At 36.5% G+C, this 144179-nt stretch overlaps 8 protein-coding genes across 9 annotated transcripts in view; 6 read left to right on the top strand and 2 right to left on the bottom strand.

Annotated features, from left to right (window-relative positions):
* Positions 1-256, top strand: part of LOC100893465 — a 6318-nt gene extending 6062 nt beyond the window's left edge. Inside the window, exon 4 of the mRNA XM_003724863.3 lies at positions 1-256. This exon is cut by the window's left edge and continues 1148 nt beyond it. The gene's annotated coding sequence lies outside the window, so the exon portion shown is untranslated.
* Positions 257-3404: 3148 nt separating this feature from the next.
* On the top strand, positions 3405-13295 carry LOC588321 (transmembrane protein 26). Its single transcript, XM_011667996.2, has 4 exons — positions 3405-3747; positions 9303-9529; positions 11110-11350; positions 11696-13295. Exons 2-4 carry the CDS (start codon positions 9321-9323, stop codon positions 12608-12610), a joined length of 1365 nt encoding a protein of 454 aa, XP_011666298.2. The 5' UTR covers positions 3405-3747; positions 9303-9320; the 3' UTR covers positions 12611-13295.
* Positions 13296-20737: 7442 nt separating this feature from the next.
* On the top strand, positions 20738-28436 carry LOC576194 (transmembrane protein 26-like). Its single transcript, XM_776531.4, has 3 exons — positions 20738-21165; positions 26728-26941; positions 27696-28436. Exons 1-3 carry the CDS (start codon positions 20738-20740, stop codon positions 28434-28436), a joined length of 1383 nt encoding a protein of 460 aa, XP_781624.3.
* Positions 28437-35353: 6917 nt separating this feature from the next.
* Positions 35354-39033, bottom strand: LOC100892567 (RNA-directed DNA polymerase from mobile element jockey). The gene is made up of 2 exons (XM_030998631.1): positions 38286-39033; positions 35354-37416 (listed from the first exon to the last, which is right to left on the bottom strand). The coding sequence occupies exons 1-2, from the start codon at positions 39031-39033 to the stop codon at positions 35354-35356; spliced, it is 2811 nt and encodes a 936-aa protein (XP_030854491.1).
* A 30-nt stretch (positions 39034-39063) lies between these two features.
* On the top strand, positions 39064-51690 carry LOC105443711 (alpha-N-acetylneuraminide alpha-2,8-sialyltransferase-like). The gene is made up of 4 exons (XM_030998628.1): positions 39064-39082; positions 49649-49745; positions 50303-50884; positions 51429-51690. The coding sequence occupies exons 1-4, from the start codon at positions 39064-39066 to the stop codon at positions 51688-51690; spliced, it is 960 nt and encodes a 319-aa protein (XP_030854488.1).
* Positions 51691-55555: 3865 nt separating this feature from the next.
* LOC100893186 (CMP-N-acetylneuraminate-poly-alpha-2,8-sialyltransferase) lies at positions 55556-72550 on the top strand. The gene is made up of 4 exons (XM_030998627.1): positions 55556-55794; positions 69188-69323; positions 70679-71251; positions 72271-72550. The coding sequence occupies exons 1-4, from the start codon at positions 55689-55691 to the stop codon at positions 72548-72550; spliced, it is 1095 nt and encodes a 364-aa protein (XP_030854487.1). The 5' UTR covers positions 55556-55688.
* Positions 72551-76537: 3987 nt separating this feature from the next.
* On the top strand, positions 76538-95500 carry LOC100893261 (uncharacterized secreted protein ARB_06907). The gene is made up of 28 exons (XM_030998844.1): positions 76538-76627; positions 77123-77227; positions 78172-78236; positions 78585-78706; positions 79066-79223; positions 79736-79825; positions 81448-81508; positions 81839-81905; positions 82291-82357; positions 82894-82921; positions 83294-83420; positions 83762-83926; positions 84291-84408; positions 85051-85107; positions 85666-85787; positions 86398-86467; positions 86760-86947; positions 87539-87590; positions 88452-88499; positions 88857-88918; positions 89478-89564; positions 90759-91053; positions 91490-91600; positions 91993-92077; positions 92804-92911; positions 93474-93695; positions 94026-94195; positions 94738-95500. The coding sequence occupies exons 1-28, from the start codon at positions 76538-76540 to the stop codon at positions 94870-94872; spliced, it is 3075 nt and encodes a 1024-aa protein (XP_030854704.1). The 3' UTR covers positions 94873-95500.
* Positions 95501-96605: 1105 nt separating this feature from the next.
* On the bottom strand, positions 96606-127049 carry LOC580138 (transient receptor potential cation channel subfamily M member 2). Of its 2 annotated transcripts, none has more exons than XM_030998843.1 (25): positions 126903-127049; positions 120690-120809; positions 119575-119749; positions 117482-117662; positions 116576-116751; positions 115895-116159; positions 115082-115229; positions 114365-114567; positions 113708-113808; positions 113090-113224; positions 112228-112278; positions 111602-111686; positions 110863-111061; positions 110340-110565; positions 109978-110070; positions 109175-109338; positions 108368-108512; positions 107681-107809; positions 104022-104273; positions 102868-103042; positions 101854-101989; positions 101166-101362; positions 100494-100626; positions 100088-100181; positions 96606-99769 (listed from the first exon to the last, which is right to left on the bottom strand). In XM_030998843.1, the coding sequence occupies exons 2-25, from the start codon at positions 120803-120805 to the stop codon at positions 99476-99478; spliced, it is 3873 nt and encodes a 1290-aa protein (XP_030854703.1). In that variant the 5' UTR covers positions 120806-120809; positions 126903-127049; the 3' UTR covers positions 96606-99475. The 2 variants fall into 2 exon arrangements, with proteins under 2 accessions (XP_030854703.1, XP_011674872.2); XM_011676570.2 differs by lacking the exon at positions 126903-127049 and adding an exon at positions 126183-126517.
* Between the last annotated feature and the right edge of the window lie 17130 nt (positions 127050-144179).

Below are 144179 nucleotides of genomic sequence, written 5' to 3'. Positions count from 1 at the left end.
AAAGAAACTGTATTCCTACTTGTTTGTTTATCTTCATCATTGCCTTACTAGCCTGATCGAAGGTGCAAAGTTAACACGCATGGGAAAGGGGGGGAATTTTGCAACATAAACTATGTACTATGTACTTTTTTTATTTACCGATAGTAAGATAATCATGTGGATCTAATTAATGGTTATATATAATTCAGGGGAAACGAGTATTTGACGCGGCCGAAGAATGAACCCCCACCCCCCCCCCCCCAAAAAAAAAAAATAAATAAATAAATAAATAAAATAAAATAAAAATAATAAATAAATAAAATAAAAAATAAAACACAACAACAACAACAAAGTAATAACTATTAACTACAAAGACGGGGTCGCAATTTTGATATGAAAATGACCACGGCCAAATGCACGCTTATTCTAAACCAATGGTAATAGCGTATTGTCATGGGCTTTGAACCCGGAACTACACCTTTGCCCTAAATAAAATGATGCCCCCCCCCCCTCATGCCACGAGCTTGCTTGCAACATAACAAGCGTCTTGTACATGTAAGATCATTCCAGCTTAGGTGTTATTACTGATTATCATTTTGGGGGGGGGGGTTTTGTAAAGATTATATTAAGTGCAAAATATGAATTCCTATTTGCAGAATTGTTGAGTATGCCTTTGCAATATATGTCATACTAATGTGAGTTTTATCTGTGAATGATTAAAGTAATCTTTGAAAATATTTATCAAAACCCATATATGCAACTATGTGTCATCATTATAATACTGCCACCACAACAAATCAGCACCATCGATATATTTCTTGGCCCAAAAGACCACATCTTCAATGGTAGAGGTGTCGCCGTCGAGTGGTTTAAGCACTTGACTTGAAATGCAAAGGTCGTGGGTTCGATCCCCGACATGGCACTAATGTCCTTAGGCAAGGCATTAATCTACATTTGCCACTCCATACCCAGGAGAGAAATGGGGACCTGGTAGGATGAAGAAAGTCTTTGTAATTGCCATATGCCTTCACGATGGCCGTATGATAGGAATAGTATCCAGGGAGTGGAGGTGGTTCAAATTGTGTGTGAATGAATCCGATGACCGGGGGTAATGATATCTGTAAACCGCTTAGAAATGGTATTTCGTATTTATAATAAGCGCTACATAAATACAGATTATCATTCCCCATTCCTTAGTTATATACACTATCCAATCTGAACATTATTCTGCATTATGTACATTCGGTCCCTTTTTGATAAAGAAAGAATGAAATTCAAAACTCTGCCATAAATTTTACATTGTTTTCAGGGTACCTCCAAAGTCGTCAGTTTAAGAGCCGGGCTAATCATGAAGATTCATTGTAAAGATGAGATGATAAGCAAACCTTCTAACACTGAATAAACAACAAAATATTTTTAAAAAATGAAGGGGGTGTTTAACCCCCCCCCCCCCCCCCCCCCCCCCACCTGCGTACGCGCCTGGTGTCATACATGCATCGTCATATCATCCGAATCGTGACCGCGATGACAAGTCAACCCATAATTTTAGTTTTTTTCAAACACACGATATGACCTCTTCTTGTTTTAAGGGCATTTTCACGAGGAAAGAAATAGCAGGAAATCAGGAATTGCCGTCCTTACTGGAAAGAAGGACGAAATAACTGCCGGTGAAACCTCATTAAAAAACAAAAACACAATTGCACTAATGTTTCCTCGTTCCAGAATAGATTTTAAAAAAATCTATGACTGATATTTACAAACCTGTATGTTGCGGATCATTTGATTCTTCGTGTTTGAGAATCAGTTTATGAATGCAAAGAAATAAACATTTGATGAAATAAAATCAGTCTGTCCTATAATCTCACATATTATTTCGTCTGTCATCCCTCTTGACTCCCAATACACACAAATAACATAATAATACACTTCAATTATTGTGGAATAGCCTGACAACGACTACTTAGAGCCGGTCGTTTATTCAGTATGAATGTTTAACAAACATTTCGTCTCTTTTCCTTCACTGGAAACCGTTTCCTTCACTTGAAACTGGACCTATCATGGTCCAGGATAAAAAAAACCAGAGATAAAACTCAACGGGCATAAAAACTCTGGAAAACCTTATTTAAACACAGTCATGTAACACTACATGACACAACGCACTTTTTTTTGTTCTGCAATGACCTTGATCTGCTCATGCTCAGACTGCAACCGTGAACTGGCTGCCTATACAAATTACATTCCATCGGGGCACAGCCCCGGACCCAACATAAGTATGCATTCATTAACGATACAAATAACATTTGTCTGCTACACAATCGTACCGCAGACAAATAATATTTTAAACACGGATGTTTATTTATAATTCTAGACCAATATCAAGCATGTCAAACTAGAAAACTATAGTTTGACATGCTTGATATTGGTCTAGAAAAACAAATACACATTGTGCAATCTCAATCCGTCGCACTCCATGGTTATTTGTAACCAATGCCTTTTCCCGCAAATTTCTGATGAAGATATTTGGGAAGTAACAGCACTTGTAACCATCGTGTCATTAGCTGTGTCATTAGCTATGTTTACACGGTTCGTAGTCGCAGTTTTTAAAACTAAACCCTTGCCTCTCGGAGCCTGGTGATCTCTGTATAACGCCTGTGGGAATTAGGAAATTCAGTAGTGAAATGTTGCCATCAATTTGTTGGCGAATCTGTGGCTCCCAACACTTTATAGGGCTTTATTAATAACTAGAAGCCGTGTAAAGCTGACGGTTCATCAAATTTAATTGCGTTCGCACAGCACGTAACAAAAGCATACCATCAAGTGTTGACCCCCCCCCCCCCCCCCCCACTACCCCCACTGCATTGCTCATGGTTTGTGACTTCGAGTAGATCCTGTTATTTCCTTTCAAAAGAAACATGTGTTAACACAATCATCGAGATTTATATTTCAGGTGTGAATGGGTCGAGGTTATAATAGGCCACATAAAGGAAATCACTGACTCACACAGTGCGGTTTATCCAATGAGTTTTAATGGTCCGCAGAAAAACGTTGTTATTGTTGTTGAATGATAGTTAAGCTACCCCAGTATTCATTTTTTGTTTAATGATTCTATTTATATATATTACATTATCTCCTATGATACATTTCATTGCGTTAACTTATACAGTAGAGCAAAGTACACAGTAGTCATATACAACTTCCGATAAAAAAAACACCTACTTTCATCGTTCATTAACGTCTGCAAGAGTGCTCCAGATCAATTTCAGATCAACTCGCAATTTTCAAACATTAGTTTCAAAAGAATAATACTGGCTGAAAGCCAGACTAGTGTTTTGGCGGCTATTGCAAGTCTCTTATGATCTGAGAAATCAGGATGCGTGCTAGTTTAATCGGTACGCGGACCTCGAGTACCCAAGCCTATTAAATGGGAAAGTACCTCCCTGTATACTTCGAGGAAAGCTGCCCTTTGGTGACAATTGTTTGAGGGGGACCATTGAATCTGAGAACAAAAGGCTCTCGAGCCGCGATTATCTTGTCAGTTTTTGTCGACATGCCATAACGAAAAGAGGATTTAAAAGAGATACATTCGCTCTCTTGCATCAAAGCGTATATAGGCCTACTGCGAAAGCTAGAGAGGTAAAACATACACGACTTAGAAATTGTTATGCAGCCGATTTTTAACGTTTTCATGTTCCTGTAATCGTCATCGTCATCAATTTCTTCATCAATCTATGTTGTCACAGTGGACTTCTTCAGACTTCAAACCAAAAGGTTGGTATCATTTCGATTTATTTGTTATTTGCAGAGTTAGCTTGATCTAAGAAAGTCGAATCAATGTTGTCGCTTTTATTTCTTGTTTTGCTCATTTATGATATGGTCATCGACAGCGAATGTTGTATATGCAAGCATGAAAGCCAATACAAAATGGGTAGAATTAGTTATTATATTATAATGATGAGGGTATTATGGTGATAATGATTGTGGGCACTACATATGCAAGATGCAACCTCTTGCCCCTCTGCCTCCCTAACTTGTATATAATAAGAATGATTATTAAAGAGAATGAGTACAAGAATATAGACCAATAAGATATACCTGGAAGCATTCTTCCAGTATTTGTGGTAAAGGTAAAGGTAATAATCCTTGCAACATCTTGCGCAGATTTGCAGGGGAAAAATTGAATGTAGAGCCTACATCTAGTGGAATCGAAAGCCCAAAAGAGGAACTGTTTTGTTTTGTCTTTTACAATTATTACATAAAGTTGATTCATATAATATCATATATGAAAACCCATAGGGAAGTAAAACATAAATACTATAGGAAAAAAATAGCAGTTTATCCTACTGGCATTATATTGGATTGATAGGCCATCACTTTCTGCATAATCATTGCATAACAGTTACGGTCTCATACTTTATATAATGATTTTCACACAGCGAATTCAGAGCTGTTCGAAATGTGTATACAAGAGTGCTTTAGATGTCATACAAATAGGAAGTGACGTAATGACAGTGATTTCTGTAATTAGAACAAGGACTTTAGCATTGTTGTTATTTATAAAGAAATCATTACTCATCAGTTCATAATTAACCTAAAATAAGAAAATGATTCACAAATATGGTACTTGGTATATGGTATTTGACAGAAACAGTAGATTGAAACTAATTGGGAGAGTGTGGTGCCTAAATGTTGTGATCAATTTGAAAAATGATATGCAACAAGATCGCAAAAAAAACTGTCGAGAAATCAACTCAAGGTCAGTACTCTTTTGTATATCCCATAGAATTCATATTCACTCTAGGTACTTTGTTATTGTAAGTAAGCATGTTACAATAGGGGGTGGACCAATTGCCTCAAGAAAAAATTTCGAAAATTGTTTGCGATCGTGTAAATATAACGAATTCTCTCAGAACTATTGACCAAACTCTACATCAATTCCAGGGATGTTACTTTTGTGACAAAAATAACAGATATTAACCTTGATAAAACCCGGCCCGAGTTCAAGGCAATTTTGAGTTCTGACAGAAAATTATTCACATAATCAAATGAAACTTACACTTTCGTGAAGTTCCGAAACTTCAGATAATAGAAAATGTATGAAAGCTAAGTAAAGTAATGAGCAATGAAAGATGGACCCATGGGCATAGTAAAAAGTCTCTATGTATGGGTTGCGCTGGCCAGTTTTGAATGGGATATCCAACCAAAAAAAAAAAGGGATTGCTATTGCTTCATTCAAACGGTTTTCACTAGTAATTTGTTTTTCACTACTGTAACATCCAATGTATTCATTTATTATGTAATGCCTATAGGCAAATCTACTTGCAACATCCTGTTGCTGATCTCCGACAAAAGCGGAGGGATCACAATAAGAAGAAGAAGTATTATTTCAACAGGGTAGCCCCGTATATTTAAACTACTGTTATACTTGAACCTTGCAGCTAGTCTACTGCATTATAAAGAAGTCAAGCTTAGTTCATGCAAGTTTCTATTTAAAAAAAAATGCAATTCCAGATTAGCACTACCTACGAGTCGATGAATGCATTTGTTTTGAATACTTAATGCAGAAGGTAGATAAAAAGAAAGTGTTTACAAGACATCCATCGCATTAAAGGTGATTGTAAAGGTTATACCCTTCGGGAATGTGAGATTCCATGGCTTTGGTGACTGTGCGATTAACCATGGACCATATTTGGACTGATGATCTCAGCCAACTGTCACACTCTAAGCCTGATTTAAGTTGTTTTGTGTCATCACGATGTCACAATGACGTGGGGGAGGGGGCAACTAGTTGAATGACGACACACTGTTAGCAAGTGAAGCCGTTTTATACAAGTAATATCATTGTCTCATTAAGACTGTAACAATGCAGTGTCGTGTCAAGAGGCACATTGTTTGGTTACATCAGAGTTACGTTCGCATCTAACCAAGTACATGTAACAAGTCAAAGAAATGTGTACTCAAGGTGAAGTTCGAGGTAGTTAGTGCGCGTGTGGACGGAGCACAGTCCAGACAACTTATATCGCCCTTTTACTATCTCGACGGAAAATGACAGCAAACGGAACGAATGACGACACACCGTTAGCAAGTATTAGGCATCAACAAACAACTTTAAGGAAGTGCATGAGGCCAATAGATAAGCAATCTAGACACCATTCGACTGAAATCGGTTTCTCACCTGACTTCCGAATGTGTATTTTGTTTATCATAATTTGTATCTTTAGGTGAGAATTTAACAACGTAAAAAATGTATTTAGAAGATAATAATATGTTTCATGAGATATTCTTTCAATCAATCATGCTAGTACATTTAAATATCAACATATTTTTTCTTAGGTAAAATGTAATACATAGGATTCATTGCTAAATTATTACTTTTCAGCTTGTTATCGGGATATTGCGTTCTAGAATATTATTGTAGGACTGTCTCCAAAATGGTGGCAAAAATCGACCCAGGGGCAAGTTCATTACCTTCTATATCCTATAGAAACCATGTTGGAATAACGTAACACGTCATTGTAGTATTCGCAAATTGTATTACATGAAAAACAAGGCTATTTAAAAAGGCCTTGTTTGATATTTCGAAAGTCTTTACCACCCTGTGCTATCATCATTACGGGCATTTAAATAACCCGTTTTCAGCATGTTGCATCAGTTCCTAGACGTCAATTTTTGTCAATCAGTCGTTCATTTCTATTATCGTTTTTCCTACATTTTCTGTTGGGGGGAAAATGAGGCAAGATGAAGTACTTCCAGCTTGGATCTTAAGTTTTTTAGAATGTCGTAAACAAAGTACATTATATAATGGAACTCTGTCAGATATTAAATTTTGTCATGCCGGTGTTCCCCAAGGGACACGCCTTGGCCCAATTCTGTTCTCAATTATGGTTAATGATTTATGTGAAAATATTCCTATACATAACTTCAAATATGTTGATGATTTATCTTTAGTACAATGTCGTAAATCAACAGACGTTTCACAATTACAATCCATACTTAACTCTGTGCAAAACTGGTCTTAATCAAACAATATGTCACTCAATCCTTTGAAGTGTTTTACCCTGCAAGTTACTTTTATGAAAAATCCTGCTCCTCCTGAAGTTCTTTCCATTAATGACTCTACTCTATGCAATGTACAAACTCTCAAAATTCTTGGAGTAATTATACAATCTGATTTGAAATGGAATTTACATGTTAATGATTTAGTCAAAAGGTGCGATAGAAAACTGTACATGTTGAGGAAACTTAGGAAATTCAATTTACCGTTTAAAGATTTAGTGACCATATACGTCTAGGTTATATACGACCAATTTTAGAATATTGTGCTCCAGCGTTCCATAGCAGTTTTACAGTAGAACAAAATAATAATCTTGAAAAAATACAACGTAGAGTATGTAAGATTATTTTAGGGCCTAGTTACATTACCTTTTCTAATGCATGTCAAGTATGCAATTTACCAACTCTTGAGGAGAGGAGACTAGCACTTTGTAGAAAATTCGCAAAACCCCTTTCTAATCACTCTATTTTTCAGACCTGGTTACCTAAGAAAAAAAAAACACTAATATCACTCTTCGCCGTATTCCCATTTATCAACAATTTCAATTCAAAACAAAAAAAAATTAAAAATAGCCCACTGTCATTTTTAGTTGACATACTCAATAAAAGTTGAAAAAAAAACTTGTTTTATTGTTTACTTTTATCGTTATTGCAGGTATACTAAGTGCTTGTCTCCTCCCCCAAGCAGGCTGTTGATAATGTACCTATTTAAATATTTTTACCATGCTTGTATTGACTTTTATAGGACATTTGTAAACAATTACAGCTGTATTTCTGGAAACTTGTGCAATGTGCTTATGGATTTTAGTTACAGAATCTAAGTCTTATTTTTGATATTGCTAGTTTTTTACATGTATATATTTAAAAGTGTTATCCATTGTGCCGAACATGTAAACATGAATATTCCAGCCAAGGCTGTTCTTCATGTAAAATTGTATTTGAATGAACCATGTTTCTTCTTTTTCTTCAGAAATTATTTCGAAATATAGTGCAGTCCAATTAACACAACTTTTTGAATGAAGAGCTGGATGTGTTTGTTTATACGTTCGTTTTCTTGGAGGTTTGAACTTTAATAATGATATAATAAAGTTCATAGTTAATTGGCTGCCTGATCGATCCGGTGTCGTACACATTACTAACGACTACATCGTTTGTAGAAAATAACCCATATATTTGGCAAATATCCATTTTCTTTGTATTATGATAGCATACATGTATAGGTGCTTGACTTGGATAATGTTATCACATTTGGGCTAGTCTTGTTTGACGAATATTCCGACTCATAACAGCAATGGACAACAACGGGTTATCAAAGAATGGCAACCCTTTACTATTATCCCAGTAATAACAACACAACAACAATAATAACATCAACAACAACAGAGAAATGCTCAAAAGGTTACGTATTTTCTTCCAATTCTGAAGTTTCTATGCAACGACGGGTTGCTTTTTTTGTTCCTGCTATATATCCCCCTTAATTACGGGTTCATGGCCACAATTTAGCTGCACAAATGTCCAGTAATGCTTGGATGATTTTTCTTTGAAACTATATTGCTTTACAAATCACAAAACCACAAAAGCCGACGCATGTGTAACAAGGGTCTAGATCCAGAATCTTTGGGCGTTCGGTAAAAACTTCGGCCTTGTTCTGTTCTAATGGTATTAAGTACAAAAGTTAGGGACATAACACAGATAATATAAAGGTGAAAGATGAGTGTTTGAGAGACAGAGAGAGAGACAGACATAGACAAAGAGAGACAGAGAGAAAGAGAGAGAGAGAGCGCGCGCGAGAGAGAGAGAGAGGTCCACGGGGGAGCTCGAAATAATGGAAAAAGGGAAAGAAAAGAATAATAAGAAAAGAAGGGTTCGTTGTTGATCAGAGCTGTGATTATTTTGTCGAACCAAAAAGTTTCATGAAAATCTCCAGCAATTTCAATTCCATTGCTGGACACTAACTTTTTAATGTTATAATATCCACATGTTCTACCTATCTTGATACGAACAAGAGTCGTAATTGGACTGATAATACATGCATGCAATCGAAATGGACAAATTTTCCGGTCAATACACTAGCACAATTATATTCACAAATATGACACTTAGAACGTACACAATTCAATCGCGAATAAAAGGTCAATTGACGTGACAAGTACCATTATCAAACATAGACATAACAATATTCTGAAAGAGACCGAATAGAGAGACTGAGGTATAAATATATCTTGTTCTTTATACAATTTTTAAGGCATAACTGTTTTGTTCTGAAATGGCAGATTGACGTCTCACAGACGATGACGACTGAAAGAAGCATTTCGCTGTTTGCAGCCTTCAAGGCGATCATCGTCCGGCTCGTCTACGCTGCCAACGGCATCGTTCTGACGTTCTTCGTTCATAACGTCTTAAAGGAGGACAGAGTCTTCCTCATCAATGCCCTTCTCATACCATCGATGATCGAAGTCGCCATCACTCTCAAATACAAGAAGAAAGGGGAATGGACATGGTAAGACTGGAGTTGGGCGCTGGTATAGCACCAGTCACACCGCCAAACCGACTCCACACCGACTTCAAACCGATCGATTCTTAGCCATTCGGTGTAATGTAAATTTGTGATCGGTCTGTTGTTGGTGTGGTGTCGGTCTCCTTAGTGTGGCTGGGGGATAACCCCTTTCGTACATAATTCATTGTTTTATTTAGCATCAGAGGTACTTATTTCGAGGTCTAGGGGGAGGAGGGGTGCAGGCTCCGGTAATGTGAAATATTCGGAAAAAGGCCACCTAAAAATCATGTCAAATTCGGAAAAAGGCCACCTAAAAATCATGTCAAATTCAGACAACCTCTACCATATATTTGAGCAGTTATGTAGTCTGACATTATGTGTGATAAACTGTCGATTTTTTCCACGCTAACGGAATATTCGAATACGGTAAAAGAATTATGCATCAAATTCTCCAGCAGAAATGTAAGAATAGCCAGGGAATAACCCATTTTTTTTCGAAGAGTCAAATACAAACAAACTTGGATTTCTCCACATTATAATGAGGAGTGAATAATACTGATTATCAATAATCAACTGTTGTATTGATCGATAGCGATGAAGAAAAAGTGAAATAAACTTCTTGCGGGTAATAGCCTTGAGGAAGTCGCATTTTGTGATAGTGAATGTTAACATATTTCAGCTGTATGAATTTCTACAAAAATGGAGATGACAAAGCAGTTATTTTTGGACACTTAACGATCTTGATGTTAAGCTGCATGCCAAAAAACATAACACATCATCAAGTCCTAAGCCAAGGAGAGTTCATGGTTTATAACAGTTGTACGCAGAGAGAGTAGAGGAGCCCGGGCAAAGGGGATAATTTATTCATGATTGTTAATTAAATTATGTAGCTTAGGGTAAGCATGATGGCGATAAGCAGAACATTGAACATGCTTTTGCTTGTAGGACTGTTGATGCCAACATTTTCTTACGGCTATATCAAGGGGGCGCATGCCATGTCGCTACATATTCGGCATATAAGGCCTTACATGCAATATTTGAAAATATCCAGTATGCTCATATTCAAGGCATGTATCATGTATATCAGGCATACTTCGGCTCTTGAAGAGGCAAAACATCCATACAGAGGGTGACTTATCTGAAATGATTTTGCTAAAAAATTATCTTTCGGTTTTTTTAAATTTCTGGTAGAAAAATTTCATGATATTATGTGGAAGGATATACTTTATTTATGAACTTGCCTATAATACAGACAAAAACTATGTTGATTTCAGCCATTTCTTCTTTTTTATTACACATAGATAACTTCTTGTATCATTTGTGACAAGTGTTTCTTTTAATTTACTCATATATTTTGGTAAAGTTTCAATATAAGAAAGAAATCAATTGACATCGTTTGTTTTTCTTGTTTTATATATGATGATATTATTTCTTTAATCGTAATAAACCTATACAAAGTAAATTTGGGTTATCGGGATGAGTTCCTTCACAAAAATAGTGTGATCATATTGATGATTTCTAAATCGTCTTTCAATACCAGTAGTGAAGACCACTTTGATGTAATTTGCTTCCTCTTATCATAGGTTCATACCGAGCGTGTTCATTTACCTCCTGTGGGTGGTACCCTGTATCATCGTCCTTGAAATCTACGCTCTGACCTTCAGGAAACACGTCGTGAGTGCCACAGGGATGTCAACGTGTCCTATCGTGTTCTATGACGAATGTCGCACAGCGGTGGTTGAGGCGATTGAAGCAGAGGCCGATACGCATGTAGCGCAGGACAGCGTCTTAGGAACCAACTTCACAGGCCATGTGCTCGACCCGGTAGGTAGCACGAATAATTAGATTTCCCCAGGAACTTATTCTGACCTTCTTCTTCCCTATTATCAACTTCATAGTCCTCTTTATCGTCTCCCCTTTTGCTTTCTTTGTCAAGTTCTCCTACCATCCGTTTTCATGCACTAGTACCGAACAGCTTCTGAAACCAATGACATGGGCTGAAATAAATGTATTTCCTTTTCCCGAAATTATTTGGCCTTGAAAAACTGACCAACATTTTGATATCAAATTCAGTTGGTAAATTTGTCATACAGAGCAAACATTATACAAAGATAAAATAATGTTGTCAACTTAAATCTCTATTATTGTTGTGTTTTTTTTCACGCAAAGGCAACGCATGACTTGAGTCGGCGCTACTCCATGCTCTCCCAGCAAATCATGATGTTAATCATCATCTTTGGTAGATGGATGGCACCCAAAGGAAAGCTATCACGTGATCAACTTTCCAGTCTCCTATTGGCTCTGACAGCAATGTCACTGGACATGTTGGAATTCTCGACAGACAGTCTGAGCATCGAGGCTGTGGCATGTGACAAAATCTACGTAGGTTTCATCATCGCCGTCTGGTGCTGGAGCCTCTTGCAGATTCCTCTGGGACTGACCGCTGTGAAGCAGCGAAAACCTCGAGTCGCCGGTACAATCGAATCCCGTGACTCCTCCGACGGCACGACCGTAGTCGGAAAAGGGAAAGGTAATGGCTTTAACTGGAAGGCGTACTGCTGCTGTTGCTGCGAGAGCGAAATCTGGTCCCTGATGGTGAGTATCTTCATGCAGGACGGCCCCTACCTGATCCTCCGCCTTTACATCATGTTCTCGACAGGTTATATCGGAGAGACGCTCATCTTTTTCGCCGCCAAAAACGCACTCATTGTCATGCTGCAGACGTACCGCGTCATTGTGAAGGTGAACCAAGGTGTGCGTAAGAGGCGTGAAGGCCAATCTATAAAGGGTCGTCCAAATCTACCTGGTGGGAATTCCCATCACATCGTGAAAGCAGAGGGGTTGCAGATTGGTGGGGGAAGTAACACCGAAAGCGTTGTGGTCACCATCTCCCGCGAGGGCAGTGATGTCTCTGAAGATGGTGCCACATCCCTAGGCGAGGTCGCACTCCAAGATGAAGAAGCAAACCGAAGTTCCGAGACTTCCCGAGGACAAGATGAATCTCAGAAAGACATTTTGGAAGACGCGGGTTACCAGGACGTGACCCTTGAAATAAGCGAAGGAGTGACGCCAGCTACAGAATGATGAAAACGTTTGTGAGAAACTGAATATTGATCAAATACTTCTTCTGCAGAACACCAAACCGTGACATTATGGACGGAATTGTGAATAAAATGGTGGTATTACTGGTTACTAATTGTATGATCGATGGTGCTAGGCTTGACCAGTAATACTTCAAGGGAGTGCTGAGGGTTGTCTTCTTAAACAATTTATGAGTTAATTTATTTAAAACAAACAATTACCTTGTTCATCTGTACAAGAACTTTTAGATTGTACGCCATCTTAATGTTGTTTGTCAGAAGAGTAAGATAATGTATTTCATATGATAACGTTACTCTGAATTAGGCATTATTTTATACATAAGTTTGAAGTAACTTCATGCTTTATATGTTTTTTTCTGTTTGACAATCTTCCATTATTTGGTAGTATTTCTTCTTTCCTTTAAAACGTCTTTTGTCTGGCTTAGGGTTTGGGTGTAATGGTGAGTTATATCTTTAATTTTTGAGGGAGCAATGAAAGTGATGAATGGAAAAAAGAGAGGCGGGCACAGTATGAAAATTCACAAGGTTCGATCCTCGCTCGGTGCTTACATCCTCGGACAATTTGTCGACATTTGTCTCTCTCGACCCAGGTGTATCAAACAGGTACCTGGTAATGCATATGTAATAGTGATTACAGTAAAAGAAGCATTGTAATACTGATATGGCTACCCTGGTTAGATAAGCCCCAATTATTATCTATTATTTACAACAGGAAACATCAATCTGTACTTGTTTGTCAAAGGAAAAATGACAAAAATAGAACATTTTACATTGGTTGAATTTTGAGTCTTGTTAATATCTCTGAAAGAATTATGACATTTTAATCAATATGATTTAGATTTCTTGCAGATGGCTAACATTAATGCTTGAGAATCGCATCATGAAGTATATACAAACTACAAAGAGGAACATGCAATGTATATTATGTCTTGGTGATTACCACGAATATTTGTGAAATTATCTATCTATTTATTCAATTTATACGTACATTGTATCATAATGACCATTCGCCAAATCATTGATTCAAGTAGGTAATAGAAGAGTGCACAAAGCATTCAATTGGAAATTGATAACAAAAATCCAAGAATAATCATAAAACTCCGGGACTAGTTGTCATCGTCGCTTTTCTCAAATTATTTATCTAGTCCCCAAAATTCAGTCTGTTGATTCGACGATGATTTCGTATCGGTAGAAGTTTTTTTCATGGCATTTTACGCTTGTTTCAGCCTTTGGCTCGGTTCAAGTTATACAAACGAAGGATTATCTTCTTCTTTTTTGGGGGGGGGGGCGAAAGGATGGCTCGGTGTAAAAATGTCAGAGGAAAAAATGTCAGAGGTAAAAATGTCAGAGGAAAAAATGTCAGAGGTAAAAATGTCAGAGGAAAAAATGTCGGAGGTAAAAATGTCGGAGGTAAAAATGTCGGAGGTAAAAATGTCGGAGGTAAAAATGTCGGAGGTAAAAATGTCAGAGGTTAAAAATGTCAGAGGTAAAAATGTCGGAGGTAAAAATGTCAGAGGTAAAAATGTCAGAGGAAAAAATGTCAGAGGTAAAAATGTCAGAGGTAAAAATGTCAGAGGTATAAATGTTAGAGGTATAAAATAAAAACAAAAGCATGTGACAAGTTTGTTTTGGTTACACCCGGGTTATATATTAGGCTTATCGAAAAAGAACAGCGAGGGATATTCTGCAGTCGTTATTTCACCGCTGCTTTATTCTCCACTTTCCCAGTTTAAATTTATTTACCTTTCGGCCCCAAAATGTGACTTTTTGCTCGATTATTGTCGAAGGAAGACGGGGGGGGGGGGTATTCTTCTTCTGGGGCACGGTAACCCGGCTGCTCTCCCCTTCCTCTTATATGCTTTGCTATATATCCTTCCGAACAGTGGTCAATGCCTAGGCAGAGCAGGCAGACTAATGGGACATGGTTTCTACTCCGAGTTTCGCGCCTTGCACGCAGTCATCAGGCAACTGACAGCATTCTTAAAAGTACATGGTTATCCTACAACCTTAAATCGGTACAAATACCCCTAAAATAAGACTTAACTAATAAAATACAATTGGAATTACTCATGAGTATTCTTATTGTATTGTATTCAGGTATTGTAGTCTTATTGTATTGTATAGCTCTTATTTTGAGCGTATTTGTACCAAGGTTGTAGAGGAATCATGTACTTTGACGAAAGCTATCAGTTGTCTGATGATCGCTCGATCGCTTGCAAGCTAGGCGTGAAACTCGGAGTAGCAACCATGCATGTCCCATTAGTCTGCCTTATTCAATATTGATATACCGGTATATTATGCTTTTGTATAAGCAAATGGTACTGGTACACTGAGCAAACTTCTGGGGGAAAAGATTTCTAAAATCGAGAAGTTTGACCTTTTTTTTATAGGCTGAGTTGTCGCTCCATGGTGTAATCATTAAATAAAAAGAAAAGTCAGTACAGCCCACAAAATATGATCAGATATCTATGACCCCCCCCCCCCCCCCCCCCCACTTCTTCACTTTTGAAGATTGTTGGACATTTCAACTGCGTGGCAATGACTACTATTATATGTAATTTCCAATAAATGCATATTTCCGACAATTCCACTTTCTTGTGGGCTTGGTATTTTGATACTCTGAAAGTAGGGTCCATGCTGAAACAAAGCAGAAAGCCATGTTATCAGTGCTAACCGCACCATCACATTCCCGAAGTGCGCACGTTGCAATAAAATATTGTCGATTACTATTGCGGTATAAAGTAGTCTGGGAAAATCAATAAGCAGCTTTGTTACTCCGATACAAAGCAGCAAGCCGCCCATGTTACATCAATTAAAGAGAAGGTTGAGTTCTGGGGAAAGGTGAACAATAATGTGTGAGCGTTTGTTATCATTCTTATTATGCAAATGTGGAAGAACATCAAAGAAAAAAGTTATTCCCTGAAAATCTATTTCATATGACTTCATATCCCAGATAATTATGACAAGTAACAGCTTTAAAATGAGGCCCGATTTGTATGCCATATGTTTGTGTAGTCCCATATCAATATCTTTCTGTGTACCAAAGATTTTATCATTTTGATGACTCCAAAACCTTGCACTACACACCAATACTTACATGATTATGCTAGATGATCAACCTTTTCTGATTGCTTCCACACCGTTTCTTTCACAATGCAATCGCAAGACCAGAACTCAACTTTATCTTTAAATGCCAACCGCACCATCACATTTTAGAGAAGCGCGCGCTTTGCAGAGGTTCGGTTTAAATTACATCGTTATTTATAATTGTCGGAGAGTTTAAAATGGGGATGAGCTTCTGAATCGAGACGGTCTTTTACTTTTTGGAGTGGGTTTTTAGTTTTCGGAGCGACTTTTTACTTTTCGGGCGACTTCTTGTTTTTTCTCATTCTTACTCCACTTCCTTTGCCGCCATGAGGTGCTAAAAGCTTTAGCAGAGTTCGGGGCGCCCAGCCCTTATATGTAACTTTTCGTGATTCCTCGTGATTATGTAACTATTTTGTACTAAATGCACTACTCACTTTAACACTTGACTTTTGTCGAGAATTTTCATTTCTTCGTTTGGTCTTTGTTCGTCTCTGGAATGTTACACGGGCTATGTTGCAGGCTGCCACCGGCCAAACCGGTCCGTTTCACAAACATTAACACATCAACCTATTCAAAATATCAAAAAATGTTAGACATTCATTATATGCAAGCCTGATCACAACAAAATAAATTTCAAAATCTATTTTCCACATTGTATTATCCTCGGGACATGTACGAAATACAACACACAGCCATTTATAAAATTTACATTATGGAAGAAAGGAATATAATAGACTAGCCCATGCAGTAGCAGTACGTCTCAACATTCTTTGTGATAAAAGTGTTGAGATATTATGACGGCACTCATTTTTTTTGCTTGTACCTCTGACATTTTTACAACTGACATTTTTTCCTCTGACATTTTTACCTCTGACATTTTTACCTCTGACATTTTTACCTCTGACATTTCTTCCTCTGACATTTTTACCTCTGAAATTTTTACCTCTGACATTTTTACCTCTGACATTTTTTCCTCTGACATTTTTACCTCTGACATTTTTACCTGGCACCGAAAGGATACAGGGGTGAAATATGAATTTTACAGTTTTCTCGTATATTGCTTTACTCAAATTGTCGCCTTTTTTACATTGTCTATCTATATTCTAATTGTCTAATTTGTTTATATTATTAATAATAACGATAATGGTGACTTTTTATTTAGCGCACGTGTTTGCCACGTTGTGACGCTCCTGGCGCCGCCCCGATTTTCTAGCTGTACTCTTATATTTTCAGTTTTACATTTGTGTCTAGTTTTTTAGGGCAATATCCAAAACAAAATCTGTAATCCGCTGTTTGTTCTACCCACACAAATTAGAGTTGTCAAGGTTTTTATATTTTGTAAATAGATCGAGAGGAAATTTATTTGAATATACAAAATACTCTCGGCATAGAGGTAATATGTTTTAGGCTGTCATATTGTAAAGTAATTCGCTTACAATTGCAGTCCTTCTTTCGCAGACACTTTTTAAAGTTTAATTAAATTTGACAATATGACAATTTTTCTTTTCTATTTTATATAATAATTATTATGTTCATTCGCTTATTATGATTCATTTTCAGAAAGTAAATGTTTGTGTTTTATGTTTGTTAAGTTATCGTTTTTTATACATCTAAATGAAATGCAGAAAAAAATAAATCAATTCAAATCAATCATTTCGTATCCGATGCTCTTTGTTATACAGGAATGTACGTTATTTCCATTAATTCATTTATTTATTGGTCAGTAGTACATTGAAACACGGGAAGTTGTTTAGATCACATATATTATTATTAAGGCTCAAGTAATTACTCTGTATTTATATTAGCGATACAGAAACATTAACAAATCGATGATATTATAATTATGTGCAGACAAGCACTGTTTTAAAACTCATTAAAATACAAGAGATACAGTGATTTTAGTATTTTTTTCTTTAGTTTTGGAGGTTATTTAAAACAAAATGTGTGTATTTACTTGATGTATGGAACACTGAACCGATGCCAAAGCTGTTGAGGAGTGCGGTCGGGTGAAATGTCAAAAAAGGGTTTAATCAAACAAATGTATAGGACACGAAAGGCATTCGCTGTAGCAAGGAAGGAGACGTTTCTAGTTATGCTATCGTCAGATGTCAGGTACGATGCTATATCGTAATGATTTCATATTATGCTTCAGTAAGATTCAAGATTCAAGATTTTATTGTCCATAATATAATACAGAAATTTGTTTTCCATTGGTATAACATGTAATACATAAAACATAAGACAAAAACACGGTGTCGTGTGCTGAAAGCCAGAAGGGCGTCAAGACTCTATAAGTCAATAAGTAATGCAATATGGATCCCAATTTGGAAAGCATTTATTCAGTATCTTAGGCTGTTGTGTGATTTGTGATTAGATGCTCGCATTAGATCCTGTTTTAACGAGCAATATATTCAAATTTTCTATTAATTCGGCTTTAATTTTGTTTTTAAAATCTTTAATTCAAACTTTGAAGAAAAAATAACACACGCATTGGGTACCATCTTTTTTTTTCTTTACGTCGTTTCCTTTTCATTTCCCAAAGAGTCTTGGGACAAGCAGGGGACAGCGTTCCCAAAATAGAAAATAGCAATTGTCTTTTTATGTTTATATTTCCAGTTGTAAATTATTATCAAATTCTATCTTCAGTGGTCTCATTTCTATTGCTATTTAAGGTAATCAAGTGCTGAATATCGAGTTATTGCATCACATACGTGATATTATTTCGCATGTTTTATTGATTGTACTAAAATAGATATGATCTAGACAAATCAAGGGCAAGTACATAATACGGATAAAGTATGACTGGAATGATGGGAGAGTTTTAGGCTTAAGAATGATATATGGACAAACTAAAAACGGGTCTTTTTCCAAAATGATCACCCAAAATACCAACATCAATAGCGTAATAATTCATTACCAATTAAACCATCACTGTTAGAACTTTCGTCTTGAGTATGTGTACTAGGAAAAATGCAGTCACTTTTTAATAGGTGTACATGTATGTGTGTTTGTGGTTCTGTATGTGTGTGTGTGTGTGGGGGGGGGGGGAGCAATTAAAAACCCCTCCAAAATTTATCCAAAACACCGGTTCTTATTGATTTGGTGGTGTCGACTAAATCTAAGCTGATACGTGGGTAGTCGATACATATTCTCAGAAATTGCAGCATGCATGTAACAACATTCATTATTGTAATTTCAGTTTCAGATATACACATAAATTCGGTTCATACGCATGGGAACTGCTGCGATAATGTACGCATCAAATCTCTACAAAATAATAATTATGATTGTAAATAGAACTCTCGTATAAATATTTCATTGAAAATAAAAATTAGATAAATACCTGCAAATAATAATATTTTAAAATATTTGATGCTAAAATGGAGCTGATTCAAAATGTGCCAAGAGCCTGTAATAAATCTTTTCACTCACTGGTTGATTGATGAAATAACTGACTAATTGATTGATACATGCAATAAGTGAAAGATAGTTTGACACGAACATCAATAGACAATGCATGCAAAAGTCGCACAGTGACCAATTAGTGCAAAGTGACCGCTCGATTAATAAGCAATGATTGATACGTGTTGTTCCGGGCAAACCTACGCAATGACGTAGATGTATATAACTAGGGATGGACGGGGAAACGGCATATAACAAATAATTTCAAAAAGAGAGGAATAGTGTAAGAATCTGGAGCAACATCATATGAGATTATAAATCCACCATGTTTTTATTCTTAAATAGCTATTTTACATTTTTAAATGGATATGATAGATAGATCTAGAGAGAACAAATGTTTTGTATTACATTATTTCACAATTGTAATCGGATAATTTAGAGATTTCCGATCCATACTATGAACATACAAAAGCTCCCTCTCCCTCTCCCCCCTCCCCCTAATAATCGAGCCTCCATTATTAAAGGCTGGTGATCGGGTTTTGTGAAAGAAGGTCATTAAAAACATTTCAATCATGCAGTCAAGGGCAAACTCTAAACAAAAAAGGTATATTTCATATTTAATATTCTAGTTGCTAATCGGTTTCCACATTGTATTTATTCTTTCATAAGAGTGTCAATATGATAAAGTGAATCATAATAATGAAAGCAGAACTGACTAAAGAAAGAAATAGATTGGACTCGTTTGCAATCTGTTAGTTAACAGTGAAATTCTCAATTGTGAGGAGGTGAACGGGGGGGGGAGGGGGAGGGGGAGGGAGCTCTTGTATGTTCATAGTATGGATCGGAAATCTCTAAATTACCTGATTACAATTGTGAAATAATGTAATACAAAACATTTGTTCTATCTAGATCTATCTATCATATCCATTTAACGAGATTAAAAATGTAAATGTTATCATCAATCATTGAATGTGTTTGTTTCTACTTAAATGTAATGTAATCATCATCAGAGCAACATGACACCTACTTATCGACATAACATAATTAAATGGATGGTGATCTACTGAGCATGCGCAACTCCTCTATTTTGCGAGGTAGACCAGCTACAAGGGCATTACTGCTGTAGCCTGGCGTCAGATGGTACAGATGCAAACAATTTGATCAGAGGGTGACAGCGATCGAGCCACGCTGGAAATTTATACTGGAGTTATGTGTCAATGGTCATAGGAGCGAGGAGAGAGAATAAGTTCATGTCATTTATTTCAAAAATCGTAACGGTATAGGAAATACAGCCAGTTTGTTGGGTATGTGCTTCCTGATTGGAAATTGCAACTTACAGGTCAAAATGATTAACAGACTTTGACTGAGAACTGTTTTGTAACGCAGCGTAGTAATCAACTTCTGGTTATGATAATTCGAGGAAAATACTTGACGATATGATTTGACTCATGAGAAAGTGCTACTATCAGACCTACTAGATTAAATGATGTCTTTATAGTTATCAAAATCTGAAATGCAGGAATAATTATGTTTCGTTCGCTTCTTGAGTTTTAGATGTTTATCCAAAGACTAAACCGCAGCTCTTTCAAGAAGTTTAATTGTCAGTGAAAGGTTGATCAAGATGGAAAATGTACAAAATGACGATAATAATGCCCATGTTGTGACTTTTGACGACGACATACATCGGAGAAGAAGAATTGCAAATGGCAACGGCACGCACATTGCCAGCGAAGAATCGGGCTACGCCTCGCCGGAACCTAGCCACTACCACCAGAACGGTGACGTTATCACCGGAACCTCGAAGCAGCAGATTGGCAGACGATTCTCCAGATGGCGCCGAAAAAAGAAAGTATGCTCCATGAAAATCCAGCGTGCGATACGCGCTTCTATCGTACGCGCTGCGTTTCTCTTTCATGGACTGGCCGCCATCTTTTGCGTGGTGTATACGTCACAGAACTCATATTACTGGTTCCTTGGAGTGGGTTTCGTCTTTCTGGCCATGGAGATGGTGCTGACTTATTCTTTCAATGAAGACGGAGAATGGAAGTGGTGAGTAGTATGGCTCAAGGCATGTACATGTAAAAGGCCAGCAAAAGATGATAAAACAGAGAAATGATAACGTAACAATTTACATGGATTTAAAAACATAGTGATAAATTGGAATACAATTATAAAATTACGTTAAATATTATGATTTGTTAGTTGATTTCCTTCTCGATGATGAAAGAATATAACAACTAAGATGGAAAAGAAAGAAGGAAAAAACATACAAATATTGCCCCCTACGTAGCCCCAAATATATTATTAATAGCATACTGTTATTCTAAGTATACTCAAAACATATTTAAGGTATGGCACATCAATGAAAAGGGGTCATAATAGAGGCACGAAGAGAGGTGAAATTAAGTTCCCAAAGACATGAACACTGTCAGCAAAAATACATGTATGTCGCTAAAAAGGGGGAAGATGAAAAATATCGCATTCACAAAGGGGGCTGGCAATGAGGTAAAAGGAAATTGACCCAAAACTATAATGATGAGATGCAATGAGAGATAACAGGTACTAAAAAAAAAATTGAAAACTGAAAGTGTTTTTGTTTTTCCGTTGTATACGTTTATTTTCTCTGAATAATGATGTTGGTGTACATTGGTGGTTTACAAGATACGCAAGTTATTCTGGAAATAAATTAAAATTAAACGTTGTTATCATTTAAGATTGAGCAAAATATTACAATTGATATTAATATTTTTAAAGGTACTATGTTCCTTTTGCAGCCAACCTCAAATTCTGTAGAACTTCGCAGGAATTATGAATATGTCATCCTATCTGTGAAATTTAAACGTTAGCAGTGTCCTCATATTCAAATTATGCAAGGAAACCCGTTTACTTGCTAGACTTAACTGTCAGACACTATTGAGTGACACTATTGAGTGACACTATTGACTGACTGGCTTTTTTTTCCTTCTTTGGTAATAACATACATGGAAAGAGTTGTAAAGGATACATGAGCATTTTTCTACATCAATAACCCACTTCTTGTGATGGCCAAGATTAAACTGATTGAATCTTTGCGCAGCATAAAACGTATGACCATTCGGTACAATTGTCTGAAAATCAAGACTATTACTTTTGGGCTCTATAGCCCTAAAGTCTATTTGACAACTAATAGTCGTTATTTTTCCACTTGAAGACATTTTCAAGTCCCACCTTTTTTAGGGAAGTTCTAAATTAGTATTATCTTTCAAATGCAGTTGGAATTCAACTTTTTCATTTTTTTGGCCTGCAAATGGGACATAGTACATTTAAAGTGTATTATTGATCCATATTAATGACGCAGTTAGAAGGATCATTAATGTTACATTGCAAATCAACTGCCTGTTGTTTTACCGTTCTCGTATTAAGAGCAGTTTGTATCGTCGACTGTCTCATGTTCTGCCATTTTACTCTTTCAATCAATCTGATCAACTGAAAGAGTAAACATGTGAAAGACGGGAAGATGATGGGATAATTGATTTTACAAATTAAATGAAAATAAAGACATTATAATAAGTAAAGATATGATACTAAATATGTAGACAATTTCTTGGACGATTGATAGGAATGGCAATGAGATAAATTAAAATTACAAGAAGTTTCTGGTTCATGCAATTCAATGTGTCAAAGAAATGTCTACAAACATATGCTGATATTAAAAGGCTATTTCTTTTGCCAAATTGAACTTAGTGATTCTAATAATGACTCAACTCTTTTGTCTAATGCACTGTTGTTTTGCAGTGGTTAAAATGACTATTTGACTGTGTGTTCATTTAATCAGACCTAAATTGTAGCTGCTTAATAATACCACTATGTCCTCTGGATTACAGACAGTAACCTTTCCATAAGCCTTGCACAATTCAGATCGATGAACAATAAGGCAGAGACTATATGACAGATAACTATATTCTTTACCATCACTCCAGCAAAGGTGTGATATCTTTTGTCCTAGAGCAGAGCCTGTGTTTTTGCATGACGACACGGATCAATATTATTATGATAGCGCCGCGACGCAATATTAGATTGAAGTTGGACTTTTATCTATATCTCTCGTGAACTGGATTTGGAGAAACCAATTTGATTATTGGTGTTTAAATGACATTTACAATTTGTTTATCAAAGTGAATGGCTTTTGGGCGTGTACATGTGTAGCTGAAGATAACAATTAAGCTATGATTGTTACACTTATGCATTCATATTTCGCGGTAACGCCTTGTTTTTTTTTAATAATCTGAGAAAGAAGATTACTTTTTTTCCGGATGGCGTCAGTTGTTTATGCAGAGTAAATTAAAGGCTTAGCTTAAGAGTGACAATAAGGATGGGCGTATCATATTTCTTAGAAGAGCCTGTATAGGCTGTGGCCAAAATAATGAAACACACATACCAATAAAATATTTGCACTTTATCTATAATATCTTTAACAAAATCAACTTTGTATTAACTTAAGGCTTAATAAAACTCTTTTTATATTTTTTTTAAATTTATACAAAGAATATTTATTCAAACATTTTTTCTTCAAAATTACTTGAGACTTATCGTTCATGAATACATGTACATGTATAAAGGCGTTTTCACATAAAACACGGTAAAATCGCGGCAGTAAACAGGTGTCCTTGCAAAATTTAAATACAAGGACACTGCTAACGTTTAAATTTCACAGATAGGACATACATGACATATTCATAATTCCTGCAAAGTTCTACAGAATTTGAAGGTGGCTGCAACACAACAATACCAACTTGCATTATTTCGCATAGTGCGTTAAGGAATGTTCTAAATGAATCGTCTAGATTAAAGAAGTAAACAAAAAATACCAAAAACTTTGAAACGATGATTAAAAGCTTTTGTTTAATATAGGTCTTAAATAAATTATTACAGAATAAACTACATTACTAAATGCTAGTTCTTGTTTGGGTGAAAAATTATAACTGATATGTAGTTTTGTAGAGATGTCGCAGTCGAGTGGTTTAAACACTTGACTGGAAATGCGAAGGTCGTGGATTCGACCCCGGCATGGCACTATAGTCTAGTGTCCCATATCCACATTTTTCCATTCTCCAACCAGGTGTTACATACCCGGTAAGAACGGTGCGAACGTTTCATTTCATCTTTATTGATCTATGGTAATAACAGACATTCTGTGTCCATTGGCTTTGTTACAAGGTACAATCATTTTACAATTACAATGCACATAGAACATAAAATGAATCACACTAACGTTTTACAATTTGTATATATTTGCCTACTTGCATATCATATATATATAGGCAATGCATCGTATGAATGCTTTACCATTATTCCTTAATGTTTTTAATATGCATTTTGGTTTCAGAATATTGAAATAATAATAGTATTTGCCTGGTAAAATATCATGACATGTATCCTTCAAGTAATTAGATGTATATCTCCAAAGTTATGAACTGTAAGATAAGGGATATCAGATGATGAAGTGAGTAAAGAAGAATGAATACAGTTGTGTATAATGATGCATTTTGAAGAAAACAAGTAGTCACCGACCCCTCCCATTATAAACTGTCGCAGACAAAAAAGATGCGGACAACAACAACAAAAATTCCGTAAAAATAAAAAATAAGTACTTGCGGTAATAGAATTTGTCAAAATCTAAGCTTCATTCCGTGAAATATACAGCGATTTACGACTAACTGTGGCATTAAACATATTAAACATGTATCGAATTGGTGATAAAACACTGTCTGAAACGTGCACGATATGTGGGGGGGGGGGATAAACGTATTCGAGAACGATTGAAGGTAAAACCAGGGAGGTGTTTTAACTCACATACCCTGGTAAAACAAAGTTTTGGGAAATTTTGAAAATTGGGTGGGTAGTGATTCTTTACAATTTTGATATATTTGGATGCCCCTGTAGATGTATTATAAGCTCTAAAAAAAAAAAGAGCCCCTAAAACACTTCTGCTTTCGAGAAAAATTGAATATAACAATTTACCGGTGCTCCCGTAATTTCAAATAGCGCCTACGGCCGTACAATGGTAGATGCGACCATGAAAATCTCAGAATATGTAGTTGTGATATATAATATCTTAACGGGAATAGCTAATCTGTCGATTTTAGTCAAGAAACATTGTTTCATAGCTAAATTAATATCTTGACCTTGAGAGGGAGCTATACAACATAAAGAGTTTATTATTTACAATTTCATAACTTTAGACTCGATTTCAACCGCGACAATGTTAGATCACTGAATATTGTAGGAACGCATATGCTTCCAATATGTTCATTTGAACCAAATTCATGACCCCATACAAAAACTTTGTAATACCTTTAAAAAATCATTGAGTGGGTCGGTACTTTCTGCCATTTATGTTCTGAACTTCCGCTAGTAGACGTTTGTTGTACAATGCTTGAATATGGTTGGATTGGCACATACAGCCTCGTAAAATGGCGCCTGACCGAAATACTCCGCAGGGAGCAGAGCGTTTTCACTTTCATGTGCGGATTTGGAATTTAATCCAATGACCGGGGTGCATCGCGACCGGAGAAATTAAAAAAGTAACGCTCTCAGAAACGTAATATAAAGCGCTGTACAAATGTTACTGTTATTGTTGTTGTTACTATCATAATCATAGTTAAAATTATTATGTTAGTTGTTATTTTCATTAATGTTTTTATTATTATTTTCATTATTGTTAGTATTATTATAATTATTATTATAATAGTAATAATCATTATTTTAAGCAAGATTGTGAAGGGGTCCCTCTCCAAAGTATTCTGGTTAATAAGTAATCAGTTAACGTCTTACTTATACCTAAATCAGTAATTTCCATGGAAATATTAATGTTATCGTTACAAAAACCTACTGTTAATATAGCCTGTCAACAAAAGTCATTATAATTTGCTGCTAAGAACAAAGATTACATCAGCAGAATTATGATAAGTGTATGCATTTATTTGAAACGGCATTAACGTGCTTCGAATAGCAACCAGTTTGAAGTTTTGCAAATATTTGCCATTCTCTGTCGCCATCGATTGCAACTCCATCCACACAATATCTGAACTACTGATCCAACAATCACTGATATCAACCCATTTAGGAGATGAATGAGGATGCTGAAATCATAGACGGATTCAGGGGGCACCCAAACTGTCAAATCCCCCCTTCTTTGTTTTGGCTAAAAAAATAAAATAATGAAAAGGTCTCTCTCAGGGTACAAACTCCTGCCGCCATCCCACCAACTTTGGAGCTTTGGGAGGACCCCGCAGGATTCGCGGGATGTATCGTCAATGAACGAAAATGAAATATTACATTCTATGTCAAAATAATTGATGCTGATGAGGTTTCTCTGGGTGAATGAAATTATTACTATTATTGTTACTATTATTCTTATAACTTTTATTATTATTCTTATTACAAAAAATGCATAATTTTTCTTCATATTTTGTCTGATACAAGCCCCAGTAGAGCTTGCAAGTGAATTCAACCACAAGAATGATATACTAAAATCTTAGCTGTGGTAGGTAACGTATTGGGCAAAATAGCCTGACTTGTCTTATCATTGACAAAAGTGTTCTAAATTAATTGTATTCAATCTGTCTGCAGGTTCGTTCCCTCTTCGCTCATCTACATGGCCGTGGTCGTACCAGTGGTTTGGTTCATGGAGTTAGGCTCTCTGGAACTCCGACTCGAAATCCAAGCCCGTCTCGGCCCAGGCATCGGGTGTCCGACCACCATCTCGTCCATACAGATCAGGGGTTTCCTATGCCTAACCAACGATACTTCACCATTTGTCGACGTCGTCTCACCCCTCGATGAGGTATGGGATTACATTATTTGTTAGATAGTTACATAATGAGCAGTTGTCAACTCAAAGGCATCCAAAAACTAATATCGAGCCCCCCAAAAAAAAAAAAAAAAAAAATCAAAAAAAAAAAAAAAAAAATCAAAAAAATCAAAAAAATCAACAACAAAAAAAAAAATCCAAAAAAAAATCCACTCTCTTCTGTGGAATACCATCTGGATAATTTCTAACCAAGGACTATTCCCTTATCCTTAGTGTCTAGTTAAAGTGGCAATCCGGGCTTAGGATTTTTTTAATAAGGCATACACATTCAATCCCCTCATGAAAAGTCATATGTGTAGTAGGTCCCCTTAACCTTAGGTACAATAATGTACTTTCATCCGAACACGGTCGGTCTTCTTTCGGATCTGATCAAATTCTGAACACTATGCCAAGAAGCTTATCCACACATGAGTACTATTCATCTAGGAAGACTACTTACCTTGGATCCCTATGGAAATCTGCATTTGCTGTTCGGGTGCTCCACCCCATGGGATGCAAGATGAATGAATGATACCTCAAACCGTATAGATTCCATGAGGCATACTGTGTGAATCTTGAATAGACTCAAACGATATATATATATATATATATATATATATATATATAGTTATAGCTGTGAGAGAAGACATTGATATCATTTTGAACGCAGCCGGTAAATGTCAAGTGCATCACAATCATAGTTCTATGTTTATGTTTACAGTTTTCGGTCTCTTTTATTTTTTGACAGAAAGTGTACGATTTGCAGCAGCTTTTTTCCACCACTTTGCAACAAACTCTCATGTTGATTCTGATCGTTGGGCGCTGGATGATGCCCCGTGGACAACTTACACGTGATCAGCTATCACAGCTTTTATTGGTTTATATCGGTATGGCCGCCGACATGTTGGAGTTTTCCTTGGAGACGTTGAAACTCGATGCCATCGCTTGCCATCGGGACATATTCTTCGTCATCCTCGGGATCTGGTCGTGGAGTCTTTTGCAGTTTACGCTTGGCCTCACCGCCACCAAGGCCAGAAAGCGACGCGTCTTCGGAAAAGTGGCCAAACCTGACGATGAGGAAAAGAGGGTGTTAAAGATGAACAAAAAGTTGCAGCAGACAGCGATGAACATCTTCTGCTGCGGGACGGAGACATGGGCGTTGATGACCAGCGTTATACTCCAGGACGGACCCTATCTCTTCATCAGACTTTATCTCATTATCCGATTCCGCATTTTCGACCAGTCCATGATCTTCTTCACGTGCAAGAACGCACTCCTGCTGTTGCTTCAGTTCTACCGTCTCTTTGTTATCATCTCGGAGACGAAGAAAGCCCATTCGATGTCGGTGAGGAGGCGGCAATCTATGCCGATGGAGGCGCGACCTAATGATCTTTACGGCCGTCGACCAAGGAATGGAAGCGTTTTCTCCATCCAGCCAATACCGACAGCAAACGGCAACATTGCCAATGGTGAAGGTGGTATCCGGTAACTCTTGAGCAAAAGACACCAAACACACGAGAAGAGCTATAGATTAAGATGTACATATATTTGCAACGCATCTCATGATGCCGAGATGAAATTCGATTTGCGCTCAACTTTAAAATTTGCTGGAATCAAAGCGTAATAATTGCGGTCAATGGGAACGATGCCGCATCGGGGGTTTTGAAAACGAGAACAAACATTATGAATGGCAAAAATAGACAAGAATACAGATAAAAAATAGCAAATAGGCTAGATAAAGAAAAACAGAAATTCGTGATATGATAGTGAGAGGGTGAAGGTTGTTTGTGCAATGTATTGATGTACAAAAATTCGCTGCACTCACAAGTCATTTGTGATCCTGTTCGATAATAACAGTGTTTTACCAGCTTCGAAACGACACATTATACGGTATGCATGCAAAGTTTTCGGGGGAGAAAAAAGTGAATATTTGATCACCGACATGGTTGTGATTGAATGTTATTTGGAGGGGGGGGGCTGACAGTAAACATTAAAGTTAACACGGTGGAGGATAGGAGGAACATTGCAATTAAAACAGAGAATAATCGGACTATCATAGCATATATCAATACAAAATAGCGGTATGTTAGGCCTGTTTTTTGTTACTTATGTTACTAATGCTTTTTTGGCCCATGCATCACATTGTTTTAAACGAAATTATTTATTCTCATGATTATTTGAGAACTTCACTACATATTATAGGGGCTGCTTAATGTCATAATCAAAAGTGGATCCAGTTTGCAATTCTGTTTTATCTTACCTTCTCGTAGCATGTTTGCACGATTTTTAAGCGATATTAGCCTGATTAGTGGGTTTAGGGGAGGGAGGGATGGCAAAAGCATTTGCTCTATTAATTGCTCGTACAGGATCAGAGCATGTATATCATGATGTCAATAGTGGTAATGAATCGTTCATAAATCCATTTTATTCAGCCGAGTGCATCGTGACTGTCACCAATTTAACCCATGCAAATGCGATCAAACAATCAGCAAATTGCAATGTTTGTTAGAACGTGGCAGCGCATATAATTACACTTTCATATGATTAAAAACAGCAGAAGAATATAGCCTCTAGTCATTTAGTAACATTGTGAAAGCGCTACTGTCTGGAAATTGGCTACAGCAACGGCGTTTTTAGCATCATTTATATCCAAGAGCTAAATTCCAAAAGGCGCTAAATCCATTTTGACCATCGTTGATTCATTGAGATGAATATGCACATCTCGAACATAAAAATCGACTGCACTATGTTGCGTTTGACAAATATTTGTTTGCATTTTTCGTTGCATTACAAAAGGCGCCCAATTTAAAATTGTTTAATTTTATAAGGAATTATATCCATTATGTCGATTAGGGATTCGTTCGTTTAAACCACGTTCCCTTTAGCCATGTTTAACCATATGGTGTAGTCAACCCTTTAAAAATCTTAATTAATTCCACATATTTACATATTTAAATATCTATTTTTGGATTAATCTCTCCAAATATAAAACACCCGAAAGCGTTCTTTTTCGAGGAATTTTTTTTTCTTCATTTTTATTCAACAATACACATTGGTCAAAAATTGTTCTCCTAAAGCAGCATTCCTGGCAGTATTAATGTGAATTTGAATCGTTGAAATCGCATTGAGGACAAAAAAGACACGGTCGACAGGAGTTTGAATCCAAAAGGCGCGAAATCCACTAAAATGAAAATTATAACAATTTATTAAAAATTAAATTAATTGCTGGATTTGGTTTTAAACAAGATACTAAAAAGTGATGTGAGGCAATACTCCTACCTCATCTGCCAAAAACTTGAAAGAAAAGATAAATGCCCATGGAAATAATATAGAAAATGCTGGATCTGCCCCAGGCTAAAATGTAGTTTTAAAAAAAAAGCAACATACAATTTGCACTTAGCACATGACAGAAAATGCATCACGATGAGCCTATGTACTCTTCGCAGTACATTGTAAATTTATATTGGTTTATGAATGCTCCAAACCTCCCAATATCTCAATTACGAAAATAGGATCATTTCACTCTCCGTTAATTTGCTTTGAGTAATGTCTACCCCAGGCTAAAATGTAGTTTTTTTAAAAAAAGCAACATACAATTTGCTCTTAGCACATGACAGAAAATGCATCACGATTAGCCTATGTACTCTTTCCAGTACATTGTAAATTTATTTTGGTTTATGAATGCGCCAAACCTCCCATTATCTCAATTACGAAAATAGGATCATTTCACTCTCCGTTAATTTGATTTGAATAATGTCTACCCCAGGCTAAAATGTAGTTTTTAAAAAAAGCAACATACAATTTGCACTTAGCACATGACAGAAAATGCATCATGATGAGCCTATGTACTCTTCCCAGAACATTGTAAATCTATTTTGGTTTATGAATGCGCCAAACCTCCCATTATCTCAATTACGAAAATAGGATCATTTCACTCTCCGTTAATTTGCTTTGAGTAATGTCTACCTGTTTAATTCCGCGAAGGTTGGTCATGCGAGTATTAATTCAACCGTGACCCTATTTGAAATACAAAGTGGAGTTACCTCGGGTGGTATATTGTGCGTTAGGTTCTCTTTTTTTTAAATGATTATTTTGTGTGGCGCTTTTACATAGTAGCAAAGAGATCCTATATTAGAACTAATAATTTTATTCTGATCTCTATGCATGGTGGTTGAAACGTAAATTAATATTATGGGAAGCTTTTGGAGGGTCTCGATCCTATCATCGTTGTAAGTTCCCTTTCCCCTCTCACTGTATCCCCCACTCCCCCTCTCTCTCTCTCTCTTCCCTCTCTCTCTCTCTCCCTCTCTCTCTCTCTGTCTCTGTCTCTCTCTCTCCCTCTCTCTCTTCTCCTTTAATATTCCCATCATCGCTTTTAGAAGGGAGGAACCAATCACTGCTTCTAGTGCTGTAGATCATCGTGGAGAATGTGGTATCCTATTTTCATTCACATTTTTATTGTTTAAAAACATCGTCTTTTACATTAATGTTTGCTAATCTGATAGCTATCCAATCACACGTTTAGCAGGTTGAAAACTGTTAAAAATGATGTAAAACTTTCCAAAATACATGTATACTATCAACATTTTTGTTGGGGGGGGGGCTGCTTCGGTCTCTCAATTTCTAAAGAGAAAGCAAGAAAGAACGAACAAACTAGAAAATAATCATATCAACATCAATAAAATAGCGTGGCTCTGATTTTGTTCTTCTATTTTCCACATGCTAGGCTATTTAACTTTTTTATCGTGTGAGGATTTACAAAAATAACCGTTTTCCCTTACATGCAAAGGGAGAAATCTGTAATAAACTGAGAAGTTTTCATTTTGAAGTTAGCTGCCTTTGACATCGTCATTCATTTTTGTTTAAAGTCGTAATGTAATATGCATGTAGAACATCGCTACCATCACCGTGATCACAAACTGCTGTAATGACCACGGTCTGTAGAAAAAATGGCATATTCTTTTAAAAATGATGTATACATGTGATTATTAGTGATTATTTTATGGATTGGGAGTATATTTCTTCTCCCTTTTACTATCGTTCATGTCATCGTATTCATTATTATTTCCGTGATTACATCAATATATTGTCTATTTTCCTATCACTGTATATTTAAAATGAATTCTTAGTATCTTAAGTGATTTGTGGCAATTAACAAGCACTTGTGAATCAAGATTAATTATGGTTAGAGATTCTCCATGATTGTCTGAACTGTTGTTTTTAGACTTTCAATTGAGTAAATAAAGATGATAATGCAATTTTTGGACATTATAATTTGCTGGAGTAAGGTTTCATTATTGATGTCAGAGAGAGAGGGAGATGGACAGAAAGAAAGACAGATGTTGAAAAAGAGGTAGAGACGGAGAGAGAAAAAAGAGGGAGAGAAATATATATATAAAGAGAGAGAGAGACAAAGAGAGATCAAGAGAGAGAGAGAGAGACAAAGAGAGATCAAGAGAGAGACAAAGAGAGATCAAGAGAGAGAGAGAGAGAGACAGAGAGAGAGACAAAGAGAGATCAAGAGAGAGAGACAGAGAGAGAGACAAAGAGAGATCAAGAGAGAGAGACAGAGAGAGAGAGAAAGCGGAAGCGGTGCCGGGGGGGGGGGGGTGTAGGTGCCTAGGTGGGGGTAGGTGCCTAAGTGGAGGGAGGGAGGAAGTTATGAAAACTCATTCACATCATAAATGAATAGCAAGAAGCGTTAAATAAAATGTAGCTTTACGCTAAAGAGATTCAAAATCAAAGTGAAATATTGAAATTCAAATCTTGACTTAGAATTATTATCGAATTTAAAAAGAAGAAGAGATATAGACCCTACTAAATATTAAAAAAAAAAACGATTTTTTTTTTTTTTTTTTTTTTTTTTTTTTTTTTTTTTTAAATAATTTTTTTAATAATTTTAAAACCACAAAACTGTACGTATTTATGAAGTCATTACACACAACGAAGCGAATGACACTTGTACAAAAAGGCTCACACAATAGTCGTAACAGTGTGATGTGATATAAATTTTACGATAGCGCTTATATACAAGGTGTGCCCGTAAAAAAACTTCACTTGTCAATTACTCAGTGATATGACACCAAAATTATGATTAACAAATCACACATGATCCATTAGAGACTGATGGCACTATCAACAAACACATTTGTCGAAGGATGTGGATGTCTGCAAAACCTGGGTCATTGTGGTTTTAAAAAAAATATATGATTTGGAATTATTGATCTTGTTAGGGTATACATCATTTGAAAGCTCATATTTTTATCTTCCATCATGATACGATAATCAAGATGGGAGGAAAATGCATGACAAAGCAAGGACAATTTGTCTTTAGAAAGACACAGTGATATTTTACCAACTGCTTCCTCAAAGATATGTGCATGCACCTGATCAAAATTAATGGGAACCAGTCTGCCCGCTCAGCGAATTCGTGACATTTTTGTCCTGATTATGGTTACATATGGACGAAAAAAATATGAGCTTATCAATGATGTGCATTATTGATAATTTTGAAAAATTCACTCTGTCTTTTCAAGTCCATGATAAATCAAACGTTGCAGCCATCCACTTATTTTGGAAGATGGGTTTATGACACTGCTACTTCAGGCTGTCTGAAATCAGTCAAGCATGATTTATTTATTATGTTTGTGATTTCATAATTATGAAAGGAAGAAAGATTAAATTTTAATGGATGTGCACATTAACCCCCAAATAGCTTAAGATTATTGAATAATTACCCATAAACTTCAGCTTCCTCTTTTCGGGGACACCCTGTATCTGTATAGAGAGAAAGGTGTAAAGAGGAAATACTCCGAGGAACGAAAACGGCTGATTGAAAATGCTTCTATCCAAGGGCATAAATCCCTGAGGGGAAAGGGGTATACATCGCCTTAATGTCAAGGAAATTATTGTGTGTGTTTTTTTTTCAAATGAGAAAAAAATTCATTAATTTTACTCATATAGTAATGAAAATTTCTCTTTAAAAATTATATCAATGTCCGAAAATATGAAAATGACTCCGATTTTCCTCCCAAAAGTTGCCCCATCTTTTCCAATAAAATCGTGTATGTATTATTTCTGATTTAGAAAGTGAAACCTCGCCTCCCCAGATTGTAAGAATCCCCCCCCCCCCTCCCCACTCTTCGGAACGGATTCACGCTATTGCACCCCCATTCCATCCCTATACCAATATCACAATACGCTATTATCATACTCGATGTTTGAAGGTTATATTGATTTGTCCTCTTCTATGTAATTTTATGTTTCCGCACGAATCAATACATGGTATGGGGTGTCAGATACACGCTTCTTAATTGCGTTTGCTCATGATAAACAGAAATATTTTTTGAACTCGGGAAATTTTCCGATCTATTGTTTAAAATCTCTAACTCTTTCTTATTATTCGTCATTCAAGCTTGCCCCCCTCTCTTTCCCCTCTCCTTCCCTCCCTCCCTCACTCCCTCTCTCTCTCTTACTTGTATATTGCAATCAGTTATTATCTCTAGGACTCTACCCCCCCCCCCCTCTCTCTTCATCTCACTCTTCCTTTGATATTCTATTCATCTAACTTGATTCTGCTGGCTGATTAGTGTAAAATGAAAGGAGAGAATGATAAACCAATACTCCTTCCTAAAGTTAACATTTCCTATGACAATTGACAACATGAAAATATTTATCTGCTTTGTTAATACTGCACACACGCGTGACCACAGGTTTTCCAATAATATGCCGTTCTTGTATACATATCACATTATTATCGTCTCGATAATGCGCTTGGACTTCTAATATTATTACCCCGGCTTTAGCGCCGGCAACCATAGCGCTCAGTGCATGATTAAAAAATATAAATATAATGAATAAATCCTACCCTATGGCAACAAACCAACTTGTACCCACTAGTACCCACTTACTACACCTAGGTCGAGTGTGGCCAATGAAGATTAATGCTTGTCTAAAGCAGGGCTCCCACTTAGCCGAGTTGGAACCTCGAGTTGTGGCGAGCTGGCTCGATCTTATGGCAAGCCGTTTTATACCTAATTGATATCAAGAAATCAATTCTTGATATCAAGAAATAATTTTACGTTGTAAAGCAATGGTAATTCTGGATATCAAGAATTCGATTTCGTGATATCAAGAATTGAATTCGTGATATCAAGAATTGAATTCGTGATATCAAGAAATATGTTTTAATGATAAAACTGCTTGCCATAAGATCGCGCCAGCTCGCCACAACTCGAGGCTCCAACTCGGCTAAGTGGGAGCCCTGCTTAACAAAGCAACATGGGCAGTGGTCCAACTTGCATCACACATACATCGACAGGTCTACACAAATACTTACAAGGACGCCCTCTGAAGGCCTCTGGTGAATTTTTACACTTACTTGGTATACTTGGTATACTTGGTAGATTAGCCCTCTTTTCCTAAGGGAAGGGCTCTCAGTTGACTTTTAAAAGTCGCCACTGTAGGTGCAGACACTACTTTTTCTGGTAGGTTGTTCCAAGGTTGGACCACTCTGTTAGTGTAAAAGTGGCCAGTCAGTTGAGTTCTGGAACGTCTTTGGAACACTTTTCTAGAATGCCCTCTTAATTCCTTATTTGGGTGGGAGAAGAATCTTTGTGCTGGAGTTGTGTAATAGCCATTAAGGTATTTGTACAAATTGATAAGGTCTGTTCTTGCTCTTCTCTCCTTCAATGTCTCAATAGGAATTTCCTTGTTACCAAGACGTAGGCATTTGGTCTGCACCTTCTCTAACTTCTCAATATTCTTCTTTGTAAGTGGGCTCCAAGCAGATGATGCATATTCCAGCGCTGGACGAATTATGGATTGGTACAAAATGGTGATTTTCCTTTCATCCAGTGCAGTGAAACAGCGTCGGAACATTGCAATCTTACAGCGAGCCTTTTTAACTAGTTCATCAACATGTTCGTTAGGGGTGAGGGTATTGCTAATTATAACTCCCAAGTCCTTTTGGTTTGTCACTTCCTGCAGATGAACACCATTGATAGAATAATTGTAGTTAATAGCTGCTCGGATGCGCAGGACAACACATTTTTCAGCATTGAATTCAAGTAGCCATAGTTTAGACCATGCAGCGAGTGCATTTAAGTCTCTCTGTAGTATGTCACAATCATCTTTCGATGTTATTTGGCGGTAAATCTTGGTATCATCAGCAAACATCTTAGCAGTAGTGAGAACCATGTCGGGAATGTCATTTACGAAGATTAGAAAGAGGAGCGGCCCGAGAATAGACCCTTGTGGCACGCCGCTTGTCACCGACCTCCATCTTGAGGTGCCGTTCCTTAGCACTACTCTTTGTCTGCGTCCAGTTAGGAACCCCTCAATCCAATTGAGAATATGTCCACGGATACCATTGTGCTTGAGCTTGTATAACAGTCGGCGATGGGGGACGGTATCGAATGCCTTTCGAAAATCAAGGTATATGACATCCATTCCTTTAGCTTCATCGTATGCTTTCGTCCAGTCATAAAGACATTCTAAGAGTTGTGTCACACATGAACACTTCTTCTGGAAGCCGTGCTGGTGACATGAAATCATATCATTGTCTACTGCATGTTCCATCAGTTTGTCGTAGATAATTCTCTCAAGAAGCTTTACCACTTGACTGGTAAGGGAGACTGGTCTATAGTTGTTTGGAGACAACCTGGATCCCTTCTTGAAGAGTGGAGTGATATTTGCGTCCTTCCATTCTTGGGGTATCTGTCCGGTTTGGATAGATTGATCAAATAAAATACCAAGAGGTACATCCAAATCAGGAACATTCCTTAGCACGTTTACATGTATCCCATCAGGACCACAGGCCTTGTTGATGTGAAGCTTGGAAAGCTTTTCTCTAACTCTGGAAGGGGAAATCTCAATGTCATATACAATGTTGTCGTGTGATATCTCGGGAAGAGGTAGATTGAGATTGAGTTCAAGAGGTTCAGGTTTCAGTACACTTGCAAAAAACTCGTTCAGAATCTCTGCTTTGTTCTGGTCATCTGTTATCTTTGCTCCATCGTGTTCAAGAACCTCAATTGTAGCAGAAGATCTAGAGAAGTGCCTCGCATAGTTATAAAACTTCTTTGGTTCAGTTTTAATCTGGTTGATAAGAGACGATTCATAGTCTACTTTGGCTTGGCGTATTACTTCCTCAGTATGAAGTTTCTTTTGAAGATACTGCTCCTTATGGGCGTTAAGTCCAGTCTTCCTTGCTTGAACAGCTGCTCCCCTCCTTGATTTCTTTGCTCTTCTGACTGATCTGAAGTTAATCCAAGGAGGTTTGTGGCGTTGACCCGACTTCACAGTTTTAATCGGAATGTATTTGTCAATCCATTCACTATACTTGGATTTGAGTAACTCCCATCTTTCGTTCATACTCCTAGATGCAAATTCCTTCACCCAGTCAACAGATTTAACTTCGTTGGATAATGCCGAGTAGTCTCCCTTGGAGTACAAATAAATCTTGCGTTCTGTCAATGCAATACGAGGTACAGGTATCCTTAGTTCCAATAGCACACTACTGTGATCACTAGATCCCAATTTGTCTCCAACAGTAACAGAGTGAACGATATCTAGGTTTCCGGTAAAAGCTAGGTCGAGGATATTTTGACCTCTAGTTGGATCCTTCACTAACTGGAACAGCATGTTCTCCTCAATACATGAAAGGAATTTCCGAGAAAGGGCAGTATGCGCTTCTCCTTTATCCCAATCGATGTCTCTAAAGTTAAAGTCTCCGAGTAATATCACATTGTCTGTGTCGATTCTTGAAATTGAATTACAGACTTTCTCCAAGTACGGTTCACCACCACGCTCAGGCCTGTAAACTACTCCAATCAATAATTCTGTCTTTGGGTTTGGATGCGCTGTGCACCAAACCACTTCCGCATCAGTATCTCCTCTCGAATATGGTGTGGGATTTAAGTTCCTTCTCACAAGAAGTAGTGCCCCTCCTCTTCCAACCTCTGTGTAGGTACCTTCATTGTAAAAATCAAGGCTGCGGTCTTGGCGAAAACATACATAGTCCTCAGGTGTGAATTCATTACTGCTCACTGAATTATCTAACCATGTTTCTGTTATGGCGCAGATGTCAATGTCATTTTCATATAAGAAATCTTGAAGTTCAACATATTTGTTCTTGATGCTAAAAGCGTTCATGTGTACAACCTTGAGTGGATTGAATTCTTTTCCTTTACGAATTTGTGATGTGCTTGTGCTTGTGCAGTAAGTGCGGTTCGATCCATCCTGGGGAGTAGTACATGTACTTCCATGTTCTCCTTCGAAAATAAAAGTGTTGTCGGTGCTTGGGTGCGGTGCAGATTCCTTCTTCTTACTAACTAACTCCTTTCCCCTGAACTTCCTACTCTGTCTGGTGGAAGATCTCGAGGTGGTACCTGAGTCTTTAAGAAGAGCTTTTTTCCCCTTATTATCCAGTTTGGGTCACTTATCCTTTTCCTACGTAGCTCCTCACGCAACTTGAAGTCCTCTTCTCGCTGTAGAATAGTCATATCTGGACTTATGAAGACCTTGGAAGGGTTAAAGCTAACCCCTTCAGGATTAACTCTTCTTACTTTAGGACCACCTCTCAACAGAAGCTTCTTATCCTCTTCATTCTCAAGTACAACCTTAATTGGGCGTGGCTTTCCATCTAGCTTCTTTTTACCTAATCTATGAACAGACTTTGGAGTTACATTGATATCCATACTGTTGAAGAGCTGGTCACAAATTTCTTCATTTGACATGTCCACTGTATCATCTAGCTCTATATCCTTATCTTGGTGCCGTGCATCGTCTGCGATAGATTTCCTGCATTCAGGTAATCCCTTGATTAGGATATTTTTCTTTCTTTTTTCAATCTCTTCAGGTTCTTTATGCATCAACTCGATCCTATCAGATAGTTTGACTATGTCTGCATTTACACCTTCAACTACCTTCTGTGTAGCCATCACATCAGCAGATAATTTTTCCATTGATGTTTTGTCTGCTTTCTGGTCTAAATTGCTCTGCATGTCATCAAACTTTTTGTTAAGCGTAGCCAGATATGCTGCACATTTCTCCTCTATCTCCCAATCTGTTTTGATAGCAGACATGGCTTGTCTGTCACATGCTGTACAATACCAATGGACATCTACTCTGCTTGTAAGTACCTCGTACATTTCAGTATCCATATCTAAACATTTAATGCATGTGGGACCATCACATCTTTCACACTTCATAAGCTTGTCGTCATCACTGCAAAAATCTAAGTTACAAACTTTACAACGCCATACCTCAATTTCCATTGAACTGCCAGTCACCCCAGGCCCAGTGCCTCTATCACCTGTAGCCAATTCTTGCTGAGGTGCAATTTTTTCTCCTTGTTTATCCTTCTTTTTTGGCCTCCCTCTTTTCTTCCTTTCACTGGTGGTCTGGAAAAAGGTTTGCTCCGTAGAATTTGCAGAGTGTACCACGTTGCTGCCGGTTGAAGTAGGCTGGCTGCCATTTTGAATGACGTCACTGTCCATGCTGTTGTGTACTGTAGCAGTACCGTACAAGCTACACTACAGGCATTACCTCCAGCACACGTTTTAATGAAAGTAATTTCCCCAAATTCAAGTTACCAGACCAAAATAAAGATTCTCTCCACCCTCAAAGATCTATCAAAACACAAAATCTTACTACTAATCAAGAAGATTTTGGAAAAATCGGACCCAAAAAGTGAAAATTTTGTACAAATATCAGAGCCCTCTCGCGAGAACGTCCACACACCTCTGTTGACTTTCTTTAACCCCCCCAATTTGTAGGCTACATCTGATTAAGTGCATTTTTATGAAACTTAAACTGTTAAAATATTTTCTTTTGCAATCGAATAGCCCAAAATTGCTTCCTTCGCCAGAGATCGTACGGAATCAAAGAGCCCCACCCCAACAACAAATATAAACGGAAGATGATAACTTTTCTTGGTTCTGTATACGCTAAATAGGATCGTCAAATTAACTAGTATACGCCAATTTAAACAAAATTAATTTAAAAAAACGAGTGCTGAGTTGCGGGACTACCCGTTCTTCGCTCTCAAAAGCTCTTTAATATATGCTGCAGACACTTGTGGATAAAGTGTACAAGGCAAGCTGTGGTCTTGGTCCCAAGGTGAAAATAGCAAAGACAGAAGTGCAAGTTATTAGCAAAAGGCAGTGCAACCTCAACATTGACATAGCCAACGACAGACTAAAACAGGTGGAAGATTTTGTGTACCTCGGGGAAAAATAGACTCCAATATTTTGGTCACGTCCTAAGAATGAAACCCACAAGATACCCACAAAGTGCTGTTGAAGGAAACGGCACAGGAAATCAATCAACGTGGGCCTCGAGTATAAAAAGGTTGAGAAGCGCCAGTTTAAACTAATTCAACGCACTTTAAATGTTTAGAATGCTGTTAGGTAGACTTTCTCAAACTAAACGAATTTTAAGACACTTTTCTTAGACTTAAGAAAAATGTCTTTTATTTAATTAAATATGGGCACTGGTCTTACACATGGACTTTGGACTTATTCAAAGTTTGCTTGAGACTGGCCATGTTTGCGCATTTTCGCCCTTCCAGCAAAATATTAAAATGCAAATATTGATAGTCCATGTCGATGTGTACAGAAATCTGAAATATCCACTTTCATGTCAGGCAGATACGAACAATTTTTTCGTGGCAACAATTTGACGATAGTAATCTTAAAAGATGTCTTTTCCAAAATGTGTGTTCCTATCTACTAGAGTTTTGATAATATGGATGGTTTTCGTCATTGTTTGGAACTACATGCCAGCCATATTCGTTCACGAGCATCGAAAAGGTAGGATATTTTCCTGGATTACTACTTATCTTTTGGGGTAGGGTGGGGCCAGACGATTTGGTGAGATTGTTGCCGGTCCACAGATCGTCGCCATTGACACTCTGTTCAGTTCATACCGGAAAAAACGTGTACCATACAGTAATGGTCGCAGCATAAACGGATTGCCATTGGCGTCAATCAGTGCTTATTTTTACCATTTCGCTGTCGATAGTATATGCAGGGAAATCAAAACCTATCGGTATTCTAAATTAAAAATTGGCGTCCTTTCTTCCTTTTTAATGTACAAAAACCTATTAAAGAATGTTTTGCCCTATAGTAATATACATGAAAATTATTTTAAAAAAGATTTTTATAATGCCGTTTTATCGGGGAAAACATTCGTTTCCTTTACGATACACTAATAGACACCGAACTTAATAATATACCAAGTATTTTGTTGATGAGTGATTCTTAAAAGTCTTTGGAATCTGTATCTCATAAGTTTCTATTTAATATACTTGTTTTTTAAACATCTAAATTTTACATTTTCACCAATTGTGTTGTGTTTGTAACCCATGATAATAAAGTATTACATGAATCTGATTCATGTTCTGCATACTTCAGGCAAATGTCTTTTGAATCATCTTCCCCTCAGTTTACAGTGCGTATACAAAAAGTGTACCCAAATTTGGTGGCTCGTAATTAAAAAGTCATGACTTATTTTAACCAAGCAACAGGGTCTTTAAAAAGTGTTGTCAAGATCGCCCTATTCCAAGTTTGGGCTGGTGGAACGAATGTGGGTCAGGCCATATACATAATTATGCTACTTTGGTCTTAAATCCTTTAAAAAAAGTTATATTATGCCTCGTGCTTCAGTGCTTTATTGTTTAAAATGATGCAATGTATGTAGGCTTTCACAGAGCATTGTTTCAATCAAAAGGATAACCTTTTATTACTTTGAACAGCCTACTAACTTCTCATCTCATGATATCTAATTTCTATCAGGTCACTTGTCTTTTGTGCCATAAGTTCATATGCGTAAGAAGCATAGGGTGTTTATCTTGAATAGCGAATGAAAAATTATAGGTTACTTAAACCTAAGTGCTAGAAAGAACACATAATTGTATGTGATTATAACTTTCAAATAAATTGAAGGTAGACTTTCATGAAAAGAGATAACATTCCAAATAAAGTTTATCCATTTTGTTTCACTCAATTAGAAGGTTACCTTAAACAAGGGGTGCGAATTCATTCAAGCTTGTAGTAATCATAATGAAGAAAATATACATTTTGCTTGTCAAAGCTTTCCTTGAGTCTGAGTTGATATTAAACCCTTTTCTTTACTTCTATCTAACGTTCAATGTAAATGAGTGAGCAATTGCTGTTGGAAAGATATAACACACACAAAGTGGCCTTTGACCCACATTCATTGCATCAGCCAAAATTTGGTACAAGAGGATTTTAACAATATTTTTTGAAAAGCCTGCTGCTCAGGTTACATGAAAAGTTCAGTAATACTGAAGTGAGAGTTGATGGCTATGTTCTGATAAGAAGAGATAATGGTAAAAGAGGTGGCGGTGTATGTCAATTTATCCGCGATATATTTTTTTTTTTACTAAAAGATGTGATTTGAACAATGATTTACTAGAAGCACAATGGATAGATTTATTGCTAAAATCTGAACAACAATTACGATTGGTTGTGTGTATCGACCACCTAATTCAGACATGAATTATTTTAACAGCGTGCTTGATATCTTTGAAAAAGCTTGTATGGATAATATATGATATTGTTGTATTAGGGGATCTTAACTATGACTATAAAATCGATGAATACTTGTGCGATAATCCCATTAACCTACTGGAAAACTTGTTTTCTTTACGACAAATGATTTTAAAACCTACAAGAGTAACAAGTACCTCATCGAAATGCTTAGATCACAGAACTTAGTTCTATACCGGACAAGCACTTAATTAGTGATGTTAGCCCTAAGTGATCACTATTTGATTTATACATGTATCAATTTACAAAAAAAGTAAAAGTTAAACATAAAGTAGTTCGTTTTCGAGCCTACCAGAACTTTGATGAGAAAACCTTCATTCAAGACCTGAAAATTGTTTAAACCTTAATGATATACTTACCAGCAATTTATCTGTAACTGAAATGTGGACTAAATGGAAAATCTCTTTCGATAAAGTTTGCAATAGTCATGCTCTAATGAAATAATGTAGAGTCAAGGATCGTCACAATCCATGGATTCCTTCTGATGTTGTAAAACTTATGTATAAGAGAGATCATTTTAAAAAGAAATATGACAATCTCAAACTACCTCATATTTTGTCAGAGTATCGTCGGACGCGGAACAATGTTACTAAAGTTATTAAAAATAAAAAACGTAAGTATTTTAGTACTGTTACAGAGAAGTATAAAGGTGATAGTAAGAAATTATGGAAATAAATAAATAAGCTTATAGGACAGAAATCTACCAATGCAGATATTCCTAATAATTTGAATGGTGATGATTTTAATGAATATTTTGTAAGTATAGAAAAGCAAATTTCTGATTCATTTAAAAATGATGATTTTATATGGACTCATCCTGATAGCACATACACACTCGGATTCCAATCAGTTACAGTTAAAAAGGTTAAAAAGATCCTTTCCCAGCTGTCGAGTGACTCAAGTCTTGATATTTTAAATTGTGATACCAAACTTCTAAGAATAGCATCGCCTTATATAAGTACCTCTCTGAGTGTATTGTTTAATGACAGTCTGTTAAGCGGATTTATACCGGAAGACTGGAAGATTGCTCGAACCACTCCCATTTACAAGGGTAAAGGGGATTCGGGTGATATGACTAATTACAAGCCCATCTCGGTGGTATGTCACTTAGCAAAATTACTGGAAAAAGAAATTCAGAGTCAATTACTTTTATATCTTCTAAAACACAACTTTATAAATATTGATCAATATGCTTTCTTACCGAACCACTCGACAACAACATGTTTACATTATATATTAGATGATTGGTATGATTCTTTTAATGAACGTGAAATGGTTGGTACTTGTTTCCTCGATATATCGAAATGTTTTGACTTTATCGATAATAAGTTATTACTGCAAAAATTGAAAAGATATGGTGTTCAGAATAATGAGTTGATATGGTTTAAAACTACCTGTCTGGTAGAAAACAAACTGTTTATTGTCATGAGAAATTGTCTAATTTTAATAGTCTGTCTATTGGAATACCCCAGGGCAGTGCACTGGGTCCATTACTTTTTTTATTTTTATTAATGATATAAGTGAATGTCTAAGATCATGTTCATGCAATATATATGCTGATGACATTGTTATATAGATTTCTGATAAGAATATCGAAGTTATTAGGGATAGGCTGCAGGCTGGTCTAGAGGAAATTAAAAGAAATAAACTAAAAGTTAATACTAAAAAACATACAGTATGTTATTGAAACGCAACTCACAAACTATTCAGGACTTAAACATTTCTTTGGATGGAAATAAAATCAAACAAGAAAAAAACATTAGGTACTTAGGAATTGAATTGGGACGAAAACCTAACCTGGAATATTCATGTAAAGAAGCTCAGTAAATCGTTAGCGTGTACAATAATTTCTTTGAAAAAAGGTCAGTAATTTCACCGATACAAATGTATTGAATAAAATGTATAAATGTATAATCCAACCTATATCAGATCATGCATGCTCGATATGGGGGATTGTTCTGCATATAACAAGAACATTATTTTTAGATTACAAAAAAGAGCAGCAAGGATAGTTGAACGGATTTTGATTTTAATGAAAGTGGTCTTGATATTGTTTAAAGATTGAAATGGCAGGTTTTAGAAGAAAGACGTAACTATTTTCTTGCTTGTATAATGTATAAGTGTTTCCATGGCTACGCTCCATTACGTTTGTGCAATGCTATGGACATGGCTTTGAACGGCATACAATGAATACGAGATTTGCTAACTCAGTGAGTGTTGTCCTTCCCAAGCCTAATATTGACATTTTCAAGAATAGTCTACGTTACGAAGGCGGCAAAGTATGGAATAAGTTACCCTCTAACCTACAAAATGAACAATCCATCGACTGTTTTAAAAACATGTATAAGAAAACCTATTTCAGCAAATTATGAATAATATCATCGTTGTTTTTGTTTTTGATTTGCTTTTTAATTTGGTACTTCATGATAAAGTTCATTTTGTATCGTGATAGAGTTTTTGATTTTAAATAGATTAGTTGATTATTTGATTCCATTATTGTGTTTTTATATATTTAATTAAATATAATTCATTTTTTACTTGGTTTTTACTCAAGATTATGGTCACTACATATTTGTATCATGACTTCATGAGTATTTTAACAATTCCCATTATATATGTATGATTATTTTGTTTTTGATGTTTTAGTGTAAGCTTTTATAATTCAGGACCAGGATGTAAACCAGCCCTTTCTGATCTTGTTATCCTGATGAAATATGTTCAAATAAATAAATAATCTGTGGCAGCACGATTGTGAATATTGTATCATTAGACAGGGTATTCCCAAGGACAGTTAAGGACTGGAACAGTCTTTCTCCCTTAATTGTAGCCCAACCTGAGGATCTCAACAAAATTAAGTAGGGCCTAGTATGCTTCTGCCTTGTTGTACATTCATAATTTTATCTGTAAATAATGATTGACTTTGACACGATGACGAACAATTCCAGTGATTCTGATAATGTCACACAGGATATATTATGTGCTAATAATGATGAATTGAAATGTGGATTGGATCCAAATGATAATGCTTCGGGTCTCATTTCCTCAAACTGTTATACTGAGTCCTCGGCCAAAAATATTTTTAAAAGTACACCGGATTCTCGCTTGTCTATATTACATCTTAATATTAGAAGTCTCAACAAGAATTATGAACAGTTTCGTTTGTTTTTAGATAACACAGGAGTTCCCAAAAATACAGTATTAGGCGTAATTGAGACGTGGCTTTCAGATCAAAATAATACACTGTTTTCTCTGCCTGGATATGATATACTTACAAATAATCGTACAAACAAAATAGGTGGTGGGGTTGCATTCTTTGTGCCAAGTCAAGTTGAATATGTTATAATCGAAGACATGAAAGTGATGAATGAAATTGCAGAAACTTTGTTTATTGAAATTACTGATCTCAATAGAGGAAAAACTATCTTGGGAGTTGTTTATAAGCCACCTCAGAGCAATCATGCTGATTTTCTGGACACTTTGAATAATTTATTACACTATCACTCCGTTCAAAACAAAAAGTGTATCATAATAGAAGATTTCAACTATTATCTCTTAACGAGTGATGCTAATATTCATGCACATAATTTTTTTTAGAGACATTCCTCTCTGCCTCTTTCTTGCCACTTATTTCTAGACCGACTAGAATAACCAATACTTCGGCAACTCTTATTGACAACTTTTTTTTCAAGTGTACGCTCTGAATTTAAAGCTGGCATAGTCCTGTCAGATATTTCTGATCATTTCCCGATTTTCATGTATTATTCATAACGATTTCAGGCAAATAACTCTAAATATGTATCTAAATTAACTGATCAAACACGGATCCAGTATACTTATTATAAGAATAAACTTACAGGAGTGACTTACAGGAGTGATATACGTACTGCTATTATCATGATCAATTCAATCGTTGCAAAAATGATCTTAAAAGAACATGGAAGATCATCAATTCTACCATCAACAATGGATCAAAGCATTCTAATATTACTAAGCTTAGACATAATGATGCTATAGTTGAGGATGAAGTTCAGTTGGCAGATATTTTCAACAATTATTTTTCTCAAGTTGGTTTTAATCTTGCTAGGCACATACCATCCACGTACCGTTCATTTCACCACTATTTGGGGGAGAGAAATGAAAGTTCTATATTTTTCTCTCCTACGTACCCACAAGAGATAATTAAGATTATATCTGGCCTAAAAATAAATAAGAGTGCAGGATTTGATGAAATTGATAACAACCTTTTACAAAAAACTATGAATTATATTGTTGATCCTCTCGTTTATATATTTAATTTGTCATTATGATCTGGACATATTCCAGAATCAATGAAAATTTCGAAAATAATCCCAATTTTCAAAAAGGTGACAGTACATTAACAAGTAATTGTAGACCAATCTCATTGCTTACAACCTTGTCTAAAATCCTTGAAAAGTTGGTCCACATACGGACCATGAGTTTCTTTAAAAAGCACAACGTCCTCTCTGATACTCAATTTGGCTTCCGAGAAAAGAGTAGCACTACCCATGCCATACTTTCTTTAGTTCAAACAGTTGCCAAAGCTATCGATCAGTCTTCTAATACGGTTGGTTTGTTCATAGATTTTTCTAAAGCATTTGATACTGTTGATCATTATGTCCTTCTTTACAAACTTTCTCACTATGGAATTAGGGGAAAACCGTTGACGCGGTTCAAGAATTATCTTAAAGGGCGCTCCCAGTTGGTTTCGCTGAATGGTAATTTCTCTGAGAGTAAACCTATCCTTTGCGGAGTTCCGCAAGGAAGTATTCTTGGCCCACTTTTGTTTATTATTTATATAAATGACATTGAGAGGTCATCTTGTCTGCTTCAATTTATACTTTTTGCTGACGACTCAAATATTTTTTGTCACATCGCGATCCAGAGCAATTGACGCAAGTATTAAATAACGAACTTAAAAGTGTGGCAAATTGGATAAAAGCAAACGAACTGTCACTTAACTTAGACAAAACTAGTTACATGCTATTTAGTAATAAGGTTGCAACTTTGCCTAATTGTATAATTTTTGATGGTACTGTCATTCAAAGGGCCCGATCAACTAAATTTTTGGGGCTAGTTATTGATGAAAAACTATCTTGGAAAGCGCACACTGACAATATCTGCAAAATCATTGCTCGCAACACTGGTATCCTTAGCAAATTAAGACACTTCCTACCCCATTATATTATGTTATCCTTGTATTCTAAACCTATTCTTCCTTACTTGAATTACGGACTTATTGCCTGGGGCAGTGCAGCAACTTCCCAAATTAATAGACTCTTTATATTACAAAAAAGAGCGATTCGTATTATTAATAATGCAGATTTCCGGGCACACACGAATAATCTTTTTCTGAATAATAACATTTTGAAAATTAAAGACTTGTATATTTTTCAGCTTGCACAGTTAATGTACAAGCTCAACACTAAACAATTACCTTTGCCTTTTAAGGATATGTTCGTAAGAAATGATTCGATTCATAGTTACCTCACTCGCCAGGCGAGCTCTTGTCATCTACCATTAAACAGAACATCTTTTGCACAAAAGACATTTGTTTTTACAGGTCCAAAACTGTGGAATTCTCTTTCAAATGATATTATACAGTGTTATTCGATTCAAATTTTCAAAAGGAGACTTAAAAGCTTTCTTCTGAATAGTTACTAGGCTACTGCATTCCCCAATCAAATATAATTTGTAGTGTGACTTTATGCAACTTTGATTGTTTCTTTTTATAAACATGTATGTATTTATCAATGTTTTGCGTTTAAAAGTGATTTTTTTTTTGGTATTACTGAATCAGTTATTGTTATTATTGTTTTTTTCTCATAAAATAATAATTCATGATAATTACTTTTACAGGGGGGCATACATCCTACAAGCTCTGCTTTTTAGTCGGCCCTCCTTCCCTTTCAATTTCATGTTTATTTTTGTAATGTGTTGTATTGTGCAAATTGATCTATATGTATATAAATATGTGAATATGTTAAAATGTACCATCATTGTAAATATGTACGATTGAAAGAGGAAAAATAAATAAATTTAATTGAATTGAACCTTCCTTAAATACCTTGAAATCTGCGCTTAAAACCAGCGCCTTAATTTGGTGACCGCACATGACGACACGTCTCGAGTTTAAACACCTTTACGGCGTCTTTTGGAGGAATCCTACCAAGTACCAAGTACCATGTAATATGTATTCATACGTTTGAAATCAAAGGATTCAGACCTCTAAAATATTAAAAGCATCTAATAAACTATCTTGATAGTAATATACCTCTTGATATTTAATACTCTGTTTTAGATTCTCCAAGACTTGTCGGTTAGGTCAATTTACTTCAGCGTCAGCTTCTTATAGGACGTGGAGTCTGGAGAGATTGATAGCGCCATCGTGGATACAGGCGAATGTGCGAGATATTATGTTTCAGTAAACTTTGCTCTATTTCCTGCTCTAACCGAATTCTTTACTTCAACCATGCACCTACACTTTTACACTTTACTTAAAACTTACCTTATTAAAACCCACCTTTAAACCGAGCCCTCACCCTAAACCCTATGGCCGGTATTCGTTGAGACCTTGTAAAATAGGCTACTCCCAAGCCGGACAGAATGGATAGTTAAGTATAGATTGTGGAATTTCCAATTAGATAAGAAAAGTTAATATTATCGAGAAGAAAAAATCAGGGTAGCCCTTTAGTACCCGCAAGTTCGGGGTCAGCAAGTAAAGTGTAACGTATACGTTGAGAAACAACAGCAGAATCGCTCTTTAAAAGGATTTAAATAACCCCTCGAAGTCTTCGAAAGTTAAACAGGACTTATAGAGGACTTCGCGTTTAACTTGACTTAATCACGACTTCAGAATACGAAAAAGTTAGTCACGACATCTTGACTATAGAACTGAGACAGGACTTTAGACAACTTTTTTAGATTAAACAGGACTTAGTCGCGACTTTAAAATACTGGCCTATACCTTTCACGAAATAAGTCCCGAAGCAACTGACGCTGGTTCAAACGTCGGATCTCCCATCCTCCCCGTCATACATTTCCTTACACCCAACTTTTAAAATTGTATGGCTATCTTTATTCCCCCTTTTTGTGTTTTTGTATTTAGGTCTAGACATGCAGATGACACCTACGGCATTTGCTGATAAAGAAATACGCTACAATGGACGCCGTTGGTTTAACAGAACCTTTGTTATTGATATACAGTGAGTATAGAACTTGACGTTCCGAGATAGACAGCCATTCAGAAGCACCGTTTGTCTGAATGTCTGAATTCTTTAGTTATTAGACGTAGTGTATTTCACAATCTGATGTAATTAACGTTGTTGAATTATATTTAATTATGTTAAATTATTTTCGTTCAATGTACTTACCTTGTTAGGCGCCTTGAGCATATCTTGGGGTGGATATGTGCGCATTATAAATGTTGTTGTTATTATTATTATTATTATTAATTCGTTTCAGTATCTATTTTATATGAGAAATAATTACAAATTTGTTACTCTCACTTCATACCAGACTCTTTTTTAATGTAAGACTTGTAACATCGCAGAATTTAATGAAGGCTTAAAATGTTACTTAACAAAAAAAACTGAACAATCACGTACAAAATGTCATCATAAATGTATTCTTATAGTTATATATTCATAGACAAATCCACCGTCAACTAAACGTATAGTTCTTAAAATATTGAAGATACACTTTATAACCTCGTGAGCAATTTTTGATTTGTTTTGTTTTGTTTGATGTTTATGTTTGACAGGGACAAGGTTACCGAGGTGATGAAGCCGTGGCAAACTGTTCAGATATTTGCTGCAGACGTAGATCCTGGAGACATGATAGTGAAAAAATCTTATAAAGACATCGTGAAATCGAATGCATTAAATCGAACTCATTGGTTTGGACAGCGGGTGAAGTCTTGCGCTCTTGTAGGCAACTCAGGTATACTTCTCAATAGCCATTGCGGTGAGGTCATAGACGAAGCAGACGTCATCATCAGAATGAACCTGGCATTATTTGGTCATGAATATTCATCTGCCGTTGGTTCAAGGGTTTCTATCATGACCATTAACGCATTACAAATCAAGGAGTTGGTCTCCTGTTTCGAGAAAGTCGCCAAAAACGAGACAAAGGACAGGACGACTTCCAAATACCTGGCCAAGCTTAAGCCCAGATGTAACAGTTTAATCGACAGGTTGAGGTTGTTGAAAAGTGACAACGTGATAATGCCTGCCAGGGGTTACTTTCCTCAGCTGGTCGATATGTTGCCCTTTTTGAGAAGACAATTCAATCTCAACTTTAGAGTTTCCTACAACCCGAAGGATCTCATTACGGTGTCGAAAAGGTAAATGAGTTGACATGAGCCATTCTTGAAATATACTAGCACCATTTGCCATTCCCTTGTTCACAATACAGAGAACAGTGGACAACAAAGTGTGAATGTATGACCAGGATGATAGCGACAATTGAGATGATGAATTACATTTTAAAATCATCGCTTTATAAAATAATGTCTGAAAATAAAACAGTTTTTATTTTAATTGAAATTATGGAAAGGTAATATAACCCTAACACTACCTGATGCAGAAGGTATTGTATGCAAATTGATGCAAATTAAGGTAACTAATTTTCGTTCTGGCTATTTTGATAAACATACTACGCTTTTTATGAAGAATAAAACGTGTGATTATCTCAATAAATGACTCACACAAGACGGCTTTAGACCAATGATTAGGATCTAGCATTGAGTACAATGAAATATATTTTTACATAGTTATATATAAGTATAATGAATCATATTCATACATATATAACATATATTTTTTTAAAATATGTACGCGTATGTGTGTTGAGTTTGATTTCTCTTTCTTATTTTCTGTATCCGCCAGATTATGGCATTTCAATAGTCCATCCACTGGGTTAGGTGTATATACGGCTGCCACTCAACTATGTGAAGAGATTACCCTTTATGGATTCTACCCATTCCATGAGGATCCCTTCAATCGAAAGATACTTCACCACTACTACGAACCAAAGGCCAAAATCAACTACACGTCAAATTGTCACGAGATGCCAGAGGAGTACAGATTTTTGCTTGAGTTGGATCGTCAAGGGGCAATCAGAATGATGAACAATTGCACCCCATCGTAGACATAGGTAGCGTTTCATGGAACCGTCTTAAGTACTAGATCGCCTACATCCCATTGTAACGCATGTATTGTAATTAATATGCGTTTCAATGTGATGCCGATGAACTTGTAGTTTTGACGGTTTCGTGAAAGGATGCAGTAGTGTTTGATTTAAAAAATAAATAGCCATTATGGCAACCAAATAATGCACGTAATACGAATCAACCAACCTGTCCGGACACACCACGTGTGGTGCCGATGTTGTTGTTTTTGTTTTGTTTTTATATAAGAAAAGTGTTTTTTCTTTTTAGTTTTTTAATTCTTATTTATTTTTGTTATTCAAGTATATATAAACAGTTAAAGGAATTGTACAGCATATTATCAATAGGCATAGAGTGGTTTAATTTTATATCGACGCGACTCCATTTGAAGTGTGATCACCCTAACATTTCCAAAGGGATCTTTGTAAAATGACAAATACTTTTATCAGATTTTAAAGGGGCAAAGCTTCTCTTGGTAGACGCCAAAGCCCAAACCTGAAACATCGAACAATAACAAATAACATACATACATACACATTTCTCTAATTGACATGCTGATCTTTTGAATGAATATTTTCCTTTATATTTTTAAAGAGCAGTTTAATTGATTCAACATGAATGAATAAACAAATGAATTATACTCATATAATTTTTCATGATTGTAACGCGAAAACAATCCTATTCTCTAAAGAAAGTGGCTCCATGCCCGATACTTACTGAAATACTGTTGAAAAATCACTTACTAGAAGGCGTCACATGTGAATTGCTTCATTGGTTCAGGAGCTTTTTGGTTGATCGAAATATAGTGACTTGTATTAATATGTAGTTTCTGATGCATTACCATTGACTGTTGGCGGGGTGCCTCAGGGCTCTCTACTAGGCCCATTATTGCTCGTCATATTTATTACTGATATGCCTCATTTTTTTGAAAATGTAAAATACATCCATATGCGGATGACACTATGTTATATTACTCACATACGTCTGTTGTACAGGAACTAAATCGGAATGAACTGAAGATTAACTACAGCAAGCAGGCGCGTACACAGGGGGAGGGTTTGGGGGGTTAAACCCCCCCCCCTTTGGTAATTTTGTGTGTGTAAACCCCCCCTAAATTTCTCTTAACCCCCCCCCCTTTTGGATTTTTTGTTTTGTTTTATTTTGTTTTTATTCCAACAAAAAAAAAAAAAAAAATATTCCCATGGTTGACCTAAAAAAGCTGACCTTAACCCCCCCCCCCCAACGGAACAAAATGTCAAATTTTCAAATTTCGAGACCAAAAAAAAAAAGTGACCTCTTACTCCCCCCCCCCCCCCCCCCCCCCCCCCCCCCCCCCCCCCCCCCCCGCTTATTCAGCGGCTGGCTGAGTCGTTGCGAAATTTTCGGCCCGATTTATAAATGTTAACCCCCCCCCCCCCCCCTTGAAAAAAATCCTGCGTACGCGCCTGACAGCAAGACTGTATGTATGTTAATTGCAACAACAGAATGCTGAAAAAAAAACAAGACAAATTACTTTTCAAACTTCGTAGAGAGATATAAATTAAATGCAGAACACAAAATACCGAAGGGTATTCAGTGTTACAGAATTGAAATGGAATATTCATATTGAAAACATATGTAGGGAAATTGGAAGAACAGTTGGATTACTTGGCCGGTTGAGACATTATGTTAATGATACAAATTTGAAAATCATATTTCAATCTGTTATTCTCCCGCATTTTGAGTACGCAGACAGTGTTTGGTCGTCATCTTCTGATAAATATCTTAATCAGTTACAGAAACTCCAGAATGAAGCGGGGAGGATCATTTTGAAGATAAATCTGCAATCATAATATATCCAACCGACAATAATTATTGCATGATAGCCTAAAATGGGACACTCTGTCCATACGGCGTACTTAACACATGCACATTATGTTTTTTTAAATACTGCACGGCCTTACTCCTAAGTATATGAATGAAGATGTTTCTTTTGGAGCTACTAGATACACTTTGAAGTCAACATAATGTTGCCCAGGACAAATTATTGTAAAAGAACCTTTGTCTATAGAGGTGTTATATAACGTGTTACCATTGACGTCATGCAACTGTGATACATTGCCTTCCTTTAAGAGACATTTGACAGAAAGCGTATGAGCCTACATCATTGTACATGTTTTGTTGTAGGCAATCGCATTTATTTGTAGTTTACTTCACACAATTATGTTTCTATAATTCTATATTCTTTTCTCCAATGTCTGTCTTGGACATTTCTTACTATAGTCATATTGCTTGGGAATTCACGTTTTGCCATTATTCTTTGTCATTTGTTTATGTATATTGCATGGGTTTATTGTACCATTTCTGGTCACCATGGAATACCAGCGGCATCATAATCATACCGCTGAATATGGGCTATCCAGCTGTTTATTGTATCTTGTAATTCCGTATTCTATTCGTTATTGTTTTACTGAATGCATTGTCTTTTTATACGGAAATAAAACAAACAAGCTTGCATTACTTGTGATGTAAATACATACTCTCATATTTTCGAATGATAGTTTTACAAGAATTTAATTGAATTATTATATAACATTTTGTTAAATCAGTTTCTTCAAACTTTGATTGAATATTTTAAGATGGAGGTGGTGACGCGGGGGGGGGGGGTGGTGGTTATAGGGTCCCATGTACAATACGTACATTGCTGATTAAATGTATTCATAACTTTTCCCCATCTTTTATGTTCAGTTGCTATTTAGTTACTATTCATATGATATTGAGTGTTTTTTTATCGCATTTATAGGAACAAGACCATGAATTTTTGTCATTGCATTCCATTCCATTTACAAATCTACACATTAAATAGACTGTCTGGTTTGTACTTAAGTTTGAAACTAAGTTATTTTCAATTTTTTTTCTAATATATAAATCAGAAATCAACATTATGTAGTTATGATTATCGTTCATGATTTCAAACTTTAAATATGGTAACTTTGACTTTTGTGATAGTAGTGGGAAGTACATCAGAATCTGCTGGATTAAAAAAAAAACGTTCCTCATTTATTTTCTCGACCTCGACAAAACCATGAAAGGCTTTGGATTTCATTGAGCACGTGCGCCCTCTACGCGTTATTTATATGGAAGTTTTGTCAGTAAGTCCGAATCTACACAAACAAGACGTTTTTCGACGTTTTTTTAGCGATCATTTATCCATTGTTCACGGTGTTCTAATATAAAACATTTTTTTTAGATGAACAGTACAGTTTTCATGAACTGACTTTTAACATAGAATTTATACTAAAACAATCATAATTATCCTGATTGATGTGGTGTATCAAACACTGACCCTACTCGGGCTTTAGATTTTTTATATAAATATGACAGACTCTTGCACAGGAGCGACACCAAGGGGTTGGGGAGGGAAAAAAGTTACCGGTTATTATGATTCTATGATTTTTTTGTTTTACTTTTCACTGTGGCGGATGTTAGGGGGTTTCAGAGAAAACAATGTCGCCCCCCCCCCCCCCCCCCGCCATCTGTTTATCAATTTCTTGGCTCACTGAGTCCTTAAAGTCTAATTGAGATTATTGAGGCTAATATCTGTAATTTCGTGAAAAAGTTACCCTCTATGACCTTTGACCTACACATCTCAAAATCTACTCAGATCATCATATGTTGGTATAAAAAAAAATACAATACATACTACCATCAAGTTTGAAAGTAATAACTCAAATTGTTCTTGAGATATATTTTTAAAAAGGAGCCGGGTGGACGTACGGACGGACGGACTTAAAGACGGGAGGAGAACCCGAGAAAAAAAACTTCTGGTACCACCTTTGGTTGGGCGGGGCATAACGAATATGAGCTACTGGCACATACCATATACCGTAGTACAACATGTCAACGCATTCCAAGCCGCATGCATGTACCATTTTGTTTGTGAGATATCAATTTCTTTTTTTGATATTCATCGGATCAAACGACTTCATTTAATTTAGCCATGAACAAAAGTAGAAAGCTTTTGTTGTGCTTACTGGTCACAATCTGTGTTTCGTTGTGGTGGTTCAAATCCTCTTCTTTGATAATTAGAAACCCTTTTGACGAAGGTAAGCATATCGAGTTACCAATGTTCCATTCATTGCTCGCCCGTCCACGCGAATTATCTATACTTGCAACGTGTTAAAATGCTTTGTTCGTCTGCTCCGGATCTGTATACTAGCAAGTTCAAGCCGTTTACTCGGGGTAATTTTCCCCAACGCAAAATCCATATCAAAATTTTCATAAGTATATGTTTCACCTTTATGAATCCTAAGCTTTTTTGTGAAACAAACTTCTTCATCACAAATTGAGGCCTATGTGATCAACTCTACCACTACCACCATCTACTATTCCGACGGGAGAGAGCAGATGGTCGCCGTAGAGGCGGTGTTTGTAGTCATGCAAAAAAAACATAATGTATTAAATGTTATGATCTCAGTGATACCTCATTGGAGGCAATATGGATTGAGTTAAGGTTACCTTTATCTGAGAAACTGTTATTATGTTGCCTATATTTAGACCACCTGACGCGAATATTTGAGTACTTTAATAACATACTAGATGTATTTAATAAAGCAACTGATGATCTATTTGGTCTACTGATCTTAGGGGACTTCGAATATTGATTATAAAATGGACGAATCACTCCATGAAAATCAAATTAATCTCATAGAAACTCTATTTCTTTTAACACAAATGATAAACAAGCCAACTAGAGTAACTACTTCATCATCAACTTGTATACAAAACTGAATCCATGAGTGATCATTATATGATTTATAAATGTATTAACCTTATCATTGAAAGGAAACGACAAAAAACTCGTCGTTTTCGTGGCTATAAATCATTTGATGGAAATCGAAATATTGCTTCAATAAAAACGGCTGAAATATTTTAGTTAGCTAACGATGGTCGAGTTAAAGTAACATAGAATGTTTGGAGAGAAACATCTTTGGAAATAATTAACGAACATGCACCTATCACCTAGTGTCTTCTCGTGAACAAAAAAATCGTACTGAATGTAATAAAAAGTATACAAAACTATAAAGCCATGTTATCTGTCTCATACGAAAATGAAAACAGGAATACTTCCGGAATGTACATAATAAAACGTAAGAATGATTCGAATAAATTATGGGCAGAATTGAAAAAGATTTCTGGTGGGACAAAGTCTAAGGACCTGAGCTTTAATATTGAATGTAATGAAAACTAACGATTTTTGTTTTGCTTGATAAAGGTAACAATATCTGTAGATCATTTGTTAAAGAAAAAACGAAATGGAATCATCCACACTGTTTATGAATTTTTATTTACAACCAATTAATAGTTCCAAGATTCTAAAACATTTAACTAACTTGGCTCAAATAGCAACTTAGATGTCTTAGACTTTGACACTTAATTACTAAAATTAGCTGCCCCGTATATTGCTTAATCCTTGTGTGACGCCGGAATAGTACCTGATGATTGAAATATTGCACGTACCACACCGATTTTTAGAGGAAAAGGTTAAAAAATGACCAATTTCTGTTGCTAGTCATATTCCCAAAATTATAGAAAAGGAAGTACAATTACAGTTACTTTCTTATCTCCAAAAACATGAAATGATTAATGTCGATCAATACGCCTTTCTTCCAAACCATTCAACTATAACATGTTTACACCGTGTCCTAGATGATTTTTAAGAAGCCTTAAATATGAAAGAAATGGTTGGTGCATGCTTTGTACACATCTGTAAATGTTTTGTGTTGACCACGAGCTTATTTTGTTAAACTTGAAAATAGGAAAATACGAAAATAGACTCATGTGGTTAAAAAACTAATTGAGTAATAGGAAACAAGTGGTGTACTTCAAATGAATACTGATATTAGAGAGCTTTCTATCGGGGGTACCACAGTGAAGTGTCCTGGTCCCTATTTTGTTTCTAATATTCATACACGATATATCTGAATGTATAAATGAAGGCGTCTGCAAAATAGTTGCTGATGTTGTTGCAGTCTTTGTTGCAGATAGTAAGTTAGATGATATTACAAATAAATTCCGAAAAGATATTAACGCTCTAAAAAAAAATGGTATAATCAAAATCGATTACACATTAACACAAATAAAACCAAAACGATGCTAATAAAATTAAGATCCTCTGATATATTAAATATATTCACAAAAGATGAACTGATCGAACAGTTTAAATCTATAAAATATTTAAGTATAGTGATTGATGAAAACTTAAAGTGGAATCTATATTTAAGAGACTTGTGTAAATCTATTGCCTATAAAATATATCTAGGATAGCTGAGTAAATTCCTGATTTCAGAACTATTGAACACCCTTTATAAGTGTAAAACCCAACCCTGTATAGACTATGTAATCTCTGTATGGGGAACTACCCAGCCAGCTACAAGCTGCCCCTTCAGTGACTGCAGAAAAGAGCTGCTAGATATGTAACTGGTAAACTTTCCTGGCAAACTATTGATCAGCGCTGTGATTATTTTCTGGCTATGCTTATGTTAAAATGTATAAGGGGCATTGCTCAACCTCGCTTATCAAACGAAATAGCAATGTATTTCGTCCGCCATGGCCTTAATACAAGAAATGCAAACTCACTATAATTATTATGTAGTATTGCCCAAAACAATCTTTTAAGTGTGCTGGAGCGGTTAATTGGAATAAGCTTCCCAATTATATCCAAAATACCAATTCAGTAGACAATTTTAAACACCAATATAAAATATCTTCCTTTTATCGATAAATATTGCTCACTGCCGCTTCTCCTTACTATCACAGCACTATATGCAGTACCTAACTAAAATGAATGCTGAACATATTATCTAGGAAATCTTACATTACGTTATATACTTGATATCTATTTGGTTAAATTGTTTGGTCGAGGCCTATGTAGCTAGCTGGAAAGACATTTCTTGTTCTATTCAGTTTTTTTTTCTTCTTCATTTTCTAACTGATTATACTACACTAATGTCAATAATTTTTGTAGATCCACTTATCCATCGATGTATTTTTCCTTATTAAAGATGTATGCATATTTTCGTATTGTTGTTTCTATTTTTACCGCTAGTACAGAACTGCTCTTTTCCTTGTAAATACTCTTATTGTCAGTTCGTAAATTTGTATTTTCCTTCTTTATGCAGAGCCATTATATAAAACAGCCTGCGAGCTTATCAATGTTATCCTGTTTAAAGATGTTTTAATACATAAATAGATAAATATATCATGAAATAAATCATGATCTATAGAAATTCTTGAACTCCAAGAGATGATTCTTAATACTTCCCGCACGTACTATTCCCTAATATCACATATCTACTACTCCGTGCCCCTGGGGAAAGAGGAACCCAAGTTAAAGGTAATACAAAGTTTTGGTATAGGGTCATGAATTTGGTTCAAATGATCATATTGGAAGCATATGCGATCCTACAATATTCAGTGATCGTTGTCGCGGTTGAAACCGAGTCTAAAGTTATGCAAATAACTACTTGTAAATAATAAAAGTTTTATGTTGTATGGCTCCCTCTGAAGGTCAAGATATTAATTAAGCTATAAAACAATGTTTCTTTACTATAATCGACCGATTAGCTATTCTCGTTTGGAAATTGTATATCACCACTACATATTCTGAGATTTTCATGGTCGCAGCTACCATTGTACGGCCGTAGGCGCTAGTTGAAATGTTTTCGTAATTTACCGGGAGCACCGGTAAATTTTTATATTTTTTCTCGAAAGCAGAAGTCTTTTGGGGGCTAAATTTTCTATTGCTTATAATACATCCACAGGGGCATCCAAATATATAACATTGTAAAGAATCATTATCCACCCAATTTTCAAAATTTCGCAAAACTTTGTATTACCTTTAATCATTTATTTAGTCAGAATCATATTGCCGGAAAGAGAACGCGCCATAAAAATGCTTGTTTCCTCCTCTTCCATACGTCACCATAGTAATGACGGGGTTTTTGTGCGTACAAAAAACGAACAAACAAAACCGATACGTCTCCTCTCCTAGGTAATATTTTCTGATTAGATATTTAAACAGTTGAAGAAATTGAGGAAAAGAAATCATATCACTGTAATTCATAATCAATCATTCTGCCATTTATGCGCTTTTATCATGGTAGCGAATAACGCGATGATAATCAATACAGCGAAATGAGCGAAATAGATCTTTCATAAAATAAGAATACTTGCTGAAACCCTATTTGTTATGATTTTTTTAGTCAGTCATGAAACGTGCATTACATAAAAATATGGGATAAGGTCAAAAGTGAAAAGTTGCAAAATGCGCAGCTCTCGTTCGGCTGTGCATTCTTATTTCTTTGAAGAGTTTAAGGCTGCTGTGTAAACCACTTGTTTGTTTGTTTGTTTGTTTTACCTGAATGCTAAGAAAGCATTTGTATGCTATATACGCAACCATGCAAGGGACCGACGTCTTTATGTACAGTCCTCCCCGAGGGACTTGCTAATGAGGATTAATGCCTGACCAAAGGGCACTACCGCTTCGACTTGGTTTCGAACCTGGTACTTTCCGGTTACGAGACCACTGCTCTACCCTTTGGCTCTACCACTGAGCCATCGCGCTTCTTCAAGTGCATTTTTCAACTTTCAACTTTTTACCTTATCCCCTTATCCCCTTTTTCTGATGTACTGCTCATTCCACGGCGAAACCGGGCTGACCAGATTAAACTTTTAAAAAAGCAGAAACACGAAGTTGCAAACCATCCAGAGACTCCTAATAAATTGCATTACTGATTAATTACTTATATCATTACAAATCTTTATTCTCAGTTTTCTAATGTATAACTGATTTTCTTATCAAATTGAAGATATGGCGTATATATTCAATACTGAATGAACGCCATTAAACTATTACCAACAAGGCAACAACAACAACCACGGCTAATAAATCATTACAAATACGGTATCATTTTAAAGACGAAATGAAAATAATTTCTCTTTCCAATGATACTACACAAAGCGATAATTGTCCTATGACAAGTGAGATATAATCGATCAAACTTGAGTTTCTGAACTCTTTTTTTAAAGGTTTATTATTTTAATTGAATTATAAGCCAAGAATACTTAAGAACAGGCAGTCATGGAACATTAAGATGATGCAGTTTGAATCCACGTGTTGTTTTATGGTCCTTCTCTTATCGAAGTACAAATAAAAATGTTCAAAAAACTATTTCACAAAATGTGCAATTTATGTGTGAAGATTATCTGGGAAAAACAAGTTGCATGAAGACACTTCGGAAATAAAGAAACAACATATTACCTTGTAAGAAAATATGTTTTACTGTGAAATCTCACGTGTACTATATTCTTTGTGCCAAGTAATCAGTAAAGCGCACATGTATTGACGTTACCACGCTTCATCCACAGACCCGCCAATCACTCCCTCATTCAACATGATTATTCAAAGAAGGCTGCCCATAATTAACAAGACAGCAACCCTATGGTGATTATTGAGACTAAATGCTGTCTGAGATGGCATAGGGCAAGGTTCAATTAGTGAGGCCAATATACACTAAACTAATATATAAGTGTCCCCATGCGATCCTTGAACCTGACCTTAGGGCCCATCTCAGTCAATTTAGTGCTCTGTTAAAATCACAAGAAATATTGCTGTCTTTTTCTATAGGTGAACCTTAACTTACCCCTACTTGACAATGGTTCAGTCTCAGCCTTCTCCATTTCACTCTGTTCAGTTCGATGAGATGACAAGAATACAATTCCAAAATAATCCAAAGGATCAAGGTTCTATCCGTACAGTGATATTTCAACACCATCAATAATGATCCAAATTTATTCCTTCTCCAAGCCTTGAAAATACTCCCAGCCTTGAAAGTTTAATCCAGTCATACCTCTTTGGTAAACATATTTGTCCATTTTCGCGGTTGTCATTTTAGAACCAGCGATCATTATTTGAACTATTCTGCTTTTCATTTTGTCCAAGCAGGACCACCTTTCCGGCAAAGACCGATCAACAAACCTTCCATAAGGTTTGGACTAGTCAAGCCAACATGAGGGCTCAGGATATCTATATTCAAATGAATTCCATACAATAGTTTGTTGAGTTGATGTCTATCTATCTTCCAAAATCTTGCTTTCCACTGATTCCATCACTGTGTTACTAAGATTCAAGACGTCATCATGCCCAATATGAAGATACACCATACTATATACAATCATACGAATTCATACAGCCCGGGATACAGCCTTGAAAAATAGTTTGACGTTCAACAGTTTTGTAGGACATGCTTGAATTTGTTCGGGTTTCTTTCAAAATCATCGTGTCTGTCTTAGTTTGCATGTAAGAGATCATTACTCAATCAGAGTCTGCCAGTCTGGTATATACTTTTCATCGATAAATGAAGAAAGGATTACGTTAAGTTGCCATCAATGGACGAACATAATGTGGTAAAAGAAACGGAGGTCGTTTGAGTAGTCTGCTGCGCTGTCTTGTTCAGGTACAACCAATTCATGATCATGTCAGACTTGTTTCCGTTGACACAGTCACTTGAAGTTGTGGGTCATGAAATTCACGATACCTTCATATAACAGTACCGGAGTCTAGCAGTATTCACATTGGTCAAGGTCCCTCTAATGATGAAGGTTATTTATATGGACATCATGTCCAGAAGTTCAATGAAAGGGGTGACATTAGGTGTTGCTAAGCTTCATTTCATTGACTGGTCAAGGCGATCCTCTGGATGCCAAGCAGAGTGGCCACAGGATGTTCACTGAATCTATATGAAGTGTCGACATGGGTTCATCAGCATATGCAGGATAATCCTCCTTGTTCTGTATGCCCGGCTTACGTTTGTCTTCCTAGAAATGATAAAGATCGAATGACCTACCAGTTAGGTTTTTGAAAATTTGATTTTGATTTTGATTTGTTTTAAATTTTCTTCTGCATTCATATGAGTACACAGTTTTTCGATAACAATAGTAACATAAAATACAATATGCATTTCTCTGACAGTGAATCATATATAATGATATAACAATTGTTATTTTCAAAAAACAAAATCATAAACTGTCATAAATACTAAATTTCATCAAACATTATACAATTATTTGCGGAAGAAGGACTGTCATTGTATTGTAAGCAGATTGCTTGAAAATATAACAACCCAGACAAAACCCATGAAATAGATCAACACATTTATTAAGCAGAATGTATAAGTAATTGAAAATAAAAATTACAAGGATGATGATATTGACAATGCAGGTGAGAATGATGCTGAGGACGATGATGATGATGACGACGACGACGATGACAATGATGATGATGATGACGACGCTAATGACAATGATGATTATGATTCGAATGAAGGAAGAGATGATATTATGATAATTATTGAAGAGTTGACACAGAAATTTTACCTTGAATATTCTGAAAACATCGTTTTAACTTTGGCCTTACATGAGTAGAGGGGGCAACGTGATTTAATAGATACTTGGAGAGAGTTCCATAGGTTTGGACCATGGTGTCTTATGTATTTATGGGCAATAAGTAATTTCGGGTTGACTAGATGAAAATTTGAGGAATTACGAGTAGGGTAAGAGTGAATGGTTTTATTTAAAGTGTAAAAGTTTTGAAATGAAAGAGGAAGCATATTATTTAAAAACTCAAACATGAGCAGTAAACTTTGTAGAGAATTTATGTCAAAAACTGTAAGGGGTTTCAGGTTGTTAAATAGAGGACTTATGTGAGAAAGATATGGCGAACCAGTACATTATACGAAGGGCTCTCTTTTGCAATAAATAAATAGACTTGATTTTGGTTTTGGTGCTGGTGGCCAATACTAGATTGCAATATGTTGTATGCGGTAAATATCAATGAATTATAAAGCAAAACATAGTATTACATGTTTGAAATACTAGAAATTTGTTTTATTTATATTAAAGGTAAAGACTAGTTCATCGATCAGAGAAGGTTGATCATCTAGCATGTAAGTACTGCAAGGTTCTGGAATCATCAAAATGATAAGAAATTTGGCCCAATCTTGGTAAAGTTATGCAAGCACTCTTTACAAAGAAAGATGTATGTGGGAATACGCGACACGTGCGCGATATCTACCCGGTCCGGATAGATATCATAATTTACCAAATATATCAATTATTAGTAGGCGGTTTCCCGGCAAAATTTGTATCATCACGTACTAGTCAAAACATATTATTTCACATGATTGTTAATAAGAGCTTCCATTTCATATTTGAGAGGGGGGCGTTTCCAAAACTGGGCTATACCTTTAATGGTTAACTTACTGCGTTGAAACCATAGAGATAATTTTGGTAAATGATTATTAAAGGTGAAATTCAAAGAAAATCACAAATATGTCAACTAATGTATCACTAGAAACTGGTAAGCTAACAGATGGCCATCGTACAAGTTTGAGGTCAGCTACATATCGGGTGATTTATAAAAACACAAATACAACCACCTCCATAGCAGCTGGGATATACGAGAGATTCGCCAGAAAAATAACGATGTTTTAATGACGTCACAACAGGGACCAATACTGCCCAAGCAGACGACATCCCATTAAGAATGAACATAATTGCAAAGCTATTATTTGTCAAATTATGATGAGTTTAGTGTATATAAATCTAATGGCATGTCAAACCATTCAACAGGGGAAATGACCCGATTCTGATAACTAAAATCTTTTGCTTGTAAATACACAGGATAGGGGTTAATTAACGATCAAAGAAACCAGACTTTCAAATTGAAAAGCCCCCGGATTGATATTAAGGACGGCATTTGTTCCCTCTTGAAACGCCGAACATACCGCGGTGTGTGCAGCTGAATATACAATGGCGTCTTATTTTGTTTACAAGCGACAGATTCCTTTATTTTTGTATCACTGCATTTGTCATCAAAATAAAACCATGCGCGAGGTTTAGAGTGAGGCAATAGATTAAACATTTAGCCTGACGGTAGTGAAGTAAGAGAAAGAACTCAAGAGAAGATGAAAACACAGGCACTGAAAATGTGTGAGATGTCATGGGACATCGTCTGCTTGTGCAAATCATGTCCCTGCTGTGATCTCACACATCTCAGCAGCGTTCGGAGAGCTATTCAGGTGCTATGCCGGGGCTGTATTTAAGCGTTTTGTAATTCATAATAATCATTACTTCGAATGTTTCCAAGCATTGAATTTTGATAACCTTGTCGAATCAAAGTTTCAACTTTGAAATAATGAACATAAAGCTAGATTTAAAATCAATGAATATCTACTTTAAGTGTATTTACTAAACTGTTTAAATTAGGATGTGAACAGACGATGTTAGTGACAACACATGATGTTAATGTTACTGGAAGATTGACATTTAAAATACCGATTCATTTTTTGTATTCATTTTCTTGGTTGGATGCTTTTATCTGGTTGCTAAGGAGGCATGTGCATTCTTATTGGAACGGTGGCTTTATAGTCCACTCCAAGGATTTGGAATGAGGATCAATGCATTACCAAAGGGCACTTTGTTTAGAGCGTCGACCAATAATTATAACGTAAACGATAATTTTTTATATGCTGAATTTAAATTTATACTAAACAAATATAGACCCTGCTCTCTATAATCACGTAACTCGACATTGCAAATGTTTCCATAACTGTTACATATTGAAGAGCAAAGATACAGGACAATAATAAGTCCATTCTGAGATATTATCTGTGTTTATGGGAAAATAAAGTTCATTTGTACACAACAATAACCCTCATTGAGACAAATTCATGTTCATGAAACATTTGTAATCGTTATTATAAGGATTCATGAACCACGTCCAGGACTTTGCTAGAAATTATTCTAAAAAGCTCAAATGGGGCTTCTCCGTGTTTAAAAGATCTATGCTAATGAGTCATTAATTTTGTAATGTGCTATACGAACAGGAGTGTGTTTCACAAAGATCCTAAGTCGAACTTAACTCTAAGTTGGACTTAAACATTATGGAGAGCCATTTGTAGCCTTAAAATTAAATATTTCCAAAAGCAAAAACTGAAGAATTTTAGACTTTTCATAAATTCCACATCAAGAGCATGAAATCTCCTTGATAATAGAAAATATAAATGATTTGAATCATTATTTTATGCCTTATGAAATAACATTTACAAAATATTTTCAATGATGATAACGGCTTTCCATAATTGTTGAGTCCAGTTTAGAGAAAAGTTCAACTTAGGATCTTTGTGAAACACCCCCTGGTCTATGTAGGAGTCGAATTGAAAAATGTAAAGTTTGTGTGACTTTTGTCTTTGAGGAGAACATTATTATCATGAATCTATATACAAAGCTTTTATACGCTTTCATAATCACAAAGTTAGAAGTGCCTCTTATAATAATAAAACGTACATTTATTTAAAAAATTCTCACCAAACAGAGCATCTCTGGCGATACATGAACAATTCAAGTCTCTCTCCTATAATCATTCAAATGTCAGTGCCTTCGTGTATGTAAGATTTCGGGAAAGTCTGCTAGACACCAGAACGGATTGCATCTTGCGTATAGATGTATTGCACATTATGAGTACGTCGTTCACAGCACACACGGATGTGTGCACTTGAATGAAGTTTGGCATGGTTTTAATACACATTTACCCAGCGACGAGCGGTTACATTCAGCTGTTGTATAGTTTTGAATAGTCAGAATACCATTCTTTAGTTGTTGCTAGGTCAGCAAACTTGTCCTAGCTACGTAACAGCACGCAATGCAATTTTGTTCTCATTCTGACTGTTGAATTACACTTATTTGAAAAGGTGAATTAAAATAATTCGTAGCGAGACACTGGACATCTAAACGTATAGCTATAGGCCTGTGTATTGAACATGACGCATTGTTATGGCTAATTACTCGATTTGGCGTACAGTCTGCATATTTTCTCTTTATTGGAAATCACGTATAAAGCCCCCTTTACACCGGGCCATGCATAGAGTTGCGTAGTGATGCGTACCGACTACGCCGAGCGTACGCTGCCCTAGCTACGCTGGCCTACGTAACTATACGCTGAGGGACGTTAAGTACGCGAAATGGGCGCAACAAATCATACATTTTTAAAAAAAAATTTAGCATACTTTCGGCGTAGACACTAGACAAAGAAAGTACTTATTTTGTAAGCAAATCTACGCAACACTACGCAAATTTACGCTACAGTACGCCAAGCCTACGCACAATAATACCCTACCCTACGCCAATCCGACGAAGCAGTAAAAGCTTGCGCATATAGTAAGCAACAGTACGCAACTGTAAGCAAACCTGTACGCCAGGGCTACGTAAACGTACGCGTAGGTACGCCAATTGCATACGTCGTAGGGACGCGGTGCCTATGCACAGGGTACGTAACCATACGCCATCGTACGCCAGCCTATGCATAACCTCCGCAGTGACTACGCCGAAGCAATATTTTTTTCATAAATACGCAGCCTAATTTCGGCGTAGTCGGTACGCCACACTACGCAACTCTACGCACTTGTACGCAGATCCGTTGTTAAAGGGGCTTTAAGGCTCCATGGACATATTGGCGTAGCGTGGGCTTAGTCATGGTGGGGGGGGGGTCATCCGTCTTTAGTCTACTGGATCAAGGTTATTTCAAACCTTTTTCTTTTATTCACGGCACCCTTTTAATAAATAAAATAGCTTTGCTTCACCCCAATCCCGAATTCTTCGTAGTACCAGGAAGCTGTAATTACAGCTTCCTGGTAGAAGATTCACCACGTTTTACTATGGCACTCATCATGTGCCATGCGTACTCGTGCGCAGGAGTCGTACGGGTATATATGATTCTAAATTTCATACCCTGTGAGAGAGAAGAAATTATAAAGGCCTATTCAGTGTCTTCGATTTCATTTTAATAATAATAGCTCATATTTATAATGCGCCTAACACTTTGTTTCAAGGCGCAGTACATATTATTACCCCGGTCATCGGAATTAAGCTTACCCACACACAATGTATGCACATTCTCCACTCCCTGGGGAGCATTCCGGACAGTCTCCATTTTACAAGCGCCCCTTGCTCATCCAACCACATTAACTTTCACATCCTACCGGGTACCCTTTTAACACCTGGGTGGAGAGTGGCAAATATAGATCAACGTCTTGCCAAAGGATAATATGACGGTGTCGCGGCGGGACTCGAACCCCGTACCTTGCGATCTGCAGTCGGGTGACTTATCCACTAGACCGCAACACCTCTGTCAACACAATGTCCAACGCTATTTCCTCAGCCAAATATGTACATGGAGTGACACTTGCTAAGTGTGGTACACCAGACGTGCTTGTGTATAAAACTTTTTGTACATACATATTTAGTTTTTTTTTAATTTTTAATACGAGGAATGCCTAGCGGTCACTGGGCCTGCCAATTGGGAGGACCGTGAAGCGATCTTCTTGAGTTTTTAACTTATGATGTTGATATATCATTCGTAAGCAACAGTAGTGTTAACTAGATTGACACTAATGTATGCGAGTGAACGAAGCGAGCGAAACAAAGTTTGGGTCGCATTGTATATTGAATTAAACTTTTAAGACAGGTACATTTTTGTATGGTTGAGAATATTTGAAAAAATATATAACCTTACTGATTTCAAGCTTCCCCTTAAGAATTTAGGAGATACGTGGACCCAGTTGCCCAGGCATGTCAATATTAAAGTCTTGCGTCATATTTGATAAATTATTCATAATTTATGAGATCCTAAAAGCACTTTAATGATTATTTACCTGGTAAAGTTTCCTTCCTTACTTTCCATGTCGTAAATCCACGTATTTTGTTCTTAGTAGCAAATTTGTCAGGGATGGGGGGGGGGGGGGGCGTACTGCGCATTTCCCCCTTCAATAATCATTGTTTGTAATGTGTAAAGACCGCATCGTTTTCGGGCAATCATGCATGATTTTGAATGCATATCAAATTTATTACAGAAAAGTCTGCCACAACTGTAGATTATAAGTATATGTTTTTGTAATGTGTTTTATCGGCATATGTGTACAGGGGGCTTTGAAAATCAAAACACAACACCGCTTCAGTATAAAATGCACATAATACTTACTATTTAGGGACTTCATAATTATAAAAGTGAAAATCTGACAAATAAGCCACTTCGGAGATGGTGCTTAAACAAAATGACCTCCAAATATCGACAAATCTGTTACACATGGACACGTCCCACTTTATGCATTTAAGAATAAATGTGCGTAAATGAACAATGATTACATATATCTTCTTGAACACGCATCCCGCAGTGTCCTTTCTCTGCCCATGCGCAGATAACATCTTCGATGTGGCTTATTTGTCAGTGTCATGTACTTTTGTGCTTGGAAATGTAGAGTAATAGCGACTTTTATAAATGTCTTTTGTCTGATTGTCACTATATTCTTTGCATGGAGGATACACTTAAGTTTTATTCATTTTTTTAAATTAATATCTGTTTTGAATGTAATTCATTGCATACAGGGAAAAAGGCTCTCACTTTTGGTAAAGATTACAACAATGGAACAGTTGCAAGAGAAAATACAGGAAAAGAGGCTCTGATTTTCAACAATGAGGATGCTCCACATTACATCAATGAGGCAGTTGCAACAGAAAATCGGTTAGCAATTTTAGTCAAACGATTGTGGTTCACTGGGCTGCCGTCTTCCCTGAAAACGAAGCTTAGAACGAGTGATTTATAAGCAAAATACAGGTTTAATTCTTAAAAATATATATTTATTGTCAACACTCTTTAACCACGATAACAGTGTCTTTGTTTTTTGTTGCTTTTTTAACTAGAGAGAAACAAGAATTTCATATTATTTGTAGAAATGGGGACTTTTCGATTTGCACAACGAGAACGTGGACTGCAACGTGTGACATCCTTTTAAGGCACTGCCGGTGTCTTAGAAGGACGTCACACGTGAAAAGTCCCTAATAGTAAATGCATTGTTAAAGTAGATATTCATTGAATTTAGCACTGTGGCATTGGGGGCATTGTATGGGTGGCAGCTTGAGAGTTAATAACTAATTTTATGTTCATTTTTGCAAAGTTGAAACTTTGATTCGACAAGGTTATCAAAATTCAAAGCTTGGAAACATTCGAAGTAATGATTATTATAAATTACAAAACGCTTAAATACAGCCCCGGCGTAGCACCTGAAGAGCTCTCCGAACGCTGCTGAGATGTGTGAGATCACAGTATGGACATGATTTGCACAAGCAGACGATGTCCCATGACATCTCACACATTTTCAGTGCCTGTGTTTTCATCTTCTCTTGAGTTCTTTCTCTTACTTCACTACCGTCAGGCTTAATGTATAATCTATTGCCTCACTTTAAACCCCGCGCATGGTTTTATTTTGATGACAAATGCAGCGATACAAAAATAAAGGAATCTGTCGCTTGTAAACAAAATAAGACGCCATTGTATATTCAGCTGCACACACCGCGGTATGTTCGGCGTTCCAATAGGGAACAAATGCCGTCCTAAGTATCAATCCGGGGGGTTTTAAATTTGAAAGTCTGGTTTCTTTGATTGTTAATTAACCCCTATCCTGTGTATTTACAAGCAAAATATTTTAGTTATCAGAATCGGGTCATATCCACTTTTGAATGGTTTGGCATGCCATTACATTTATATACACTTAACTCATTATAATTAGAGAAATAATAGCTTTGCAATTATGTTCATTCTTTATGGGATGTCGTCTGCTTGGGCAGTATTGGTCCATATAGTGACGTCATTAAAACATCGTTATTTTTCCGGCGAATCTCTCGTATATCCCAGCTGCTAAGGAGGTAGTTGTATTTGTATTTTTATAAATCACCCGATATGTAGTTGACCTAAAACTTGTACGATGGCCATCTGTTAGCTTACCAGTTTCTAGTGATACATTAGTTAAATAATAAATAAATAAAAAATAAAAAACTGCTTGTTATCACATTTTATATTCTTAATTAATTTTTATTTAGGAAGAAGGTGGCGAAAATAATGCAACCGTGGCAGACCATCCAAATATATCGTCCTAATGTGGACCCAATGGACATGCATTGGTCTAGAAACATTAAGCAATTGCGGGGATCGAATCAAACTGACTGGATAGAGCGTCGGGTAAAATCTTGCGCCGTAGTTGGAAATTCTGGTATTCTTCTGGGCAGCAATTGCGGTCACACCATAGACAACATGGACCTCATCATCAGGATGAACCTGGCAGAATTTGGTCATGAATATTCATCAGATGTAGGTTCAAAGGTGTCTTTCACGACCATCAACAGGGAACAACTGCGTCTTGTGCTTGCCTGCTTTTTGAACATGGCCAAGGCTGGCAAAGAAGAAGTGCCCCTGGGTAATGCGACGACACCAGTCCTTTCTACTGAATGCTACACTTTCATCAAGAAATTCAGACTGCTCAACGATGACGTGATGTGGCTCTTTAAAGGTCGCCTTCCAGGTCTACAGGAGGTCCTGTCCCTTCTAAGAAAGAGATTTGGCCTAGGGTTCAAGTTTGCGTACAGCCCCGTGGACCCCATCGGCCCTTCAGTAAAGTAATAATTATGAAAATATTATTAATGGGATATTATAAGAATTATATGAATAATACTAAAAAGAGAAAGTAATACCGCAGAGATTAAAAGTGGTATTGCGGGCGAGATTAAAATCGCAGCACTTTCTGCATGGCTAAAAAGATAAACGGGGATACAACATTATATTGTCATTTTGCCTAAAAACCTTTTCAAAGTTCTAGATTTTTATTTAAAGATTTTAACCCCTATACATTGCAAAATATAGCCTGTATAACTACTGCCATTTGGAAAAGTAGGGCCTCTTTTTAGTCATTATACATTTTGTAAATCAATTTTGCCATAGTTTTGTCCCATTTCCTTAACAATTCCAGTTTTGCCAGTATGTACCTTCATGCCGGAACAACAAGCATATCCTGTACAGCTTGAATGAAAGGGGAATACCGCACAAAAATTGATAATAAAAACGGTGTTTATAAAGCACTTTCCACCGGAAAGGATCTTGTTTTTATCACGATCTGTATCAATAAGCTTCTCAAGAGGAGTCCTTGTAGAGTTGTTTAAATTCAAAGGTCGTGTATTCGAGTCCAGGCACGACACGTACACTATGAACACGACGGGGAAAACAAGTGGACAAAATGAACAGTTCCTCATTGTACCCTCAACAATTGATGTGGTAGACAAAGCAACATCCCTTCACTGCTATCGTGGGAAAAAGTGTAGAACAGGTGAATATTCATGTGACACCTGTTCTACATATTTTTACATACTAGCAGTGAAGGGATGTTTCTTTGTCTACCACATCAATTGGTGAGGGTAGAATGAGGAACTGTATATTTTGTCCTCTCTCTTTGTCCGACATGTTCGCAGTGTTATATCATTCGCTAAGACATTAAACCAGCATTTGCCAATCTCTATGGGTGAAGTAAATAGTTGGCAAGGAGATCCCTTGAACGCGCTTAAAAATGTTCAAGCACGTTGGAACCGCATATACATACAGTGTACGTGTGTACCATTATTGTGTTATCATTTTTCGACTGCAGGTTATGGAAATTCAAGGCTCCAACTTCAGGCCTGGCTATGTACACTGCCGCTACTCAGTTATGTGATGAAATAACTCTATTTGGATTCTACCCGTTCTACACGGATAGTTATAATAGAACCATACTTCATCACTACTACGAACCGGAGTTAAAAGAAATCGTAGTTCATCACCAAATGCCTCTAGAATATAAAACCCTTCTTGAATTTAAAAAGAAGGGGGCGCTTCGTCTCCTGAATAACTGTACTTTGAGTGGAAAGGAAAAACATGCAGAGTCCTAGTTCATTTTGTAGCGGAATAGTGAAAGGGGTTAACTGCAGTACTGCACTAAGTTGGTCTTGTCAAATCTTACCGCATGCAAAGTTATCATTATTGCTGTGTAATGCCGTTATTGAAACGTTGTACAAGTATATGCGAACACATATTCTACTAAATAAATTGGTTTATCAAAACTTTCCGTGTTTATGTACTTCATCAGAATTCGAATGCCACTCTAACCACGATTCTCTCTACTTCATAATAAATATATGAGCTGAATAGATATATTATAACAGACTTCAAAAGTAAATTCAATCTGGAACCCTCATTTATCTTCTTGTTTTCCTTTTCCTTATTTGGTTTGATTTTGACATTTTCATATTTCATTGTTGGATTCATAATATCTAATCAACGCAACGTTATATGACAGGATTGGTGCCTTAATGTCATTTTTTCATATATTGTACATTATTTGCTCTTAGTTATATTCTAAATTTCTCTGTATTTCTACATACATGGTTGTTTGTACATTTTGTTTCATATGTTTTAATTGTATGTACAGTGCGTCCCAGAAAAAACGAAACCGAGAATTATCGATGTTTTATCATAACTTAATCACAATTATAATTCACAAATGACACATATTTTCAAAGCTTAGATCCTCCTCTTTCATTAATTTTGATACTACTCGTATAATGCATATTTCACGCATGAGCGATTAAAATTAATTTGAAGAGAGGAAACCAAAAAGTCATTTGGCGGACGGTATCTGAATTTCAAAGAGAAAATCACGTTTGTAGAAAGTTGAGTATTTGCCCTTTTCTATGACACCTCAATCAGGAATAATGAACTAGGAATAACAAAGTTCTGTTTGTTTAAAGTAGTGCTTGCATTTCCATAATCGATAGTTTTCGGTTTCGTTTTTTTCTGGGACGCACTGTATAATGAAACATATAAATATGAACCATTTATCATTTTCAAGGTGTTCAAATTTCAGAGGCTTTGCTAAACATATTGAAATATTTGTAATGTCCTTTTCTAGACCTACGTTATCGAGAATGTATCTGCATAAAATTGTTGGGTCATGCTGACTGATATCCATTAACCAAAGTCCATTAATCCCAATATCATGGCTTGGAAGGATTCGTTAAATATCAAACTCTCATGATCACATGAATATGGGCATCGGCGTACGCAGGATTTTTTTCGAGGGGGAGGGGTTACAATTTGAAAATCGCGCCGAAAATTTCGCAACGATTCAGCCGGCCGCTGAATAAACCGGAGGGGGGGGGGTGAGAGTTTGTTTTTGTTTTGTCCCGGAAATTTGAAAATTGGCCGACCGATATTTCGTTCAGTTGGGGGGAGGGGGGGGGGGGTATGGTCAACTTTAACCTCCCCCCCCAAAAAAAAAAAATGATTGAAAAATAATTGAGGGGGTTCGACCCCCCCCCCCCCTGTGTACGCGCCTGAGTTTGGGTATATGTATCTCATTAATGCAACTTTATATTATATAACAACATTTATTCAGTGGTTTTATATGCGATTTATATGTTGCATATTTGTCTTAAATTTCTATATATTTCTCCTTTTAACTTTGTATTATATTTTATTTCGATATGTTGTAAATTTAATGGAGTAATGAAATAAATAAATCTGAATTTGAATGTTTAATATTTTTAAGGAGTTCAAATTTCAAATAAAGGGTTTTAGTGCTAAACATATTATAAAATACTTTTAATGTCCTTGTGTAGACCCACGAAATCGTGAATTTATCAGCATACAATAAAAATGTCTTTAAAACCATAGTCCATTAATTCCAACAATATGGCTTGCAGGGTTGTGTAGAATGTGTTCTCATAATGTATGTACGATTTATAACGAACTTTGGACACTAATTGGAGTCATGGGGCATGTTATTACATCATGTGTATTTCGAGATTGTAAACATGAGTAATGCTCGCTAGTAAATGAAATATATAAAGGTCAAAGTTGAAACCTCTCTTAGCAGTCTTGTCGGACACTTGAGAGAGAGGAAGAGGAAGAGCAATTAAACCAGATAAATTTTAGCGTATGACAGATAAAACGGGATATAAAGAACGTATTTTTCATTCTTTCACAGTATAAAATTAGAGGAGGCGCTCCCGAGGGGCACAGTGCCTCCCCCCCCCTTTTTTTTTTAAGTACTCAATAAGTGCCCCTTTTTACATCAGATAAGTGCTCTTTCTCTTTCTAATATTTTAGTGGCCCTTCCCCTTCTAACAATAGCCAATTTTCAATTTTAATAGGTGGTCCTATTACAATCTAGTTGGTGCCCCTTTTATTTTGACAAGCGCACCTTTTCCTTTGTAACGAATGCCCCTTTTACCTTCTTATAAGTGAACCTTTTTACCTCCGATGAGTTCCTCTTTTCAGGAGCCAGATGTTCCTCTAGCCCTTTTTACTTTGTCACGTGCCCCCCTTTCCTTTCAAATACACGGTGGCCCATGAATTTGGAATATTTTTTTCTCAGTCACCTCTTTTCATGACACGATTGTGACAATATAGTTTATTCTAGACTTGTTAGATAAAGTAAATAACTTTTTATAAGATGATGACGTGGATCCTAATCAAATGATTGGTTGAAAGCGTACACGTGACCAGGCATTTATTTTGCCTAACGCGTAATCGCGCGTAATTTGGGTAATGACCGGTCATTATCCAATGTTAGTGACCGGTCATTATCAAAATCATGTTAGAAAACATCATTTTATGAAACAAATAAAACATAATCTTATAAAACAAATAATACACATCATTTTGGCCCTCACTGATGTGTATTATTTGTATACTATTGATCAATCTATAAAGAGCCAAAGAGATTGTATAATTATGTGAAGATCACATTATCTATCAAGAATAAACCATTATTCTCACAATCACTTCATGAAAAGAGGTGAGAAATTTCTTACTTTATGGGTTTTCATTTCTGATGAGTGCCCCCTTATAATGTATGAGATGTGCCCCTTTTCACCTGTGATAAGTGCGTATTTTACTTTTAAACTGCTTCTATTCCTTTCTAGTAAATGCAATTTCCCTTCTAATAAATGTCCCCTTTTTCCTTTCCCTTCTTCTTATGATTGCTCTTTTTAACCTCTGATAAGTGCCCCTTTTAAAAATGATAAGTTCCCTTAGTATGCTTCAGAGTGCAAGGGTCGGAGACTCAAGGGGGACTTGGAGATGTACGTCCCTGGGAAATGTTGATTGGGTCATCCACCCCCCCCCCCCCCCCCCGTAATGTGCAAAATTGCAACTAATGCTACTTAATAATGGCAATGATGAAGAAGATGATGATGTTGATGTGGAAGATGATGACGATAATAATAAAATTATTAATAATAATTGTGATTGATAATAACAATAATGATGACAATAATAACACTAGTAGCAATTAATAACAATACTACTACTACTACTACTACTACTACTACTACTATTACTACTACTACTCATAATATAGTAATAATATTAATAATATTAATAATAATAAAAAATAATATTTAATCATTTTGATTGTTATTTTATTCAGTAAATAGCCTATATGTAAGATCTAGAATCAGAGAGCTGATGCTTGCTAGAATGCATTCTTGCACTGCAAAATGGGAAATCAGGGGGGGGGGGGTTAAGGAGGGGGGGTTGTATCTTACAGACAAGTTCTTGCCATAGAGATCTCCATGGTTCTTGCATACTAGTCTCAAATCCATGCGGTGTGTAGAAAACTTTTTTTTTTTTTTTACTGACTTTTATTTCGGATACCCCTGAATTGATTCCTATATGTTTAAATGTGTAAAAGAACAAAATACGCTTGGCTTCACTTAGACAATTTAGAGGCATGACTATCATTTTAAAAATTTCTTTTGATCTCGGCTACAATTTTGCGGATAGAAAAGTGTAATTGTAAATACACCTATAGCTGTAGACTATGTACGAACAGCTGATATGCATATTCATGATGCATACGTACACCAGTTGAAATGACGCATTTGACGATCAAATACGTGATCTTTTTCACAGTTTTTGCTGCTTTTGATGTAGCTATAGCAGCAAAGAAAAAGGAAATTCAGGTAAATTTTATTTGTAACCCTATTCTTAAGGTCTCTTTTTTCTAATAAGGTAGTATTTTAGTATTTGGTTCAGTTCGCCGGTGCTTCCAACTAGTTCTACGAAACTCGTCAAGTTGTAGGCCGACGGCGTCGGGCTACAGATACGGGAAGATCCGACAATGCGGCTGGCATAGCGCTGGGCCTGGCCTGCCTGCGCCTGGCCTGGGTGCTTACCTGGAGGCTGGAGCTGGCCTGTGTGGGAGAGGTGACTTTGCTTAGGCTTTATTACTTGCAGTAAATCTATTTCAACGTTATTATGAAATTAGAGGGGAAGGAGTCGGCAGCGTTATTGTCAACACCACCATCACTTATTATAATTATCATTATTTTATTGTTATTATTATTATTATTATTAGAATAATTGTTTCTATTATCATTGTTAATATCATCATCCTCGTATTCATCGTCATATTATCAATATCATCAAGGGCACTGCCCACTGGTTCTCATCTTCAGAAAGCAGCAGGGCAACTCCTTGAGAAAGAGGGTCAGAAGTACGATGAAAGGACCTGCAAGTCAACATACTTCCCTAACATCCAACGGTTGCACCATTCAAACAAGGTACCCTTTCTTAATAATATTATCTGCAGAATTGATATAAAGGGAAACTGAAAGGAAACATCTGTTTGTGGGGCTGTGTCAATTTGTTTACCAGTCCAAGCTGAACTGAGGCAACCACTGCAGAATAGTCTGGAAGGTTAACATACCCTAACAATAATAATAATGTGTCTATTCATATCGTGCAGCTGTGCTTGATACGAAGCAGGGCTTATACAAAGTATCATACATAACACTGAGATAAGTTCCTAAATAATTCAAGGAATTCCTTCCTACCGGGTACCCATTGACTCCACCTGGATGGAGAGTGGCAAAGGTAGATAAATGACTTGCCAAAGAACATTAGGCGGAACAAAATTTCAAAAGCGCTTTACATTGTCAAATTGATCCAATGATATCTTTGACTGGATTTCCATCTCTTTGAACAAGTTGAATTTTCAGAATGTTTTTGTAAAGTGGAACCTAGCAATCATGTACCTTTGAATCTCTCATAAGTTTTTAACAAGAGCATGCGCACCTATCTGGTTTACAAATATGAGACTATGAGGTTATCCTGTGGAAAAAAATTGTACATATATAATTGGTAGGGGTGGCAATCAGGGGTGTCCCCCCCCCCCCTCGATAGTTTTTTTAAGGGGATCATCCCCCCCCCCCCTTCAAAAATTTAAAAAAGTGCCCCCCACAAAACACATGGAAGATACATGAAGGTTCATAATTCATAGATCTTAGATTTTGATTTGTATTCTCACTTTGCTTCAATTCTGAATTCATTTCAATGTTATACAATGTTGTTTGCTTTTGAAGCATGTTTGATTATAGTTTTCAAGCAGCAATATTTCTCTGTTTGTTCAAATTAGATATACATGTACATGTATGTGAAAATTTAGGATGTATCATAAAATCCATAATCCCAAATTTATTTAAAATATTGTTTCTCTTTGCCTTAGGTAGATCAAGCCATTGGATGTCTTCTAAAATCTTTGTTGACTACTAACTCAAATGCATGGAATTGGTGAGTATGATAAGAAATAAAAGAAAGGAAAAAAGAAAAAATATGAAAAAAATACATTATTCTTTGTAATTATTGATTAGAGTACTCTCTTTACAACAATATTAGCGCTGTGTTATCTCTGGAAGATACAACAAAAAAAATCACAAAACTTACAACAATGTTCAGAATACCGCCCCAGATCCTGATCCCAACACATATTCTCAATTTATTAAATATTTGTGATTCCAACACTATGCCAGTGCATCTCTCCACAGAAGAAGAAAAAATTCCGCAAAATTAATCATTATGTGTAAATAATTGTTTTCGCTCTGTAACATCCTTTTTGCCTCTTAACGCATTTCTTTACAGGTCATATCTTGGCAGTCTATATTCAGAGAAAGGAGAGAAAGCTAAGGCTACAACCTGTTTTAAACAAGCAGCAAAGCTTTCAGGAAAAGTTAGCCAATTTGTAAACCAATGGTATTTTATTGGTAAGTTATAAAACCTTTCCTTCACCAATGATAGGCCTACAATGTAAGTAGGGCTGAACCTACTTTACATAATTGGAAAAGTTTCCAATTTCTTGTCATAAGAAAGCCTATTCCCATCAATATAATATTATGTAAAAGCCTGTCATAAGACATATGTAATTTATTGTCATTATTACTGTTGTTGTGTTTGTTATATTCATTATTGTAATTATTACCATTGTCATTTTCATCATCATCATCATCATTATGTCTATGTGACCTTCATTTGGCAATATTCATTTCTCATTGTTATTAATGTCATATTTATTATTGGATAATTGTCAACACCAAAAAATTGGCTTTTAAAATTTGTATGTCAGGTCCTTTCATGATTGGGAAGTCTGAAGTGGATGGAGATCCCATCGAATCCTGGGGAGGTATTGTGAATGTGTCGAGGCACAGACATGAGAAAAAGGCTGCGTTTTACTCTGAACTTGTGGCCGGTGGAGTGGTGAAATGGCAGACGTATTCTCAGACAGTAAGTTAATTTCTCTACATTTAGTTTAATCATACAAATAGGCTTTAGTTACACTTTGTTTTGCTGTAGTATATAAATAAAGTGCTTATCTCTCAAGCCCCTAGTAATATTGAGTATAAAAACTGTTAAAACTCAAGTTTGCAAAAATACTCGCAACCTGTGCAGCTCCCAAGATACTCTACTATTGCCATCACATAAAACAAAAATAACATTTATTATATCCTGCATCAAAAATGTGTTGGCTTTTGATTGGTTGAGAGCTCGTCACATGACCAAAAATATTTGACCTATTTTTAGAAAGTACTATATGAGAGTACTATTTTGGTTTACTATTTGGGAGTTCAAAAAAAAATGTGATTTTTTTCTTAATTTAATTTTTTTCTTCTCTTCAAATATTAATTTAATGAAAACAAAATATTTTAAATCTTTTTAGATAAAAATTGACATTGTTTTGTTCTAATTTTTTTTCCTCCCTAAATCTCAATTTTCTCCATTCCCTATCACACCCATAGAAAGCTGGCGAGAGAGTTCAAATTGCGCCCGATGTCAACTGGAATGAATTGATTTCATCCCTTGGATCATTAGCCATTACAGAATGGCAGGTGAGTACATATAACGTGCAGGTTCCACCTCGACAATAACAATAATATTGCTCCCCTGTCTTTAATGTGGAAAATAGAAAGCAATAGAAAATTGGATTTCTTTGGGGACATATTTTGTTGAGCTGCTGCTAGAAGGTTCTTGAAATGTGCATGTGCCAAAGAGCAAGTTTTGGATAAGAGACACATCAAGAACGCAAACTGCGTAATTGCTGAAATATCATTAATAGAACCACATCGTTGGAATGTGGAGCTGGTAAATATATATCATACCATCTTGATGAGGCTTAATGTTAGCTAAAATTTCATTCAGTTATGTCAAAAAATTAATTTAAATTAACAAACATATTATGCAATCTGTATTATGGCTTTATACGACACCGCAACTGCTCCATACATGTCATTACCATTTTTTAAACATCGACTAAAATCGACTAGGTCGACTAAAAAAAATGAAAAAAATGGATGGTAACAACCTAATTTGAGCAGTTTCACATGAAATAAGCACATATTTTTTTGTGTTACAAGCATTTTAATGCTAACAACTAACCTTTTGCCTAAGCGCCGTTAGTGCACGTCTGTGTTTAGCAGAACGGCGCAATGGGCTTACATCCTCTTTCAGCCGCATGATGATTTTAATATGAACTTCATCTTCAATTAGCCATCAAGATTGTCAAATGCTCACACAATCATTCCCCTTATATCAATCAGAGCAATGTTATATTACAACAAAAGAAAACCATTCACTTACAGTAGGGCTGAAGGCACGAGTCTTTAAAGAGAAGAAGCGGTGAGCATGTCTGTAAAGGCAGGAACTGGTGACAGGTAGACCAACCACTGCATGCAACCTTAAGAAGCCTTTTTTTCAAATCTGATACTGTCTGGCTGAAGATGTGGAAAATGTAAACCTTGCTTTCCAAAACTCAAAGATGGAGGTGTATAAAGCTTGCCATCCTGCATGCAAATGCTTCACTGTCATGACTGTTCTGGAAAAATTCCATTGGTTGCCATACACCTGGTTGCCATAAACCTGTTATTTCTGTTGGCATCGATCTATAAAAAGAATAGCATTCTGCTGACAATGAATCCCCTTTGTTTCTTCCCACTAGAAGAAATTTAAAATCAGAACCTTAGCATTCTGATAACAATAACCCTTCCAGATGTATTATTAGTAGCCAGGAATGTTAACCCAGCCTCAAAATTTATGCACATACTAATGACAAAGACTTTTGTGATGATGCCCTAACAATGTGAGTCAGTGTTTGTAAACAAAGGAGTGATGTGGACTTGACTCAGGCAGAGACCAGTGATTTAGTTTTAGAACCTGTCTAGAAAGGCCACCTCTCTGTAAAGAATACTTGGGTATACTTGTCACTCATGGGTGTCGATCCTTACGTAATACCTATTCATCAGGGGGGGATGAATGAATAGATCATCCCCCCCTGATGAATAGGTATCAGTTACGGATCGACACCCATGTTGTCACTTATAGTGACTCCTTGAAAGGAGAAAGATGTGTAATAGATCTGTGTTGAAAGGCTACCTGTCAGTACAGTGTCCATTTTTTTAACTGTTCCCTCAAATTTCTATTTTTTTATTTGTTATTATTTCTTTTTCTCATGTAGGGCTGGGTGGTCGGAGAGTTTGCTGTCAATGCTAAAGGGGATGTTTCCATTCAATGTTTAGGTAGGTACGTTTTGAAATTGATTACAAGCCCCACCCCTGAACAATCGATCAAATATAATGTATTAATAATAATAATAGTATTACCCTTAGTCGTTTTAGCCATTTTGTGCTTGCTATTATCTAGTGATTGTAAAATATACTTACTCAGGAAATGGATTAGAATCATGATATTTATGTTATCAATCATATACAGGCATTAGATACTCTATCAAATTTGAAAGCTGGAAGAAAGAAAATCCAGGTATAGAGTATTAATTCATTTATGACAACATTTACAAAGTGTTCATTATTGAAGTAGGATACAAATATTGTTCATTTCTTTTTTTGCAGGTGTACATACTTTCTTTGTAGATGGAATATTTGTTGCAGCTGATGTGTATAGAAGGGATGAGTTTTGGTGAGTTGAAAATATGATTATAATAATTTCATCTGGTTTCAGTGACGTATTCTGTCAGATTTTTGTGAAGATACAAAATTACTTCATTGCTGTGGACAACAATAGAACCAAGATCCTAATACAAAGTGAAATTATTGTTAAAGTTTCAATTGATATTTGCTAGTGATTTGTATATATATGCTTAGATATTGTCATTACTCCAAACAAAGAAATTGCAATCACCTTTGTCATACCTAGAGGCATTGAGGTGGGGGTTTAGTAGTTCCACATCCACAAAAACAAATATATCAGCAAATTTGAAAATTACGAGCAAATCACATGAGTTGATGAATCTTTGTGCTTGATGGCTAGTCCTGTCTCTCATTTTGACCTTGTTATTTTACAGGTTTACACTCTCTCTAGACCCTGGTATTCATACCATCTACATTCGTCTCAGAGCTAAAGGTTCACAGGTATAGATACTAACTTGTTCTGAGTAATGTATGATGTTGAAACTTGAAAGCTCCCAAATGTGTGGTAAAATAAGAATGGAAAAAAATAGTGTATTCACTTGTAGTTCAAATCTTTAGAGGAGTTCATGGGTGATGTGGCAGTAATGATCTAATGAAGCGAGGACTTTCAATTTGTTTTAATTTTTATTAGGAAGGGGGGGTTGTCCCCATTGCCACTGGCTGGCCTGGATCTCTCAATGAGTGAACTGTTCTAATAAATCAGTATTGTCTTGACTATGACAGTCTATGATGAATAAGTTTGATCTCATTTTTCACTTTCGAAATTGCGTTACTACGTTCACAAATTTAGTTCTTCTCGAGGTACATTTCTGGAATTTACATTAGCAAATTCGATTTTGAACTGAAACTATCATTTCTATTGGCTCTTCTCAGCCTTACTACTCATGCGTACACATATTCAAGATTTGTCTTGATTTAGACATCACTATGTGATCTCTCTTTTATGACCAAGTTTTCTTTTGATTCTATACCTGTAGGTCTTCAGTTGTAACATTAAAGCTGCTGGTGAGTTACATAATCAATACAATTACATTTGCGATGTATCTTGATACCATGTGTGGCACAGCTTTAACCCATTGCTTACTGGAACCTGGTGGTCCCTGTCTATGGGGATTAGATAATTCAGTAGTCAACGGGTTCACAAACAGTGCTCATGAATAAACTACTGTGTCAACAATCAACTTTCAGATATCCAATTCATCATTTCTCATAAATATGAATTTGGCTGTAAATAACATAAAGAGCTATTTTGGGTACAAAATTTTAGTATAGGTAGAACTACTACAAATTGCATTAAGCTTTGTGATATCAATGTCAATCAAATTGTCATTCTAATGTTTTTCTCCTATCATTTTACATGCATTTGCTTGTATATAGATGGTGAACCTTTTATGGTGCACCCAGCTGTGATGGTACCAGATATTGTTGAGGACACCTTGATGGGAGATGTGTTTGCCATTCCTCTCACCAATCTTCAGGGAAGCAAATGGCTCAAAAATTTGAGGTGGGTGCAATATGTTTTGAATTGCCGACATAAACATGGTTCCTTATTTTGCTGCTCTTAAATCAGATACAGTGTTGATCTCTCAAAAAAGACAGTTAAAGCATTACTATCCTTAGATACAAGCAGTCTATGGCTAATCTTCCAGAGAGGAAGGCTGCTGAATGATCTCTTTTTTTGTAAACATTGATGTATTAGAAAAAGTTATTGATTTCATTAATTTGAATGTCTTACTCATCTACTTTTAATATGACAAATTTGTTGCCGGAACTATAAATCATCAGTTACTATGACAATGCTTTTTCGTTAAAATTTTGTTTTTTTTTCCTTGCTCACTCACACAGAGTTAGCTTAGCTGAACCAACTGAAGAACTCTCAGTTTCGCTAGCCAGGGAGCGAGGTCTGATGAACGTAGCCCCAGGGCAGACCATCCCAATCATCCTCCGTCTTAGTCTGAACGACAACCAAGATGTTCCTGAAGTCACTGAGGACACCTGCAAAGACATCAGGTGGGTCATAGGAGCTGTAGAGAGGGGCAGGTGCATCCTTGGAAATCCTAGCAATGTTCTCATCTGAAAGTTTTTTTTAAATCCAATATAGCAGCAGTGTAACATATTAAACACACATGTTTCAAAGGTAATGGACTAAACTGTTTGCTGAATACAGAGTTAATTAGCTCATAGCAGATGCCATCTTCAGCTGATGGAAGAACATGATAAAAGAATTGAAGATAATAACTGACCAAACTTGGTAATTTCTGCCCATTTCCCTTCAATCTCTAATTGTTACATTTCAGTCGAGTGAACTTAAACATGACAGGAGATGCTGTAACATATTCCAACATATTTCCCCCTTGTTTTTTGTGTTACCCAGCTTAAAGGTGAAAGTATCTGCTGCATCAGTGAAAGAGGCCCAGATATTACCAGTCAAAATCAGATGTAGGAAGAGACATGAGTCCTTCCTCTTCTCATTTCTAGATCATGACGGCTCGGTGAGTTTATTCAAGCCAAATTTCCAGCAAGTTTGTAGTAATGGAACTGATTTGCAGAGGTCGGCAGTGAGATGGCAAAACAACATTATGTCCAATTTTTGTTAAATTGGCTTTTTAATGTATTTGGCTTTTTACAAGTATAATCCCAACTCACAATGAGATATTAAAACCCAAATTCACCCCGTCACCGAATAAATGTTCTTATTTTGTGGGCAAAACTACGTAAGCGGCGATACACGGGCCCGTGGATAGAATATACAATGTACAATTAAGATTACAATATTACATTAATAACATGCAAGCGTATGCATCAACGTTTCTACCTATTCTTTGCAATGTACATGTGTAAGTTATAACTGACATAACCACTTTTACCTTAGATGGTAAGAAAAACACATTTTTTACCAAGGTCTCGAACAAGTACAAATTTTAATGATTTTTTTCAAAAAGTGTATCATCAAATTTACACAGGGTTTCAATGTGCAAACTGCGATGAAATATATCTGTTACTGGATATTTCATTTTTGTTCTGTCAATGTAGTTCTCTCATTTTTCTTCGAAAAAACACAAAATAAAAAGATAAGTGGAGCTGGCATTATCTGTGAGAATATGATATTCTATTGTATGTATTTCATTGCCCAGGTTCAACAAGCTGCTGCTATTGAGCCATTGATAAACTGCCCTCTAGGTCAATGTCCTGTAAGTAGAAATATTGATAATGAATTCATGAATAGAATGAAATGAATGGGATTTGGAATAGTTAAATGTGTTTAAAAACATGTATGAAGTTAATATTGGCAGTATCCACTGCAAATATGTCAGGGTTAAGAGATCATTTTAAATCATGGCTAATATGATGATACAACTACAGCATCTACTACTACTTCTAGTACTAGTACTACTACTTCTACTCCTGCTACTGCTACAATGACTACTCCTGCTATGACTACTACTACTACTACTTCTACTACTACTAAGAATAATAATGATAATAATAATAATAATAATTATACTACTACTAATGCTACTACTAATTACAGTATTGTGATTAATTTATACCACTTGATATACTACTATTGCTCCTTTTGGAGCACTTTTTACCAGAGAACATGTAAGTGTCTGAGTACCAATTTTTCATAACCCTCTGCCTGCCCTCCTCCTCTTGTTCTTTTGTTACTTCTTTTACATCTTGATCATGGTCCTCTTCTTGTTTCACTCTTCCTTCTCATTTTCCATCGTCTCTTCTGTTTCTTTCAGGTATTGCTGACATTACATGGCACAGGTGTGGAAGCCCAGAATCAAGCCGACGGCTACAAGAGGATGGAAGGCGAGAGTTGGCTCTTTGGTCTTGAGAAGGCTTGGGTTCTTGCTCCAACTAGGTGTGTGCAGTACTGTATAGAATCTTTCATCTGTTAAGAGCTAGAAGACTGTTTTTAGCTCTACAAATGTTTTTGCAGCAAATACATTTTGATTTTGTTTCATTGTCTGTGAAACTGTAAAACAGGCATGATACTTCCTCTCTTATTAGTTGCTTTCAGCTGATTTTGAACTTTGTTTTTCTCATTTGCATGAAGAAAGAAGAACTAACATTGACATTTAAAAAACATAGAAATGATGTCAATCGGGATAAAAAAATGTCAAAAAAAAGAATAAGAGTATTGCCTCTCAGAATACAGCTAGATCACTATACAGACTTCTACGGCTCCATCTTGTTCATATATCTAGACTTTCTCGATCTCATGAACAATACGAATAAGAGGCTTTACTTAACATTTACATTATTATAATAAGAGTTTAGGTGTGATATCTTGACAAATGCATTTTAATGATGAAATCTGCATTTTCAGACATAGTTTATATGGATGGGAGCTTGTTATGCCAGATGAGGTTATATTGTTATTCATCTTTAATAGTACACTCTTTGTGTGTAACCATGGCAATCGTGACATTAACACCCCTCCCTCCATTACCCATCCATTATTTGTGTAGGCATGGAGCTCACAACTGGGAAGGCCCTGGCACTTTGACTTCCATCACAGCACTTGAAAGTTTGCATCAGGTGGGCTATTTATTTCATTTATTATTATTGTTTGAAATCTGTTGATTATCTTGAGAAATCAACAACATTCTGTGAGAGTTCCTTAACTCTCTATCTAGTCTTAGAACATAGTAGCCTTTGTTAAAAATAGAATGATATTCTGTTATAAGAGAATCAAAGCTCGTCAACAGATTCATAGCAGTGCAAAATCATCAAATATATCTCTTTTATGATTGACTCCCTGCTTTTTCATTGAACTCCTTTTTTTTAGTGGTAAACTAGCTTGTCTCTTTTTATTTCCTCATTTCACCAGCTCATGTCAGAGGTTACATGGATGCCCAACAAGCCTATGACTGACCTGGTCATCTTTGCTGGACACTCCATGGGGGGTCATGGGGCGTGGCATCTGGCCACCCATTATCCTGACAGAGCTCTAGCAGTGGTCTCGCTAGCAGGGTGGATCAAGAAGGAAGAGTATGGCGATAGCAATGTTTTCTTCAGGTGAGTTCAAAATTTAAAATACACTAACCTTCTAATTCTACCCATCAGTAAAGCATGTCTAGAAAATATTATAATTAAAATTTACATGCATACAAGTAGTGAAGCATTACAGATTTTTAGTATGATTGAAGCCTTTTTTCTCTTCTTGTAATTTTTGTAACAAAAAGATGTAAACATCTTCTTTAGGTCTTTCAAAATCTTAACATTGAATGCTAAGCCTGAGAATGCTCAGCATTATTCCCATTAGAGAGCATGTGTACTCGAAATAAAATTGTCCCCAAGAGGTTAGAAGGGTTAAGATTATTTTTTGGAATTTAGGGTAATATGTTACATTAAAATGGTGGACTGTTCTAATTAAAGTTCACACTGATGGGGACACTGTATATATCTCTACAAATTTTGAATATGTTTGCAGATACTTGCAGTAATATTTTTGTGACAAAAAGATATTGAATGAGTGTAAAAAATTATGCCAAGGTCTAGTATTAAGAATTTTTAGCTCTATGATTCTACGATAACCGTCCTTTGCGGTTAAATAGTGTTCTGTGATTTTAAAATCCCTGCATACTTCAAACTTGTTTTTATTTGTAGGCATGACATCAGTACTAGCCACACGGACCCAGCGACCAAACAAGTTTTAGAGGTAGATAGTGTGCATGTTTTGGTTTCTATCATTCAAATTGTTATTTTTCATGCAAATCTGTCCCTACATGATGATGATACTGGGTTAATCATTGTGATGAAATTTCTTGAAGAACAAACAATAAGACCATTTTCGTAATGTAACCAGCTCTAATGCATTTGTCTTTGTGAAGTGCTTCAATACAAATATTTCATTCACCTGTAATGAATAATTGTATTTCAATAGTCAGAATACAAAATGCATATATTATGTGTTGTTAGGTAGGGCAAGTCATAATGTTTATCCTACCTGGCAACACCTAATGTTGGCATTTTGCATTCTGACTAGTGAAATACAATTATTTGTAAGAGATGAATGAAATAACTTGTATCGAGGCACTTCACAAAAACATAAACATGCATTGGATTTGATTACATTAGATAATAGTGTGGTACGGTATGCCACTGAAACAGCTCCCGTAGGATTTTTGTGCCAAAGTTGATGTTTTTGCATTTTTGGATTCATTGGGGTCCAAGCTATCAGAAATTGATGGGGTTCAAATTTTCCCGAAGACACCAAATTTCCCTATTGTTCGTTATATAAGCCATTTTGGCGCCCCAAAAGGACCCCCCAGGAAATGAAGGAAGGGTCTGAAAATTTGAACCCCATCATTTTGGGCCAATTGGGACCCTTTTGAAGCCAAAACAGCAACAACAAAAAATCAACTTTGGCACAAAAATCCTACGGGATTATATACCATACCGCACTATAACGTTTCGTATTCTGTTACTTGGAGTTCTAAGACACTGTATCTAAATGTATACTTAAATAAACCAATCAAATTGTCCTATCATTTTTCTATTTTCAATTTCCCTCTCTCAGGCTTGTATAGCTGAAAATGATGCAGACAGACATGTTTCTAACCTTCAGGTATTTACATTGTTGAATGATCTAAAGCATTAGTCAAGGGCACTTTGTGAGTGTATCGAGGGAAACAATAGTACATTCTAAGACAAAAAAGGTCAAATAACATAATACTGGTCATGATAAAAGATTATAGCAAGGTGTTCTTGTCACTGTGTGAAATAACATATCATTATGTCTCTTTGTTGATTTTGTTTTTGTGGGAGGGGGTGGGGATCAGAAAAAAGAAAAAGGTGAGTGTGGTGGTTAAGACATCCTTGGTTTTCATTAATTCATCCATATATTTACATTATGTGGTTCTTTCATTATGTCATACATCTATAATTTAGACACTATCAGATGATGTTAATTTGATTTCTTTAGGGTTTACCGGTCCTGACAAGAATTGGTGCTAATGACAGGACTGTTCATCCCTTCTTTGTAAGGTAAGGACAAACAAAAATAAGTTGAGCGTGATATATACTCCAATAACATATTAGAATTGTGTCTCATTGAGAAAATGTTTTCAGTTCTATAAACTTTGACCCATTTGACTTTTTAATTATTACACTTGAAGAATGAAAGGGAGACAGAAATTCACACTAATGTGACTGGAAATAGAGTCAATGAATGACCAGGCTTAAGTTCTGCCATTGTGCCATTCTGTGGCTCTGTCCTTATGGATCACTGAAGAATAAGACTAGGCCCCAATCTTAGAAATAGCTGCGATTTATCCGAATCCATCGCAAGTCCTCTAATCGATCGCAAGTTTGCAGTCCCCTATCTCTTTTGTACATAGTTGCAATTGATATCATTCTTAAATAAGTTGTGATTAATCGCAACTGTCTATAAGACGGGGGCCCAGGATATACAACTTGCTGTCTAGACAGCAAACCATGAATCCCAATCGACCTTCACTCCTCATTACGAGTCTTCAGAGATCCCACTTTGCTTATTCAAGAATGGTGTTGCAACTTACACATTGTTAAATATTGTTTTTTGCAGGCGTATGAACCGTCTACTGAAGGAGCGAGGAATCAATGTAACATACAGCGAGCTTGCTGGAAAGGAACATTGGTGGTGGGACACATGGTAACTATGGCCCTATTTCACACATTTTTTTTTAAATCCTATAAATCATAGTTATTGAAACATCTTAGTTTTTACTCAGACAAGCATCATTCAATCACTTATTGATCGTATCTGCCTGAGTTACATGGTAATATGTTTCATTTACAGTTAACAACTACATTATTCATACCCTTAATGAGTTTTGTAATTTGCTCAAGTATGTGAAAAATTAATTTTGTCCGTATTTATGTTTCTTGATAATGTGACATATTAAAGGTTACATCTAAAAATATTCAATGGCGGCCTCATTTCCAGTAGTCCACCTTCCATTCTTGAGTTACAAAAAAAAAAACATCAAATTTAAAATGAGAATGGATAATTCAGTTGTTAACTGTGGCTCTGTTTTGCAAAGTACAGAATCTAATTTACCACACATTCTAAGCAAACTGCAAAATTGTCTTTTTGCTACAAATATGTCACAAGTATGTATCTTGTTGCTTGGAGTGTTTAGGTAAGGCAACATACACTTACACAGTCGTTTGTGAAATAGTCTCAACTTTAAATTCATTTTAAGATCAGTTTGTAAGAGTAATGCTTGTAGAAGTAATGAAAGGTCACTTACATGCTTTACCAGGTAATCTCCATGTCCTGAATTATTATTTTGTATATCAACTATAGATATATAAAACTGACAACTGTTTAAATATCACAACCAGTTGTTGGTTGTCAATATCAGTGAGGGAACATGGGGGTCCTGATACAGCTAAAGAGTTATTACTAGTATCTCTTTGGTACTAGCACACTCATTCAGAAAATGCTCAACAGTCTGAATTTGACCACATGGACACTCATTCAGAAAATGCTCAACAGTCTGAATTTGACCACATGGACACGGATCAGAGTCTGTGATACCCAGAGCTTCATGCTTGCTGCAGAGCGGCCTGTGCCTGATCATGGACAGTTCAGCTGAAACCAGGGTTTCGTGGGAAGGTTGCTACCAGGAGGGTGAAAGGAACAAGCTTTAAGATATGGGTGTGAGCCTCTCAGGGGTAGCTGGTTCTGTAGCACCAGCTACCTCAAGAGGCGTACAGGCATCCTTGAGGACAGTCTGCACGGGGGCTCTTTTTCAAAGATAAATTAATGCAACAGGTAGTCCAGCCGATGTCCTGCAGAGAAGGGCCATAAAACGTATACCCTGTTCTTTTTTCTCGACAGGAAAACTAACGATGGAGGAGCTGTGAACGACCCCAAACTTAGAGACTTCACCAATGCACATGCCATACTTCCACCATCCCTATCGCACACTGCTACTTCAGAATGCAATGTTGGAGAGGGAGAGGGAAGATGTACCCCATCCTCTTCCGAGAACAAGTATTCTCAGTCTGCCAGTGGATCAGGGGAAGGGGGAGAGAGGGTCACGCTGACTGTGGTGAACCCCGCCCTAGGGGAAGGTCTGAGAGGGGCGAGGGTTATACAGCAGCTGGTTCCATTTAGAACAAGTACCATTAAGGTGAGTGGACGAATAGGTTGTAAAGGTTGTGAAATACATAGGCCTATATCTGTCAAGCGTTTTGAGTCGCCTGCAGTCCTGAAAAGCACTTTTTAAGAACGAGCTATTATTATTATATTCAATATAGATGTTTATTAGTAAACATTATATAAGCTGATGTCAAACATTTTTTAGCCATTCGCATTGGATTTGAGGTTCTACTGAACATGTCTAAGTTTAATGGACATGGAAACGTTAAGCCTATATATTTTACTGGTGGAGCTAGGCTTTAGCAGAACCTTTCATTGTGTTTCACATGTTTTTATCATTATGATTTGCATGTGCACATTAACAGCATGTGATCTTTTTTCCACTGGTACTACTTAAATAGTGACAATTGAATATCTTGGTGACTCAACAAAAATTGTGCTCCTATATTTTGTGGTCACTCTTGTAGATGGTACTCTCAAATGATAAAGCTGAGCTCTCTACAAGAAATGTGGCTCGATTTTCAATCACAGCCCTTCGTCATATATCTTACAACTGGAGGAACATCAATTTATTACAGGTATTTGCTTTGCTTCAATGTTTTTTTGTTTTTGATATGATAATTAGTAGGGACTTAGTTTAATAACATCATGGAATAAAATGTTAAGTTGCAAACGCTGTTGCTTCCCCTGCAGGAATGGTGTTAGCAAGGGTATTCCTATAATAACTTTGTTAGTAGTTGCTGGGGTATTGTCGTGCTGGACAAAAGAAACCAGGGAAACCTAAACCCATTCATTGTCAGTGAATGAATAACTAAATAGAAAATTGAAAATTCTATGTTTCATCTAGGACAGCCCTGAGTTTTATTGATCAAAACATTTACGATGGATGGTGTTTGTGAATTTTCCCCAATGGTGGTTAAAAAAAATTAAATCCATGAATTATGTTTTGCACAAATTATTTGTTGGTCAGATTGATGGCATTCTTTTGGACTCGGAAAAGGAGAGTGGATCAATCGTGAAAGAAAATTCTACACATTTTTGCAAAACAGACACAGGTAAAGGTCATTATATTATATTTGGTATGTTCATAATAATAATAATAATAATAATAATAATCTTTTAAAGTCCATTCCAAATTTTATTAGGTTAAACCGAAAATGGAAATTCTTTTTGCCCAATTGATCGTGAGCCCGGGAGCCACTGAGCAGCGCCAGATTGACGTTGCTCTATCCCTTATTGTTGAACGCCAAACAAGGTAGCAGTAACTCCCGTCTTTTAACGTCTTTTGGTATGACGCGGTCAGGGTTCGAACCCACTACCTCCCGGTTGAGAGGCGGATGCTCTACTGACTGAGCCAACACACCAGTATTTATTTGAGAAAAAAATAATCATAGGATTTGCATGCTTAAAATTGTCTTTGGTAAAAGAAAAATATTTTCATTGAAGCTATTCTGTAAGACATGAAAGCATTTCATTTCATAATTTTGAATTTACTTTGTCAACTATGTTCTTTATTGTGCAAGCAATTGATTGAAATGGAATAAATTCCAAACAATCAATCAATAAAAAAACTGCATATGGATAATCGTAAATCTACCAAAGAGTTCTATTGAAAATGTGATAACTATCAATTAGATTTGCCACAATTTAGCCTGAAGCATATTTGCACTTGATGTCTCCAAATCTGTTTGTACACACATGCCATGCACACACACAACTGAGTTTGTCATGAAGTAGAGATACCATGCCATTATGAATTAATCTCTCGTTTCTTACCACAGGTTCATGGCAGATTTGTGCCAGTGCTGTTTTGAAGGATGGTGAAAGAGATTCTGATACGTATGGACCTGCAAGAAGGGTAGCAGAGAGAAAGTTTCTGATTGTCACAGGTACTATGAATAATGATAATAATAATAATAGTTTGTTCTTAAATAGCGCGTTTCAGGACCACAGGTCCTCTCAAAGCGCTTTACATAATATATATTATTACCCCGGTCATCGGATTCAGGCTTACCTGCACACAATGTAGGCACATTCTCCACTCCCTGGGGAGCATACCAGCTAGGTGTCATTTTTACAAGCGCACACTTGCTCATCTAACCACATTAACTTTTGTATCCTACAGGGTACCCATTATAAAGTATTCATATTTATACATTCTCCTCTTTTTGTTATAGACCAAGGTAATATAAATTATATTATTATAGTAACTCAATTTCTAAGGGTGTGGACAATTATAGTGTTTTAATTTAAAATTGGAAAAATTAAATTCATGATCAAGTAAACCAAGGGTTCAAGTTTCTTTTCCGATATGAAAGCCAGGTTTTGATTTTCTGAAAAAAGGAAAACAAATATGTGTCAAAATACACTCCTGCAGTTTTGATTTACGCATAGGCCCCATGCAGCTACTTGTAAAACAACTTTTTTTTTTTGAACCCGTTTTTGTACCAGGTACTATGAATGAAGAGACCAGTGCTACCTTACTTCATCTTGCCGTCTACCTGGCAAACCTTTTCCTCTTGACCTCTGACACTGTTGCCACGGTGATCGAAGATGCCACCCTGACAGTCGAGATGGCAGCCCCGCACAATCTCATTATTATTGGTGGGCCAGGAGACAATGGGTGGGCGCAGCGATTTGTGGATCGAGTACCACTGGGTATCAATGAAAATGGTAAGCAAATATTTTGATTTTTTTTGTTTTGGGGGGGGGGGTTAAATTCCCACTTCCCTCTCTATTATTAGTATTTCTTGCTTTATGTTTAAAGCACAGATGGTCTGAAGAGTGATATGCACTGTGTGAATATTGTTAATTCATACTGTTATTATTGTTATTTCTTCAGTTTTATTTAAGTTTCATAGATATTTGACTGTGAAAAGCTATATGTTATGTTATCTTCATATCACCATTTTGATTCCAAAGCAACAAAAAAAGTAATCTGTAGGTTGACATGTAAAAACGAATTAGTCAGTTCTGCATTTCACATTTCAAATCCTTCTTCAGGGCTATCCTTGGGGTGGTGCCACTTTTCAGACCCACAGACAGGTGCCCTCTTCCTTGCCCCTCATAGAGAAGGGTCACTTGCCCTGGTACTGATGGGCAACTCATTACAAGGTTTAGAAGACATCATGAGACTAGCCAGCCCCACTATACCTCCCATGACAAGATCACCTGTAAGTATTGAATTATTTATTGGTGAAAATATGCGGTTTCATTTACGTTCATATATTTGATTAAATTCTTTGAAATAGTCATAAAAGATGTTGAATTTTTGCAGATGACTTTACAATAATAAATCATAATTGGGAGTTCAAACTTGTAGCTTCCGTGATGATGCAATTCTTATGAATTTTCACCTGTTTTTCCAGACTACTTCTTTCTTGTTTAGGTTGAACACATGTAGTACCCCTGCTACTTGTAGAATGAATCAAATGTACACAAAATGATTCAGGAACTTCATGAATGTAATGAAATGTAGTGAAAGAAAAGTGTTTTCTGGCAAAAGGTAGAATGGTAGATTTTTTTTATTTGAATTGATTAATACTGAGAAAAATTCATTAATCATGTCTGAATGTACTCTGAAGTACATGTACTTCAAAAAGATGATTAGATATGTAGATTATAGATTATATGGGAGTCACATAACTAAAAAGAAAAGAAGTTTTTATGGCCGGTTAAGTACATTGGTTCCATCTCTTTCATCATCTGACCTTAGTTTTCCAACATGGTACCAGACTATGTCATCACTGGACCTGACTTCAAAGCCAAAGGACCTGGTGGCTATGAGTGTGCTGGATTCTGGGGCAATATGTGGGACTACAGACTAGAAGCTTCATCATGTGTGTGCTAGATTTAGATTGTAAGGGAAATCTTTTTATTAATCTCACCTTGAATAATGATAATAATAACAATATTTGGTTCTTGTATAGCGCATATCACATTATACAACGTCTCTATGCGCTTCCAAAGAGCTTTGGAAATTATTACCCTAGCTTTAGCTCCAGCAGCTGTAAACAGCGCACAGAGTATTTCAAGGAATAATCCTACCAGGTACCCATTTACCTTACTGGGGTCGAGTAATAATAATACCAGTAAGATACAATGTGCTGTGCTTGATAGCCCATTGACTGCTGGATTCTCTAGTTTCCATATACTTAGAGATACAGGGGACTTCTTATTACCATACTATTATGCAATGGGTTAAAGAAAGACCATTTAGAGCATACATGCCGATGCCTATTTCCTCTGTCACACTAAGGCGAGGCGTCAAAAATATCGATACCAGCAGGCTGCCGCCTCACGTATTGGCGCATCGAGGCTGCAATTACGGTCGAAGCCTGGCTGGGGAAATTATTTTTCACTTATTAGCCCAGCCGGCTTGCGCCAGGCTGGGATCTGAGGCTCGGTTTCCATTCGAAAGGCGGCAGCCGGCGCATGCTTTTGAATGCCATTTCCTACCGCCAGCGGTAGCCGGCTGAGCTAATTTAAAAAATGCAGCCAGGACGCACAAGTGCAGTTAGCTGCCGCTGGCTGGTATATTTATTTTTAACGCCTCGCCTAACAAGATCAACAAGAGACCAAACAAAAAATTACATTACATGGTTTGGCCAAGAATGGGTCCATTTGGCATGAGATTGAAGTTGACTTCTCAGTGTGACTAGACTCAACTAGTAATAAAGATTATGCAAGCGGGATATTTATGTGATCAATCTCTTGCATAGCACTAAGTCTGAAAAGTTTGGATGTTATATTCTTCAAGTAGACGCCTAGCAAAACCTTTTCAATTATTATTATAGAAAACCCTGTTATAACATGGGTCAAAAGCAATAGAATAATAATTAGTACAGAGAATAGGACCAACAAAGTTTGTTTTCAGTAAAAGAGTTCTTTGCGATGTTGTTCCACTGTATTACTTGGTTTTAATTTTTTTGTTCTATGTACATGTCGCTCAAAACGTGGGAGTATAGGGTTGATGTGTAGAGATTGTGATGGGAGCTTCAATGTAGATATTAGCTTTTTGTTTTCGGAATAAATATCCTTATATTTTAGATATTACGATCATGGGTTTTAGAGGGTCATTGGGAGGAATATATAGATTTGCGTTAAATACCAATATTTTTTATTTAATTGTTGTAATTTGTTTCTTTACCTTTGCAATTATCACAATCCTTTTGCAGATATGAAAAGAAGGTAGATGGAGGAAAAAAAGACTTTAGCGTTCACTTAACTGTCACGTTGGAATATGCAATATCCTGCATATCAATAATTATGATTTAAGTTGCTCTAAAATTCAATTTGTTGCCAATTTAACTCTCTCTGAAAAAGAAAGAAGGGATCATCTTTTAAGTGCAATATTTATTACCATTCTACAATGATCTACAGTTAAAAACTGAATTATTCATACCCCTTGTAAATTTGATGTATGTTGTGTTTTTCATTCCTCAAGATGGAAGGAAAGGTGGCCAGGTTGAATAAGGGCCAGGTTGAATAAGTGCCTTTGTTGAATACCTTTAGATGTAAGCTTTACCGAATGTCACTCTCTAAAGAAACGTACATCAGGACAGATCAATTTTCACATTCTTAAAAAATGTACAAAACTTGGTAAGGGTATGAATAATTTAATTGTTAACTGTTAATTGTTAATGTGTACATCTGTGTATGTGTAGTGCATGAAATTATGCCTAAAAGGCTGTACATGACATTATAGTTATGATTAGTGAAATGACCATGGCTGGTCGTTGAAGTTTACTAAATCATCTTTGTTCTTCTGTGTTCTTTCAAACATTGGAATAGATTGGTTCGTTAAACAAATTGTAATAATCTGGACTTGTATAGCACTTAATACGAAATACCATCTGTAAGCGGTTTACAGATATGATAACCCCGGTTAACGGTTTCATTCACGCACAATGTGCACCATCTCCAGTCTTTGTGGAGTATTTCTGCCATATGGTCACTGTGAGGGCATATGGTTATTACTAAGACAAAGGCTTTCATCTTCTTACTAGGTTTTCCATTTCTCTCCTTGGTATGGAGTGGCAAATGTAGATGAATGTCTTGCCTGTTGCCTGTTGGGGATCAAACTTACAACCATTGTATTTCAAGTCAAGTGCTTAAACCACTCTACAACACTACTTCAACACCTCTAAAAAAATATATCTCATTCGTTAACTTTATAGCATTCAGTGTAAAAGATATATCAGAGATGTGACAAGAATAAAGAGGATTAGTAGATTCTTGTGCTCTGAAATAGTGTTTTATTATGAAATATAAATGAATTGCAATGTTACATTCAAAATGTTTTACAAATAATTATTTACACAATGTATTAGATACAATTATGAAGTTTGCCGAGAGTTGCTTACAACATTGAATCACTATTAGTAACAAGTAAGAGATGAAACATATACAAATCAGAGACTTCAACATTTCAGCAAGACAATCAAATTATACTAGTCAATTTTGGCAAACATAAAGACCTGCAACTATGAGAAATTTTACATCTCGCTATTCAATTTCAACACAATCCTTTTCATTCCAAGTTATAAGTTCTCTGGCATCTGAAACTTGACATTTTCGTTTATTTATGACAAGTGCCTATCTGGACACATGTGCAAACCTTGATCTGACTTATGTTCTAGCAACAATTTCTCCAGGCTATATTTGGTCAGAGATGAATGCTTATGGTTAGTGGTGCTGTTGGGTTTTATATAGGTTTAGGGTTAGATATATGTTTGGTTCTGGGTTGGTGTTGGTAAATTGACCAATTAAGGAGCAATTGTCGTCGGAGCATGTTTCGATAAATTTTGCACACGAGTTGCATCAATATTAGAGTGTGATACATTGTATGTGTGATTCTATCTGAGAGATGTTTACATATGGCAGTATTTTTCAATAACAGCTGTGTGGTGAGAACCGGCAACAGTCTTCCTCAAAATGTATATTTCTGTTCATGTACATGTTTGTATAATGTCACATATGCCAACTTGAAGAGAAGTGGTTTTATTTTGTCATTCATGTAATGAAAGACATGGAAATAAAATTTATGAAAATATAACTACTTGATCTAATGTGTACTTTCTTTAAAAACTCTCTAATGAATTTATGTATGTGCATTATACTGTATGTCTTAAAGCAGCAATCCTATAACACTCTTTTATGTTTACATGGAAGGAAAACTTATCTGCTATATAGAGAGGTATATATGTATCGGCATAAATATTCAGCATTTCATAAGGCTAAGTGATCATACTGTAGATCCTACCTTTGAAAAATAAACAATCAGAATATAGGGAAAGCTCGGGGTAATAATAAAATAAAACAATGTTTACACTTTAGACAAAAAGTTCTGTAAGTTTGAATGCTAAACCACATACGGTATATGCTGTTAAATTAAATTATATCTCTTGTATTTGTTTTTCTTAATATCTGAACAAGTCACACCTCTCGTTTGGGCTTAAATTATGTTTCATGTTGAAAAAAAAAAAAGTGGCACAACGAGAAACAAAAACCCAATGAATAAGTACAATGCAGAGCACCATTCGGTTATTGCACCATGCATTCAACACTTTCCCAACATGTTACATTATTCAAACTTTAAACAGTTCATATCAAAGGGCACGTTGTATTTAACAACGATGAATTTTTCTTCAGTGGTTACATTTTGTATCAGATTACTAACTCTTACAAGAGGCTAAATTAGATGTCATCATGTTGTTCTTGAGATAAGGAGCATCATTGTGTTTCCAAGGGCAGCCATTTGTCACATGATAAAGATACTTATTTAATATACTTAGATAATTATTTTTAAGACTGTAGAAGAGAAATCTCACGAAATCATTGAACCACTTTACATTCATTGAATGTCAAAATGTAATCTCTTAATCAAATTTTAACTTGATCTAACTGACAGAGGAGTTTAGTATAATTTGCAATGTTATTCAGCAGTTTTTTTAGTAACTATCTATATACATTTATATGTAGCTCATGTGCTAATACATTGTGTGTATTTCATATATTGTTCATGCATGACATCTGACTAAATTTTGATCAAGTTATTTTCTACTCAATTTATCAATGGACTGATAAACTGATTGGTTGATTAGCAATTAGTTTGACGTTGACAGATCAAGATTAAATTAAAACATGTATTATATAGAGATGCACAGTTGCAAATGAAAAAAAAAGAAATGCAGCATAATTGAAATGTTATGTGTGAGACAAAAACTCGTAGTGGGTAAAACTCCTGAGGGGAGTCAACACAAATATCTTATGTTCATTGTTGGCTTGATCAAGAGCTTGTCCCATGACCAACAACATTTCACAGACACATATATTCTGCACAAAGATTTGGCAGCGCATTGTAATTGCTTACGTTTTCTTATTGCATACTTTGTTGCCCGTGGGAGCCTCCCAAAATGAACGTTCATTCTGAGCTCCACACTGTGATAGTATCATAACTCCCGGTCTTGGATCGAATCCAGATCAATCTCCAGTATGGATTCATCTCCCTCCTGCTCCTCCTCTAGTAGCCCTTCATCCTCCTCTTCCTGTTTTCCTTCCTCTATACGAGCCCTTTCCTCCTCTTCATTTGAAATATCCTCTTTAGTTTGCTTTAGCTCAACCTTTTGTAAGGAAGTTACGGCATGCAAGGACTTGGATGGACTCTTGTGTATAGCTTCTCGTGCTGGCCCCGACCCTGATACTGCCTTCAACGTTTGATGAAGTAGCTCTTTCATGTCCCTCATCTGTTTGAATGGCAGAAAAAGATTGGATCACGGAACTAGAATTTTAAGAATTCGTCTAAAATCTGTTGCACCCATTCTTTCTGGGCTTAAAAGACCTGTTTAGGTTATAAGCTAATGAAAGCAGAGAGATCAGAAAATTATGATTTTTTCCTGTATATCGGAGCAAGTCCGATCCAAGGTATATGGTGCAAGATTCAAGGTTTAATAAAAGCATACCTTTGCAGCCAGAAAATCTCACTAAAGAATCTAAGCAATTAACCTTTCAACAAAAAAAATGTCCATAAAAAGGAAACTCTAATGTTTCTTCTCACATCATACCTGATATTCTAAATTGTCTAGCCGTTCTTTCATCTGAGTACCAATTTCGGGATTGTTGAAAAATGCTGTTGACTTCCGAGAGAGGTTTTCTAGCCTGTTAAAAGTAAAAGGAATGTGATTAATTCAGGTAAGTTGGTTAATGAAAAGTATTAGTAGAACGAATTTGATCAGAAAAAAATTATCAATCATTCTTCCTATCAATTCAGAGCACAAAATCAAATCCACTGACCAGTCAGCTATTCAAATCAAAAAAAATATTTGAGCAATCAATCCATTTTTCCTTAAATTTTTTATTTAAATTTACGTTCTGAAAAGACATACAAAGTCATACTTTCAATATGTAGTACTAGCCAATGTAAGTTTCACACATAACAACACGGAAGTTATGTATCTGAGCCTGGCTTACTTCATTTCTGTTGCACTCATTCGATCTGTCAGGTCAAGATTCTTTGTCTTGTTCCTCTTTGTGACGTAATCTTCACCTTGTATCTTTTCCCACGTTGTGATTTCAGCGATCAAGTCTCCAGGTAGCAATCGTCCTGCAAATTGTTTTCAAAAATGAAGTAAAAATAAAAATTCTATATTCTATCTCTTTGTTTAAATACAAAATTTAGAAGAAAAATTGTTTCATCGTAGGTAAATGTTAAAATAGTACAAGAGTGACGCATAGGATTTTTGTAACGCTTGGACATTGAAATCGCGTTTTAATTTGTTTAAATATATTTTTATATATATACACATGCACACAGCCACATCACTTTAATTTGCCTTTTCCGATATTTATAGAGGTAGATTCGAGAGTTTACAAGAATTCACATTCATGTTTCTAAGACCGACCAATTGCCTCCCCTCCCCATGGCCACACTGACAAATTGGCAATCAATAGCGATAGAGAGGGCTTGGGGCACCCCCCCCCCCCAAAAAAAAAAAAAAAACAAACAAACAAACAAACAAACAAAAACAAAAACAAAAAAACAAAAAAAACAAAAAAAAACAAACAAACAAACAAACAAACAAACAAAAAACAAAAAAAAGTCTCCAAGGGATATTTACGATTGATTAAAGAGACTTCACTTACTGAGACTCCGTGAGAGCGCGAACCTGTCGCAGCATCCGCACCAGCAGCGCAGAATGAAGCTATACAAGATGAAGAAATGACTGATGATGATGAAAGGTGGTGCTAAGATGGGACGGTTGTAGTAATCCTTGATGAGGGAGTAACGTTGAAACTTCCATACTACGTCTGTGTTTTCTTGCACCGAGGCAAACGTATAGCTAGATAGGAAAAATGGTAAACTAATTTGTATTGCGAAAATTTCATGATTCTAACTCAGTATGATCACATCTACACCACATTATGATTTAAAGGTATTCCACAAATTTCATTGATTTGACCTAATTTCATATACCCATCGTAATTGTTTTCACTGGAAATCTTCAAGAAGGCATGGTACCTTCGTTTTCATTAAGTAAACTTTATTAGTCAAGTACATTAAAGTCTGTAAAATCCCTTTACTCTGCGAATCGTCCTTTTTCATGACCTACAACATCAGTCTCTTAAAAAAGAAACGAATATTGAATATTATACATATAATTTTTAAAATATATATTAAAATATATAAACACAGTTTTTCGTGCTTTGGACCATGTTGCTGAAATTTCAAAAGCGATAAGTGCTTTTAGCTTTGCCATCATTATTGAAATATTGTCATGATTTGTGAGCCAGCATCACAGGAATATAGGAATATAGGATTATGCTGCCATACTTCAACATTGCGATGAGGAGATTGAGGAGGAGGACGTTGCTGATGAAGAGATAGACTGCTAGGATAGTCGTTCCGAACCACGTATTAGCAGGACATGGTTCCATTGTTGGGTCCTCGTTCGAACAACCATTCCGTCCTAAATTTGATGAAACACGAAGGTTAATTAGGCTTTCTGTAATATATATATTGTGAAAGATTTTATGTCGTAATTAGCCTAAGGAACAGTGTTTCTTTAGAGAAAATTTAACAACTTAAAGAACGATAACATAATAATAGGAATGCTATTTGTATCCATAAAATGTGGTACATGTAGTTACCCTATTCTAATACACAGAGATGAGTACAAGAGACTGAAACGCAATCACTGTAATCCCAAACCAATGATTGATGATTTGCACTGCCCGACAAGGTGCCCTTGCGGCTGTTACATTTTTCGGTTTTTATTTCATTTTTATACTGACTTTAAAGTTTTGATTTCATTGTGTCATACTTGTGTAGTTATTTTGATATATTCACTTCTATGTATCGCACTGCATTTTATTTTGAAATTAAAATGGACATGAAAGAACGAACGAAATGTATATTTCGTTCAAAGTTGGTTTGGTATATGTAAGAACAATATGATTGTTACACAAGCCAAACACATTTTCCAGAGGCAATGCAATAAGATTTGTTTTCTTCTAATTTCTCTTGAGTTGGTTTTCTTAGAAATGTTATTACCATTTACTCCTTTTTTTCAAACAAACATAGGGGAGTTGCTTAAATATTTTCAAAAAGCTAGACGGGTGTAGGTCGGGAGAAATTCGCCATCGAGTTAATCGGAAGATCTCAAACAAAAAAAAAGCCTTCATTATAATTATCATATATAGTTTCGTTTCTCATAATATGTTGTTTAATAACTTATACAACTTATACAACAAATAGAACGTATACAACTTATAAACAACTTATACAACGTATACAACTTATACAACTTTTGCAACAGCAACCCCAACCCTCTCCTTCTTTACCAACCTTCCAGTTCCTCCAGGAATAGTTCCCCGTAGATCTGGAAGTAGGAGCGATAGAAGATACCCTTCAACATCTGTCTTGTATCAGCGACGTGGGGGAAGAGGACCGCCTGGCATGCTATACCATAGGCCAGGAGAAACACCATTAAGATACACATGAAGACTACCAGATCGTTCATCTACAGGAAAATAAAACACGTCAAAAGAAGAAAGGTAGAAACTTTGAGCATCGATCTGTTCCCATAATTATAATGATAATAGCTTACAGTTCTCTGAAAGACGTACACATTCATGTATTTATATTCGAGGACGTTTTTTGGAATGTGTTACACGCCCATCATTATATACTATTTTGTCTTGTTTTTGTTTCGAAGAAGGGCATCAAGAAATAGAAAGAGCAAATAGATGTTGTGTTCTTAAGGACACCCAATCTCTCCCCGCAACTCAAAATGACCATCAGCAAAACCAAAATTCCTTTTATTGTCATCCAGTTTTAAAGATCATAACTGTATTTTTGTCCCTCCCAGAATTCATGACCAAACACTTGTTCATAATATTAAAAGTAACATGTCCTATCCTTCTCTTGTCGGCGATAGGTAATTATGTGAAATTAAAGAGTGGTTCTTCTTCTTTTCTTTTGGTTATTGTTATTTACGAATGTCTATCTGCGAATTCGTCCGATACCACAGGAGTAAATGCGGAACTTTGCCAGGGGGCTGGCGTCTTTCATCTGAATATCAACTTTTAAATATCAGATTATTGCAAATGAGCCAATTTCTTAACACTTTATATAGGTTACAATCAAGTTTCGTTACAAGAAATATATTAAGCAAGGTGTAAAATAAGCAGTGACAGTTGCCCAAATATTAGTTATTTCGAAATTCCAGGCCCCCGCCTCGTATGCTTATATCCGACACCCACCCACCTATTCAAACATATCGCGACCCCTTCCCTCCCTTTTGTGGTTCCCTGAAACTATTTTCTTTCTATCTATCTTTCCTCTTTCGAGGGACTTTATTTGTTCATATCATAAAATATCAGCTATTTACAACAGTGTTTATAATGAATTCATGCAATTGTAACATATCATATATTATAGTAAACAACACGAAACTAATGTGACATAATCACTAACTAAACAAAATTAAAATAATTTACCATCTTTATGATCATGATGAGTTTGGGTCCGAGATGCTTGTTGACTGAGAAGATATGGAGAAGCCGTATGTAGAAGGTCACCAGGGTCAGAGAAAGGACAATCCGAGCGGCATCAAGCATGCCGGGGTAGTGTCGGAGCACGGCCCCGGCAGTGAACATGATCACGCACACAGCATCTACTAGGTAGTAGTAGTTAAGAAGCCAGGATTGGATGAACTTACGGCAGTCGAAGAAGCCTCCGATGGAGATCATCTAAATGACGAGGAATGAGATGTATTTGGTTTAGATTCATATATCTCATTTGTAAATATATTTTATTTATATCTCATATATGTGAATCGGTCACGTAGAAATATGTCCTTTCATGGTCACTGTTGTATACGTCGTCTTATTCCATCAAATTGTGGAATAGATTTAAGCAAGAGTTGAATGTTGAGCGAATTTTATTAATTTGTATAATATGTGTACACTGATTTATTTAGAAGATGCATTCACTATGTGATATGTCTTAATACGATTTGCTGGATAATTTTAATGTAGTTGATTTATGTTTGTATAAATATTTATGTTTTTACGCAATGTACCAAATTCTGCAATTCAGCCATCTGGCCGCAAATGAATTTTCAATAAAACCATTACCATAACCATTACCCCATTTCTAGCAGCAAATACTCGTAGTTGTACGTTAATCTATATGCTACAGATTATTTAATTTGATACGATTTCCTTTCATCTATCACCTTTCATTGTTCTATTGTAAAAGGATTCAGATTTAATGGAAAATTATATCTAATCTACTTTTTGAACAAGAAATAGTAATAAATATGGAGATTTTGTTATTTGGGTATAAAATAAGAAACCAATATTTTTATTGTTCACCTTTGATAAATATTTTATGTGTTTTGTATATGTTTGTTAATATGGATAACATGTAAATAAAATAACAAACATAAGTTCTCATGGAAGACACAAAAATATTGAAATTATGATTGGCTTCTCGAGTTTGTCATCCATAAAGTATACCCAATTTTGACATGTCTGAGCGGACTTGAATTTTGAAGCGCTCCGACAAACCGACAGAGCGTGTATTCTTGGTCGATATAGCGTGCATGTTCAGTGTAATTTGCCATATAAGTACTCTTTATTACCAGTTATAAGTAATCAACTCCTTTATAATTATGTTGATGTTCTTGGACTTGATTTTCATCTAATCATTGGATTTTTGGAGAACTGTATACAATCTTTTCGCCTTGACTACAACTCGCAGCTTGAAACCGCAAGCTGAAGAGCTTACGGATTGCATAATGGATGAACCGGACAGAGCCCTGGAGAGTGAAACTTTGATTTTTTTTAAAGCTAATGAGTGGACCTAAGAAAACTTTGATAAAAGAAGTTACACCAAGAACGTTTCATAAAATTTACGCGAATTATTGACTTTGAATTGCAGGCGAGAAACAGTCGCATAACTGCTTTATAAACAGAGATGCAATTATTGTTAGATCAACAGGATAAGTCAGAACAATACTCTTGAAGAAATCCCTTAATATTCGACGTAATTAAAGAGGACGTGAACGAAAACATTAACGAAACTATTATCAAAATACCGAAATAGATAGAAGCCATAGAAAGGGAGATAGAGATGTGATAGTAAAGTTCACAAATTACCATGTAAGAGACAAAGTCTACAAAAATAAGAGAAACTGCGTCATAGTCAGGATGGGGCAATATATATCCATGAAAGTCTGACAAGAAGACGAACTGAGCTTTTCAGGAAAGTAAAAACGAAGTACATGGAAAAGGTGGAGGCATTATGGATCCAAGATCGCCGCATCCTCGTCATATGATTACATGCGAAAACGCGAATCACCATTGAAAACAACGAAAGGCGACCTGCACAAATTCAGCAAATCTTGAATTATTCGTCAATAGCCATCATCCTATAAGAATGAACTAAGCGCTCGTTGTAACGCTAATCTGGTGTGGATGGATCCTCTCTATTATTCAGTCTGCCCCTCTTCTTTTCTTGGAGAAGAGCTTTTTCAGAGGCCCGAAATTCATGCCTTTTTATCGATTTCAAACGAGCATTTGATAGAATTGATTCAGCTATTATGTTAGCTAAACTGCACAAAATAGGATTATCTAATATTTAGTACTTATCTTGGTTTCAACCATACCTTACGAATAGAAAGCAACAAGTGTCAATTAGACAAACTTTGTCAAAAGAACGTTCCCTATCTATAAGAGGTCCTCAAGGTTCGATACTGGGTCCCCTTCTATTTTTAAATTGACATAATTATTGACGATATGGTCCATGTCTTAAGGGAAGGAAATATCATAATGTATGCGGATGACACCACTTTGTATGTCACCGAAACTTCTATCCGTGACTTGGAGAATACATTGCAACACGAAATGGATGCAATAGGTACATGGTTAAGTGGCAATAGATTGTATTTACATACAGAAATACAAAGTTTATAGTTATAGAGAGTAAATAAAACCTAGTACCTGCACTAATGACATCATTGCATCACCCACAATGGGTTTGAAATCGATCAATGTGCAAGTATCAAATGTCCCGCGATAATAATAGATACACATTTATTGTGGCATGAACAAGTTGATTCTGTATATAAAAAATGTTCGCTGGTCTTGCGATGTTGAGTATTTCAGCGGAGTATTTTAGGCCCCTCCCTCTTTATTGTTTGTATAAATGATATAACTGATTGTTTACGGTTAAGTAAATGTAATATATACGCTGATGATGTTGTCTTATATGTATATTTAGGGATTGAAATTGATGATGTAATATTTTGGGATATCCACATTACATCGTTAAGTTATAAGATTTTTTATTTAAGAAAGCTTGGTAATTTCTAAGCTCTTCAGTTCCATTTTGAATAAAATATACAAAATAATATACATACAGCCTATCTTTGATTATTCCTGTTCTGTATGGGGGAACTGTTCTTTAAAAAACAAAAATATTCTTTTAAGACTACAGAAAAGAGCTGCACATATTGTTGGAGGGAACTTTAATTATGATGTTAATAGCTTGAATATAATGAATTCATTAAATTGGCAATCAACCGACACTAGAAGTGACTATTTTTAGCATGTATTATGTACAACTGTATTCATGCCAAAGCCCAGGTACGATTGTGCAATGAAGTGGAAATGGTTTTTGACAGACATGATTTTAACACTAGACTTGCTAAAACGTTGAATGTTGTTTTACCCAAACCTACTCTTGAATGTTTTAAGAATAGTTTAGATACGCTGGTCGTAAAATCTGGAATATTTATTGATGTCTTTAAACGTATGTACAAGGATTTTTGTTTAAACCTGTGTGATAAAATGCCTATTTATATAACTGTTCTTGGAATGGCTTATTTCTCTCTCTCTCTCTCTCTCTCTCTCTCTCACTCTCTCTCTCTCTCTTTCCCTCTCTCCTTCTCTCCTTCTCTCCTTCTCTTTCTTTCTTTCAAATATTTTCCTCTGATTTTTGCTTTGAATATTTTGAAAACATTTTATAAATTAAGTTGTAAATACTACTTATAAAATAACTGTAGAATAAACTAAAACAATCTATACAACCTGATATTTAGTCTGACTTGCAGTTTATAACAAAAATGTAAGGTATAAATTTGAACTCTGACCTGTCTGATGGTCTCGATGGCCAGTGTCCCGACCCAGCCAATGAGTACATACTCGGTGATGGTCACTTCAGATTTGAATTCAACTAGCAGGACATAGCTGAACAGAGCAAGGAATACGATGTGTGACATCTGTTGAACAATTGAAATTAAAAGAAGGGGTGGCGATAATGATACCGTGAAAGGAATTAATACATGAAATATCACGTTTGGTTTTGATTCTTATTTTAGTGTTAGAACAGTGCCCTAGAGGCTTCATGAGTTGATAAATAATGATGTATGATATCATGTTATCATTCATAATAAGATACTAAGATTACGATTAATCAAATAATGATCGGATGATCCCATAATAGAATATGAAGTCCGATGATCGGTACTTAACAACTAAATAATTATATATGCAATAATAAAGCAGGGATAACCAATCAACAATAACTTTATAATAACCAACTAAGCGAGCAATCAAGTAATCAGGGGCAAACTGGTACTGGTTGGGGAATTTCGATCCGACCGGCCCAATTCATAAATCAACCGGCCCTCCGATCACTAATCGACCGGCCCTCAAGCCAAAATATCGAACAGTTAGTGGGGAAGGCTCCCTTAACTCCCAATTGCCAGTCTGCCTCTGTATGTAATACAATTAATGAAACAATCAATACTTAATCAACTATTACATCAATCACCTACCACGTAGTATCTGAAATTGATGGCCGGAGCACTGAAGAAGAGAGGTAACCGTTTGGTCCAAGGTACCCTGGTCTTCTCCTCATGGTTCATGATAGACTCGAGATTCACCGTCTTGTGTTTGAACATCTCATCAAATGGTAGGAGACTGCAATTGTCACAACAAGTAAATAAACAGAATTATTAAAACCTTGTCTTCAGGCACATCTCAAGAGAGCAAATCTGACGTATGGTGTGATTATTTAATTATGCTATGCTCTATGCTATTTTCTTATTGTTGAGTTCGAATTTCTTGGTTCATCTCCAATAATATGAAATTGAATTACTGTTTATACGAGCAGAAACACCTTACAACAATTAAGGCACGATATATTTAGTTTACTTTTAAGGTTTTCGACCATGTTTACTCTTTTGGGGGTTTTGAGAAGGACGTAGAAAGCAGCGCACTGCGTAAGATGGCTAATCTGTTCTCAATCACTTAATAGCTTAAAATTTTCCGACTTTTATACCTTTTTAAAATTCATAAAACAAAAGCATATCGTAAAAAATTATCTTTAAAATCTGCATCAGGAAAGAAATGGACTCTACGAAACTATTGGTTGATACAGTCATTATATTGTCTTAACTTCAATTTTTCTCAAGAACTTCAATCTATTACTGCATTCTGACGCCAGTCCAAACTGATTCCAAAACCGACCGACGTTCGACCAAATGTTGAACCTGCCAGTGTAGTGTACTAGTGTTTGGTCTATAGTCGGTCTGGCGTCGGTCTCGTCGGTGTGACTGTTGTATTGACGAAATCGTACTTACGTGAAATTTCGTGCTGGGGCATGGGCACGGAAAGATGAGGAGTTGAATGCAATGCTGCCGGTATCACTGAGGATCGAATCTCGTCTCCGATCAAACTGTCCATCTTCCTCATCTTCTGAGTCGAGCTCAAATCGACCACAGGCCCGTGTCTTCGATGCTCGAGTCTTCGTTAAAAAAATATATATTATAAGAAAAATTCTCACGAAATTTATAACACCTTTATGTGCACAATACTGCAAAGAAGAAACGTAAAGGTTGTTTATTAATCATGGTTATGAAACAAACCACTATGAAGTGGAGATATTTTTTGAGTTGATCATGATCAAATTCTTCATGATCAATACTCGGGACTGAAACCGTTAATGCTAACAAAAATTGTGCCACTCGATTATATCTTTTAATCTACATCGTAGATTATTATACAAACCACCGTGAGCCTTAAAGTTAAGTAACATTAAAGGTGACGACAACATTGCACCTAAAGTTAATAATGTAAACATTCAGTCTTACAAACCCCGATATGAATTACTGATACAATTTATGATCGCTTCAAAAGATTGTGGGTAAAAATTGTACTTGTACGGTAATTGATTATGTCGAGGAATAAACAATATAATACGCATAAAAACCATCGTGAATCTAAATGAAAGTCAAAGATGTTGATATAATTAATCTTAATAATCTATATGTCACCCAGGTTCATACAGTGTAGGAACGTATAAAAACAATGAAACATTTCATTGTGCTTCCTTAATTTTCATCACTTATGCCAATTCTCTTGAAACTTTAAGTGAAAGGTTTACCTGTAAGGTCACACTGTAGACCCTGTCTTTTTCTTCGTCTACAAACTTGATACCCCAGAGAGCGTAGAGCGGAAAGAATGTTGCAAAAAAGGACTGGAAGTTCAAAGAATTTGAAAAAAGAAAGGGTTAGCGGGACAGAAAAAAGGATCGAAAGAATCTTGTGAACATACAAACTAGAAGACAGAAAAACGTAATTTTAACAAGAACAATAAAAGACGACGGATAACAAGAACAAGCGACTGAGAGACAATTAAGAGCTCAATCTCTTATTTCAGAACATATCCTAAAAGAGGAAAGTGTAGATGTATAGCGATTATTACAAAAATATCATTAATATATACTATTTCGCTTCATTTATATACCTGCCAATGACTGTTTTGTCTCGATATTCTTCCAGACCAGAGATCATTCAAAACATTCTGAACGGCAGGATGGGCAATGAACTGCTTATCATGTGCTGCTGCCCCAAGACATAAGCACGACACGTTACCCCACTCCGGCATCTCACGTATGAGGAGCAGCGAAGTCCTTCGACGGTCCTCTCTGTAGCAGTGGTCTAAGACACCAACAGCCAGCTTCTCGTATTCCCTTGAAGAAGAAAAAAACAGACAAGGATTTTTAAAAAATACTAATGAATTTTAATAATCAATGGGTAACAAAGACAACTCTGAAGTATTATCTCTCTTTGGGTGTTGAACTAGGGCTTAGAAAGGAGATCCAGAACATGAGTCTCAAACTGCGAACTTCTCGTATTCCCTTTAATAAACAATGAGACAAGAATTTAAAAAATACTTAGAATTTGATTGAGTAAAGCAAGGACAACTCGTAGGTAATCTCGATCTTTGGGGCGTTAATTGTTCAAGCCGTATTTTTTGCATCACCTACCTCTGGTGTTCCTCGAGATTGGCCAGCCTCTGTGGCTCTGTCTCCAGCTTCTGCATGGCTCTCATGATCTTACTAGCCACCAGAGCTCCCCCGATCCATGCCTTGCCCTCATCCCAGAACAACCGGGCAGTCTCCTGCCGATCCTGCAGCACTGCCCACAAGAACAGCTCGCGGCAAGGGTTCAAGATGGGTTGAGAATCTGAGGTAGGTAGGAGTTACGGAAGAGAATATCGATGTAATTCTTTTACATATCGAATAGCTTCACAAGGACTTATTGGGAGGTCATATCCGTGTATTAAGATGCTGTAGGACACTTGCTCATACGACAATAATTGCTCCGCTGGTGTGTCGTATGCATTCTGCCGAAAATAATGAATTATTAAAGCAAAAAGTCCTAAAAATGCAAAATTTTACGGATTTATTCATGGGCAATGGTGAACAGATGCGACATCCCCTCACCACGTCCCCACCACCACCCCTCTTTAGTTACTGAGTGCTTCCTATGGTTTGAGATCATATATATTGTTTTGCTTTCATCAAATACCCAGCTCAATTTTTCCTCAGTATTTGATAACATGTTGCTTTCACATAAATCACCTTCTTGTTTCTCTCCTGTGAGCCCTTTTCCATTTGAAAAATAAAAAATAGATAAACAAAAGTTGCTCTTCTCCAATGCAATTTTTATTAACATGTTAGATAACGTTTCCTGATTGGTCCATTATACATGATCACGTGTTACCTGATAAATAGAGCGGTTCGTAGGAATGTGTTGTGAGACTTTTGATCACGGTACCAACATCTGGAAGATCGACCGGCACCTTATTCTAAGAAGAAATTCAAAAGAAAATACAGATATAATATACATATCATACTCCCATAGCAGACGCAGCTAAGGAGAAACATGGAGCCAAACGAGAGATTAAAAAAGTTATAAAAGATATATTTGGGGATTTGAATGAACACCCATATACCGTCATTCTTCTTTGTCGATTTCACAATTCGTATTCTCTCAACGTTTAGAATTATCGTGTATTAAACAAAAGTAATAAACCTTGTGTTTTACATTTACATTATGATCCTGATTGTATACTGAGAAACATTTCTATCTTCACAAACATGACAAACATCATCTCATAAACAGAATCTAAACTTGTCCATCTGTATTTGCTTTAGGTAAATCATTTTTTGACTTTGAGAATCAATTTGAGAAATACATTTTATGTGGAAAGATACAAGATTAAACACTGAACAAATCAATCATCTTTTAATTGTTTCAAGATTGATTTTTTGTTCTGGAGCATTTCAAAGATAATATGAATTCTTATTGTTTAATTCAGGTCTAGATCTTCACGGATCATTACTTACCTGTCCTCTCTGTTTTAAGAGTAATTTGTACAGCAATGTATCCTCAGAAACCTAGATGAGTGATCCAAAGGAATAAGAGGAGTAGGGTTATTGGAGGAAGAGTTAAAGACCGTCATTACTACTGGGCAAGAAGGGATTAGACCACACAGCGAGGTCACTGACAGGTGGCTATCTCATTAACTCAGCTCTCAACTAACATAAGAAAAAGAGGATCATGGGGGACCAACAGGCACCGATTGGGGAAGTTTTCTATATAGAGGGAGCAAGTAGCTACAAGTAGGACAGTGGGGCTTTAAAACAATAAAAGCAAGAAGAAAAGTAGATAAAAAATGAAAACAGATACAAGACGCTCATCACGAAATATTAAAATGCGACTCTTTATTTAGAATGGGTACAATATAATATTGAAAATAACGATAGACTTGAAAAGAAATAGGCGCCGCTAAGGGTTAGTAAAACGTTGCTTCTTGATGTGAAATATAATAGTGAATAATACTTAAACATCAACGATAACTACAATCTACTAAAAAGCAGGAATGTATGCCTCCAGACGTCACTAAGATCATCATCTCATGAACACGTTTTCTTTTTTCTCTCATTTATTTGATTCCCAACAGAAAGAAACGTTGAAATTCAATTGGCAAATCAAAACTTCCGGAGCAGCTCAAGAAATAGATACATGCATATTAGGCCTTCATAGGACTATTTTGACTTTGTAATTATCTAAGAAAATTCTGTGACTTCTCACAACAAATAACTCAATAAAATAACTAGATAACAACAGTTTTTTTTCCTCAATTGTATATCATGTTACGTATTTGTTCACTTATACCAAAAGCCCACTTTATATCAAAACAATTACCTCGTTATAAAGTCGTCGGAGTTCACCGGCATGGAGGTAGTCTTCGAGCTTGACGTTGATGTCGAGAAAGAGACGGATAAAATCCGTCTGATCGTTCACCAGCGCCATGCGAAGTGCTTCAAACAGTTCGGAGGACTAGAAATACGATGAAAAAAGTAATGAAACGATGAAGGAATTCATTCATTGACAATGCTGATTATATTTTACAAGGAAGAACTGTGATTGAGATATATCAAAGGATGTATTGACATAAGCTATTGGATTCATTACCAATTTAATATCCATTGCAACATAATTTATATTGCTCATCTAATTGGTATGCAAAACGTCGTAACATCAGCAAATTTATACCGTCCTATGGTATGAACCACCTTGTTCCTTTCCTTCTTTCTTGTATTCGTTTTAACATTTACCTTTTGCCCCTTCTTTTCCTTCCTGTCGTCTCACCCTGTGTATATTAATTTTGTCTTCACTCCATGTTTTGCTCTAGACAAGGTCTTTGATACAGACAGTTTCTGAAACCGCTTGAATAATATTATTGGGGTTTTAACCTTCTGAAGCATTTAATTTCGAAAGCCTATTTTACTATCCCATCCTCCACTAAAACATGAGGCCTACCTTCCATTTGTACTGCTTTAGAAGCTGACCCTGTGCCAATGTTACTCGCCTCCAGACTACTGCCATGTGAAGCTGGTCTTTCTTTCCTGATCCCTGTGAACCTGTTGGAGGGAAATCGTAAAATATATTATCACCTCGAAAGTAAGCGGAGGAACATTTAAAAAAACCTCAATTTACGACAAACATTTATATCTCTATAGTTGTTTTTCACATTTCCATTGATAGCTTTAAAAATGAACAGATGCTTGAAAGAAGCTCATAATTTTGCTTCTAGGATTGCACATAATTATTTGCTTTTTCATATGCAAAGATAGTAGGATTTGTTTTTAATTGCTAAGAAATTTTCGCATCTCGTTAATCGTTCGATGACAAATATTTCTCGGATAACAAATGGAACGAGGAAGCCAAAGTGATCACCATTCACTCTTAAAAATGTCTGTTCAAGTATTAAAATAATCTATTCAGATTTGGATTACACGAGGGACACTTACAAAAATCTATTGGTAGACTCTATTCACATTTGAACATATATTTTTTGACAGGTTGAATCTAGAATATTACAGGTGACTTGAATTCTAGTCAAGTTGACGAGGTTCGGGTTAAAAATAAATTGAACAGGTGTTCTATTTTTAAAAAAATGAATCGGCTGATGACTACCTTTGAGGAGAGCCTTGAGGAAAGCTTCGTCGATGTCAATCCTTGGTACTCCTTCGACACCGTCGAGCTCGAAGATAGTAAGAAGATGCTTTCTCTTGACGATCTCGTTGAGTTTCCTAAGGAGTTCGACCGTCTCGCCGGGTGGTATGGTGTCGCCGAACTCTTGGCGCATGATGTTGTGTAGAGAGCTCGACGCCTCATCACTGTATGAGATGTCAAAACATTTATATAACCGGGTATTATCAGAGGCGTAGTTATACTAAGTTCTCTGTATGGTCTAGGACTTTTCGGACCTTTTCTCGATTTTAAGCAGCATTACAAAGGGTATGTTCTCGCTTTTGATTACTTTTTCTTATGGTTTGAATTAGTATTAGTATATGAACATGATGAAACGTAGGCCATTAGCATTTTATCGACGTGGTCACTTGTTGCTGTACTGGTATTATTATATATAGCCATCCAAATACAACCATGAACTCGCTTTCTCAATATTATTCTCTAATACTGGCCATGAGGTTTTATTCGATAATACAATAATAATAATACATTTATAGAGCGCAGAAACATTAAGTAAAACATTTTACTGCGCTACAACAGTTCCTGATATACTTAGATTTACAGTTAATTGAAAATATGTGCTTTCAGTTAGATTTAAAGATATTCACAGATGCATTTTGAAGAGAACAAATGAAATATTATTTGATAAATATCACTCACGTTTGCCTGAGAGCTTTAGCAATGACATTAGCACAGCCTTTGGATCCCGCCAAGACTAGGACCGGGGTCCTGTTCTCGATGGCATTGTGGATTGCACGGATGTGATGAGGTCCACCGTTCACCAGAAAACAGATGACTGGTACGTTGGCTTTAATTGAATATAGATGAGGAAATAAACATATTTAAGGAGAATAATAGATTTATTACTGCCACTATGACAAAGTGTAATTTTTGACAGCTAAAGCCTGGATAAAACAGCCGTGCCAAACTATCACTTAGACTTTACAATCGTTTTCTACTTTTAATTATCGGAATTCTTAACATTATCAATAAGTTGCATTTGGTGGAATGCTAACTTACTAGGCCTATATGTTTTGTAAAGTGTTAATTCAACTTGGATATATGATCAAACTCCCATCTGCACATCATCATGTTAAATAGAAATTGTAGGCTGAGATTTGCCTTAGAATTTGGGCTTCTAATTGCTCTATAAAACGTCAAGTACCAAAATACCGTAGGAGGGGATTCCCCGTACAAGACCCGTCCATCCCCTTACACGGTACCTTTATAATAACACAATGATATCGCAAAGATTTTATTTTCAAAATGAATCTAGGGGGATTTCAATAGCCCTGTGCATTACCTGTTGAAGTGTGCAAACATGACGGATGACGTATTACGTCATCAGAGCGTGATTTATATTGGGCATTGAAATTGGCCTTCGGTTGACTTCTCGAGTTTTCGCATCGATCTCTTTTACGATCTTAATATAGATACATCTATAAACAAAAGTCCCTTAAAGAAATTACTCACTGCTGCTGTGGGTGATATTTCGTGTTGAGATCTCATGTTCGATCTGGCTCCGTATCCTAATCTCCGAGCCCTGCTGATCGCGTTCGCTCATCGGGTCGACGTCTGGTCCGTTATGACTCGACGACGATGACGACGACGACGACGATGACGTGGTTGTATCTGTCTTTGGATCAGTGATGAGGAGGGCGTATGTGTGGTTGGGGTCGAGCATGGCTTGCTGTGCCATGCGTTCAGAACCCTGACCGTATACCACGGGTCTATCGTGCTGGTAGTCAATACAAATGAGATGGGTAACGGTACTTATCAACATCATCGATATAGGCGGTGTTACAGACAAACTTTATGGTTAATATATCAATTTTCAAAACGTGATTGCAAATAAAGGAACTCAAGTGTGATCTCAATAACCTATTATACATAGCAATGATGATATAAGTTCTCGTTATTTTAGGCATGGTAAGAATTCCGTTCGGGGTGGTGCGTCTTTGGTTCTGACAAATATTGGAACAACAATATTGTCATCGTTAAGAACTTCATGATTTTATGATTTGTTCAATTTTATGCTTGCATGATGCATTAATTTACCATATAACAATTTTGTCTCTTGATTTACAAATGAAAGCTCGACAAACTGGCAAAATTGTTTATTCTAAAAATACAAAACATAGAAGAATTCATTACTAGTGCTCCATCGATGAGAGACTGTGCGCCATCGATCTCACTGAGCGATGTCAGTGCGATTGCGGCGACCTTCTTACGACCTCGCCCAGCCCCGGCAGCAACGGCGTGGTCTTTTACGGCCTCGCCCACCGTCTTAACTATACCGCAGTTGAGTCCACTGGAGATTATCCATGCACCTGCGCGATATGAGGGGGAGAGAGAGAGCGGGAGATAGAGATAAACAGACAGAGATAGAAACAGGGAGACAACCATACACAGAGACAGAGAGACAGTGAAATGGGGAGAGAGAGAAAAAAAGAAAGAGATATACATTTATATATAAATAGAGAGAGAGAGAGAGAGAGAGAGAAGGGGGAAGAGAGAGAAGGGGGAGAGAGAGAGAGAGAGAAGGGGGGAGAGAGAGAGAGAGAGAGAGAGAGAGAGAGAGAAATACGAAGATGAAAATCAATTGAAATGAAAACAAAGGCAGAAACAAATGCAAGAAGAGAATAGAAACGTGTGAATTCAAGAAAGTACCAGAGTGATAAAATAAGGGAGAAGGTGGAGAGACATGATAAATATAAATCTGAATTCCCGGCCAATATCTATTTTACTTAGACTGATGTTTTAAAAGAGGCCAATCTATCTTAAGTATAGATGGTGTTATATTTCTGAAATCTAAAACTGTTTTCACGTTTCTAGAAAGTGGAAGAATAAATCAGTGATTGAATAGCATTGAGGCCATTGAAGGTAATTTTGTTTTTGAAAATCTGAAGGACTTTTCCGTCTTTTGTTAAGTTTTATTCATGCGAGAGCGAAGGTGTCGATAAAAGTTCACCTGCGCTTCACCCTCTTTCCGCCATTCTCCGATGGTATAACGACGCCCATGCCCTTCTAAAGTAAATATTTGATAATATTTGGACGTACCCGTGGTAGCAGCAGCTTTGGCGATCCCAACTCGGAATACCTCTCGACGCTGGATGTTCATGTGAAACTTGCTCGTACCCCCGACGATTGAGATAACAAGATTGGGTTTGGGAAGGCGCCATTTTTCCAACAAGAAATTCACCACATCCGTGGGGCAGGCGTTGCTGGGAATCAAGGCGTACTGTTTGTTGGATGAAGGCGTAATGGTGATGGTGGTAGTGGTTATAGTGTGTTGATGTTGTCGGTGGTGGTGGTGATGGCGGTGGAAATGGTGATGGTGGTAGTGGTGTTGTTAGTAGTGTGGCGTTGTAGTTGGTGGCGGCGGTGGTGATGATGGTGGTGGTATGGTAGTGGTGGTGTGGTGGTTGTATGATAGTGAGTATGGTTGTGATCATTGTGGTGGTTTAAGAGGAAGGAGTTGAAAAAGATAAAGTTACAAATGTGTCAGTTAAGCAGCAAAACTACAACATATATGATTTCTCCAACTTCCAGGCGTCCCTTAAAGGAAACGTGCGGCGGTGTTCATCACTCTTCAATGCTAATACACGTGGTATATATATTTCTCATATATATACTTTTCAGGGGCTATGTTCTACTCTAATAAAATATTCCCAAATATTCCCAAATATTCCCAAATATCAACTACGTGATTTTTTGTGTGATTATTTTGGACATCTGCAGGGCGCTATGAACTGCAAAACAAAATAATGTGCCAAGGTGTTACACTGACTTGTCATTTATTAATATATGTAGCTGACCTTTTAGAGCCGTCCGAGGTATCGTATCAACATGTGTTATCCAGTTACCCATACAATATTCAAACACTCTTATGGCACAGTTCAAGGCATACGGCGCAGTTTCACTTGAGAAACTTAATACTTATTTCGAAATCGCGGGGCTACATGCAATAAATCTGAAACGATATTGTGGCACAGATTGAGAAGTACTGCCTTGAATTTCGCTGATTTTCCACTCTCTCAATATATCCCAACAGTGATTGGAATTGATGTGTTATACACAGCATCTTACATTTACGAAATAACTTTTATACTATTTCATTTGCCTTCAACCAGAGTTCCAAACATGGCGGGGTTATTATTTCAAATTGTACTGCAATTTGAAAAGAAGCCCAGCAAAGAAATTGGGGCATATGCATTTGCTCTAAAAGACATATATACTGCTGTCATTACTGTTACTAATGTTACTGCTGCTAATACTACTACTACTACCACAAATGTACTACTACTGCTACTACTACAGTATATCTACTATACTATTGCTACTACTACTACTACTACTACTACTACTACTAATACTACTATATCTACTTCTACTACTTCTTGTACTACTACATCGGATATCTATGCAGACTGCTACTAAAATGTCTGCAATGATTTTTTTTCAACATTGCTCGTGTTTTTAACAGCTAGGCGGAAGCGGATGTTTGCAATGACATATAACTGTTTTCGGAAATGATAATTAAGTCGTTGGTGAAACGATTTTAAACATAAAAAACGTATATTCTAGCGACCATTCGAAAGGTATAATAGAAAGAAAGTAAACAGATGAATAAAAACGTGCTACATGTCACTGGTCCGATATAAAACATGATATTTTGAAAAGGAATGTTTTTTTAATACACATTGCTTTCAAAGCCAAATGAAAAGTTTCATCCGATATACGTAAATGTTGTATTTACAGATTAAGATTCGGATATTGCAGTATTAAAGATACACAAGTGCATTGTGATTTTAGAGCCGGTAATACAAGAGAGAAATTTAAAAAAATCACACTGCAAAATGATGACCTGTGTACGAGCAGTAACATTATTCTGTAGGATATTAACGTATGATCGTATTACCCATCCCTTTAAGTTCATCATTTTTTCTGTTCTCCAATATTATTAGGTACATCCGCATCGATCAACTATGCAAGCCTTTCGATATTTCCGTATCCATAAAAGCATAGGAACGCTGCCAAAAATGGCCAGCTTTTTCGCTCAATTCCAATTCTAGCACCCACCCCCCCCCCCCCCTTCACATCCGTCCATGAGGATTTTAATAATTATGTATTAATGGTGATAATGTTCTTACCCTAGTTTTCAGCCATCTTTTCCCCGTTCGTAATCCGCTCTTTAACTCTTTCCGATACAGGATTTTGCTCGTCTGAAAATCGGCGCTCGGTTCGGGTTGTGGTGTGTAACTGTGGACGGTTTCCATGGCAACTTCCCCGGGTTCCTGGGAAGACGACTGGCCAAAGTTCCTGCGACTAAATTAAGAAAAAAGGTATTGAAAAATGGCGAACGCGTTTGAGCGTGATAAATTTGAATCTCTTAATTTCGAGCTCAATTTAAAGGGTACGTGGGCGGGTCTGTCTTGTGTTTCTTGTAGCTGACGTACGGCTTTCGGAGCCGTGCGTGCTAGTCTCGTGAGCTACTTTGGATCGGGTGGAAAAGGAAAGGGAGGAGGAGGGGGGGGGGGGTATTTCGCCGACTCATGATGAGTAACCAAAGTTTGTGAACTGTCGAGAACCTACGTCAGCTGCCATGATGAGTCAATGTTTTTGAGGGGAGATGTTATATGGGCAAATTCAAGCTGTTTTGTCCCATGTATGTTACCGACCACATCAAGGGTTTCTAGCATATCCGATAACAGCTACCTAATGACTATAACACAGACTATTAATAACAATTTAAACTTATGGTGTGTCGTAGTTCAAACTGTGATAACATTGGATAAGTTGTCATGTGGAGGAAAAATAATTGGCAAAATAGTTTACCTCCGGAAACAGCCACCTAATGACTTTAACACAAACTATGGCACTTGCAAGCATGATTGAATGGATCATTTTGAAGCTAAATTTGTGTATTCTTTCATGAAAGCCTGTCGAAGGTGTGTTCCCCGTATGTTGATAAGCATTACTGAATTGTATCATAGAATTTTTAACATGAATTGACATCAAACATATTTTATGTTATGTGTGATTCAAGCTTCTGTTAGATTATCATCTTTATACAGTCATCTGATTTTTAAATAAGATGTGGTCGAAAACGTATATAGGGCAAAAGATCTTGGACGTAACCCCCTCTCACCCCACAAATTATGACGTTACATTTGATTTCACTGAATAAAAAACAAATTAAAAAATTCAAATCATTTTAAAAATCTGTATACGCCATTCGACATGTTACATGGTAAAAGATACTCACCTCTGTTTCGTTGATTGTCCATTTGGGGGCCCAAGTTTGTACTGCTCTGCTCTGTCCCCAGACGGGCTACTTTCCGCACAGCAGCAGCATGAAGACATGTTAGAAGGGCTTGTCATTCACCTGTTCAACAAGACAAGAAAATAAATGAATAGAAACCTAACAAATCAGATTATATTTTTATAATTATTGAGAGTGCTGATAAAAAATACCATCCAAATAACGCTCAACCAGTGTAAATCCTGCTCTAGAATCTACTGTCTTCTATCTAAAGAAATTACCTCGTTGCAAAGACGACACTTATCTCATTCGCACTTCAAAATGTAATTATCATAACCAGTATCAAGTAGAATAAGCCAGTTCACGGTTGCAGTCTGAGCATGAGCAGATAAAGGTCATTGCAGAACAAATTTTGAAATACACGGAGACGAAATACTGGATACGTGCTCATGAAAGTTATGTAACATTATTCATTCATGTACATTCAGTGCACTCCATTGTACACAGGTGGAAGTATTCTTTGAAAAGGGGGAACAAAGGCTATTTATAAAGCACCAGTCCATCGCTGTAGGAGTGATTATTTCAAAATGTACAAAGTGGGACCTCTTCATGTGTTGAAGATCTGTGGATATTCGGGGTCATTGCAGTAAAGTGCTAACCGTGAACTGGTCTATTGTAAAAATGTCGAGGAAAGCAAAGACAAGTTACCCGTTTCCATGGTAACCAAGGGGAAATTATGATCATTGCTGATTAATCTTGAGAGGTAGCCTTTAATATATATTTCTGTCCGTACAGTTAAAGCACTATGCAGTTTATACCATAATCCATAGAGGAGAAAAGCTCGGTGATTTGCCGTTTAATGACGAAAAGTAAGATGGAATTGAGTGTGAATATACACCACTAGCCTATATTAAGACAGAGCTTAAAACTTTGATATTCTTTCGAAAGACAACGAGTGTTTTATGATAATGCTCGAGATACTGGTAATCTTCTCGGTGACTTTTATGTTGAGTGGAAGGGAGAAATATGGGGAAAGAAGAAGCAGAGAAAGAGAAAAAGGGGAGAGAGAGGTACCTTAAGAGAGGTTAGGAGATGGAGTGTGGGAGGGGAAAAGAGAGAGAGACAGAGAGAGAGAGAGACAGAGAGAGAGAGAGAGACAGAGAGACAGAAAGGGGGCGGGAGGGAGACAATTGAGAAAATGTGAGAGAAAAACAATCATGACAATGAAAACAATTTCCCATTGTTATACTCTTTTATACCGGCAACAGAGGAAAATGCGCTCAGATTATACATTTTTCACTAAAACCCACACTCTCCATTAAAAAACTGATAATGCGGAAAGTTGCATATTTTACATCCAAGAATATAAGAGATGGCAGGATAATGAAACAAATGAACAGGGACCATTACAAACAAATCTTATTCATAATTATCTATTTTTATCGCAGAATGACACACATCCAACATTTTCAAAGCTCTGATACGAAGACGAAAGTGAAATTAGTACCATATACGAATAATTAATAACGATTTGTCAACTCTGTTTTTATTGACCTCTGATGCAGTAAAGATGTTTCCGATCAATACACACATTTGTTACGATGTCAAAATGTGAAATGTACTTACCGGTGTTGAGAGAATGTATTAAAACACTTATTTAAATGGTCCTCATACGTCTCATATGACTGCCCTTGTTTCACCGGTAGATGTTTAACTTCATAACGAGTTTAAAAAGCAAAACTATATTCACTTCACGTTTGCTTTTCATTCAAATCGTCAGTATAATTATAGAGGTTGCAAACTTGCATTGCTATCGTTGGTTTCTCGTTGCTAAATCGGTTAGTCATAGATCAAACATTAATACTTCCAAAGGTAATATTTGCGGAATGACTTGAGAATCAAAATAGCTTATTCGAATGTAACTCTCAGAAACAATGAAGAGCATATCGTCCACGCACCATGTAAACCCGCAATAATTACCTGAGTAAAATAATATTCAAAACAAGAAAGAAAAAGGGCAGATTGCCAATACGATATCATTTACGCCTATCCACAGAACAGAAACATGTACATGTAAATCCAATCGGGGAGACGTCATCATACCCATAGGCTATGTATTATATCTCGTTACAGACTTACTTTCATCCAGTGAATATCACAACTTGCTTAAATTTCCTGTGCAAAATGAAAATTACACACAAACGGAACGAGCAGAGCTGGTCGGTCGGTCTTTATTGTTGATAACATGGAAAATCCTGTGAATGCCGCTATTGACAAAATAAATCGACATTTCTTATTTTCATGCTGGCTGGCCGCATTATTATGGGCGTGATTTATATCAAGACGTGGGCAAGCACTTTAAAGGTGGACTCCACAATTTGACAAATCATCTCCATTTGAGATTAGAACATGAATTGAGGATAGATATGAAATTGGGTCATGCGATAATGTGAAAGGAAACGTCTGGAAGCAATTTGTTAGGGTTTATTATGTGGTAGGGTACATAAGAATTGGTGCACATCCTGACCGTTCTTTGAATCATCAAAATTATAAGAAATAGACTCAGTCATGCTGGAATCAAGAAAAACAGAACGTGGGATATATGACACTATGCAGTATGCACATATTGCCTGACAACAAATTGTTCCAAACGTTTCAGTTTTTTCTCGTCACATTTTGAATATGAGGGTACTTAAAAAACAATCTTTTTCAGGGTTCATTTCCACAAAGATATTCTTCCAAAATTGCACAAATTATTTTCAATCTTTACACAATAAGGCTAATTATGAGTTGGCAAAATCGATTTTATTTTCTTCAGATTTGTGATAAATACTGAAAGCACATGTAACCCAGGATACATTCTTCACAAATAAAATGTTGAGCAAATTATCGCAATATGATCTCATGGATGAATTTCAAACCAGAATTTAAAACTCCCAGAGAATGTTCCACCTATATTGCAAAAATAATAACGAAATATAAAATAATTGGGAAGCCATGAGATGAAGAATAGATTTATTTTAAAATGAGAACGTACCCTCGTTAGTACCCTTTGAGAAAATACCGAGCATCACATAATTCACATTGGTCTGAAGTCTAACTAAATGCACTGGGGAAAAATAAAATGGCATTCATAGAATCCATGACCATAACCAATATACTGTGTTTACTCTTCAATGCACGGTTGTGAAATCAAGAGATTCCTCAACACATAATTCAACAATGTTCAGGAATTTCACAGGTACAATTCTCTATAGACACATTGATATACCTTAAACAAGGTGTAATGAGTTCACATCCGAAATTAAATTCATGTGACTTTCACATCCCTATAGCCTTGGGCGACTCAAAGCTTTTGCATGAGCCTTTTGAGAAATGGCTTACAGTGTTTGAGCAAATATGCAGTACACTGTAAAAAAGAATTTGTTCATTGGTAATTTTTACGTATTTTTTCCATGTAGAATTTACTTGAAAACATTAGTTTTGCCACTTACGCACTAAATTTAAGTCTTGCTAACTCAAACTTTCAATTTAGTAGAACATACGTGGAATATTTAAGTAAAATCAAATACATAAGAACTTTAAGTAATTTCAGCTTGTATTAATTTAGTAATTTTAACTCAAAATCAGAAATTATACGTATTACTCAAACAATTTATGTTGATTATTCTTATCTTTTTAAAGTAAGGACCGATGCAGTGCGTAATAGAAATATTTACATAATTTATGAATATTCATTAAGACCAAACTCTTTTTTGAATAAAACAATACTTTTTTGCGGTTGAATGAAAATTTAAGGACTTTAAAATATTTACTAATTCATTTAACATGGCTAAGCAAAGACAGAATTGTTAACCAATTTTCCTTTTAAGATGCTACGATCAAGTATATATAAAATTTGGAGCCTTTCAATATGTGTCAAATTGAAGCGTATGTAATAGTTTGTGATGGTGGTAGATATATATATATATATATATATACGGTTAAATCTTAAATAGAAGTAGTGTTAGTGATTAGTGATTAATCTTAAATAGAAGTAGTGAATGATTAGTGGATGTTACTTGTTAGATTAGATGGGTGCAAATCGTGCAATATGTAATCCTATCATAGCTTTTTTTTAATTATCTAAAATGATTACAATACTTAAATTATTTACGTTAATGTAACTCGATTTAACTGAGTAAAAATTTATTCAGCAAAATAAGTAAATTCTACTTAAGATGCCGTAGGTAATATTTACTTAATACAAATAAGGCAATTCTTTTCCTCAATTTTATTGAGTTATTTCGACTATTATTTTTTTACAGTGTATACAACTCACACGCAATGGCTCGAGGATTTTGGAACAAATGGACTCCTGAGGTGCGTATCCGATGCCCCTATTGTGATTTTGGATTGTGTGCAAGAGTAGGGGAGCACAGGCAAGATCAAGAGTGAGAAGCACAGGCAAAACTTTAATGATACTTGACAGTTAGCTTTTTTTTTAAAGGGCAACGAACAAACAAACTTTACACAGAGACTTTCAGACAGTGTACCCCATCCGCAAGTGTACTGGCATATGATATGCGAACACATTGTTACTTTGAACATATTTCTGAACGGGCCTGGTAGTTTGATTACGTAACACAACAACACTTCCCCATTTCCTGAGATATCGAGTATACCTATTAAATCACAACAATTGTGAACGACACCAGACGGAACAAACAATTACTTTTTCCTCAACTTGCTAAAAATCGTTCGGTTTGGAGTCATTGCACGATGGTGACTGTGACTGAGGTATTTAACTTTTAGGTCGAGTGGTTCTATAGTGATTGCATGAAAAGAGGCATTTGGGACATATCGCGATTAACATCAAATGATAGAATATCCATCGTTATGGTCGTAATATGACAGCTTTAAGGGATTCGGCGTAGTTACAGGATATCTACCCGCGTAAAGAGTGCTCATAAATTCGATCTCATTGTACTGATAGTATTATCCAATGGTTTTAGGCCACTGCCCCGAAATAAAGGTGAAAGGAACTTTAGATCTAGTTGTTGTGAAAACACTTTTAATATCACCCTGAGGTCGTGGGTAGGAATTCCACGTGTGGAGTGGGGTATCCTTATTCTACCATAACAATTTACTGATTTTTTTCTCTATGATATGTGTTGAAGACTCTAATAGAAATGTTCCTTTTTAATTGTCCGCGCTTTGTTGCCACTTAGAAGATAATGATTAAGACATTGGCCTATCAATTCAGATACGTTTTGAGTTGTGATTTTCGAGGGGCAACACTAGATGAATATCTTATTTCATGATTGTAGGTTACTATTGAAATAATCCGACGCAGATCCGTTACATGCACTTATAATTGACGTGTATTGTTGCGAAGGCCTGAATTACTGACATTTGTAAGGCCTATACGCATAGTTCAGGTATTGGCCTCCATGTTAACGAGTGGTGCACACCCGGCATCAAACAAAAATTAAAAAGAACACATTCATTTCTTACCTGTCTCATTTCGCTATACGATAAGTAGTTACAAGTCGATTTCACGTTTGTTGAGTAGTACGTCAAAACTGTTATTTCCGTTATCCACACCAGACTTGCTGCAATAGACCTACATTGTATGCTATGTCTTCTCTAGTCCGTTTTCCATTACCTGCACAATGACTGCATATTCTACACTAGATCAGTCTCTACTTTACATTTTTAAGGAAAGAATGATATGCACGAGCAAATAGGGTCATGGTTTGACAAGAGCCAGTCAGCACGCATAAGTGCATTTTCGGCAACTGAAACCGTTTCGATTTTGCTAGTCTGGAAACGTGTAAAAATGTTGATTATTCGAAAATTGCCCGAAAATGCGGTGCATACACTATGAACATGACTGACAAAGAAAGCTGACAAAATATACAGTTCCTCAGGTAGACAAAGGAACATGCCTTCACTGCTATTATGTAAAAATGTGTAGAACATGTGAATATGCATGTGGCACCTGTTCTATACACATTTTTACATAATAGCAGTGAAGGGATGTTCCTTTGTGTACCTGAGGAACTGTATATTTTGTCCGCTTTCTTTGTCAGTCATATTCATAGTGATAACAATGATATCTACATACATTTTCACAAAGTTCCATCTCTCGTGCTGCTAGGCAGTAATATCACGTTCTGCCTAAAACGATTCCACACTGAAAAGTACAAAATCAAAGTCATGTTTATTATTTACCTGTGAATTTCAGAGTTGGGTTCCCATCTGACTTGTGCGTACAATCCACTGTAGTCTGTTCGCACTGTACGCCCCTTCATGGAATACTGATGCGATGTCAAAGTTACACGATCCAAGTCCTGAAATGTATACTGTTTATTCTCTCTGGAATCCGGATATCAGCTTGGCCAATTACAACTGACTTCCTAATTCTTCAACCGATTTACTCTGATACCCGCTGAAAAAACGTGATTTGATTCAACACATTGAAATAGTTTAAAAGTGAAACAGAATACACTTCTTGCAGCTATTCATTTTTTTTTATAGTTAAGAACATACCATCATTGTGCTTATGAGTGTAGTCATTCTTTTCTTCTTCAACGCACAACATAGACAAAAAAGAAACTTCATGTCGACATTTCGACACAATGTGTTTCTTGCAAGCGGGGCGAATTCAAGTGAGTTTATTTTTTAAGACTCAATTAGAGAGAAAAATATTATTGTGATCCTTGTATAAACAGTACTCTATTGCTAAAATTAAACGAATGGGTGCATGATTGTGTATGAAAGTCCACTCGCAATAAAAAAAAAAATTAAACAAATCACGTTTGAAAGGTCAAAGTCCATTATCAAATCGCTATGATAGGAAGGATCGATGCTTTTGTGTTTGTCCAGTATGATCGTGTATACTGTTTCATTTTGGGTTTGCCCACCGGTTGAGTCATAATTATCTCTGACAAATTCAATTCAGGTCAAATACTGTGAAAGAGCACCTTCGTATGATACCGTATGGACGCGATTAAATTATGAAATCACCCCCTCTCGTGTTTAAACATTGCCAACAAAGTATGACAATCCTTTTTTTTTCTTCAATAGTAAATTACAAGAACGTGTACAGTGCATGCATGGTCTGCAGATTTTAGACGAGTCACTGTAAAGAGGCCTAAGAATTGAGGTAGCCTATAGAGAAAAAGAGAGAGAGAGAGAGAGAGACAGAGAGACAGAGAGTGAGAGGGGGAGAGACAGAGACAGCAGAAGCGGTTCTAAAGTAATATTTTGGGGTGGGCTTTAGGGTTCTTGCTTTCATTTTCTACATGTGCCTTGCTTATATTTACATACCATTTAAACACAAATTTGCCCCAGTCCCCCGTTGCAACCGCTACAGAGAGAGAGAAAGAAAGAAAGAGAGAGAGAGAGAGAGAGAGAGAGATGAAGAGGGGTATATATATATATATATATATATATATATATATATAAAGGAGGGGGCGTAGAAGACAGGCATACATTCAAAATAATATTTTTTTTAAATCGATGAAAAGGGATTTTCCCTTCGCAATAAAATGCAGAAAGATGTTGTCGCGAGAACAAATATAATTTGCTTGTAAATTACTAAACGAATTTTGCCTGCATTATTAAATATAATATAATGATATAATATAGGTCACTTAAATGTCACGTTTTGGTATATTGAGGTATAGGCCTATGTGTGCTTTAATTTGTTGTAAATATTTGTCATTCTGCCGTCAGTTCTACTTTATGATTGCCTATTATGTATATTTTGTATAATACTTTTGCTTATATCGTTTTTATCGTTTTTATCAAGGGCCCTTGAGGAGAGCAGTTTTTGTTTAACTAAAGAGGCAATCCTGTTTAAATAACACTGACAATCCATAAAATAAATATTTGTAAGGAAGGCCTGCTACTTGATCATTCCCTTACTTTACAACAGTGATATTAGTAGTGCTCTTAAACCAAACTAATGTGTCTCACATTAAGAAAATTGAAAGAAAAAAAAAAGTCCCTTTTATTCCAATCATATCACACTTTCGCTCAGTGTAAGTATAAATAGCCGGACATTCTAATTGGCGTGAAATCGGAGGGGTAAGTTTTGCTTTCGAATACCCTTGACTATTGCCTGCTTCCGAACAAATATGGGTGATTTGTTCAGACAAATAAGGTAGAATGTGGCAAGTAATGATTTACGATGGATTAAAATGACATTCAAATGTAAGCTTATACAAAAGAGAAGCGGGGGATACAAGGCCAGAAAAGGTTAACAAGTGATGACAAGGGATTTTCCCTTTCCATTCCCATTGTATAACATGAAAATACCCGCGGTGATGCCATGGTATTTAATGTTTTGAAGCAATAACAGAGATTTGTTCTATTGTCCATGAGCCGCGTGTGCTACCAAGAGTTTCGAATAACCGTCTCTGGAACATGAACTTATTGATTCATCCGTCATAGTTACAACGTAAATTATTTTTCCATTGTGGGTTGAACAATAAACAACAGCATTATACATAATAAAGAAGTGTAATTCGTTTTTTTTTTTATTGTTTTTCTTTACAGTCTCTTCTTCGATTTCAAAGGCATTGAATGACTAAACAAAAACGTGGTTCACAGGTCTTTATTCTTTCATTATAACTTTTTTTTTTCCATTCATTTGTCAGTGTTTGTTAGAATTATCGAAATATTTGTAATTCTGTTTATATTCATCTCGTACAATCTGTTTTGTGTAAATGCGGGGGAAGTCTTCAATTTTATGAAAAAAGGAAATTGTTTGTGACTTGTTTAATAATGAAACGATCTTGAAACTAATATTAACTGCTTTTTCTCTTTTTTTTGTTTTAATGAGACATGAACATCTTTAAGTGGAGCAGCGTTTACTGTATCCAGCTAACATGCATGGTAATCAGGAATAGATTCGATTAAGCCCTGAATGCAAATGAAGTTAGCGGCTTCAAAGAGAGAACAGATGGCTTTACGAGAGTTAATGTCTTCTTTAACGAATGAAGACATATAAAGTGACGTTTAAAGAGAAAAAGGGATGCACAAGGTTTTTAAACAGGGTAGAAGTAAAAAGGGATTCGGCGACAGGGGACACGTCTTTAATTCAAGAAGCAACACAACATGAAAGATATGCGTGTTATATGTATTCTTTTGTGGTTAAAAAAAAAAGTTTTTACACAATGCGTATCCACGATTTCTGGGAAAAGGGTAAGACTCTGCTCTCAGTAGTGTATCCAGAAACTGTTAAAGAGGAGGGGTGGACCCCTACTCAGACGATAGAAAAACAGGGGGGATGTTCCTCTTGTGCTAAAGACTCATTTAAGCTTCTTTAATATATTTTTTCTTGGACCTATACACGAGAGCATAGGCGCCGGAAGTGGGGGGGGGGCAAAAAGTGGGGGTGTAAAACGCCCCCCCCCCCACTCCACAAAAAAAAGCAGTAAAGGAGTAAACATGGTTTGTATTTTTAACCCAAAAGAACATAACAATAATAAAAACCTGAATTAAATCACATATACAATTCCATTCAAAGAAAAGGAAAGTTCACAGGAATTAAATTTAATAAACATTGCGCATGCCACCTATACGGTATTTATCAATGGAGATCTTCATAATAGCGATACGCGCATATCGTGGACATATTGTGCGAAAATGGGAAAGCGTGTCTGTTTTTTGTTGTTATAGGGGTGAGAAGACATGAGCCCCTGAACGCTGGCGTACTGATGGGGGGGGGGGTGGGGGTGTATTTCTTATTTGATACCAGTGATTTACAAATGTTGCTGTGATGACATGATTTTCCGGTATTTTTTCTCCATTTTTTTTGTAAATCATACCATTTTATGCGTTTGTTGGAAAATAAGAAATTCCCAAATTACAGTTGGGCGAAAAAATACGCTTATTAAGAAGCCTTTATGTCATGGTCTGCAAAGTGGCTGGGCTCGAGGCTCCCCCCCCCCTAATTTTTTGAAAAAGTATGTTAAAGAGAAAAAGAAAGAAAGACGGAGAGAAAAAAAAAGTGACCTGCCAATGTCACAAATAAGGTATACAAAAAATGCTCATCTGACCGTAATCAAATACCTAAAACCCCAGAGCTTACGGAGGCTCTGCCCCCGGACCCCACCAAGGGCCTTAAGGCGGTCTCCTGGAGGCTCATCTGATCGTAATTAAATACCTGAAACCCCTGAGCTTCCGGGGGCTCTGCCCCCATGATGCTAATCTGACCGTAATTAAATACCTAAAAACACCGAGCTTCCGGGGGTTATTCCGGGGGTTATTCCCCTAAACCCCGTCAAGGGCCCTAAGGCGGGCCCCTGGATGCTCATCTGACCGTATTGAATACCTAAAACCCCTGAGCTTCCGGGGGCTCTGCCCCTATGATGCTCATCTAAAAATAACTAAATACCTAAAACCCCTGAGCTTCCAGGGGCTCTGCCCCCTGGACCCAACCAAGGGCCCTAAGGTGAACCCCTGGATGCTCATCTGACCGTATTTAAATACCTAAAACCCCTAGGGTTCCAGGGGTTCTTCCCCCTGGACCCCACCAAGGGCCCTATATTAAAGGCGGCCCCTGGATCCTTAAAGAGGGCCCCTGGATGTTCATATAACCGTTAGTAAATACCTAAAACCCCTGAGCTTCCGGGGGCTCAGCCCCTTGACCCCCTGCCGAGGCTCATGCTCTGGACCCCACGCCAATTTACGCTCTACCTGATCGTTAATACTCCACTTTGAAAAAAGTTCCGCGGGAACTGCAAGTAACGAGTAAAACTGGTGGTGATGAAGATTTGTCGTCTCCCCCCCCCCCCCCGCTCCCCCCTTCCGAGCGTTTTTTTCTTCTCATTACGTCACTGCCCCTGGAAGGTGAGCCCCCTGGAATGTTTGCCCCCCCCCCCCAATCCCAAACTGCTTCCGGCGCGCCTGCACGAGAAGGATGTATAAACTAGGATTCTGTTTATGCTGGTTACGCCCCTGATTCTGCCAAGAAGCATGATGATTTTGAAGAACAAACAATCTTGTTTTATTTTCTCTCTCTCTCTCTCTCTTTGATATATATATTTCTTATTTATCCATCATTCAACTGCATATGGTCCATTCTTTCATAATCTCTTATTCTGCGGTCCGGTGTTGTATCCAGCTTTGGATGGAGCCTCCCCCCCCCCCCCCCCCCTCTCTCTCTCTCTTCCTTTGAAGGCCGAGAAAAATATCAATAAAAGATGCAAAATCAGTGGTTGTCAAACTCTTGTAAAAATGCACTCTACTAGTTGCAGGTGACATTGATTGGAATAGTTTTGCCAACCCGGTTCGAGTTGAGCCCAACATGGCAAATAGGCCTACTGCTTTACTGCGCAAGCATAAAAAACAATAGAAATTAAGCCACGTTGTGACGAACTTAAACCAAATTTTCCAAACGCTGTGTATATTATGTTTCTGCCAGTTGCGGTAGCATACCGCCATCTAGATTTGAAATTTAGAAAGTATAAAACATAAAATGGCTTCGTGTCTATACCACAACTAACCTTAGCTTCAAATGACAGCAAACGTGACGTAGATTATCCATTGTGTCGTTCATTAGTTCTGAAGGATCAAGATCTGCCCCTATGATGCTCATCTAAAAATAACTAAATACCTAAAACCCCTGAGCTTCCAGGGGCTCTGCCCCCTGGACCCAACCAAGGGCCCTAAGGTGAACCCCTGGATGCTCATCTGACCGTATTTAAATACCTAAAACCCCTAGGGTTCCAGGGGTTCTTCCCCCTGGACCCCACCAAGGGCCCTATATTAAAGGCGGCCCCTGGATCCTTAAAGAGGGCCCCTGGATGTTCATATAACCGTTAGTAAATACCTAAAACCCCTGAGCTTCCGGGGGCTCAGCCCCTTGACCCCCTGCCGAGGCTCATGCTCTGGACCCCACGCCAATTTACGCTCTACCTGATCGTTAATACTCCACTTTGAAAAAAGTTCCGCGGGAACTGCAAGTAACGAGTAAAACTGGTGGTGATGAAGATTTGTCGTCTCCCCCCCCCCCCGCTCCCCCCTTCCGAGCGTTTTTTTCTTCTCATTACGTCACTGCCCCTGGAAGGTGAGCCCCCTGGAATGTTTGCCCCCCCCCCCCCCCCCCCCCAATCCCAAACTGCTTCCGGCGCGCCTGCACGAGAAGGATGTATAAACTAGGATTCTGTTTATGCTGGTTACGCCCCTGATTCTGCCAAGAAGCATGATGATTTTGAAGAACAAACAATCTTGTTTTATTTTCTCTCTCTCTCTCTCTCTTTGATATATATATTTCTTATTTATCCATCATTCAACTGCATATGGTCCATTCTTTCATAATCTCTTATTCTGCGGTCCGGTGTTGTATCCAGCTTTGGATGGAGCCTCCCCCCCCCCCCCCCCCCCTCTCTCTCTCTCTTCCTTTGAAGGCCGAGAAAAATATCAATAAAAGATGCAAAATCAGTGGTTGTCAAACTCTTGTAAAAATGCACTCTACTAGTTGCAGGTGACATTGATTGGAATAGTTTTGCCAACCCGGTTCGAGTTGAGCCCAACATGGCAAATAGGCCTACTGCTTTACTGCGCAAGCATAAAAAACAATAGAAATTAAGCCACGTTGTGACGAACTTAAACCAAATTTTCCAAACGCTGTGTATATTATGTTTCTGCCAGTTGCGGTAGCATACCGCCATCTAGATTTGAAATTTAGAAAGTATAAAACATAAAATGGCTTCGTGTCTATACCACAACTAACCTTAGCTTCAAATGACAGCAAACGTGACGTAGATTATCCATTGTGTCGTTCATTAGTTCTGAAGGATCAAGATCTTCGAAAGACAAGGACATAATTTGTTATTTTACAATGGGTGTCATTAATTTCCATGATATTTTTCCCGTCTTAGAAAATTAACCTTCTTGTTGCCGAAGGATAACCAACTATAAACCTTAATTCCCATCAATTCAAGGTTTTATACCTATAATAAACAACCTTTGCTTCTATGATGATTGATTCACAGACTGGTTTAGAAAGAAGGTGACATTTTATATATAATAGTAAAGATGACAAAACATGATTTGTGAGTTTTCTGATTATTTTTATATCAGTTAGTTGGAAGAGTATTGTACCTGTCGTAACAGAAATGTCCCCTTACGCTGAGAAATAATGACGAATTTCGATGAAACATTTTTGTCGAGTCCCATATACCCATTGCTATGTGCAGTGAATGATTTTTTTTTTTTAAAGCGGATTGAGTCATTTTACATTCATTTTGATTATTTCAAAACTCCACAGTCGCAGATACATTAATTCTTTCCACAAAAGGAGCTTCCAGACAGTTTCTTACGCAATGTAATCGCATGACCAATAATACTCAACGGTTCAAGTTATAGACATACGTACTTTACCTATTTCTGATGCTACACATAATCAGTATGCAGTATTGTACTCATTAGCTTAATTAAATTTATTTGATATTGTTTAATAATTTGATTGTAGCAACCAAGTTATTATTCATTTACTTAGTATCAGACTCTACATTTTCATTGTGTAAATAATTTCTAACATTGTAGTGTATCTGTTTGTATTTGAAATCCAGCTTTTTGGTGGCAGTAAATTATAAAGAACTAGACATGAATGAGAATGTGGTGAATATACCTGCCATATACTTTCTCAAACAAATACCTGTCAGTGGGTGTCTGGTCATAATCAACGGGACCATGATGGACATAAAATAATTATTCGTCAAAATATAGTGTTTTTGCAGACTGCCTGCATGATCCTAACGTTATTATTTACTGTAGGTAATTCAACTATTGAAAAACAATTAATGATGAATATTATCATTTTACGTCATCACACATGTACTTCCCGATATATGCCTATAGCTAAAGTAGGAGCCACGTTGCAGACGAATAAAAGATGGATGAAAGGGTGTGTGGTGTGGTAAAAAGATTCTCACAGGGTCATGGAAAAACCTGACAGTGACTGCGACGTGAACGCTCTCCTATATACTTTGGCCCCCAATGAAGAGTACATAGAGAATGTTAGACAATACAAATATATACTCAAGAAAGAAAGAAAGATCACCGACAGTCCTATTCAGGAATCCCCACTCCAACCCCTCTCTCACATGGTGCTACAGCAAGCCTTCTGTATAAAATGCAAATATAGTAGACTAAAGATACTTGCCCTCTCGAGATGGGACTATGAACCATACAGCTTTTATAATTTTAAAATGCATGATCAAATAGAAGACATGCATCCAGAAACAGGTCAAACCAAATGGATAACAGTAACAAATTTCACAAGGAAAGCAAGACAGTTAGGACAAAAGAGGAATTACAAAAAAAAAGAATAATTTAGTCCAAAGCGGCTATTTTCAATATAATTTAGTTATTTTCATGACAATAGTTTTTATCATACGCATATTTTCAATATAATTTAGTTATTTTCATGACAATAGTTTTTATCATACGCATATTTTCGAAATGTTATAAGTTAATATCTACCATTCTGAAAACAAACAGAGAACGTAAATAGAAGATTCAGATACTGTACTATGTGAATTATCCGGAAGTGTTTATAGTAGTTTATTAGACTCTGAAATAAAATGTCTAACAAACTATTATACTCTCTCTGTAATATATCTAAAATAGCGTTTTTCTCGCCCTTCCTCTCCGGATTACATCTGAACCCGAACCTATAAATGTCTCAACTTTCTCACGCCTCTTTCTTTGTAATAACCCACCAATGTCAAATTTACAAACGGGTAAGTCGTATAGACAAAAACTAAGGGGGTAATCCTCGCTTGATTCATACTGAAAGTAAATGCCGCCAGAATCATATTGTCAAATCCAAGCTTTTATTTGATAAAAACGAAAACATCCCGTCTAATGCGGCAGCGCTCCAAAAAAATTGGTCTAATGTACTCTGGCTAATCTGGCAGCCTGAAGCCCGTTGTATATACCAAGTGAACGTCATCTTTCTCATCAAATTAGTCTAATTGCACCACGCTACTCTCGCAATAATCAAAATCTAATTGGGAAAAACTGCATAAAGAACTGTCGCCCGGGCGACGTACCTAATTTATGATATTGAATTAAAAAGTAGCATTGAGGGGAAAGGGTTATTCAATGCACACAAATAGACCTATACATATTGCCTGTCAGTGCCTTTTGTGTTGAAGTGTTTGCCGTCTAATTTTCCATAATTATTTCATGTTATATTCTCCTGTTGCCCTCCCTGGGGAATATAGGCTTCATGCACGTCTCTCCGATGTTTACAGGTGTGTACAATGGACACCGCTTTTATTTGTCTCCTGTGAGCCTTCGCTGCTTCCATCATCAATAAAGAATCGCGCAGCTATTGTGCTCGTGCTAAACGGGGAGATACTCCTATCAGGTATGGAAGGGTTGCTAGGCAACGCGTTTTATCATGGCCGCGGCGTACCACACCCGGCTCCGGTCTCTTATTACGCGGATTAATCGCTGAAAAATTGATAAGGGATTCGTGTGTTGCACACCACCGTGTAGAAAGCTGGCGAAAATTATAACGAAGATGATAATCAATGGATGATAAGATCGAAAACAGAAAAATAATTGCTGATCGAATTTATGCCCATAGAAGTGAAAATAGGTCAGAGATAGAAAGAATAGAGAGAGGGGATGAAAAGAATGAAATAATGAAGAAGGAGAAAAAGAAGGAGAAAAAGAAGAAGAAGAAGAAGAAGAAGAAGAATAGAAAGAAGAAAACTAGGAAAAAATAAAAAAGAGGTATAAGAATAGAAAGAAGAAAACTAGGATGAAAATAGAAGACGAATATAAAGAAGACAAAAAAGAAAAAGAAGGAGAGGGAAAAGAATTTTCTTTAACTGATATGATTTGAGTTGATTTGATGTCTACTCATTGCCACGACATCATCATATCTTTACAAAATTGTTATCATGATCACATACAATGACACATTTGAATAAAAAGCATAAACACAGAATAAATTGACGTTCCTACAACAACTGTATATCATAATGTCTTACAATAACTATGCAATATATGCAGTACTTCGTTTCAACATGGATTCTATGATTTCATTTGACGTAAAACAAAGTGAAGTTGATCAAGAGAAGATCCACTCCAATTTTTATTCGATTTCATACTATATCATTCTTGTCACGTGAAACAAAACCAAGTTGAATACCCCGGCACAGGGGCACAATTATTATAAGGGGGCCTGTAGTGAGAAGAAAATGCCATTAAAATATAATTAGCAAAATTATTACATAAACTAAAAGTAGACTAATTTACTACCAGAATATGAGGTTGTGGGTGCATGAATATGAGGCGTGTAGGGTGCCCAAAGATTGTTAGTAATTAAATATTTAATGCAGCCCCCTCTTATGTCTATAGAGGGCGGGCATAAGACATTCCAAACAGTTGACACGATTTCAGTGATTCATAGGATTTCATGTGACGCAAAGCAAATATGAACTTTAATATAACTATAAACCTCGTTAGCCGTGAGGAGAAATCTGTCTTTGTTTTCCTGCCTTTAGATTTATATTATTGATTTTTACTTTAATACCAGTCCTGTAGACTAGCAAATCAACATGATTTACATGATTGTAGATTCAATTCAATTTTTATTCAAACATTGTATTCATTAAAAAAAACAATCATGCCTCGCAACACAAGTTGAATTGTGCACGATCCACTTTCATAGAAAATTAGAGAAGAAATGAAAATACAAAAAAATGCACGTACTTCTCACCATGAATAATGTTCTAATATTCTATCAAACATACTGTACACAGCTACAGATGTAGGGCCAATTCATTATTGATTTAGTGATGGGGTAATATTAAGAGTAAATTACTCGTATTTATACAGCTTGTTGAGATTTTAATATCACAAATGTTTGATAGAAAAGTTACAATATGAAGAAGAGATTACAAAATGATAATAATGTCTGGAACAGATGGGTTCCATAATGAGTACAAGCATCTGATGTTTTCGGTATTTACAAGATTTGAGATACAGTAGTTATCAGTGTGGGCATGTATATCCAAGCATAATAAGTGAATCAAGACTGACAGATATGTCCATAGCGTTGATTAGTTCGAAGCATTACACCAACGCATTGTATGTGTGTGTGTTTTATCTTATTTTTCCTTTCTCTTTTTCTAATTTGTCTTATCGACATGTTTGGTTACTCCGTCTAATTTTGTGTATTGGTCTCATCTGGGTGATTTCAGTTCAGAATGTGGCAACACAGACAGCTTTGACCTTTCCAATGTTCACTCTATTCGTCTACTAGCTTCACATTCTACTCCCCCACCCACCCACACCCACCACCGCAATCGCCATTATCACCACTACCTCGACCACCTCCTTGTGTCTCTCCTGTTGAACATGACTCTCTCTGTGCGTTCCCCCTCCTTCTCTCTCTCTCTCTCTCTCTCTCTCTCTCTCTCCATCTCACTTACTTACTCTCTCTCTCTCTCACTTTTATCTCTCTCTCTCTCTCTTTCTCTCTCTCTCTTTCTTCTAGCCTTTCTGCATTTGCCTCTTCCTGTTTGTCCGTCTCTGCCCCTCTTACATCTCTCTCTCTCTCTCTCTCTCTCTCTCTCTCTCTCTCAATCTCATTTCTATCTCTCTACAATTCTAATTGTCCATCTATCTATCTATCTATCTATCTATCTATCTACCTACATGTACCTATCTCTCTTTCTATATAATTATGAAGAGCTGGCATCCAACAGACGCTAATTCAATTTTTCATCCGATTGCATGTTTCTCCACCGTTTGATTTGCATCTAAACCACGCAATTTCACCTCAAAATATTGCAGGAAATTGGAAGAAAAAAAAATTATATCAAAATTATGTTTTCCTTAAAAAGGCGCTATTTCCATTTTAGGCTACATCTCTTCTTTCTTCTGATTGGGCCAAGCAACTCAGTTCGCAGTGCCTTGACCAATCAGGAAGCAGAATAGATACAGTTAGTACTACATATTGGTTAATTTGTAATTGTAAGCATACATGTACATTTGGTTTTAAATTTGTATCTTTCAAATATGCCTCATGTACGTGAAGGTTACTACCGTGTGAATGTGTACTTACATGTATGTTTTAACACTGTACGGTATGGAAGTTTTAGACTGACTTCGCAATGATGGGATGTGAAATGCCAATTTAATAGGGGTGTGTACGTGTTGGAGGGATGTTGCTGCATACATTTTGTATGTTTCGTTATAATTTATAGTTACAAAATAGTGATAGTATTTGAGTATCAATATAAATTATCATTGGAACTTAGCTGTGGACCCTTAAGCGTTTTCTATCAAAATGCGCTAAATCCTTGTTTTCTTTCGAAATCCGGGAGATATAAAATTACCAAAAACACATTAAATAGTCGATGTATGCAGGATTTTGTTATAACTGTTTTTGCGACCTGAGGTATTAGAAGAAAGGAAAATGTGTTAAATTATTTTTTTTAAACACAAGTTTACCCGAAAGTAGCTGGAAAAGATTTAGAAAGCTCTTATTATACTTTCTCCTTGTCTACTATACTCTTCTCTCTCCCTCCCCTCTGTTCTACCTATTCCAGCCCGCTTCATCCTCTCCTTCCATATCCATCACTCATCTCTCTCTCTCTCTCTCTCTCTCTCTCTCTCTCTCTCTCTCTCTCTCTCTCTCTTTCTCTCTCTCCCTCTCTCTCTCTCTCTCTCTCCATCCCTGCATCCCTGCATCCCTCCCTCCCTGTGCTCCGTACGAACCGTCCACGCACGCCTGGGGATACCACTCTCCAGTTTGGAGACAATGTGTCATGCATAAAACATTGGCAGCCTACTCAAATTAGAAGATGGGGAATAAATTAGCCAAATTGACTATCTTTGACATCGCGGCTTGAGGAGACAAAGCTTATCTAAAACGAAAATACCAGAGGATAGTTTAGCCACGCATTTCAATGCACTGTGTATCTAATCATATAATCATATCTGTAAAAGGCTTATGTTCCTCATGTTCCATAGCAAAGTGTTGACAGCATTCAATCATGTGCGATTAAAATGGATTAAAATGGATTCAAAATGAAGCCTCCAAGTGTTAATTTCGATTACTATTACATTGCTTCTACGCCAGGTGGATAAATTCAAAACATGAAATGTTATATGTCGACATAATCTTCAACCGTTTAAAGAAAAATACAGAGTGTATTTACATCTTTTTTATCCGTGCTTAATATTCATCTTGAATTCATTCTGTTTTATTGCAAACCAAGTGACTAATCTACATGAATTATCACGAGATTGATTTGTATACTCATAAAAATACTGAACACGATGAAGCTATCCCACACTTGATACGGACCTCCTTAAAGAGAAGGTTGAGTTCTGGGAAGAGGTGAAAAATAATTTGTGAGCATTACTCATTCTTATTATGCAAGTGTGGAAGAACATCAGTTAAGACATGTTCCCTGAAAAGCATGGCTCTTCAAATGCCTTCATATTCTAAATATGCATGTAACATCGTAAAAATCGGGGGCCGGCTTTTTACGCCACGTGTTCGTGTAGTCCCATATACATCTTTCTGTGCAAGTGTTTGTAACTTTACCAAGACTTGGCCAAATTTCTTATCATTTTGATGATTCCAGAACCTTGCAATACACACCAATTCTTATATGCTAGATGATCAACCTTTTCTGGTCGGTTCCACACCGTTTCTTTCACAATGCAATCGCATGACCAGAACTCAACTTCATCTTTAAGCCTTTCCCCCTCACAGTCATAACACCATCGTTGACCCGATGGAATACACAGTAACACCCTCACAGGTGTATACAAACGAACACACACAAATAGGCTGTTCATAATTTTCATATTCACAATTCTTTATATTATTATTATTATAATCCAAAAAATAAATTATTATTATCGTTATTAACATTGTCATTATTATTATTATTTTAATTATCATTATCATTATTCTTTTCCTTCTTCTTCTTCTACCACTCCTTCTTCTTCTTGTTATTATTATAATTGTACTTTTTGTGGGTCATTGGCCTTCCGTGCAATGAGTATGAACAAAGAAAACATTCATGAACAATCGAATGTGTTGTATCAGCATGCATATGCACTTTATGGTTGCAGTTTTGAAATGAAAACAAGAGTTGTGTATTATTTTTTATTGTTTATGTGGTATCTCTAAAAGCTCAATCAAAGAATAAACTTATTAAGAGAAAATATCATCATGCAACCCATTAATACAATTATTATTATTATTGCATCTGCCGTACTTGTACCTTCATGTTGGTTACTTTTAGAAATTTCATATTTTGTCAGAATCTCTTCTTTTGCTGTAAGCTTTCATTTGTTTAATAGATTTATGTAACACGTCTTATTTATCTATTTATTACAATGCGTACACGTTATGTCACCGTCTGTTAACCACAATGTTCTTGCCATGTTGTAATTTCTGTGCATATGCTCTTAATGCAATACACGATTTCTACAAACCACTTCTTTTCTCCTTTAGTTCGCTTCGTTTCACCGCAACATGTATGTGCAGGCAATTCACTTGAGTGTAGATAACACCTTTACGATGAAATAATGCGAGGCAAAACGTGCGCTTAAGAGTAAACTTTATTTTAGTAACCGTGGCAACCATCTCGTTTTCAGTTAACGGGAAAATGGTCTCCATTTGAGCATGGCGCAGACTTTATAAAACACAATATTCAGGTGGCTACAAGCCTACAACAGACTTTAAATATCTGGCTGTATTTAAAATCATATAAAACTATGATTGAGGAATGCATTAGGCTTCACGTACAGTGAAGGTATTAGACAAATTGTTCAATTATCTTGAGATTCTTTACAAATTATTGTTCTTCGTTCTCCTCTTCATCTTTTTCTTTTGTTAATTTCTGTGTTATTTTACTTCATTACATGGAGCCAGACTTAACGGTAATGAACTATATGGTGGGCCTTGAAACTGGTGATAGAAAGAACACAATGTAGGGGGTAGTGACTACTTGGTGCCACTCTAAGATTAGGAGATACAAATTTTTAATTTGAATAGCCTGGTTGTTAAATATTATTGTAAGGCGGTAATTAAATCATTGTTTGATATTCAATACAATTCATGTCAAGATGATATTCAGAGAATTAAACGTTTCCTTCATGTCGATTAATGACGTTTAACGTAAGGGTTCATGAATTTCGTAACTTGAATAACGTAACAATCCTACTGCATACAGTTTACATATTTCGAATGCAATATCATACCATCAATGTAATGAATAGAGCGAGCACACAAATATACGAATTGGCGTTTTAGATGCACATTTATACCAGCGCCTCCAACGTTGGAATGGAGAAATGTGTTTTACATCAAATATTTATATTAAAATACAGTTTGCGTAACCGGTTATAATCGTACATTGAAGTCTTAACGTTTGTGTGTGGGTGTGTGAGGTATGGCGTTGAATGTTCTTACCGCATATTAGTGCAACCTATTATATAGATGTTAGAGAAAGTTTCTTCTAGGCCTACATCCTTGTTTTGTATGTTTGAAAAAATGACCACGAAGTGTGTTTTTAATTTCTATTTTTATCCCTATTTCAGTTACCTCGGCAACCATCCAGTTGTCATGACTGTGATGAGAAAGAGGCTCCATAAAGTTGAGTTTATGGAAAGGAAACATGACTTGTGTTTGAGTGGATATATAGGATGGTGTATGGATAGATGGGTAGCAGGATATAATGTTGAGTAGATGTGAGATCGCAGGTGTAAGATCAAAGAGAGAGAGAGAGAGATATATAGAGAGAGAGGGGAGAGAGAGGGAGAGAGAGAGAGAGAAACAGAGAAAGAGACAGACATGCAGACAGACAAACAGACAGAGACAAAGTAAGTGGAAAGTAAATGTTAATCATATAATGCATTTATATAGCCCGCGCAGCCACGATAAAACGAGACGGTACTTAGAGGGAGAGAGAAAGAAATAAAGATTGAGAGAGGAAGATCGAGAGAGGAAGATCGAGAGAGGAAGACCGAGAGAGAAAGAGAGAGAGAGACTGTGAGAGAGATGGCAGTCTGATGATTATTAATGAATATAAATCTACATTCTGCGTGGTGCCTGGAGTAATCTGAGCTCTCTTTTCTAGAAGCATCTCGGTCCATCCAGAGGTCCTCTTTTGTAATGCACAATTGTCAATAATGTAACCATCGCGGTCGCGAGATCGTCCACCGCAGTCACACCAGCTTCATGCCTCGGTCACACTGACAAACCGAATCCACACCGAGTCAATGCCGACCGATTCCTTTCCTGGTATCGGTCTGATGTCGGTCTCGTTGGTCTGATTTGGATAAAATACCTCAGTCACACCGTCAAACCGACTCCACACCGATTCCACACCGACCAATTCTCATTCATTCGGGGGTAATGTATTGTTTTTGTTCGGTCTCGTGTCGGTCTCGTTAATCCGATTGTCTGGGATAAAATACCTCAGTCACACCATCAACTGACTGCACACCGATTCCAGACCGACCGATCCCCATCCATTCGGGGGGTTATGTATTGTTTTTGTTCGTTCTAGTGGTGGTCTAGTGGTGGTCTAGTGTCGGTCTCTTGTCGGTCTCGGTGGTCTGATTTTGATAAAATACCACAGTCACACCATCAAACCGACTCCACACCGATCCCAGACCGACCGATTCTCATCCTTTCGGGGTATTGTATTTTTTGTTCAGTCTGGTGTCGGTTCGTTGTCGGTCTTTCGTCGGTCTCGTCGGTCTGATATGGATGAATATGAGGGATAAAATACCTTAGTTACACCATCAAACTGACTGCACACCGATTTCAGACCGGTCGATTCTCACCCATTCGGCTGTTGTCGGTCTGGCGTCGCTCTCGTTGGAATGATTTGAGTATTTTCAACACAGAGTGTGATGCCAAACAGCGAAAATTATATACATTACCCCAATGACGCACCAGCGTTCTTCATAATCGAATCCGTATATTTACAATGATATGATTAGACAGATTATGGTTTGAAAATTAATTAACGGGGCTCGTGATGTAAGACTTTGGGACAGCTTTTTAAATGTCATGTATTTAAATTAAACCTCAAACACGAAGTTCTTGTCAGAAATTGAGTTTTTTTTAACGAATGAGACATGATAAAGCATCAGGTTTTGACAACGAATACAACGTATATCAAACACAGCAGAGTAGTCATAGTTACTTGGATACACTTCAGTTACAGAATACCATCATATATTTTTCGGGGACAAATAATCATAAGCATTAACATTACAATACTCTCCTCAATAAAAGCGGAAGAGTTGTCGCCTCTCAAAATTTCACATCATGAAGCAGAGAAAGTGTATTATACATGAAGCCATTCGAATTTGTATTCCCCCTTCACGTTACATAATTACTTTCATGTCTTTTCTACGCACGCTAGATCATACTTGTTTATCGTAATTGCAACAACTCCATGGGGAATACTTTGACGCATTTGAAGCCTAACA

This window comes from Strongylocentrotus purpuratus, unplaced genomic scaffold (genome assembly GCF_000002235.5).
Source record: "Strongylocentrotus purpuratus isolate Spur 01 unplaced genomic scaffold, Spur_5.0 spur5_scaffold_5, whole genome shotgun sequence".
Classification (NCBI taxonomy): domain Eukaryota; kingdom Metazoa; phylum Echinodermata; class Echinoidea; order Camarodonta; family Strongylocentrotidae; genus Strongylocentrotus; species Strongylocentrotus purpuratus.
The sequence above is the reverse complement of the archived record's forward strand: the minus strand, read 5'-3'. Positions and strand labels throughout refer to the sequence as shown.

What these genes read in the sequence shown, in the direction of transcription:
- LOC588321 (XM_011667996.2), top strand. Translation starts at nt 9,321, where the DNA reads ATGACGACTGAAAGAAGCATTTCGCTGTTTGCAGCCTTCAAGGCGATC. An exon ending in AAGAAAGGGGAATGGACATG is followed by an intron (nt 9,530 to 11,109) that starts GTAAGACTGGAG and finishes CTCTTATCATAG; the next exon opens with GTTCATACCGAGCGTGTTCA. An exon ending in CAGGCCATGTGCTCGACCCG is followed by an intron (nt 11,351 to 11,695) that starts GTAGGTAGCACG and finishes TTTCACGCAAAG; the next exon opens with GCAACGCATGACTTGAGTCG.
- LOC576194 (XM_776531.4), top strand. Translation starts at nt 20,738, where the DNA reads ATGGAAAATGTACAAAATGACGATAATAATGCCCATGTTGTGACTTTT. An exon ending in GAAGACGGAGAATGGAAGTG is followed by an intron (nt 21,166 to 26,727) that starts GTGAGTAGTATG and finishes ATCTGTCTGCAG; the next exon opens with GTTCGTTCCCTCTTCGCTCA. An exon ending in TCGTCTCACCCCTCGATGAG is followed by an intron (nt 26,942 to 27,695) that starts GTATGGGATTAC and finishes ATTTTTTGACAG; the next exon opens with AAAGTGTACGATTTGCAGCA.
- LOC100892567 (XM_030998631.1), bottom strand. Translation starts at nt 39,033, where the DNA reads ATGTCTGCTATCAAAACAGATTGGGAGATAGAGGAGAAATGTGCAGCA. An exon ending in AGGAAGTTCAGGGGAAAGGA is followed by an intron (nt 37,417 to 38,285) that starts GTTAGTTAGTAA and finishes TTGCATTGACAG; the next exon opens with AACGCAAGATTTATTTGTAC.
- LOC105443711 (XM_030998628.1), top strand. An exon ending in ACCTTTGTTATTGATATACA is followed by an intron (nt 49,746 to 50,302) that starts GTGAGTATAGAA and finishes TATGTTTGACAG; the next exon opens with GGACAAGGTTACCGAGGTGA. An exon ending in CTCATTACGGTGTCGAAAAG is followed by an intron (nt 50,885 to 51,428) that starts GTAAATGAGTTG and finishes TGTATCCGCCAG; the next exon opens with ATTATGGCATTTCAATAGTC.
- LOC100893186 (XM_030998627.1), top strand. Translation starts at nt 55,689, where the DNA reads ATGAACAAAAGTAGAAAGCTTTTGTTGTGCTTACTGGTCACAATCTGT. An exon ending in TAGAAACCCTTTTGACGAAG is followed by an intron (nt 55,795 to 69,187) that starts GTAAGCATATCG and finishes CATTGCATACAG; the next exon opens with GGAAAAAGGCTCTCACTTTT. An exon ending in CCCATCGGCCCTTCAGTAAA is followed by an intron (nt 71,252 to 72,270) that starts GTAATAATTATG and finishes TTTCGACTGCAG; the next exon opens with GTTATGGAAATTCAAGGCTC.
- LOC100893261 (XM_030998844.1), top strand. Translation starts at nt 76,538, where the DNA reads ATGACGCATTTGACGATCAAATACGTGATCTTTTTCACAGTTTTTGCT. An exon ending in AAACCAATGGTATTTTATTG is followed by an intron (nt 78,707 to 79,065) that starts GTAAGTTATAAA and finishes TTTGTATGTCAG; the next exon opens with GTCCTTTCATGATTGGGAAG. An exon ending in CGACCAAACAAGTTTTAGAG is followed by an intron (nt 87,591 to 88,451) that starts GTAGATAGTGTG and finishes TCCCTCTCTCAG; the next exon opens with GCTTGTATAGCTGAAAATGA.
- LOC580138 (XM_030998843.1), bottom strand. Translation starts at nt 120,805, where the DNA reads ATGACAAGCCCTTCTAACATGTCTTCATGCTGCTGCTGTGCGGAAAGT. An exon ending in AAAGATGGCTGAAAACTAGG is followed by an intron (nt 117,663 to 119,574) that starts GTAAGAACATTA and finishes TCCAACAAACAG; the next exon opens with TACGCCTTGATTCCCAGCAA. An exon ending in CGAACCGCTCTATTTATCAG is followed by an intron (nt 111,062 to 111,601) that starts GTAACACGTGAT and finishes TACCTACCTCAG; the next exon opens with ATTCTCAACCCATCTTGAAC.